At 38.7% G+C, this 107,665-nt stretch overlaps 2 protein-coding genes, 1 long non-coding RNA gene and 3 pseudogenes across 5 annotated transcripts; 3 read left to right on the plus strand and 3 right to left on the minus strand.

Annotated features, from left to right (window-relative positions):
• Positions 1-35,608: 35,608 nt before the first annotated feature.
• On the plus strand, positions 35,609-36,455 carry LOC148914946 (agamous-like MADS-box protein AGL103). The gene has a single exon (XM_089043194.1). It carries the CDS (start codon positions 35,609-35,611, stop codon positions 36,308-36,310), a length of 702 nt encoding a protein of 233 aa, XP_088899320.1. The 3' UTR covers positions 36,311-36,455.
• Positions 36,456-37,571: 1,116 nt separating this feature from the next.
• Positions 37,572-40,617, minus strand: LOC103339184 (polygalacturonase-like; annotated as a pseudogene).
• Positions 40,618-54,449: 13,832 nt separating this feature from the next.
• LOC103339175 (10 kDa chaperonin, mitochondrial pseudogene) lies at positions 54,450-56,410 on the plus strand (annotated as a pseudogene). Its single transcript, XR_016122915.1, has 3 exons — positions 54,450-54,603; positions 55,201-55,309; positions 56,343-56,410. The product of XR_016122915.1 is annotated as a 10 kDa chaperonin, mitochondrial pseudogene (transcript).
• Positions 56,411-56,842: 432 nt separating this feature from the next.
• LOC103339174 (serine carboxypeptidase-like 45) lies at positions 56,843-59,607 on the minus strand. Its single transcript, XM_008242461.2, has 10 exons — positions 59,346-59,607; positions 58,701-58,802; positions 58,510-58,605; positions 58,323-58,415; positions 58,148-58,218; positions 57,775-58,059; positions 57,575-57,699; positions 57,332-57,424; positions 57,100-57,217; positions 56,843-57,017 (listed from the first exon to the last, which is right to left on the minus strand). The coding sequence occupies exons 1-10, from the start codon at positions 59,590-59,592 to the stop codon at positions 56,862-56,864; spliced, it is 1,386 nt and encodes a 461-aa protein (XP_008240683.2). The 5' UTR covers positions 59,593-59,607; the 3' UTR covers positions 56,843-56,861.
• A 2,697-nt stretch (positions 59,608-62,304) lies between these two features.
• On the minus strand, positions 62,305-88,811 carry LOC103339181 (serine carboxypeptidase-like 45; annotated as a pseudogene).
• LOC148914947 (uncharacterized) lies at positions 72,595-76,469 on the plus strand. Of its 2 annotated transcripts, XR_016122946.1 has the most exons (5): positions 72,595-73,354; positions 73,449-73,503; positions 73,657-73,715; positions 73,819-73,891; positions 75,637-76,469. It is a non-coding gene; the product is annotated as an uncharacterized LOC148914947 (long non-coding RNA). The 2 variants fall into 2 exon arrangements; XR_016122947.1 differs by lacking the exon at positions 73,819-73,891.
• Positions 88,812-107,665: the final 18,854 nt, after the last annotated feature.

A 107,665-nucleotide genomic window follows, 5' to 3' on the forward strand; every position in this document is an offset into this window, starting at 1 on the left:
CTGAGTTCCTGAGCTGATTTGACTCCCATGTATGGCTTCCCATGCTGAGCACATGGCTCTAGGGATGTAGATGTGATGGCAGCCAATCATGACATTTTGTGACCATGGTTCAGTCTTTGACGTTCTGAGGGGTCCAGATTTATCCAATTGGGCTAAAATTTGGATATGTTATAATAGACACCCATTGGAACAACTTCTATCAAGGATGTCTCCTCATCCGACCTGTGTAAGTTGCTGAAATGGGGCGTCCAAAATGACCTACGAAACTGGACTGACAAGGAGTGTTGCCCAAATTGGGTTTGTCTTTAAGCCCATATTCCTCTTATCCCAATCAGCCCTTAACAAGCATGGATTGCATCAAATGTGATCTCTTGCTGCCTTAACCTACAAAACACACAAACATAGGTAAGAGACTCAAAATAGAGAGAAGCTAAACAAAATTACTAAGCAAAGAAGGCATGCAAATGTGTGAAATTAGAGCCCTAAATTTGCACCATTGGGGATGCCTTTTTAAAGAGAGTTTGTATATATTGGAGCCTTGTGGTGGTTGAGCCCTAAATAGAGCCCCCATTGGGGATGGCCTTAGTATTTAAGGTAGTCATAGTGGAGGTTACAATTTAAGAAAAAAAAAAAAAGAGAGAAGAAGTTGTCATCTCTAAAAGAGGAATCATATTTGCGGTTGAATGTGGATTTGGAAGTTTCCATTGACATGACCTGACTTGAATCCCCCTTGAAATCCGTGTCAAATCTTGTTTCCCTTCCGACATCCAAAGGATACCGAGCGCACTAACTAAATTAACCCTCCACTCAGCATAATTGAGAAAAAAAGGGCAAGACATCTACCAAAATTTCGGCAGAGTCTCCCCTAAAAACTGAACATTTTCTAGATTTACACCTTTATAAAAAACATATTTAATCTTCCCAAACTTCAGCATGCACAAGAAATATCACATACAACTACGACATAGACCTCCGACCTTTAAATGTCACCCTTTAATATACGTACCTACATACGTCCATAACAAATTCACCAAGTTCCTGTATGCAAGGTCTACACTCCAACCACTATCAAAAGAAATTCTAAAGTGGCTCAAACTTCGTTATACATATAATTCAAACCTCAATCGGGCTTCAGGCCCACCAAAACAAAAAGAATTCTAAACCTTATTCACAAACCACTTCGAGTTTAGGATCAACAACCATTAACAGATTCAATAATATATTTGATTCAATTCAAGCACAACTCACATAGTTTATTCCGTGGCTGCACCTAGGTTAACCTAGGTTACCTATCCTTATTGAGGGATCAAGCCACACGTAGTTCTTTCAGTAATGATATTATTCGCATACAATCCAATAAATTAGTCTAAACCAAGTTTCAAATCAAACTTTGCTTAAAGATACTAATGCCTGTGCAGAGTAGTCTCATTGCACAAACTTAAGAAAATCCCACCGTAAATAACAATATAAAACTCATACTGACTTTCTCCCACCGTTGATCCCATTATATCTTTATCTTTACATATACACATTTCCTAAACACACACGACGGAATCCTCGACACCCATGTGGTTGAAACTAAATCCCCAAACACGCATGACGAAAATTCTCAATGCCCGTGCGGCTGGAACTCAAAACCACTATCCCAAATCCCAAAACACAAGGTCATATAATTATATAATAAAAACTCAACCCACAACTAAATTTCCAATAAACCAATAAACATTATTCATTTACTTAATAAATATAATAAACCCATATGTACACGAAAGAAATTTATAATAATATCCAATATCTAAATAATCCAATACCAGTATCCAAACATCCCTTTTTCCACAACCAGAATTGAATTCCAAGCTTGCATAGACAGTAATGTCATTCAATATCAAAACAAGTATCAATTCGCACTATCCCCATAACCAAATTTATATCACATATAACACTCACCCTTTCCTTCTCCTAATCTTATACCCATTATCTATATATGTATATATCTATATTACACAACCCACACCATCATCATGTACCAAGGGAAAACAATCCAATACAGGGATTGTTTTAACTAGACCATATGGCAGAATTCTCAATACTCATGTGGCTAGGGAATGAGCAATCCAACCAGGGGACTATTGCTCCCTAGACACGCATGGTAGAATCCTCAATACACGTGTGGCTGAAACAAGTCTTACCCGTGCGGAATGCCAGTCAAGGCCTACGACACACCCCACCAAGGGTGCCTAGGTCATCAAAATCTCACACGTCAGAAAATCCCTCAACGCACGTGTGGTTATCATCCATATTGAACCAGCGAAGGTACATATGATGGTACAATTCACAAACTCATAAGCTTATCATCCATACCGATAATAATAATGACTATATATTCTCTGAAATCCTCATGTCACACTATAAAAGCCGAAACCAATCTAATAACACCTTTTCATAACCTCTTTAACCCAAAAAAATTAATTTCCAAATTCATATTCAAAATCATATGCCTTATCTTCAGCAATCAATACTAGTAAGATCATATGATACTGTCAAAACCAACATCAAATATGCATACAGTCTCACTAATCCATAATCCGATTAGACCATACTTTCCATAATCTAATAACCGTTGTTTTTTCCAAACATTGAATTGCATGCATAAATGAATTTGAAAACACAACATACTAAATGACCTCAGCCAAGCCGACATGGCCCACTATCCAAGTCAACTGGGCACGCACGATCCACGACCTCCAGTTTGCTATCCAACGATTCCTATTAGCCCTTATTAAGAAGTTAAACTCATCTCGGAGTTTCATCATGATCCGACATCAGTTTGACCTCAATCGCGGAACCTGGTTAATTAGGCCCGTGGGGCCCACGACCTCTAATTACTGATCCGTAAGTTTCTATAAGTCCCACAATATATACTTAACAAGTTCTGAGTGTTTGGTCTCGATTGAGCGGTTGGATCGCCCTCGATAGCACGATCAGAGATTAACCGTTTTACATAACCCTAAACTCATTTATTCAGAGTACCTAAGACTCCAATTCTCAATCCACAAATTCCTACACAATCCTAGAGGTATTAGGAACCGCATGTTTCAAATGGGACCGATCCGACGGTCGAATCTATTGAACCCGGATATCGCCTGATATCGTAAATCCGGTCGATAGTCAAACAGTACCCATTTTCTAATCGGAGCATACCATTGTGCTGGGACAACATGGGGAGTATTTTGGAACTCAATGAACCACCAAAAATTGGCTCACGCGCCACCAAAAAGTGGCAGTGGTGTGTGGCTTGAGTAAATTTTGGCGATAAAAAAAACTCCAAATCACTGGCCAATACCTATACCAATAGAACCACCACACCTAGGGGAACGTGTTTTGGTCTTTTCCCCTGCCAAAAAGTGGTCGGTGCTAGTTGAAAAAGCACCTCTTAGTTGGAGAAAAACCTGGGTATTAGATCGAACTCTAAACACTCCATATTGATCCTAACCAACCATACCATCACCTAGAGCATGTTGAGTAGATGAAAAATCATACATGGATCGACGGATTTGGCCACCGGAGAAGGAGGAAACGACGCCGGAAAATTCTAAAACAACCGAGCTTTGTGAGTGGTTGTCGTAGCTAAAAAGTTACCAGATGAGTTCGGCAGCCCCAGGCGTCATTTTCTAACCAATGAGTTGCCGCCGGTGGCGGACGACCGGTTCCTTGTCGGGAAGTTGAGCGATCCGTGCAAGGAGGAAGAGAGATACCGGACTCATGCGGAGAGAGAGAGAGAGAGAGAGAGAGAGAGAGAGAGAGAGAGAGAGTTTGGTATTTAAGCTTTTGGACAATTTCAGAGTTCCCTGACACGTCTTTTTCACTTTCAGACCTTTTCTCATTCGTTACAACTCGAATTGAGCGTGCCAGCCACAGCACTCGTATCGGCAAGCTCTACGTAAGGGTGCTACTCACTTTCCAAATTCCTACTTGTTCACCCGTTTTAGATTTGTTCTTGTGATGGTAGGGTAAAGTTTCCCATTGACTTGAAAACCATTTGTGGCCAACAAGTCAACTTTCTTTTGTGTATGAGCATGTCACTGCTAGTAGTAAAAACCCTAGCAGACCTCTTTAAAAATGGATAACTTGCCCCCTAAGTTACTAATTTCTAAACAAGCGATTGTAAATTTGGGTGATGAATATCTCCTATGTAAGTTTTTTTCTTGCCTCAGACTGGTGAGGACTTCAAAAATTTTCACATATAAAAATTGGTAGTTTTGGCCATAATGAATGATAAGAAAGTGAATTGTTTTCAGCAGAAGCCGTTTACAAAACTCAAAAAGGAAAGACCAACTCTAAAAAGAGAAAAAGAGCGTTGGACTTCAATTTCCACCTAGATAAATGCTTTTGATCCGGACTGGACTGGATATGTCTATGCTGTATTGGACTATCAACACCTTCAACTGTCAAGTTTCAGCTATAAATCGATACCAACGTTCAAGTGTGGCAAAGGTTTAATCTACGGGCAGAATTGGAGCCTCTTCAATTTGGAAGGGGCAGAAGTGGTTGGATTTGGTGATTCTGGAATCTGCATGTAGTACATGCTCTGCTTAATCGGGCTTTCCACAAATTTGTTGAGGTTTTCAAATTTGTAAAAACTCGGACTCTGCTTGATTTGGTTTGTGCTGAACCAAATTTGTAATGAGAGAAATCTCGCTTTGAATAACTATTTCTTTGAAACTGAACTGAAGCTAGAGATTCTGAATTATGACTGACTTTTTCTGTGGTTCAATGAACTTTTGGTTGCTTCAGTGTTTTGAAGGCTTTTGAGATCAAGTGATCATTTTGAGTTTTTATTTTTTATTGATTTTTTTCTGTTGTCCCTTTGATCTGTTCACCCTTTCTTATATTTATAGGAAATGCTAGAGTGGGATTTCTAATCTTTAAAATAATGGGCGGCAGATTTTCTAAAAATAAGATCTTTTATTTTAAATGCCAAGAAAAAGGGAGTTTATCTATTCTGGCAAAGAAGAACCTATCAACAGTCAATTCTTATGGTGGTCTTTTCCTTGCTTTTCCCAGAAAAGAAAATCAACTCCTTTTGCTCTCTGTTTTTCCTTGTGAAGAAGGAAAGGTACAATCTACCTATGATGGTCAGTTTGCTTTTCCTGTTTGAACAACTCCATTGCTCCCTAATTATCTCCTTAGAAAATGTAGCATGCTTATCCCTTGGAAATGATTCATGCAATATTTTTTTGAATATAGAAAAGGATTTTGATCTTTTTGTCTGGAAATATTCAGAGAAGTCTTCCTATTAAGACATGGTTTCATTAATTCCCTATCAATTCTCATGTGACTAGTTGAAATTGCTGACTTTTCAAAGTTAGGTAGTCATGTGGGTTTCTTTTAATTTTGGGTTGTTCTCTATTTTTCATTTGATCACGCCAAGCCCAGGTTGAGTTTTGGGACTATAGGCCGAGCAAATCACATGCACTAGGCCTTCTTCCAATCTTGGGTCTTTGTTTCCAAGGCCCAAGTTTATTCTCATAGATTGACAGATCCTGGGCTGGGCTTTCTCGATTTTGGGCTTTTGATTCCAATTAAACGGAAAAGTCCAAACTACTTGGATCCTTAGATTGCTTTGTCGTTCTGAGCCTCCAGCGCTGCGCTAAGCGTGTAGAATTTTGGCCCAAACACTACCCAAACAAAAAGGGACTAAACTACCCTTTCCCCTAAGGGCAAAAATGTAAATTTCATAATTAAATAATTAAATAAACCCTTAAATTGGGTGGGGATGTTACATCCATGCTGAGCAATACTTTGGCCTCTGGTGGTATCATGAAAGCTCGTTTAAGTAATGCCTTCTTTTCCTCCTTTTTGTTCTCTCTGACTTTGTTCAGACTACAAATACAAAAACATACCCATATGTAATAGACACATGTATGCTGGAACTTCCATTTATTCATGCCAGTGAATTATTTTGTAGATGTAGAATTTTTTGAAGTGTATTTTTGTGTCTCTATGTAACTACTAACATATTCATCTTTAACCTTTCAATAGTTCGAGGGGAATCAAACGCCTCCGACTTGCCTATTGTTCCATAGTTTAAAAGCTGTATTAATTTCTACTTTGTTCCATAACTAATGTTTTTGGCTTCATCATCAATTTTTGGTCTGTAAGGTTATTTTTTAATTAATATTTTTGGCTTACATTTTCAGGCAAATGTCTAGTTTGACAATTTTTATTAACTATGGTGGATGGTGGGCTCACTCAACGTATAAAAATTGCAAAAGTAAAGGACTACTTGTTTCAGAAAAAATTACATTTGAGGAACTCTGGAATAAAGTGTATGACATTGCCAATGTGGACCGAAATGAGTATGAGGTAACTGTGAAAGTTATATATGATGCAATGAAAAGTGCATGGCCCACAGAGATAGTCGATGATGATGATATAAAAGCTTTTATTTTTGAAAGCCTTTCAAAGTCTTACAAGATTCCATTGTGCATTATAGTGAAACGTGAAGTATTTTCTTACGGAAGTGGAAGCAATCAACAAACGCCACTGGTTGAGTTTGAACCAATGCCAATGAACCTCAACTTGGGTACTCAAGGTGATTTAGAAGATTATGAGCAAGATAAGGATTCAGAAGATGACTTGGGAATCAAAAAATTTGAGGACTCAGAATATGAAGTGGAAAATAATACAATACATGTAGATGAGTTGTGTTTTGCGAACATGCAATTTGAGGATATGCCACATGTAGAGGGTGATAATGTTTTTCAAGATAATGTTGCCTTCGATGAAAACATGAGATGTGACGAAGTGCCAACTATCAATGTGCAATGTGATGAGCCTAACTCTAACAATCCAACTGCCCCAAAAGATGATAAAAACATTCTACATGGATCAGACATGGCAGAGCTACGCAATTCAAGTGGAGATATAATTGTAGGTCAGGTGTATGAGACTAAGGAGGATTTAAAAACAGAGTTGGGTATCAATGCTATGAAGAAAAATTTTGAGTACAAAGTGAGGAGATCTAATAAAGAAAGATTTGAAGTTAGTTGTGTGGATGACGGATGCATGTGGAAACTGCTTGCATCAAAGGTATGAAAATTCTCATATTTCATGGTCAGAAAAATATGTTACTAAACACACTTGCTTATTGGATGTTATCATCGCCATCATCGATAGGCAAGTAGTTATCTTATTGGTTAGTGTATAAAGTCAAATTACAAGGGTGTATCACGAGTACATGGACCCCATGACATCATAGAGGATATGCGGAAAGACATGGGTGTCCTTATAAGTTATGTGAAGGCTTGGAGAGCTAGGGAACATGCATTGGAGTTGGTTAGGGGATCACAAAAGGAATCGTACATGAGACTCCCATCATATTGTGCTATGCTAGAAGCCAAAGATCTTGGTACAATAACACACATTGAAACTGACAGTAATAATCATTTTATGTATATTTTTTTTCTCTTGGACTTTGCATTAGAGGATTTCACATTGTTATAGGCCAGTTATTTTAGAACTGCTAAGACATATTGTGTTCCAGAATTTAATCATCATATGGTGCAAATATTTAATGTTGAACCTCACGGGGTTAATTATCTTCACCCAGCTGGATACGAAAAGTGGGCTCGTGCGTACTTTAATGGGAAGCAATACAACCTAATGACAACAAATAACCATAGTATTTAAGAATGAATATACTTCAAAATTGGGTTCATAAGCGTTGAACTGAGGCAGCCAAAATGGATTTACATTTGACGGAATGAGCTGACAAGTTGGTGCGAGAAAATAACCAAAAAGTATTATCATTGCACGTATTTTGAATTCATTACCTCTTTTTTTCATTGTTGCAAGTATTTAATTTTAAAGAAATAAAACATACTTGGAACTTGTCTTTGGGATCCTTGGCTACAAACAAGGCTACCAAATGAGAAAGAAAAGTTAGTAATATTAATGGGCATATCATTCAATTAAAAAAAAAATTTATTCAATTTCGTTTATTCTTTTGTTCAAGGAACAGATTTGTTGAAATGATTTCAATAAAATGGTTGGGGAGTATTTATAATGTATTTCATTTTTCTTGAATATGTAGGTTTCTCCTATTGAGGCATACTCATTTCATGTAGATGATGGAAGTTGTGTTGAAATTGTAAATTTAGAGGGGAAGTGTTGCACATGCCCAAAATTTGATCTTGACCAACTACCATGTGCACATGCTTGTGCTGCATGAAGGCATCGAAAATTTCATGTTACCCAAAGTGTTCAAAATATTATACTACAAACTCATTGTTAATTACGTATGCAGAACTTATATGGCCATTTGGGGATCAAACAGATTGGGTGGTGCCTAATGATGTACAAGATAGAATTGTGCTACCACCAATTACACGAAGAAGGCACGACAAGCACAAACAAAGGCGGATCCAAGGCTAGGTTGGAGTGGGCTCTAGCCTAGGGGAACATTTATGAAATATTAAACATGGTCGTATTATTATAGGTTTATTTCTACTCAAATAAATATTAGCCCATTGCACCAAATAAATATAGCCCACAGATGCATTGTTTTTCTTCTTTTTTTAAATAAATTAATAATAGCCCAATCTGAATAAAGTAAATAATAGCTCAGTCCTCTATTTAAAATAAGCCCACTCTTGAAGCATATAGGAAATAATAAACGTCAATCCAATCCAAACCTATATAAATTTGATTAGAAGCAAGACTCACGCTAAGGCTTACCAACTTGACCTATTCTAATCGTATTGATATTGGGCTACACCCACACAGAGCAAAAACAAAAAAAATTCTTCTAGCCACCCAAAATGCCATATTTGAATCTTGAGAGCCTAGAGGAAATAGCTCTCCTCCTCTAAAAAATTGTACGAACCTATCTTGAGTGGGTTCTTCAATCTTGGTAAGTTTTTCTCTTTAAAAAAATATATATATATATATATATTCAATTTCCAATTTCAATTGTTGTTGTTAAGTTTTTATGATTTAGGGGTTGATTGAAAACTTTTGGAGATTGTTGATATATGTTTTATTTTTGCAACTTGAATTATTAATTAGCATATATGATTTTTGGTGTCTAGTATTTTTAGGAAATCAACTTATTGCATTCTTGTTGATGAAGCAAAAGATGCAATCTAATAGAGAGCAAATGACCATTGTTTTAAGATTTGTTGATCAGGATGGTTTTGTACAAGAACGTTTTTTCGAGATTGTTGGTATTTATTTATATTTTGCATTTCTTTGTGTTATATTTGCTCGTATTGTGGCTTTGTTTAATTTATAAAATTTTATTTACATTTTTGTTTCAAGAGAAAAAAGGCTTATAATATATCTCCTCTCTAAAAAATACAAATAAAAATAATAGCCTACCCCTATAAAAATTCATGGATCCGCCATTCGGCATAAAGAAAAGAGAATCCCATCACAAGGGGAAGAACCATCAATTCATAGGTGTTCAAGAGGTGGTTCAACTGGCCATTATCAACAAACTTGCAAGAATTCGATTACACTTCATCTACCTCGTGGACAGAGTGGTGTAATATTTTTCTCTTTAACTTTATGAATTGTAATGAATGAATATATATATATATATATGTATTAATGTAGATCGTTTTATTGAATTTTTGTTCTATAGACTACGTCTAAATTTGTGACAATTTTTGAAGAATTAAAATTATGTGAAATAATTTTTTTTGGGTTAGAGGAGGAAATTATACTTGTGCATTGATTCAATCATTTTCTGAAGTTTTGGTTCTAAATACATTTTTTATTAGCCAAATAAATACATACATTTACTTGGAGACAAACGGAAGAGAAGAAGATGATAAGAAGAAGAAGAGAATTTTTAATTTATTTATTATGAATTTTAGAAGTTAACTCCAAGAAAAATTATAGGACAAACTACATAAAACTCCCCAACCTATAAAGTCATTTACAAGTTTATACCCGATTTTCAGTGTCACGAAAACCCTACAAATTGCCCCCTCTATTAGCCAAACCGTTAGTGAATCTGTTAAATGCTGACGTGGCAAATGTGGATTCCATTTTTAATGAGGTGGACTTACATCTGGACAAAAAAATTAATAAAAAGTTATCTACTTTTTAAAATAAGTTTTAAGATATTAAAATCACTATTTAACATTTTTTTTAAATGAAAAAAAAAAAAATCTATCAACTCTCCTCCTAGTCCCCAACCACCCAAGCTTACTCAGGCCACCCATCCCCAAATCTAGAAGCTCCACCCCATCCCAACCTCCCCCACCCCATCCTCAGCTTCAAATTTTGTATCCCCAAACCTAGAAGCTTCGGGTTTGATTTGGGACAACAAGTTTGTACAGAGGGCAGCTAAAATAAGCAAATAACTATACAGAATCATTTCAAGCAAGAGCTCTGCATCGATTCCATCTAAGTTGGCTATCAAGCTCACACCAATTCTGGAGAAATTTTGAATTGGACTATATAATTCTTTTGCGGCATATTAAATCTGATTGATCAGTTCAGTATTTGGGCTATTGACATCATATTTTTGGCATCAATTTAGCTGAAATTTTGCTCACATAAATTTATATTTTTTAATACCCTGAGAATAAATTATGAAACCCTATTCGTTTTCTTGACCATGGCCTTGTCAAGAACCAAATACCCATGAAACCCATATCCCTGAAGTGGGTTGCAGCAGTGTCTCACAACCATGGCCATGGCCTTCTCAACATCCTCTTCCCCTCAATTTTTGACAACAACTGCAACCTCCATTTTCTCCAAACTGAAAATCCAAAGAATTTGAATTAGGCCCAAACTGAAAATCACCCTCCATTTTCCCCTTCATTCCTAGAAACAAATTCACAGAAATAACTCCAACTACTCAGAAAAGAAAGAAGACAAATCAACGAAAGCGAAAAGGAGGTGGGGGATGAGGAGGTATGTTGGGGGTGGGGAGGTGCGTCGGGAAGAAAAGGTAGGGGAGATCGCGATGGGGCTCACTGGATGGATGGGTAAGGGTGATGAGATGGGGTGGGGAAAGTCGAATGGGGTTGGGGATGATGAGATTGGGGATGGTGAGTTGGGGAGATCGTATGCTTTTTCTCCAAGTTAGGGACGATGAAATATATATATATATATATAGAGGCCGGGCCAAGACTGCATCAGAGCCTAAAGTCCCTAGGGGAGTTGTTAGTTTGAAGGTTTTCTGTCAAGTTTCCTTTACTCACTAGTCATCGAGTTGTCTAGCTGTCGGATAGGCTCGTTGGCCTTTGCCAGGGAGGCGTAAGGCGTTAAAGAGACCTAGGCAAGGACTAGCAACCTTGAATTAGGAGGAGAACAGAAAGAAAGCATAAAACCCAGATTGATAAAATGGCAAGCCTTAGAAAAATCTTGTCTACCCGTTCTTTTGGATATGCAGGCGCTAGTAGCAGTTCTAGCCATAGAACCCTAAGGGTAAAAAACTCTCACGAAATAACCATGCAGGACGTAGAAAAGGAGTTGTCCAACTGTGATATACCCAGAGTACCCATTATTGATATTTACTATAAAGGATCTTTCAAATTTAGATATGATTATGCAATAAAAACTGTTGAAAAAATCATATCTGTCATTGATAATAATGACAGTTTCCAGCTATTTACTCAGCGTCAAATCGACCAGCATCTGGATAGAAAATATAACTATTTGCACATAGGCTTGGTGCAGGTAGTGGTGAAGTCACTTACCAAAACAGGATTGTCCAGTTCAATCTTGCTATGTGTAAGAGATGGAAGACATAGAAAGTTCACAAAATTCCTTGTTAGGAATAGTCAAGTCAACCTTAGGGGAAGACCCAATATATTTTAGGCTTAATTATGTACATGCCCTCTGTGCTTTCAAACTTGTCTCAGATTACCACTTGTGTTTGCAAATGGCTCAAAGTACCCCCAACCTTTTAAAAACCGTCTCACGTTACCCCTTCCGTCAGTTTTTTACGTTCCGTTCACGATATTTTGTTCATCCCCCAAAATTCGAGAAAAGCAGCCCTCCCTTGTTACTGTTCATCCGACTAGTTTTTGGGCTGCCATCTCCTCCTCCGGCCACCCCAAGTGACGACATGGGTATCAAAAGAACCAGCACGTTGTCCTCTACCAGCCTCACATCTCAGCTGTTGCCAACCGCCGTCTTGATTGCTGGAAAAAGCAAGAAATTGGCTAGTTTTAACCCAAAATCTTCATCGCTCGTTCAGGCGATTCCGAGCACCATTTGCTTCGATCCAGGTATGATTTTTCAACCTCTTGAGCTGTTCTTACTGCCAGTTGTGTTGGTGAGGAGAAATTTCTGAGTTTTGAAGGGTAAATAAGCAATGAAAAGTAACAAAGGGAGGGGCTGCTGTTCTGGAATTTTGGGGGATGAGCGATGCGTTAAAACGGAACATCAAAAAACGGAACGGGTAACGTGAGACGGTTTTTTAAACGTTGGGAGGTACTTTGAGACGTTTGCAAACACATGTGGTAATATGAGATAAGTTTGAAAGCAAAAGGGGCATGTACATAATTAAGCCTATATTTTAACTATTTTCCCAACTTTTCTGTTGCACTTTATGATATAAATGTCGTAAAAGCTTTAACGTTGAATATTCAAACTCAGGGTTATGAATCATATGGACCCAGGATCCCAAAATCTAGCAATCATTTATAGGGTTTCATATAAGGTTATGAACAATGTCTGTCCCAAAGCTAAAGAATTAGACAGTAAAAGTGAAACTACCTTGTTCCAAACCAATCTTGAAAAGTCAAACGTGGCAGTCCCAAAAATGATAAAGTGGAGTGACATAACTCTACCAGAAAAAATGGATCTTGGAATGAAGTAGCTCCAAAAAGGCCCCTTGAAAATAAGGAGCCTACACGGATCTCGCAATTTGCTGATGGAGAAGTAAAAATACAATTCTCTAGTGCTAGAAGAACTAGGATTGATTTGGTAGCCTCTAGATCTAACATAGAACCACATAGATCGAGCACCTCCTCTGATAGAGCTTATGACCTAGAACATGAAAGAATGGTTCTAGCAAGACTTATGGGAACTCAAGAACAAATATAGAGGCCAGCCTATAGGTTCGAACAAACCATTCCAAACTTAGCTTTCAGAAGAAATCCTCCTCAACCTGAACCGACATTTTCAGATGTAGAATTTGAAATAAATATGATAAAATCTTTTGAAATAGAACACAAAAAGATTAAAAGAGATTATATGAGCATTGAAAATGTTGATAAAAGAATTTGGTTTGAAACAACCTTTAGGAAGGATAGGCAAGACCATCTTTGGAAAGCCTACACCGCTTTCATAAAAGAAAAGAAATTTAACTGTTTTTTCTTTGCGTGGTTAGATTCGTGTGCTAAAAAGTATGACATCCCTGAATATAGGAATAATATAGAAATGATAGGAAGCCCTTTCTCAACTTATACTTCCAAAGATGGAAAGTCCGTCAAAGCCATACATCCACCCAAGATGGTGATCAAACAAAAGGATGTAATTGCAACTCCTTACAAAGAAACCACTTTCCTTGAAGATAGTGCCATTAATTTTCGCACAGCTAGCAAAGAAGATGTAGGTGTTGTCATACAGCAGAATAACTACACCAACCTGTTTCTGCAGTCTTTAGGAAAGCAAGTTACTAGGATTGAAAAATCTGTTTCAATGGGGGAATAGAAATCCGAACCAAGACCCTCAGAAACCAAAAGAAATAGAGAAGTGAGTCAAGCGTTCTTTAAACCACCTCCTGCCTTAGATAATAAAAAATTTAAGATGGGAAGGACCATATCTGAAGACGAAAACTTTGTTGACGTCTTGGCCAAAAAGTTATCAGGGTTAAATTTGTCAGATAAAGGAAAGGGTCCTCAAGTGTCAGTTCTCATTGAAGGAGAAATAGATCCTGGAAACAATGTTTAAAGAAGAGCAACCTGAAATTAATAGGTTAATGACTGAAAAGAGATTTACTCAAACTGCTAAGACTAAAAACTACTACCTAAACCCATACCAGTAGATTTACAGTTTGAGGAAGATGGAATGTGGAATTCTGCTCAATTTGACGGAAGTTCCATAGTTGAGTGGAATATTGATGGTCTGATAGAATACCAGATCTTTAATACAATGAAATATATGATGATGTACGCCACAACCTCTAAGATAAAAGGAAATGGAGATAGGAGGGTGGTTGAAGCCATTATCGCCGGCTTTGTCGGTCATTTGAAAGGATGGTGGGATTTTCACCTAAGCGACTCGGCTAGGACTCAGATCTTAAATGCTCAAGTGGCCATTGGCCAGCAAAGTGTACAGGATCCAGCAACTGGAGTCATTAAAAGTGAAAACGTTTACCAAGAAGATGCAGTAAATTCACTGATTTACACCATCACTCTACATTTTGTAGAAACTACAGAATTGCAGCATGATAGGTCTAGGGAACTCCTAATGAATCTTAAATGTCCGACCTTGTCCCATTTTAGATAGTATAAGGATGTATTCTACTCTAAGGTGTTTACAAGACAAGACTGTAATGTTGATTTTTGGAAAGAGAAATTTCTTTCTAGATTACCAATTCTATTCACTGAAAAGGTTAGGAATAGAATTAAAGATAAAAATGGTGGTGTCATTCCTTATGGGTCATACACCTATGGGGAATTATCCTCTGAGATCGGTGCAGAAGGATTAGCTCTTTGCATAAACATGAAATTAAAGAAACAGCTTGATAAGCAGAAAACTCTAGGAAGAAAAGAATTAGGAGACTTCTGTGAACAATTTGGTTTTGAACCAGTGAAATCTTATTCACATAAACCACATAAAAAGGGAAAGAAATTTGGGGGGCGTAGGACTAAGAAATATGAAAAATACGAGTCTAAGTCTGAGCCTAAGAAACCGTATAGAACCTTTAAGAAAAAGAAATATGCAGGGGAAACTAGTAAGAAGGCTAGTAAAGGAAAGAAAGGTGCGGTCCCAACATGCTACAAGTGTGGAAAAGTTAGACACTATAAATCCGAATGTAAAATGAAGGATAAAATTAGTAACTTAAGCATTAGCGAAGAACTTAAGCAGCAACTTTGCCAAATAATGCTTAATTCCTCTTATTCTGAGCAAGATAGTGATAACGAACTAGCCCAGCTAGAAAATGAATAATTATTTGAATCTGATACTGAAACTAGTTCAGATAGTCAAAATGAGTGCGCTTGTCAATCCAATTATCTCAAAATATGTGTTTTAACCAAAGAAGAAAGTCTAATAATAGACTTAATTGACAAAATAGAGGATCCAAATAAAAAGAAAGAAGAGCTAGAATGCTATATCTCATTAGCTAGAGCAGGACCAAGTAACCCGCAGTCAGTTGTAACTAATGTAAGACAACCAGTTGAAAACTATAGCTTTAAAACTATAGTAAACATGATGAATGACAAAATTCACAAGAAAGAACTTACTCTCAATGATCTTCAGTGCGAAGTTCGTAATGTGAAAGAAGAACTTAGAGATCTAAAAAATAGGGTTAGAGTTCTAGAACTTTATCGCCCTTTTTCGGAAAAAGATATAGAAGAAAAATCAGAGCAATTAGAATTTGAAAATCTAATGGAAGAATTTCAAGAAAAAATAGAACCTGTGAGAAAAGAATCTCTATAAGAAGAGCAGGTTAATACCATGAAATTCATTAATAGCATAGATAGAGTGATAGCTCAGAAATGGTATGCGATGATAATTGTTGTGATTGATAGAACCTTACATTTACAGTTGAATGGCTAATAGATACAGAGCCGATCTTAACTATATAAATAAGGGAGTGTTACCTACTTGGTATTTTAAGAAAACTACCCAAGTTCTACATACAGCCGTTAATAGCCAAAAAATGGGAATTCAATTTAAATTGTCTAACGTTGTTGTGCTCAATTAGGGTATTTGTTTTGAAACTCCTTTTATTCTGGTGAAAGGTTTAAACTAGTCTCTTATATTAGGAACACCATTCATTAATATGCTTTATCCTTTTTCTGTTTAGGAAGAAGGAATTAGAACTGAGATAAAAGGTCAACCTATAATCTTTAGGTTTTCTCAACCACCAGAGCACAAGTATATTAATGAAATTTAAGAAAAAATAAAAAGGAAAGAAAACTATTTGTACCATTTGAAAGAAGAACTGCAACATAAGAGAATAGAAGACCAGTTGCAAAATAGCAAGATAAAAGAAAAAATTGATGAAATCCAAAAGATGTTCGAAAGTCAAGTTTGTGTTGAAATACCCAATGCCTTTTGGAATAGAATAAGGCATTGAATTACCCTATGAGCCTCATTTTGATGAAAAGAAAATCCCAACCAAAGCCAGGCCAATTCAAATGAATGCTAGGCTGATGGAAATTTGTAAATATGAAATACGAGATTTATTAAATAAGAAGTTAATCAGGAAAAGCTCATCTCCTTGGAGCTGTTCCGCTTTTTATGTCGAAAAGCATATTGAATTAGAAAGAGGAGTACCAAGATTGGTGATAAATTACAAACCTCTAAATAAAGCCTTGAAATGGGTTAGATATCCGATACCTAATAAGAAGGATCTTTTGGATAGACTAAATAAGGCAGTCATCTTTTCAAAATTCGACATGAAATCAGGATATTGGCAAATCCAGATCACCGATAAGGACAGGTACAAAACAGTTTTTAATGTCCCCTTTGGACATTACGAATGGAACGTTCTACCTTTTGGATTGAAAAATGCTCCTTCTGAATTTCAAAATATTATGAATGATATATTTAATCCTTACACTGCTTTCACCATTGTTTATATTGATGATGTTTTAGTCTATTCTAATTCTTTGGAACAGCACTTTAAACATCTGAATATTTTCTTGAAAGTTGTGAAACATGCATGATTAGTAGTATCGGCAAAGAAAATGAAAGTATTTTCTTCAAAAGTTCACTTTTTGGGACATAATATTAATAAGGGACTAATAGTTCCGATTGATCGAGCAATATCCTTTGCTGATAAGTTCCTTGATGAAATTAGGGATAAGCAACAGTTACAAAGGTTCATAGGAAGTCTCAATTACATAAAAGATTTTTATAAAGATTTAGCTCATGACTCAAAATTATTATATCAAAGGTTGAAAAAGAACCCAGTTCCTTGGTCTGATGAACACACTAAAGTTGTTAGGAGATTGAAAGTAAAAGTCAAAGAACTTCTTTCACTACTACAAAAAGTGAAAAAGACGACCAGAAAAACACGACGGTCTAAGTGAAAACCGTCGTTGTTTTTTAAAAGACGACGGTTTTAAAAAACCGCCGTGTAATAACACCTTAGACAACTAAAAAATGGAGATTCAAATGGCTGTTCCTAAAACACGACGTACTTAATTAAAAAACCGACGTCTTATTGAAATAGGATTTTCAAGTGGTGATAGCCAACGATAACGGCAGAAGTTATGAACCGACCGACGTAGAAATTAAAGACGACGATTTCAAAAAAAGCCGCCGTTTTTACCCAGAAATTAACACGACCAAGTTTTCGTATAAGGCGCCGTATAATTACAAATAAATCGACGGCGGTAAAATACAAAATATCGCCGTATTGAATTAATGTACAACTACAGCAAAGATAAATATAACGACGTCTTTCTCGTATTTCTACGACGATATCTTTAAATCTCACCAAGTTGGGGTTTTCATTTAACGACGTATTATACAATTTAACGTCGTATTTATCCACTTTATACGTCATACATTATATTTAAACCGCCGTCTGAATAAGAATTTTTTTTAACAATTTATTTCTTGGATTTTGTTATCCTACGTCGGTAGATCTACTTAATGACAAGAATTGAAATAACCACGACGGTTTATATAGAAAACCGCCGACATAATCAGATTTTTCTGAGATCACAAGGGTTAGGAAATCTTACAAGATGGAACTCTGTTGCTCATCATAATCTTACCAGAAAGACAATACTTTAGAGGTTAATGATGTATGTGTATTTGTGTCTTTGAGATACACAAACGCACATACACATTAACATCCAAAAAATTGATTATGAAATTTGACGACGGCAGCCTCAGATTTGCAATCGAAAGACAATTTTTTGGAAGTGGATGATGTGTGTGCATTTGTGTATCTACACAAACGCACACACACATCAACATCCAAACAATTGCCTCCTAAAACTTCACGACGGCAGCCACAGATTTGCAATCAGAGAGACAATTTTTTGAAAATTGGTGATGTGTGTATGTTTGTGAATCAGATACACAAACATACACACAAACCAACATTCAAGCAATTGCCTCCCAAGAGATGAGGTGAGACAGAGAAAGGGGCAAGAAGAAGTTGAAACCCTAATCGAATACTAAAACTGAAAGCACCCGTGAAAAAAAACCCTATTTATAATTAAAAAACCAAATCCACGTCGGTTATATTACACATAACGACGTTTAACAAAAATAATCCACGTCGGTTAACAAATACATTACGTCGTTTTAGTCTTACTTAAGACGACAAGAAAAGACGACGGTATAACAAAAAACAGTCGTTGTTTTTATATTCGTATTTGATTTAAATCAGTCACCCAGAAAAGAAACTTTACAAATTCTAGAACATTAATTTTCTCGGGAAAAAAAACTCTATTTATAAGGCACTGTTTTTGAAAAATAAACTGAAAGAAAAAGGGAAAAAAAATTATATTTATAATTATAAAAATAAAATCCACGTCGGTTATATTACACATAACGACGTTTGAAAAACGAATCCACGTCGCGAAAAAAATATTGCGTCGCTTTAGTTTAAAAAGACGACGGTATAACAACAAACAGTTGTTGTTTTTATATTGGTATTTGATTTAAATCAGTCCCCCAGAAAAGAAACTTTACAAATTCTAGAACATTAATTTCCTCGGGAAAAAAACTCTATTTATAAGGCACTGTTTTTGAAAAATAAACTGAAAGAACAAGGGAAAAAAATTATATTTATTATTATAAAAATAAAATCCACGTCGGTTATATTACACATAACGACGTTTGAAAAACGAATCCACGTCGCGAAAAAAATATTGCGTTCGTTTAGTTTAAAAGACGACGGTATAACAACAAACAGTCGTTGTTTTTTATATTTGTATTTGATTTAAATCAGTCCCCCAGATAAGAAACTTTACAAATTCTAGAACTTTAATTTCCTCGGGAAAAAACTCTATTTATAAGGCACTGTTTTTGAAAAATAAACTGAAAGAACAAGGGAAAAAAATTCTATTTATAATTATAAAAATACAATCCACGTCGGTTATATTACACATAAGACGTTTTAAAAACGAATACATGTCGTGAAAAAAATTATTACGTCGTCTTAGTTTACAAAAAGACGTCGGTAGAACATAAAACCATCGTTGTTTCAATTTCTTTAACCGTTCTCTTTCTGAAGCCATTTCTATTCTTTATCGCATTCTTGAAAACCCATCTTCTTCTTCAGAAGCTCTACGGATAACCCATCTTCTTCACTAATGCCGATAACCCATCTTCTTCTATCACAAACCTGACGGATCTTCTTAGCAGAGGTGACATCGATCTTGGTTTCCTGAGAAGCGAACTTTCCTTCGACAGCGAGTGGAGGTTAGGCTTGCATCTCTTTTGATGGAAAGCAAGGAGTATTCAGAAGCACTAAGTCTCCTATCAGGATTGACAAGCTTCCTCTTGTGGACATAGATTTGTTGGAGAGTAAGCTCCATTTCTCTTTGAGAAAGACATCCAAATTATTGTCTTCGAGATGTGAGAGAGAGTGTCTTTGAGAGAGGAAGAACTTGGAAACCTAAATGAAAACTGAAACTGAAAGAAAGCGACAAATTTATACAATAAATTTTTAAAACCAACGGCGGTCCTTACAAAAACCGCCGTCTATTTACAAAATTCCACGTCGGTATATTACAACAAAAGACGTATATTATAAAAATAAACGTCGGTAAATTACAAAAAACCGTCGTGTTAAATTATTCTACCATGACGCGAGATATTGATTTATCGACTTTTATTTAGGAGTTTACTACGGCGGTACCTACAACACTACTATCGTATTTATTTACCACGTCCTAAGTTCAAATTATCGTTGTAGTTTGTCTATTAATACGTCGTCATTCTATGTAAACCGCCGTCTTATTACTATGAAACGGTTTGTATACATATACAACTTTTCGTCTACTGACTTACACATGCACTGTTTCCAAACCCGAGAAAAAATTTCAATCTCCTAGAGAAAACTTTTCGTCTTTTTTCCTTGTTAGAGCACTATCAGAGTATCTCATCGTCTTCCTCTCGTCTTTGTCGTCGTCTTTGAACTTAAACACCAAACTCCGAGAGAAAGATTGAGGTAAGCTTTCATTTCTCACTATTTTTGTTGCTATTTTGCATGCTCATACGGTTTTTGTTTTCAAAATCTTTTTACCTTTTTTCTGGCGAAAATCATTTTTATTCTTTCCAAGTTTGATAAAATACACAGACAGAGAGGGAAAGTTTCCAACTTTGAACACAACTAATTCAACTAAATAAGACGACGGTAGCTTCTTATTTACGTGGTTAAATATGTAGACCACGACGGTTCGTCAGTCGTCCTAGCGTCGTCTTAAAATTGATCTAAGTTGTTTTTAAAATGACGGTCAATTTTTTATTTGCTTGTTTAATTGCAGGTTTGATTTCTCTGAACCATGGTTTTCGTTTTCTAATTTGATAAAATACAAAGACAAAGAAAATAGGGTTTGGTATCTTATATAGACGACGGTATCTTATTATTGACGCCGTGTGAATATCCATACCACGACGTTATACTAAGATACCGTCGTCTATAAAAGATGCCAAACCTTTCTTTCTTTTTCTTTGTATTTTATCAAATTAGGAAAAACAAAAACCATGTTTCAGAGAAATTAAACCTGCAATCAAACATTCACAGAGAAAGAAAAATGTTTTTGGTTTCTTATAAATACGACGGTAGCTTATTATTTACGTCGTGTGAATATCCATAACACGACGTTATATTAATATTTACGTCGTGTGAATTTGAATATCATGACGTCGTGTAAATATCGCCGTAATAAGTTCTTATTACATCTTCTTTAATATTGTTTCGTCATTGTTTAAATACTCTCGTTTTAAACATTTATTACGTCGTGTAAAATCTTATCATACGTCGTATTTTATAAATAACCGTCGTTTGTGTTCTAATTTTTTTCCTGAAATATTTTCACTTGTAGGTTTGTTTTTTCTGTAACCATGGTTTCTCAAGACCAAAGTAAGGACTCTGGCTCCAAAAAAAATGGAGGTAAGGAGCTTGGAATGGTAACTCCTCAAGACAAGCCCTTGAAGAAGATGAAGTTTGTTTCATCTGCTGAGACAAAACCAACCAAAGCACGACAACAATTTCTGAGGATTCAAAGTCAGGTCGAGGTATGAGCACAATGCCTCGTGTTGTGAAGAGAAAATTGCAGAAAATCAAGCCAGTTGTTGAGTACAATAAAAGGGGGAAAGGATGTGGCCTGCACATACTGAGATGCAATCCTACATTGGTGTGTTGGCACGCTCCAGAGTCCCACTTGTGGACAAGAAATGGGCTGAAATCCCCATGGATATAAAGGAGCAGATTTGGGAAGCCGTTGACATGGCTTTTGTGGTAGGTCAAGGGGCAAGACCTCGGTGTTATCTTCTGCTGCCAAGAAATGGAAGGATTTCAAGTCTACACTGACGAGGCATTATATCCTTCCATAGAGAAAGGAGAGGGAGAAATTAAGCCAACCCCCTGAAGTATATAAATTCATAGAGAAAGCAGAATGGGATGCCTTTGTAGCTTCAAGGTTATCCAAAGAATTTGAGTCTGTGCATTCTCAACATTCACAAATTAGGGAGAAACTTGAGTACAATCATCGATTGTCTCAAAAGGATATGCTGGTTTGGAGGATCAATTGGAGGAAACCATGCCTAGGGTAGAAATTGATCGATCTACCTTATGGAAGAAAGCTAGACAGGACAAACATGGTAACATCCCGGATCCAAAGGTGGCAGAGAAAGCAAAATTAATTGTAAGCCTACACACTCTGTTTTAAATTTTTATTAAACTGTGTATAATTTTATTACGTCTTATGTTATATTTTTCCGTCGTGTGAATGATTTTACTACGTCGAAATGTTTTAAAAAGCGTCGTGAAAGATCTAAATCTGGAATCACAACTCTGTTTTCTGTAATTATAGCATAAGACGTCGGTGGTTAATTTTTTCGTCGTGTGAATGATATTACTACGTCGAAATGTTTTCAAAAACGTCGTGAAAGATCTAAATCTGGAATCACAACTCTGTTTTCTGTAATTATAGCATAAGACATCGGTGGTTTATTTATTTCGTCGTTTGAAACAACTAACCACGTCGTTATTTAAGTAAGGTCGTTATAAATATATTATAACGTCGATTTCTATGTTGTTGCGTCGTGTGAAATTATATAATGCATCGTTTGTTTATAAATAACCGTCGTGTGTTTTCTTGTGCTGACTTTTTTATATGTCTTTGTTTTAGGATGAATTGCAAAAACAAGTGGCTGAAGGCAGTCTTAGTGTAACTGGCAGTAATGATGTGTTGACCTTAGCTTTGGGTCCCGAGCATCCAGGGAGAGTAAGAGGGGTAGGTGCTGGGATTTCCCCTAGGCAATTCTTCAATTTACCTAGACAACAGAGGGTAAAGTTTGCCGATCAATTGAAGGAAAGTTTAAGAATTGTCCTTCAAGAAGAGACTAAGAAGATGGAAGCTAGATCAAGGGAAGAGGCTTTAAGGATGGAGGCTAGAACCAAACAATTGGTAGAGGCTGAGAGGGAACATATACTAAGTCACTTTCCCAACTCATCCCCAATTTTGGTCCAAGCATGCTTAAACCGAAAACTAGCCCCTGTCAAAACCAAGGTCTAGAGCAAAGTCCCAAAAATCCAATGTCTGATAAAGCAAGCTGTTCTGGGGCTGATGTGAGATCCCTACATTTAGAGGATGATACTGCCAAAAATGGGGAACAGCAGGAAGAAACGGTAACATATCTGAACTTTGAATTCTCTGTTTTTTTAAAACATTAGACGTCGTTATTATGAAGAAACCCGTCGTTTTAAAACCATACCACGACGATTTTATAAATAAACCGTCGTTTTTATTTAAATACCACGTCGTATTTAGTTTACTTGTTTTACACGCCATTAGACGTCGTACTTTGTGGTTTTTAGACGACGGTTTTAGTCCTTACCGACGTAATAGACAATTACCACGACGTTTATTATTTACCATCGTTTAATAATTTTAAGACGTCCATAATTCTTACATACCGTCTTATGTTATGCCTTACCACGACGTTTTGATTTAATTTTTTTACTTTCTGTAAAATCTGTCTTATATATATATATTTCTTTATTACTTAAAACAGAAATCTGGGGCTTTAGAAAATCAAGATGAAGAGAAGAAAGAAGAAAAAAAAGATGAAGAGAAGAAGGGAGAGGAAAAATATGAAGGGAAGAAGGAAGAAAAAAAAGAGAAAAAAGATGAAGGCAAAAAGGAAGACAAAAATGATGAAGAGAAGAAAGAAGAAAAACAAGATGAAGAAAAGCATGACGAAGAGGTATATTCTCATAACTTTGCCTTTTTTATTTGTTTTTCACATTTGACGTCGATATTTTTCTTTAAACCGTCGTTTGTTTTCAAATTAGACGTCGGAATTTATTTCCTATGACGTAATAAATTATTTAAAACGACGGTTTTTATTACCGTCGTTTAAATTATTATCAGACGCGTTTTTAATTTAAACCGTCGTTTTATTGAATTACCACGTCATTTTATTTTGCTTTATTTCTTTAAACAGGGTAATGAAGTAGTTGATTATTCAAACGTGGAGGTGCCATCTTCCTTACAGTCCCTTGTCGTTATGTGGAAACGACACTAAAGCCTCAGGAGAAGATCATGACCTTCACAATTGAGAAGGAGGTGTTTGGTGCAGAGCGCAGTACCTTCGTCTTGCATGAAGATATTACACAGTTTGCAGGCATGGAAGAAATTGGGGCTACTGTGGTTGCAGTATATATGAGGTTTGTCCTTATCAAATATCAAACATTATAGCATAAGACGTCGGTGGTTTAATTATTGCGTCGTTTTAAACCACTAACCACGTCGTTCTTTTTTTACCGCTTTGATAAATTTGTTATAACGTCTGCTTTTATTTCAGTTCGTCGTGTGAAATTGTATAATACGTCGTTTGTTTATAAATAACCGTCGTTTGTTTTAAATATTCAGGGCCTTATATGATCGTTTGAGAGAAGCAAATATGTGCAGCATGGTTGGCTTTATCGACCTGCTCAAGTTAGTGCCAATATTTGGGTCACTAAGCGATGATCACGAATTGTAGCCAATAGACTTAAAAGCGGATGGTGAACAGATTTTCATGATGCCTAACCACGTCGGTTATTTATTTATTGGGTCGTTTGAAACAACTAACCACGTCGGTAGTTAATTACCGTCGTGATAAATTTATAATGACGTGATGATTACGTTATTACGTCGTGTGAAACTATATAATACGTCGGTTTTTATAAATAACCGTCGTTTGTTTTCTTGTGCTGACTTTTTATATTAACCGTCGTTTTTTATTTTAATTTTGTGCAGCCGTCATTGGGTCTTGCTGATTGTGAGAGCAAAGAGGGAAACCGTCTATTTTCTGGATCCTCTGCCTGGAAATCGTGTGGTTGATGAGGAGGGCAAAAACATCGTGAACAGTGTTTTAAAAATTTATAATTCCCACATAGGCAGACCAGGCCGTAAAGCACCAATTTGGAAAACTCGCCAGGCACACCAAAGCAACCCAGCAGTGTCGAATGCGGGTATTATGTGATGCGCTTCATGAGGGACATCATCATGGATCCTTCCTTGGAGTTTGAGAAGAAGGTAAGAAGAAAAGTTTCAGAAATATTTTATGTGGTCTTTTGTATTATCAACGACGGTCCTTTAAAATTACCGTCGTTGAATCGATAGACTACGTCGGTTATGAAAAAGCGTCGTCTGTGACTGAATTTCTTTTTATTTTGTAAAGCTTAATAATCATTGTTTATGGATTGCAGTTTGCCAAGGGAAAAGATCAAGCGCCATACCCCCAAGCAGCCATTGATGAAGTCCGGAAAGAATGGGCAGAGTTTGTTTGCCTTCATATGGAATAGAGGATTTTTGGAACACATGATATTTTTATATGTACTAATTTTGTCTATAATATATAATGTACAAATTTTGTCTATAATATACATCCTTTTTTCCCTGAAAATTTGTTGAGGTTTTCATAATATAAAAGAAAAAACAACTTGCGTAACCGACGTGTAATAACTTTCCAACGACATAATTATGTAAAAAACCGACGTAAAATGATATTTAGACGTGATATACCGTTTGTACGTACATGGGACGTCGTTTTAGTGAAAATTTCGCTATGGTTTCGCTTTTAAACGACGTCCTTTGAACAAGTAAGTCGTTTATTATATAATTTAGAGTTTAGGGTTTAGGTTAATACTTTTTAACGACGGTGATTCAGTCGTGGAATATGTATTTTACGTCGGATAGTGAAACACCCGCCGTGGTTTGTTGTTGATATAAGAATATTTTATTATTTTTAATTCAAAATTTTAAAAATAAATTTAAAATAAATCCAAAAAATTCAACTTCAACTCCTATGAAGTCATTGATATATTTTCTTTCCCCTAAACCCCAAAAAAATGCAGTTTGAGTAATAAAAGTTTAAAATGACCAACCAAAATAAAATAGTTTTGATGAGTCATAACATCACTTATATAGTTTGATGGTTTAGGGTTTAGGGTTTGGGGTTTAGGGTTGTTATTTATTAGGGTTTAGGGTTAAAGTATAATTTTTGGGGTTTAGGGTTTATGTTTGTTATATATTAGGCTGTAAAACCATAAACAATTTTATAAAATTAAATTTTACAAATATATAATTTATGGTTTTAAAGTTTAGGGTATTACTTTTAATGACGGTGATTGAGTCGTGGAATATTGAGTTTACGTCGGATAGTGAAAAATCCGACATGGTTTCTCTTTTAAACGATGTTTTTTTACACGTGAGTCGTTTATTATCATTTACAACGTCGTTAGTTACTTAACCCCGCCGTGGTTTGTTGTTGATATAAGAATATTTTATTATTTTTAATTCAAAATTTTAAAAATAAATTTAAAATAAATCCAAAAAATTCAACTTCAACTCCTATGAAGTCATTGATATATTTTCTTTCCCCTAAACCCCAAAAAAATGCAGTTTGAGTAATAAAAGTTTAAAATGACCAACCAAAATAAAATAGTTTTGATGAGTCATAACATCACTTATATAGTTTGATGGTTTAGGGTTTAGGGTTTGGGGTTTAGGGTTGTTATTTATTAGGGTTTAGGGTTAAAGTATAATTTTTGGGGTTTAGGGTTTATGTTTGTTATATATTAGGCTGTAAAACCATAAACAATTTTATAAAATTAAATTTTACAAATATATAATTTATGGTTTTAAAGTTTAGGGTATTACTTTTAACGACGGTGATTGAGTCGTGGAATATTGACTTTACGTCGTATGGTGAAAAATCCTCCATGGTTTCTCTTTTAAATGACGTTTTGTTTACACGTGAGTCGTTTATTGTTATTTACGACGTCGTTAATTACTTAACCCGACGTGGTTTGCCATAGTTTTGACGACTTCATTTGATATTGCGACGTACATAGTTTTACCACGACGTCCTTAATGTAATAAGCGTCATGTTTAATGTGAAATTTTAACGACGTTTGTTTTTTCGGTCGATGTTTTAAAGAGCGCGCTTTCTTAAAATATTCGCAGGACCTAAAATTTTCAGATTTGGCTCTTAGTTTTATACTTCTAACCCTGAACCCTAAAATTTTCAGATTTCGCGCAACATAACATTTCGCTCTCTCACTTCATCTCTAATTCAAAGTTGGGCTCTCCAACCTGTAAGCTCTGCCAATTTGGTCATAATCTGTGAGCTCTGCCAACCTGTAAGTACAAACCCTCTCTTCCCCTTGTAAATTCATTGAATGATATTACGTTGTTTTGTTAAAGGGTTTTAGGTATATGTTTTGCGATCTGTTAATAATGTTGTTGGAGGTATGGGTTCATGGATTTTCTGTTTAATGTTTTCTTGATCACTCTCTGTTATGTTGAATAGGGAATGGATTTCATTTTGTCGGATCTTTTAATCACTCTCTGTTATGTTGAATTGGGAATGGATTTATTATTTTCATGCTTAGTATATGTTGGTTTCATGTATATGTTGGTTTCATGCTTGGTTTCATGTATATGTTGTGTTCTTAATAGGGTTTTGGGATCTTGAAAATAAACTGGATATCGACGCGTTTTCAGGCATACGACGACGGTTTTTACTTTAAACCGTCGTTTTTATTACTTATACACGACGGTGTTATTTAACTACCGTCGTGGTTATAATTAGACGACGTTTGTTGAAAATCCGTCGTCTATATATGTCAAATACGTCTGTTTTTGTTTAAAAACGTCGTCTCTGTTGTATATTACTTGCTATTATACTTTATATAATCTGCTATAGTGATGGTCATTGCTTGTCTTTTCACTTTATTATATATAATAGGGTATAGTGTCGGAGATGGATAAGTCATGGATGCACTCGGATAGAAGATCGAAGGCATATGAGTTAGGGATGGAAGCATTTTTGAACTTTTCTGTAGAAAATCTTCTAACTACAACACATATCCGTTGTCCATGTGTTAAATGTGTTAATTTGAAATTGTTTGGGGTTGGAATTATAAGGGATCACTTATACTTTAATGGAGTTGACCAAAGCTATAAGAATTGGACATTTCACGGAGAACCTTGGGAAGCAACTACTAATGCTAGTAGAAATGTTGAAGAAGATGATGACCATAGTAGGTACAGTTTTGTGTCTGAAGAAATAGAGATGGATGATAATGATTTTGGTGATTTTGGATTTGATCCTTATGAGTTTGCCAATGTGATTGGGGATGGAGATCAACCATTGTACCCTGGTTGTGGAAAGTACACGAAGTTATCGGCATTAGTGAAGTTGTATAATTTGAAGGCAAAACATGGGATGAGTGATGTCTGTTTTACAGAATTATTGATACTTCAAGGCGATTTGCTTCCAGAAGGAAATACAATACCGGCCTCTATGTATGAGGCAAAAAAGACTTTGTGTGCATTGGGGCTGAGTTATGAGAAAATGGACGCATGCCCCAATGATTGCATCTTGTATAGGAAGGAGTATGAGGATTTAACTCATTGTCCTACTTGTGGTATCTCAAGGTGGAAAGAAGGCAAAGATTCAATCTTGAAAGAGGGTGTGCCAGCGAAGGTGGTGTGGTATTTTCCTCCAATTCCAAGGTTTAAAAGGATGTTTCGATCACATGAGACCGCTAAGAGTTTGACTTGGCATGCTGCTAGAAAATCAATTGACGGTTATATGTCTCATCCGGCGGATTCCCCGTCTTGGAAACTTCTTGATGATAAATGGCCCGAGTTTGGTAATGAGCCGAGAAACTTGAGATTGGCTCTTTCATCTGATGGATTCAATCTCCACAGTTCTCTAAGTAGCAGATATAGTTGCTGACCAGTTATCTTAGTTACATATAATCTCCCTCCATGGCTGTGCATGAAACGAAAGTTCATGATGTTGACCTTATTGATTTCTGGTCCTAAACAGCCCGGAAATGATATAGATGTCTACTTGGAGCCTTTGATTGATGATTTAACATCTTTGTGGGATGGGATTGGAGGAGTGTATGATGCACATAATGGAGAATACTTTACACTTAGAGCTGCATTAATGTGGACAATTAATGATTTCCCCGCCTATGGAAACTTATCTGGTTGTGTTGTTAAAGGATATAAAGCTTAGTCCAATATTCGGCGATGATACACCTAGTCACAGGTTGAAAAATGGCCACAAAATTTGTTACATTGGGCATAGAAAATGGTTACCAATCAATCATCCATATAGGAGGCAACGTGCAGCTTTTAATGGGAAACCTGAATATGGCATGCCTCCTGAGCCATTAACCGGAGAAGAAGTGCTGCATATGGTTGAAGATGGTGATAGTTTGTTGGAAGAAGAAATCAATATTCTTTGATCTCGAGTATTGGAAATACCTTCCTGTGAGGCATGTCCTAGATGTTATGCACATTGAGAAGAATGTTTGCGATAGTATCATTGGTACATTGCTGGAGATCCCTGGAAAAAATAAAGATGGGATTGCTGCTCGATTAGATTTATTGAATATGGGGGTCAAAACTGATTTGCAACCCGAGTATGGAGAAAGACGTACTCGTTTGCCTCCCGGGCCTTGGAATTTGTCAAGAGCAGAGAAGAGAGAGGTTTGCAATTCTTTCTATGGTATGAAGGTCCCTGAAGGTTATTCTTCAAATATAAAAAATCTTGTATCTTTACAAGATTCAAGACTTCTTGGCCTTAAATCACATGATTGTCATACCTTAATGCAACAATTGCTCCCTGTGGCAATTCGTTCTGTTTTGGAGAAGCCTGCAAGGTATGCAATAACTCGTTTGTGCTTCTTCTTCAATGCTATATGTGCAAAGACTGTTGATGTTTCCAAGCTAGATAAGTTGGAAGAAGATGTAGTAGTTACTTTGTGTTTGCTTGAGAAGTACTTTCCCCCTTCATTCTTTGATATCATGGTTCATCTAGTAGTACATCTTATCAAAGAAGTTCGTCTATGTGGGCCAGTATATTTTAGATGGATGTATCCGTTTGAAAGATATATGAAAGTGCTAAAGGGGTATGTTCAGAATCGTACTCGTCCCGAAGGTTGCATTGCTGAGCGGTATATAGCTGAAGAAGCTGTAGAGTTTTATACCGAGCATTTATCTGATGTTAGTACAGTTGGAGTGCCTTCAAGCCAAAAGATGGGAGTTTCAAAGCCATTATCAGGTTGCACAGTGAGCGTAGTTGATCGGGACCTGTTGAACCAAGCACATCTATATGTCTTGGAGAATACGGAGGAAGTCCTACCTTATATCGAGTACGTATGAGTTATTCTTTAAGTTTCCATTTTAAATTATTTCTTATGTTTATCTTATATGTTTGGGACCGTAATACTTGAATTTTGTGTGTCATGTAGGCAACATATGATCCACATCAAGACCGCTTATCCAAAATTTAGAAAGAGAACAAAGTGGCTGCAGGATAAGCACAATAGCACTTTCATTCAATGGCTACGCTTCAAGGTATATGTTATTGAATAACATATTGGACTTTTAATTTTCTTCTTTCTATGTTAGATTGAATTAAGTTATGATTAATTTGCAGGTTCAAAGTGAACTTAATGAGGAAGACAATCATGGCGTATCAGAAAATTTAAGGTGGCTAGCAATTGGTCCAAACATGGCAGTGCCATTATATAGGAGCTATCTCATTAAAGGTATTAAATTCAACATCAAGGCACAAGATGATGTGCGGACAACTCAAAATAGTGGAGTTTATTTACTTGCACATACTATGCAAGTTGCTAGTGCCAAGGATAAAAACCCAATTCTCTCAAATATGGGTTTCTATGGTGTCATTCAAGAAATTTGGGACCTTGACTACCAAAAGTTTACAATCCCAGTCTTTAGGTGTGATTGGATTGATAATACTTCTGGTCTTGTAGTGGACGAACTTGGATTTACCCTTGTAGATTTGAGTAAAATTGGACATAGGAATGACCAATTTGTTTTGGCTTCTCAAGTCAAACAAGTATTTTTTGTTGACGACCCGATGCATCGTGGTTGGTCGGTAGTGTTATCAATGCCTAATAGAGAATATAATGATGTTATTGGTGATGATGTCTTAGGTGATGTGAGAATTGAGTGTGAGCCATTTACTAGAGGGATGCCAAATGTTGACACATTTGATGAAGTGATGGTTGAGTTAGGGAGTCAAAATATTCGAGATGGGTGTGAAGATATATGGGTTGAATGATGCTTTATGTAATTGGCAGTGTATGACATTAATTTTGTAATATATTGTAATGTGATTTCTTCACTTTCATTATACAGGTTTTGGCCACAAAACAATCAGTACAAAAATTACTGGTTACAAATTACAAACACGACGGTTTTGATAAAAATGTGAAAAACAAACGTCTGTTCTAATAAATAACGACGTTTTGGAGCATTCAACGACCGCAATATATTTACCGACGTCTTAAAGCAACGTAACAATAAAGAACCACGACGCTATTATGAAACAGTTATTCATGATAACACGTCGGACAAGCATAAAGAACCGCCATGTAATTCAACATAACACGACTCCAATCCCATAATACCGACGTCTAAAAGACGAGAATTTTAACCTGAACGTTACAAAAGACGACGTCGTCATGAATTTACCACGTCGTATGTTCTTTCATAAACGAAGTGGAAAAGGATGAATTCACGACGGTATTTGAAGTCCATTAAATTTGTCGACGTTAAGATATATGAATTAAACGACGTTAATTTTTTTAATGAAGACGTATAAATTATTAAACACGACGGTCTTTTTCATGGTAACGACGTTGTATACAGACGACAACGTCGTCCTTATAAATTACTGTGTCGTAATTAATGACCCCATCATTTTTTCCACGTCGTTTATTTTCAAAATATGACGTATAAATTCTGTAATACGGCTCTCATTTATTTGGAACCGACGTTGTTTACTCATTTCAACGTCGTCTCTGTAAATACATGCGTCGTAAGTAATGACCCTGACATCTATTTTCACGTCAGAATTCATAGAAAAATCGAAGTGGAAAATTTATTTTACGACGGTATTTGAAGTCCATTAAATTTATCGACGTTAAGATATATGAATTAGACGACGTCAATTTTATTAATGAAGACGTATAAATTATTAAAGACGACGATCTTTTTCATGGTAACGACGTTGTATATAGACGACAACGTCGTCCTTATATATTACTGTGTCGTAATTAATGACCCCATCATTTTTTCCACGTCGTTTATTTTCAAAATATGACGTATAAATTCTGTAATACGGCTCTCATTTATTTGGAACCGACGTTGTTTATTCATTTCAACGTCGTCTCTGTAAATACATGTGTCGTAAGTAATGACCCTGACATCTATTTCCACGTCATAATTCATAGAAAAATCGAAGTGGAAAATTTATTTTACGACGGTTGTTGGAAATGTTGTGACGTAGTAGGTGTCAATAACGTCGTCTATTATGATTGTAAAGACGTCATATTTATATTTGTCGTTAAATATTTATTTAATGGCTTTAAGTTTAAGTTCTCGTCGTTGTATGTTTATTTTGCGGCCATGTTCTATTAATATATGTCATATGTTTCCTTTTTAACGACGTTTTTTTGTTGGAGTTGGTCGTCTATTCTCATCATCGACTGGCTTTTTATGTCTTTTTGCAGCACAAAGACGTCGGTTTTGATTTTTTGATGACGTTTTTTGTTTTAACAACGACGGTTATTCACCGTCGTGGTTTTGTGATGGAAAAGATGTCGGTGGATTCCACGACCATTTGAAAACAGAATACACGACGGTGAATTCCCGTCGTGTTTTTCCTTTTTTGTAGTAGTGTTTGTTTAGCTTTCGCCAACCTAGAAGCCTTTAAAATCGTAGAAACCGATGCTTCAGAAGTAGGATATGGGGGAATCTTAAAACGGACACCACTGTAATCTACTTGATACAATATAATAAGTCAAATGAAGGATGTCAACAGTATATGCAATGCACAAAGAGGCATGTAGATATGAATTTGCTTTTAGATAAGTTAGAACAAGTGACCAACTTATAAAATCATACCAAACACTGATGTTGGTAGAGCGTTAAGATTACAAACAATAGCAATGTAATTCCAATCAGGAGTTGTCAATTGAGAATTAGATAGAGTATGTGTTTGGGGAAAAAAATAGAATTCCAATCATGAGTGCTCAACTGGGAAATCAAAGAGTAAGAAGATTTTGATTCAAGTCTTGACTTTGGTATGCTATGAAACGCTTTTGACAAGGTGTTTGAGTCAAGAGTATTTGAAGGTTGTTCAAATAGTTGTTTGTTATTGATAGAAATTCGTTGTCCCCTTAATCAAATCTTTTGCTACTATTTATAGTTCTTTTGGCTCCTTGGCTTTGCACGCTTGGCAAAGGAATGTTCCAACTATGTACCAGTCTCTTCTTTGCAAGTAAGATTGACTGATCTCTTGTTCTTTCTTAATACTCGCGATTTATCTCGCTCTAACAAGTTGATGAGGTTGAACCTCAAGGTTCAAATTGCATTAAATGCAGTTGTCCCCCCTCCCCCTCCCTCCTCCTTTATGATGTGTGACTACCCATCAGTTGTCGAGATCAACCTTGAGTTTAAATCTAGATGTCCGCACTTTTAACTGGGTAAAAGCAACGGCCTTTTGGGAATAACCTAGGTCTTTCAAATAAACAAGCTTTTTGGGGCTTTGTTTATTTTAATCCAGTTATCTCTTCTTTGGAACCAGCCATGAAGTACCACGTGTTGGCATGACATTTTGATTTCTGTTTCAAGAAATATATTCCCTAAATTTAACATTGGTTTTTAATTTATGAAATTGGAATAAGAATATATTGGGTACTCTAATAGATATAGTCTTTTATCTATTTTTTAATAACCTTTTTTTTAATTTACAAATTTATAAATAAACCCAATCCTAGACATATATTTATAAAAAAACCCAAACACTATTTAAACATAGAAACACACCCAAAATCAACCCCAAAAACAACAATTGTATATTTTTTGGGTGTGTTTATAAATGAGTTTTGAGTGTGTGTAATGATGGGTTTTGGGTGTGTTTATAAAATGTTTTGGGTATTTGATTTTTTTATAATTTCAGCCCCTATTTTGGGTGTTTTAGTAAAACTCGCTTTTTAATTTTGGTTTAAAAAACACATATCTTTTTAACCTTTTCAAACTGTATCAGACATATCCGATTTAGTATTTTCCCCCTCTGAGCACGCGCTGGCCCATTTTCCAATTATTTTGGGCTTTTAAATTGTTCAAATAGTTTGGTATATTGGGCCGTTTAGCCATTTAGACCATTGATTTGACCCAAATGGTTGGGGAATGGGTGCAAACAGCCTCTCTTAACTTCACAGTAGAAGGGTAAAAAACGCCAGAAACAAGAGTCGTCCCTTGGGACTGCAAACACGAAATACAAATTTCTAACACAAAGGGAAAACTGGTTAAGTGGAAACAATACAGTTAAACAAGCGGCGTTCTTGTTTCTGTTTTAATTCATCAAACTCAGTTTCTCCTTTTCAATTAAGCAAACCTCGCCAAACCAGAAAATTACTTCTTTTTTTTTGCTACAGAAACCAAACAAATATTAATGAAACCCAACCAAACCAGAAATAGATTAATCCAACCCAAGAAGAACTAGCAAACCGAGAGAGAGAGAGAGAAGTACTTTTTATTTTTCTCCGTGATATGGTTTCTTTCTTTGATTCACACTTCCAAAATTGTTTGGACCTTTTCACTCATCCATTATCCAACACTCACTGTGAAGCTTAATTTTGAAAGTGGCTTCTGTATTTGGTTCTTCTTTTATGTATTCTTTATATAAACAAAACTCTGTTTCTTATTTTGACAGAAAAAGGAGAACAAAAAAAAACACTTGGTTTCTGATTCCATTGATTTCTGCAATTATTCCACCAAGTGGGCTGTGAGTAAGCTTGTCCCACATCGATCCACTGGGCTGTGAGTAAACTCCTCAGCCTCTAACACACTAAGTTCGCCTCGTGGGGAAAAATCCCTTTGTCACATCGGAAGTGTAAATCCTGAAAAAGGAAAAGTCCCATCGGAAAGTCCCCCTCCCCGAGGAAAAAGTCTCATCGGAAAAAGTCCCTCTGTCCCGTCGGAATAAGTCCCTCCCCTTCGGAAGCAAAGAAAACAATCGGACCCGGAAGAGGAGATGGTGGAAGTCCCATCGGAAACAGAAAATAAATTGTGTTCCTTCGGAAGCCAAGAATATCGATAGTGAAATATAATGCCAAATTGAGCCTCATTGGGTCTCTCGGGTTTGTTTTGGGATGGGTCCGCAAATAAGTGTCCGCAAGAGAGAAGGGCTAAACCCTAGGAATGAAAGCCAGACGTGGTGGAATAGAAATAGGAAACTGTGGAATATAGACGACGTATTAATCAAGAATTATATTTTGGGTTTTCCTCATGAAATATGGAAACCACCTTTCTATAAATATTAAAAATTAAATAAAAAAACCAAAAAAATTCCCATTTGAATTGAGTTTCCTGAACCGCCTCGCCTCTTTCCTTCTCTATAAAACTCAATCACAACCCCGACCTTCACTCTCATATTAAGATCTCCGAAAAACCCAAGTCACAGGTACTTTCTTCAACTTGAACAATCCAAGTTATGGTTTTTTGCCCTAGTTTTCTTTTTCTTTTTTCTGTTTTTTCAAACCAAAGCTTCTAGTTGTTCTCAGTCTCTAGATCCAATTAGATCTCTGCTATATATTATTTTCCTGGGTTCTTCTAATCTAAACATCAAAATTTTTGTCTCTCTATGTTTTGTGGAATTATAGAAGATGGCCCCTCGAAGAAGAAGCTTAGAACTCATCCCTAATGAGGGCACTCGGAAGATGACCTTTCGGAAGCGAAAGAAGAGTATATATAAAAAGGCCGACGAGCTTTCGAAGCTTTGTGGTATTGATGTTTGCTTGATCGTCTACGAAGCCGATCAAAAGAAGGGGAGGGCAGTTCAACCGGAGACGTGGCCGCGGGATCCGACTCAATTCAAACGCATTCTCAACAAGTACAAGGATTCTAAGGATACGTCCACGCCCGGATTGAAGAGAAACTTTGATATGTCCGATTTTTATGAGGACAAGAAAGATCACGTGGATGAGGATGACGAAAAGTTTCAAAATTTAAGGAAGAAGATTTTTGAGGAGGAATACCCGACAAAGTTTCAAAATTTAGGGAAGAAGATTTCTGATGAGGAGTACCCGACATGGGACAATCGAATAGATGATTTTTCACAGGATGAATTGACTAAGCTCATTGCTTCACTCGAATCTAAGATACAAGTTGCAACCACGAAGATTGATTCTATGGAAAGATATATGGGGTTTAATAAGAAACAAAATCAATGTTTCGTCCGGGAAGATACTAATCATGATGAGCAGCCGACCTATCAAGTCCCTGCTTTGATGTCTCCTCCATCACTTGTGCATTATCCAATGTTGCCAAGTGCATGGGTATCAAGATCAGAATTGGAGAAGAGCTAATCAGAACTTGACAACCTCAGTGTATCTAAGCCTTTGTAATCGAATTTCTAGTAATGTTTAGTTCGATTTTGATGTAATCGAATTATATAGACCTATAATTTTTGTTCATCTTCCGTCAAGGTCTCATATTTAAGGCCAGAGCTTAGCAATTATTTCATATTTCTATTCCATCTAATTCTGAGGTCCATAAAAATATATGGTCTTTACCACGCGTCCAACATAGTTCTGTCACACATGAGCAGACAGTTCTTCTCTCTCTCTCTGAGGTTGTATGATGAAGCTAAGATTATTTTCTGAGTTGGTATGATTAAATAACGAAACACATCAGTGGACAGGCCCTCTATATGTTGATGAATTGGTGGTAATCTCAATCCAAGGTTACCAGAAACATCACTTCATGTATATTTATTTATTAACTGTATTAATGATTGTGGATATTAGAGAACTTTTTTTCAACGTTAACTTAGTTTGGTGGAGGTGAATATTATGCTGGAATGAGTTGAGGTTCATCATCTGATAATTGGGAAGATAATATACAGGTGGGGACTCAGAACCGATGCCAATCCATAAAGCTTGTTTTCCTGCTGCTGTTCATCAAGGGAAGGTTGGTTAAGGTTGTTGTGTATGGTTTTGGACAGGTTATGATTATATTCGGTTTGATGGTCATTATAATTGTTTCATATGACAGGACGTTGTTGGTGCTGTGGAAACGGGGGCTGGGAAGAAATTAGCCTTTGGTTTGCCCATTTTGCAATGCTTGTTGGAGGAAGGAGAAAACACTACGAAGATGCTTGAAGAAACGGGGAAGGAAGAAGAAAAAGTTTGCTCCAAAAGGACTTTTATAGGCACTTATTATTATTCCCACAAGAGAGCTTTCACTTCAGGTAATATAATTGTATTGCAAGTTGCTGCTGGAGGTTGTCAAGTCTGAGTTCAAGGGTTGGTAAGAAGTAAACCAAAGATAGATGGAAAACAACAGATTAATCCTTCCTTATTAAAAAGCCAGGGGAAAAAATGAAGTGATTTCCAATGTATTGAATTCATTTCAGAAAAATATAATTGAGTTATTATTAACTTGCTAATGTATAAAAAAGAATGATATTTATGTACAGACTCGCTAGCATTATGTGTGTAAGCATAAAATTACAAATATTATATTAATCAGAAAGAGGTCTTACTTAGAAACCAAATAGATATTTATGTACAGACTTATGTGTGTAGACTATGCACATGTATTTCATGCCTAATCTCATCTTCAGTATTACAAACAACTGTTTGGTTGAACAGTGCCAACAATCTTTCCATTTGCACTGGCACAATGCGACTGAACCTCTTGATTCCTGCAGGTTAAACTCACATTTTCGAGTCTTATCCCACTACATGGATTTGTTGCGCTACAATCAAATTTTATTGCGACGGCTGTAGCTAATGTTCCTTGAATGTTCCAGTACACGACATCACTGACTTTCATACCTGATACCTATAATATTGAAACAAGATGAAATGTGCATTAGACATTTAGTCAATACATAACGTTTATGAATGAGTACATGCTCAATTACTACGTACATTGTGATTATAGTTTTCATTACCTGAGCAGGGCAGTTGATGTTGTGTGGGCAGTAGTTTTGGTCTATTACGATAGGATTTTGGACATTTAACATTACGACATCAAGGAATTGAACACCTTGAATAAATCCGTTGCTGGGCCTTGCCTAAGACTTAATCCTCAAACCATTTTGACTACCCTTGAAAATTGCATTTTTAACTGTCACATTTTGTACCCCTTCCTCTTCCAAGTCTTTGGCTAAACTCCCTATGCTGCAATCACCACACCCATGTATGTATAAGCTAACTATAATATTAACTGTTACGAGGTTTTACATATGGAAGCAATGCAATATTCCAAGAGCTATAAAATCTGACCTAATGCCATGGCCAGGACCACAAGTTATTTGCTCGATCCACAAGTCCTTTGTTCCGGGGCCAATCGAGACACAATCATCTCCAGTTTTGATAGAGGTGTTGAAGATTGCAACATTTCTTGACAATTGGACATGGATGCCATCAGTGTTTGGGCTATTTCCAGCGGCATTGACTTTGACCCCTTTGATGCGAACATCTTGGCAGCCGTTTATCACAATGTGGAACATCTGGCTGTTCAATGACATTATCCATTGATGTTAATGTTTTTGGAGTTTGTAAAACTCAGACTCTGCGTATCAGTGGGAACAAAAATATCAAAATTTAGGAAACAATAGAACACGAAGAGACTGTTAGGGTAAGGTAGACAACAAATTTAAACAAGATTTCACCTGATTGACAAGAAAGCATAAATTACTAACCGTGGCTCCTCCGTTGGGGCAATCAGTGCTTCCAGCTAACTTGCATGCCCACAAGGAAGTACCTTTAGTGTCAAGGGCACCTCCGATAATGGACACACCAGTAACTCATTCGAAGCTTAGCCAATTGTTAGCTTGGCCAACGACTCGATAATCAGACGAAGCTATCAATGTTCCATCAATTCGAAAAGTAACATCTGTGCTTTTGCAGTTATCACCTTTGAAAACTACATAGCATTGCGAAGCAAATACCTCCCTTTTGGTACATGTATAGTAGTGGAATCAGAGGAGGCACATGCTGCAGTCCAAACATCCAGAAAAGCTTGTGTAGAATCTATTACACCGTTAGGCTTGGTGATGAGTCGATTTTATATTATATATTTAACCCCATTCTTAGTATATTTTGGTTAATATTTTGGAAGAATTTTGATATTTTAAATTATATTTTCAATATAGGTCTTTCGACTTTCTCTGGAGCAAAACATAATCAAATGGACCAATTTTGGAGTAATTCTAGTTGGAGGACGTTCGTGAGTCACTTGGCTTGATCGTATCTAAATTTCAGACTTTTCTACCAAGCGATTATTTTCTGGCAATGAAATAAAGGAGCAGTGCGCGGTGCTGGAACAGTAACGTTTTGGGCTTTTATTGCGTTTTTGGAGCCCAAGATGACCTCGGATGGGTTTGTGGCCTTCTGGAGAAGTGTTCAGAATATTTTTATCTTTAAAACAGGCTATCTTGGGCCAGATTTGGAGGAGATTTGAGGCCAAAACGTGGCTCATCAGATTGTGAGCAGATTCTCCTAATTCAATTTGAACTTTTCCTAGTATTATTTTATTTTAATTAGTTTCCTTGTGGGGATAGAAAAGCTGTACATTGGCAGCTAGGTTTTAAGGGGTATTTAAGTTCTTTCTCCCAGGAATTTTAAAAACTTTTCTTTTACGCAATTCTGGGGAAGACAAAGACTTTGGCTAGGGTTCTTGAACAGCTTCTACTTCAAGGTGTTTTTATTCCTCTTCATTCGAATGATATTTTCTTTGATTTTAATTATGAGTATGTGTAACTAATTCCTTTTGCTAGGGCGAGGCCATGAGCTGTAGCATGAATATGTAATTTTATTAATTTGCTTATGAATGGATGCATGTTTGCTTTGAATTATTAATCACTGTGTTTAAAACTATCGATTTATTTTAATGACGGATCACCATTAGGATATTTAGACAAGTAATTTGATGCAATTTCTGTTAGAACATCACCCTGAAATTGAGGATGGCTTCTTGTGATTAGTAATTGTAAGTTCACTTAAGGCGAATATCACGCTCTTAAGGGTTGCATGGTTTTTCAAAGGGTTTTCACAAAGCTTGATGAGTCTTGCATGTTTATATCTGATCTGAACATCACAGATGGATTGCATGTTAGATATATGTTTTCGCTTGAACATCACAAGGAAAATATGCATTAGGAAAACCTAACCTTCAAAGCATACATGTGGAAATTCATAAGTAATTGATAGAATTGCATAGGACTGCGACGATGAAGGTTAAACCTTAGTTTTCTCTAAATTTGTAGTCTTTAAAAAGAAAACGTTTTTTTTCTTTGCTGTTATTATTTCCCAACTTTCAGATTTCTTTTCATGTTAATTTAATCTTTTCAAATCCATAAACCTCAAATCTTTAATAAAATCTATTTTAGTTATTAATTAAGAATTAGTTTAATTTCAAATTAGTCAAACAATCTTTGGGGACAACGACCTTGCATGAGCACTTATACTACAATAACCTTGTATTCTTGCAAGTATTTTAAGTGATTTTTACCCTATTCGCACAGGTACTAAAAATCTTGTCACTTGGCTCCAAAGCTTAGGACATTGAAAATTAATGTACTCTTAGCAACACATGATTGGTGTAGGATATGTAGGATGAGTAGTGCTACTCTGCTAAAACAACTTGTTGTAACCTCAGCCATTTTCTCCTTTTCTATTTTTTCTTTTTGTTTGAGAGAGAGAGAGAGAGATATATATATATATATATATATATTAAATTAAACCGATGACGTCGATGGTAACGAATGAAGTTGGGAACTGAGAGGTTGATGGAGAAAACTTGAACATTGTAGGGTACTTATACTCTTGATGGTACATGCATGCAGTAAGTAATTAGGTTGATATAAGTATAAGGGATGTTTGTATATGATATTATATATACAGAGAGAGGTGGTGTAGGTTTAAAGAATAGTTATGGTATATATGGATGCATATACATATGGAAAGCATATATGTATTAAGAAAGCTGCGCCGGCACCAATTTGGTGGCTACTCTTTTGTGTTTTACTCTATATATAAGTAATATGGATGAATCGATGAATCATATAATATTATATGAATCGATAATAATTTAATTAAGTTATTAGTTCGGATATAATCACTTTCGCCGTTGACTTGTTAATGAATCAATTCATCCCAAGTGGGACAAACTTCCTGTACTTAAATCCCTTCATGGCTACTCATTCCTCGGTGGAGTAACGCGCAGGATTATTTGTAATTTCAGTATTGTATAGGTAGTAGATAGATATATGCTAACAAACATTTTGAAATCACTACTGGGGTGTCCTAATGATGGCATAGGCTTTATTGTAAAGTCCCACATTGAAAAAATACGCAACAATACGAATGCTTATAAGGATTTATATGACATCTTGTAATTGCCGAGCCTAGTAGCGTGGGTTTGTAACTAAGCAGGGCATTAAAGTGATTGGTTGTTTGAGCAAGTCTTGTTAGGTGAGGTGTGGTGGTCTTGCGCTGTTCACCTTGGTGAAGTCGCACAAAGCACGCCCCTACCCTCGGGTTAGTAGGGCCGCCCATCCTCAATGGGTGGGTAGCAAACCTCAACTTGGTATTAGATTGGGGTGTCAGGTACGAATACTAAACCTCACGGGTCAAGAGCCATCACACCCCAGCGTGCTGCCTAGCTTGGCCTCTCATCACACAATCACTTTTTTGAGAAATTGGAAGTGGTCTCTCATTTTTGTTCAATAAAAATTGAGATAATTTCTATTTCTTTTTTAATGCTGCCAAATCATCCTTCTTATTTATTGTTATTTTCCAGCAATATGTAGAATGTGTACAGTATTAATTAGGCTCCATCTGGATTGATTGATATGAAAGAAAATATACAAATTTATAAATAAACCCAATCCTAGACATGTATTTATAAAAAAACTCAAACACGATTTAAACATAGAAACACACCCAAAATCAACCCCAAAGTCAACAATTGTATATTTTTTGGGTGTGTTTATAAATGAGTTTTGAGTGCGTGTAATCCCACAAGGGGCAGTTGAAATTGAAAAAAGAACTTAATCTCTTTCCCAATTTCAACTGCCCCTTGTGGGATTTCACTCGTGATGGTTAGTTTGACTTCTTTTTGGACAGCCCCCGCTTTCCTGCTTATCCTTCTCTGAGATTGTAACTTGCTTATCTTCTTGGGAGAATTACCTTCTCTGTAAACATAGAAGAAAAAATCTCTAAATATATACATGTGAGAGGGATTTGATCTTCAGGGTTTTCAGGTTTTTCAAAACATCTTGATGTCATGAATCTTTCAATCACTTCTTCTGTGATTGCCATTCTTGACTTTTTCTTTATCCCGAGATGTCACGTGGGATTGTCCTTTGGGTTCTGTCCTCTTATCATATCGGGCTGTGAGGCCCAGATTAGCCTCGTTTGTTTGATAAGTTTTGGGTTTGGGCTCTTCTGGTTTTGGGCTTCCATTTTTCTTTGATTTTCTGCAGCCTTCTATTACAGGCCTCGTTTTACTGGGTGTGTCAATTTTTAGGCCCAAACAATGCCCCCTTAAGTCTGAATCATTTTGGAAGTTTCAGACTTAAATGACATGGCCATTAAATTGGCGCGTGGTAAATTCCTCTGTTACCTCACGTCGCCACTCTTCCCACTAAGCTAGTGCCCAGTGTGAAGCAGTTTTAGTTACTAGCTCTTTATTAGCTAGTCAATATCAGTGACGCTTTGTCTTCCACGTCGTGTCTTCTCTTTCCACGTTTTCGCTTCTTTAAAATAATTTCAAAAACCCTCTGCTTCGCTCACCAAAACCTAATTCTTTCGACTTCGTTCCTCTTGAGCTTTCTTTCTTTCGATAACTCCTTTTCGCTCGATCTGCTTTGTCCGTCTGTCGACCTCTTTTTTTTTTTTTTTTAAAAAGATACTCGAGAAATGTCTTCCCAAGTCTCGTGCTCAGTCTTCCTCTGTTCAGTCCCTCCAGTTACATTCTTTGGGCTGGGATTGATAAGCATGCGATAGAGGTTAGGAGCAAGCTCCATCCTTTGGCAGAAGAACTTAGACGAAAATGTCCTCCATTTATTTGAAAACACCTTGGTGCTGGGGCCTCACTGGTTTGGTCCCGTTCCTCCCGAGATAGCGGAGCTGATGAAGAAGGATCTTGAGGCCCTCTATGTTTCGAGAGTTCTTCTGCTCTGGCCTCTCATTCTTAGGTTAGCAAGAATTTAAGCCGTTCGTTCCCATCTAGTGAAGTGAGAAATAGTCCGATTAAATGGGCTGATTGGATTGATGAGCTTCTTCCCGATTTGGGGCTCACGGAAACGGGCTGGAATTTATGACGCCATACTTACATCGTGCAATCTATCAAGAGATGAGAACACGCTTGCTCGCCGCTTTGTGTTTCGAATTCGCAAGAATACTTTCGACTTTCTGCTTGAGTATAGGCATCCGCGAAGCTTTGCATAATCATGCGGCGTTGGGCTCGGGCCTCTGATTTTGGCTCATCTATTCAAGAACTCGCATCGCCACCCTAGAGTATCCACTAAATCTCGCCTGGTGCCTTACGGATGATTCAGATCGTTGCAGTCTATTTTCCTGAATTGAGGTTTCGACATAGTTCGCTGAGGATCGGGTTCGCTCAACCATTGTTGTCGTGAAGTCCCCAAGAGGTCAATTGATGAGTACCTAATGTTCTTGAGCCTTTGTACAAGAGGTCTGCAGCGATGGCAAATGGTGATCGGAGAACCTATCCTTGGTTTCAGTTTGGACATCATCTATTTGAGAAGGAGCCGAAGAAGAATCTGCAGGAATCGATTTGGAAGAAGTTCCTGAGTGTGACCTTACCTGCAGATCTGCCTCACGGAGGAGGAAAGCCTCCAAATTATCATTTGGGGCGAAGTCTACCATCCCAACACGTGCAAGGCAGCTTGCTGCCCACTCATACCTCTCAAATCATCTGAAAGCCGCAATCGGGTTCTTCTTGGAGGGATGCAGATGACTTGGAGGTTCACAAAGATGCCAGGTGTGCCGTGAATAAGATTAACAATAGTGTAGATGCCCTTTATCCTTCATGGGAACCAACTCCTGCAGCTGCATGGAGTTTGATGCTTGTGGAAGGCCGATTCCGTGATCTGCCTGCTTCTAGTACCGCTGTGTTCTTTTTAAGGGCTGGGACAACTGGACTGTCCATACAGATGAGGAGACCCACAAATTCATGGTACAGACCATTAAGGACATCAATATGCAAGTTATAGAAGGTAAATCCTTAATTCATGTCTGTCGTTGCCTATTCTGTTTTTAGAGATAGTGCTAATCTTTCATTCTGTCTATAATCAGATCCCTCTTTGACAAAGAATATTGGTAGCCAACCTGCTCAGAGTGGAGAGGTGTTTGGTAAGTTTTGATATTTGTTCAGCTTCTTCTATTACTCCTCTACTGGATTGACCCTTGACTTTTGTTTTCTGCATAGTTAATTCTGTTATTGCTTCTGGGATCTGGAGCTGCCCTCCGGGGATGGAGAAGAGGAAGAAGAAGAAGAACAGACTCTTGTTGAGGCCACTTCTCCTGTTAGAAGAAAAGAAAAGAAACTGCCAATCTGTGACTCCGGTATTCTTTGACAGCTTCCTTTTCTCAATTCTTCATAATCCAGTTCTGTCATAATTTTAAGGCTCATTTTCTGTTCGTTGCAGCTGGAAGCCCTTCTCCTCCTCTTACTAAGTCAAAAAGACTTAGAAAGAAGATTGTAGAATAATATGTGGCCCGGAGGGAACTAGGGCAGTTCCTACCACCACTTACTGGCACGGATGATGATCTGAGAGAGGCTTTCGAAGCTGTGGAGCAAGAAAGGGAGCTGGAAGAGCTAGAAGAGGTAGGAGAGGAGCCTCAAGAGAAGGCCAAGACAGTGAAAGAAGAGGTGAGTTTTATATACTTGGCAATATTTGTTCCTGCTGCATTCTTATTTCTCCTGTTCGACTTCTTGCATCCATAGGAGGAAATTCCTGCTGAGGTGATAGCGGAGAGCATTGCCTTGGCTTGGAAGCAGCAGGAAGATATAGGGGCAGGGCTAACTAACTCAGAGGTGGCCCTTTTGATGATCCGAGGCGAGAATAATCTCTGCCGCTCCAACACGGTGAGGACCAGTGGAGCAATTCGGATCGAGCACAGGGCAGTTAGAACAAGTGGTTCTGCTCCGAAATCGTAGTAGAAGTGGCTGCTACTGCGTTCCTAGCTTCATGGTGAGTTCTGCCCTTACTCTGTCTTTTCTGCCTTATGTGGTTCTGTCCCTGCCTCTATCTCTCTCGACCTCAAATCTTTATAGGCGAAACATCAAAACTGCTGGGACCTTGGCAAGTGAGGACCACCCTCATAGCCTCCGATTGTTGCTGTGAGTGTTTTTGTACTTTTGTCTTCTTCTTTTCATTTCTGCCTTGTTTTGACTTATGCTTCCTTCTCAGATGCCTATTCATTCTCTTGCGTGTTCATCCGCCATGGCCTCTTTTCGACTGAGTGGCAGAATTTGAAGCCATGGACCTAGATGCCCACCGATAAGTTGGAAAAGCTCAGCTCTCTGTTGGTAAGATAAAGTCCGAGGCGTGGAAGAAGCAATGGAGAGCGAAGATCCGCGCTTCATCAATCGGAGCCGATGAGGACAGAGAGGCCTTTGACCTGATGAAGGATCTGGCGCTGCAGACAGAACATGGCCCCAAAACCCATACTTGAGATGAGCCTTGGCTTGGCAGGGATGTGCTCAACCTTCACGACCACTATGAAGATCTGAGGCCCACCTTCAAAACCTCTGAGTTCGCAAGGCCACTCATGAAGCCAACTTGGCTGACTTTGCAAAGGTAGCGAAGCTGGACCCGATGGTTGCGGGGTATAAAGAAGCCAAAGCTCTGCGGATAATTTGGAGAAACAGATTGCGGAGCTTCAAAGGCACCGGCGACGGGAAGTGCAGGACTCGGGGCTGGATTGAGCTCCAAGACCAAAGCCACCTTCCTTGTGCAGAGCATGGTTGTAGCTTCTAGGCCAGCCCTGGAGATTGCAGAGGCTTCAATTCATCAGGGTGTGCTGCTCCAAAAGGAACTTTCTATCAAGAAGACTAATCTGCAAAAGACTCTCAGAAAATTAGGATTTTGATTTTGTTATCTTTTGCTTTTTTATGAACAGCTTGCCATGGGGAGGGCCCTACGGCTTATTTATTTTAAATAAAGTTTATTTTGTTGCAACTTCTAGTTTTTGATTTCTATTGATGGAATAAATAGAAGACAGAAGTAGAAGTACAACAAAGGGACAAACTCAAAATAAATCTAATACAAAGGTAATTTTAAAAGGAATCAAAAGATTTTTAGTGTAATCTTGTGTCTATCCCAGGGTTTGTTTGTACAGCCTGCGAATCCCACATGGTTGGATAAAACTTTTTTAACCATTTGCCATTGATTGGGGCAGTATGAATTTCTCCATCCCTATCCTGCAACCTGTATGCCCCCATTCCGAGGATCTGATTGATTATGAAAGGGCCTTCCCATGTAGGCGACCATTTTCCATAACCAGCCACATGGGTTCCAAGGGGCAGAACCTTTCGGACTATCTCCCTTCTTCAAAACTCTTGTTCCTGACTCTCTTGTTATAGGCCCTTGATCTGCTGTTTTCTGCTAGGAGTTTGTTGAGTGTCAGTGCTTGCATCAATCCTTCCAGTTCGGCATGGCACAGGAGTAGTTTTCTCCTACTAAGTCATGTTGGTGAGCAATTACGAGGGACTGAACAGCTATCTCTATAGGCGAGTTTCGATGACTTCTCATGCCATTGTTTGATTCTTCTCAAGCATTTTCCTGATAATGTCGATGATCACTTTGTTGCTTGATTCCGCCTGTCCATTGGCTTGGGCATAATAAGGAGTGGATGGAGCAATCGATTTTGAATGCCTCTGCCATGTCCAGCATTTCTCCGGATATGAAGGAGGATCCTCTATCAGTTGTGATTGATTCTGGGATGCCAAATCTTTGTATAATCTGTTCTTCTATGAAAATGATGATCTCTTGAGATGTAGTGGATTTAACAGCCTTGGCTTCTACCCACTTAGTGAAATAGTCTGTGGCAACAATGATAAAGCGATCTTTGGCTCTGGCTGGATAGATCTTGCCAATGAGGTCCATTGCCCATCCTCTAAAGGGCCATGGCTTTACCACTGGATTCATGGGAACTGATGGAGCCTGCTGGATTGGACCGTGTCTTTGACAAGATTCACATCCCTTGGAATAGTTAATGCAATCTTTCATCATGGTTGGCCAGAAATAGCCATATCTTCTAATTAGCCAGCACCATTTTTCTCCCACCTTGATGTGCTCCACAGATCCCTTCATGGGTTTCCCCCATGACTTTCATGTATTCTTTCTTCCCAAGGCACCTTAAAAGCACCTCATCCTTACTCTTTCGGACCAAATCTTCATTCCACATAAGGTAGTTTAAAGCCATGATTCTGATTCTCTTTTCAGAGGGCAGAGTTGGATATCGTAAATAGGTCATGATAGGATTTCTCCAATCATCTTCAGTGATTGTGGCAGAATTGACATCAATTTCCATTCCCCTGGTTAGAACAGATGACAAGCTTTTCTTTCCTATCCTGATGATTCTTTGTACACAATCTTCGGGCATTTGTATGCCTGTTGCCGCCTGAGCCAACTCATTGGCTGCAAAATTTTCTTCCCTTGGGATATGTTCCCAAGTGGCTTCTCTGAATTTTGTCAGAAGATTCCTAGCTGCCACCAAGTAGACGGCTAGTGAAGGGCTTAGGCACTTGTATTCTCCAGCAATTTGTTTTAAAACCAGCATGGAATCTCCCAGAATTTCCACAGATTGGATTCCTAGTTCTACCAGCATTTCCAAGCCAATGATTAGAGCCTCATATTCTGCCCTGTTGTTGGTGCACTGGAAATCCAATTGGAAAGAGTAGCAGTGTCTGATTCCAAGTGGTTCTTCCAAAACAATTCCTGCTCCGGAAGCTATATCAGTTTTTGATCCATCAAAGTATAATTTCCAAGGTGCAAGGTGAACTGAATAGATAGGATTGTTAAGGCAGGTGTGGGCTCTAGTTAATAGATCTGCATTTGCTATGTCTAAAGAATCCATATTTTCAATCTCCTCCCCGGGATGGTCTGCTAGGAAGTCTACCACAGCTTGTCCTTTGACGGCTTTCGAGGAACATATCGAAGGCAAATTCTGTCAAGGCCGGTCCATTTTCCAATTCTGCCTCTCAGCATTGGTCTTGTTAGCATGTATTTGATCAGATCTGTTTTGGCAATGATATAGATGGTGTATGGCAGCATGTAATGTCTGAGCTTCACAAGCAGAATGAAGTACAAGGCTAGGCAAAGTCTTTCAATTGCAGAATATTTTCTTTCCACCTCTGTTAGAGTTACCTCGCCTGTAGTAGACTGCCTGTTCCTTCCCTTCCTTATTATCCTGAACTAATAAACTTCCAATGGATATTTCTGATGCAGATATATAGAGCTTGAGTGGTCTGCCTCTCTTTGGTGGGGACAGAACTGGTGGATTCGAGAGGTAATGCTTGATTTCCTCAAAAGCTTGTTGGTGCTGTTCTTCCCATTTAAAGGTTTGTTCCTGTTTTAATCTTAACAAAGAAGAGAAAGGCTGGATCTTTCCTGCAGAATTGGATATAAATCTCCTTAAAAAATTAATTTTTCCTAAGAGACTTTGTAATTCCTTCTTGTTTCTAGGCGGCAAAGCTTCTATGATGGATTTTGCTTTGTTTTTGTCGATCTCTATGCCTCTTTGGTGGACCAAGAATCCTAGGAAATTTCCCGCTTGAACTCCAAAAACGCACTTCTTTGGGTTCATTTTCAGTTTATGTTGCCTCATTCTTAGGAATGCTCTTCTTAGATTTGTCATGTGGTTCCCCTCCTCTGGTGATTTAATCACCACATCATCAATATAAACTTCCAAGGAATGCCCTATCATATCATGGAAAACAGAATTCATTGCCCTTTGATAGGTAGCCCCTGCATTTCTCAAGCCAAAAGGCATTACAGTGTATTCAAAAGCACCTATATGCCCTGGACACATGAAGGCTGTCTTGTGGATGTCTTCTTCGCCATCATGATCTGATTGTAACCTGCGTTGCCATCCATAAAAGATAGCATCTGGTTGTGGGCAGCTCCATCTACTAGCAATGTCTGCCATTGGCATAGGGTACTCATCCTTGGGAGAAGGCTCATTCAGATTTGTAATCCACACAGATTCTGACACCCCGCTTTTTCTTTTTAGAATCGGTACAATATTAGCCAGCCAATCAAGCATAGATGGCTGGCCTAATGAATCTGCCTTGAGCAGCCTTTCTATTTCTTCCTTGACTTTCAGTTCTGTGTCCATGGACATCCTTCTTCTGGCCTGTTTGATCTGGAAGGTATCCCTCTTTGATTGGCAGCCTGTGTTCTACCAATCCCCTATCTAATCTTGGCATCTCATGATAATGCCAAGCAAAACAATCTTTGAACTCTTGTAGAAGTGCAATGAGTTCATTCTTAAGTGGTTCTTTCAATAGTGCGCTGATAAAGGTAGGCCTTGGATCCTCCCCTGTTCCTAGGTTTATTTCCTGCAAAGGGTCTTCTACCTGGCAGAGTCATCCAAAGTGCACCGGTGCAAAATCTAACACTTCCTCCTGTAGTTCCTCTTCCTCCTGGCCTTCCGTGCTTTCATGAGTGAATTCTGCCATATTGGTGGCTGGATTCTGCACAAAAAGCTTTCTTTCCTCCAAGTATATCAACAATCTTTTTGTAATGGACCGGATTGTTGCAGCTCGATCCTTTTCTTGTTGATTGGGACTAAACATCGGAGTTTTGGAAGTTTAGGACAAAAGGTCTGTTCCAATCCTCCAAAGAGTTGGTTAGACCTTCTTCAATGAGCCTCTGGGTCGTGACACCATGGGGGCGGCCGTTCTGGTTGACTCCAAAAAAGGTGAAAGGTCCAAGGTCATCATGATAGTACCTTGCCTCACAACACATGGCAGAAGGTAGAAATGGCCGTGGATCGGCCTCTATTATCTCCATGTAGCCTTCTTCATTCCATAAAGCTAACTGTTGATGAAGAGTGGAAGGAACACATAGACTCTGATGAATCCAGTCTCTGCCAAGTAGTGCATTGTAAGTGGTAGAAGTAGTATCTACCACAAAGAATGCAACCTTCAGCTTCTTGCTTCCTACTAAAACATCCACATCCAGGATCCCAAGGGTTTTGGTGATGCCCCCTGCGAAATTGGTGACGGTCAAGCGGGTTGGAATTAAATCCCTTTCTGTTTTGCCCATTTTGCTCAGCATTCTATGAGGCAGAAGGTTGATGGCTGCAGCTCCATCTACCATAACTTTGGGGATAGGAACACCCCCAAAGTTTGCTGTTATAAACAAAGGTCTGAGGTGGTTTGTCATTTCTTTGGTTGGTTTGAGAAGCAAAGTGACTGAGCTGCCTTGTTGGTGGTTCCTTCCGTCTGGGATTGCTCGCTTGCATTCGGCATCTCTTCCGCTTCTACCAACCTGCATTCAAAACTTTCTTGGGAAAATACATCTCCGTCCAAAGTGCTTTTCTGTCCCTCTATCGCCTGTAACTTTTCTCGCGAATGAACACCATATTGATGCCTAGGTCGGCACGTAACAAGTCCTCCAATTCCGCACCAAAGGCCTCGCCTGCATCCAACTCTCCGTCATAATCCATACTGTTTCTCCGCGTACTCCTCCGTCCATTCTCCTGGGTTCTTACATTTAGAGGAGCGATTCTCGTCATCTGCAGATGGTTCATAATCCAGCTTGCTCCTCTTCATATTCCTCGGCCAGCCTTCTTGTCCTCCTGGAATAGGATCAGTTTTTCCTCAGTTGGGGAGTTTTAAACACATCTTCCGAGATGGAGGCGGGATGGATATAAGATTTCTCGAGGACTCTTTACGTCAACCTCTATGGTTGAGAGATTGCTTGTTCATGTCTGGGAGTACTTGGCTCTTTCCCTTTTTGGCGAATTGGCCTCGAAGCACTGTTCGTTCTTCTTGTTATTGAGGAATGTGCGATCGTCTCTGAACCCTCCTCCTTTGAGTTCTTGTTAGCTCCATTGTTGGTCCGCCATTCTTCCCGCTGAATACCACCGCCTTCAATGATGGCTGCCAAAGGTTTCTCACTTAGGGCATTTTTATTGGTATTTCCTCCTTGGGTGTTTGGTCATTCTTACGCTTGGGCAGACTGACAGGGTAGTTTCTGTCTGGCTCTATCATGGGGTGTGATTCCAATCCGGTCAAAAACACTTGGAGTGGCGTTCTGTCTTTCCAGACTACTTCATTTCGACCTCGCACTTGCACTTGCCGCAGAGCACTACTCAACTGAAATGGTTGCTTTTGGTCTCTCCATAATCCCTTTTGGAACTATTCTGCTTCTACCGAGCCACCTCTATAAGCGGTCTGTCTTTCTTTCGTTACGCCAATTTAGGTTGACCATATTAACTTGTGGGAAAAGGGTCTATGGTGACGGATGGAGGTTTTTCTCGCACTTTAGCCTTCTGCTGTTATCCCTTCTGTATGACATCTCAAAACAACACAACTATTGGTAGAATGATTCCAAGAATTGTACCATCGCAATCTTATGCGCCTTTGAGTTCTTCTGGTTTGGGCATTCTGTGAGGTGTCTCTATTGCTTTCTGCAGCAACATTTCATCGAACAAGGCATCTACTTTGGTCAGATCAAAGGAATACACCTTGTTCTGCATTGGTTTGTTTGGAACAAACCCTCCTGTGAATGGTGGCGGCTTCTGATCCCTTGGAGGCTTTGTAAGAGTCTTACAACTGATGGGATGCTTTAATTTTGCCATTTCCGCAACTGCAACCTCTCCCTCCTCCTATCCCTCTGTATCTTCTTCTGACTCTACTTCAATCATATGCATTGAGGAAGAAGGGGATTTAAAATACGTGCCTTTGGAAGAGTTTCTCTTCTACTGTTCCTCCCTGAGCAATTCCTCGTTTGGACGCTTTATCCAGCTGCAGATCTCCAAACAAAGATCCCATCAAATCTTTTTCTCAGAGAAATCTTGAAGGCACTTGAGCCATTTGGATGAAGTGTCTTTCTTCCATGGGGATTCGGCACTTCATTTTGAGCTTCCTGAACCTGTTTATAAAGTCTTGGGCAGGTTCGTCTTCATTACTTTGAGGCGCAAGATCACGATGGTGACTTTTGGTGAATCCTGTAATAGTAGTCATGGAAGACACTCTCCATTTGTTCCCAAGTCTGAATGGAATTTGCTGGCAGATTAGTGTACTAAGTGAAAGCTTGTCCAGAAAGAGAATTCGAAAAGTCTTAGCTTTAACAGTGGGTTATTCTCTATGGCTATGCATTGGATAGCAAATCTGCCTACGTGTTCGACTAATGAAGCATGAGGATCCTCTCCGTTGAATAAAGTGAAGTTTGGCACTTTAAATCCTGGGGACAAAGGTATCTGATCAATGTAAGGTGGGTATGGCTTTCTGTAGGTGGGTCTTTCTCCCTCCTGGCCTCAGGCTCCATCATTTCCCTGATCATCCTTTGCAATGCCCCACATCATTTAAAGCATTAACAGGGAGGAGATTTTGTCCTTGTTCGGCTGGGCATAATTAATTCGGGTTCGCCCTATATGGCCTAGGCAGAACTTCTTCCCTGTGTTCCTCCGGTTCTTCCAGAGCTAGGTGGTTCCTCCATTTGCCCCCCTGCTCGTGTCATTGTTAGCATAGGGTAGTTCCCCCGCCTCTCCTTCCTCTTGCAAAGGAGGGAATGGATTAGGGTCCATCCTTACGGGCCTGTAGGGCAACATCTGGCTGTTGGGCAGAATTTCCATAGGGTGATCTTGTGGGGCCGCTTGTTGTGGAGCAGGTTGAGGCTCGCTGATTCTGGAACTTGTCTTGGCGCAGACCTTCTCGGCCGTATTGGGGCTGACGTTCTTGGATAGGAAAAGCTTCTTCCCGTGTCCTGGATTTCCCTCGCTCGTATTCCAACTACTGCAACAAGAGGATTCTCTTGATATGGCCATGCCCATCCGGTGGGGACCATAGGGAAGATCTAGTTGCCGACCACCTCATCCGATTGGGAATTCGCCATGGTAGCCTCTTGGTCTTTCCCTGAATTGCCTGCTGACCTGCCATTGCATCATAGTCATATTATTTAGAGTATCTTGGCTCCTTTGTGTTGTGACTTCTTGTCGTAATACGTATTCCTCGAGTTCATCCTTCCGAGCCGGTCCCGATCTCCCGCTCCCGTGTTGCCATGTCGAATGGCATCACTCTTCTCGATTCCACCTTCCCGAGGGCTACTTGGTTTATTTCCATATCATGGCGTGGGTTCTGGCTAGAGCTTCCAGTGTTCATGAGCTTGCGAAGAAATCAATGAGAATATGTATATCGAGAAGTCCCAGCGTGCCAAATTGTTCACCCGTTTTGGTTTACTCCTATGATGGAAGGGCAAAGTTCCCAACGCCTTGAGAACCATAGACTGGTCAACAAGTCACTTTCTTTGGTGTGCGGCGTGCCATCGCTAGTAATAAAAATTCTAGCAGACTTAGTTTGGAATGGATAACTTGCCCAAGTTACTGATTTCGCAAACAAACGATTGTGAATTTGGGTGAGGAATATCTCCCAAGTAAGTTCTTTTCTTGCCTCGGATCGTGAGGACTTTAACAATTTATCTCAAGATAAAGAGGTTGTTCTAATGGTTGATGGAATTTAAATTTTTAGGCGGAACCGCCTTTTTACAAAACTATAAAATAAATGCCAATGCTAAAAGATAAAAAGATAGCCGGATCTCCATTTCGCCTGGATGGGAGGCTCGCATTCGGCCGGATCGGAAATGTCTGGCCGGATCGACCGTTGACAACTCGACGCCCGGTTTTCAACTACAAATCGATACCAAAGGTTGATTCTCAGAGCTTTAATGTACCTTAAGCTTTTGTGAAGCTTCGAGTGGGCAAAGCTCGGCTTCTTGATCGAAGGCGAAGTGGTCGTTTGAGGACGCCGTGAGCTAGAGACTGCACTGTGAAATTAGTTGAGGTTTTCCATATTTGGAGAGAACTCAAGCTCTACCTATCTTGGTTTCTCTGAACCAAATTTGTAACGAGAAAAATCTCGCTCGAATGACTTATTTCTTAAGTCCGAGCCTTGGGAATTCGATCTGTGGTTTTACTTGAAATTCAAGTTACTTGAAATTCAAGTGGGCTTGTTGGTTGATTTTGAGTTGTCTATTTGACTGATGGTTTCCTTGTGTAGGATTTTGTTTGATTGGATGATGAATTTTTTGTTGTGTCCTCTACCCTGTTCACTCCTTCTTGTATTTATAGTAAAAATGTTTTTCTGGAGTAGGGTGATTCTGTTCAATATTTGGGCGGCAAAAGATATCTCCCCTTTTCTTTTTAATGGAAAGAAAGAAAATAGGATTTCATCGATTTTGGCAGATAGGCTCTCAAATAGGCAATCACTTCCTACACAAGCCCAGAAGCAAAGGGGTAGATTCGATTGAAGGACTTTAGCAGCTCAGGCGAAGCTTTTTCTGATGGCGAAGCGTTTGGTTCCCTTGTTGAATCGTGTTCTTGTTGAGAAAATCATCCCTCCATCCAAAACCAATGCTGGGATCTTACTCCCTGAGAAGTCCACCAAGGTATACTTGCCAATTTATCCACTCCCTACTTTCTCATTGTTGTGGTTGTTTCCTGGGAAACTTGGATAATAATATAAAATGAAAACTTGAGTGCTCTGTGGTTTTTAGGATTTGAGTTCACTTTGGAAATGAATTGGTTAATTGGCGTTTGATTGATTCAGTAGCTCTGGCTGTGCGTTTTAGGGAGATTGAGCTTTTCCTGTATGTGGGTACTATTTAACATTGCAAGCGTATTGTCATTGTCGAACCAGTACATCAGAAAACCCAAAATCAAAACCATTAAAAGATTGGTTTTTCCTTATATAAAAAATTTTCACTTTCATAGATTTGTTTGTTTTTTTGGTGAGAACTCTAAATAGGAATTTTGTTGCACAGTAACATGAACTTGTGCCTTTTTGTTGTTGTTGTTGTTGGTATAAAGCCAATCTGAATGCGGCTTTGCTGTTACTTAAATTCCAGTCGGTCTCAGTTAGAAAAGTCCAAAAGAGATTGGGGAAATATTATTTTTTCCTCGAGGAAATTAAAAACAAGCATTCTGCATAGAAATAAGGTATTGTTTCTGCAAAATGGAATGTTTTTCATTTTATTACGCTTTAGTTGAACTCTGGAAAAGTTGTTGCTGTCAGTCATGGGGTTCGTGATAAGGAGGGAAAGTTTATTAGCATTTATGCAAAACAGCTACACAGAAGCATGGATACTAATGCATGTACGTGCACCTCACATATACTTAAATATTGAAGTGTATCTTTTTTATGGTTGATTGTTCGGTTTATACGCATATGTCTTACATGCATATGCGTATCAATATGCATGCATCTATCTCTCAGTAAATAGATGCATGTTATACACACAAATAGCTATAGGTTCAAGCATGTTAGTTGAGTTGTTTAGTAGGATTACGATTCACTCAAGAAGGCATTTTTGTTATTTCATGGTGAATGCCCATTCTAGTCTTACTAAATGTTTTTAGATCTGTAAAGCAGAGAGGAGCTTTGGTAAGCTTTGTTTTGGCTTTATTATTACTATATGAGCTCAAGCTAAATTCTGTAGCTCAGAGAATGATGTGAGCATGATTTGAGTAATCTTAGGTAATTTGAGCTGAGGCTGATCTCATGGAAATCAAGCTGAACTTTCAGGCAAGGTGGAGCTTGCATTGCATTGGGTCGGGTTTGATTAATCTACATTAATCAAGCTTGATCTTGCTTTGTACTTGATTAATTAGCAATAATGTTCTAAAGGTGTTGACATTTATCCAAATGGAAGTGACATGTAGACCATGAGATCACTTTAGGTATTATAATCACTTCAATGTCTTTTATAATAGTTGTCTTTTATTTATTAGCTAATCAGAGTTATGGTAAAGCCCCATAAGTTTGTTGTTGGGTTACAGTAGCAAAGGTCAAGTCTCAAATGCAGAGTTAAATTAAGGGCCCAGTCTGTTCTGGCAGTGAATGTCTTGCCTCAAGGATTATTTGGTGTACCTCAACTCAAATGTATTGAACCATAAGCTCTGAAATTCTTTCAAAGTGCTGTCTAAACATTTTCCTGCTATGATTTCTGTTTCTGACTATGAACATCTGAGAATGTATGCTATGTTATATACGTTATAGGAACTTGTGACAGTAGCTGTCATACTGCAATAATGGATGTACTTCTGTTACCCCTTCATTATTATCTCTTTGGACTTTCATATGGTTTTTCTAATTACATGCTCATGAAGCTGATTTCTGCCATTTTAGGTACCATTTATACCGAGATGAGGATATACTGGGAACCTTGCACGACTGATGTACTATATGACCTGTGACTGTGTTAAATTTTTTCATGATTTACCGTAGTGATTTGAGGAGTTCGGTAGCATGTATTGGAGTCATCCTTGCTGCTGATGCGCTAGAGTTACATCTGTTATGTGCTTAAATTAGATGAAAGAAACGTGTAACACTTATCTTTTCTGTTATTGGACAAGTAATTTTAGTGCAACTGTGACGTTTCTGGTTTATGTTGGAATATCGCATAAGCTCTTTTAACATAAGGAAGAAATTAAAAATGTTATCCGAACTATAATTTCATTGGATATTACCACAATATTGCTAATAAAGAGAAAAAGTGCGAACTTATTATTATTTCGAATTTTGCACTTTGTAAGGTTTTATTTTCGGAATGCTGATCTGCATGTAGCTAGCAAATGAATCTGCTTCAGTTATTATGTGTAATGAATGATGTAAGACCTCTGCTCTTCCTTTTATTTATGAATTTAGTCAGTGAGTGAGTGCTTCTGGCAGTGGCTTTCCTCCCAGAAATGAACTAAATAGAAGCAGTGATCTCTCTGGCTGTGTATATGGAACTGTATGACCTGCTCCTCTTATAGTGGCGAACGACAGAACATCACCGTATACTTGTGTCCATCCAGCAACCTGAGAAGTTAAAGAAATGAACAATGGTTAAGAAGGGAAGGCAAGAAGCGGAGTCCTTTCAAATCTGGTTAGGTTCACAGACCTGTTTTTCTTCAAACCAGACTCTGTAAGGCACGGTCGTATTCAGTTCCAAGACCTCTGCCAATCCATCCACCGCTGTCCGTGTCCCAGTTAGTGGGAGAACAGAATCTTGATCTCCACTGTAGAAATTCAAGATATAATTTTAGAATTTGTAAAAGCCTTTACGACGTCTTGGATGACGAAGGGTTTTTGTACGGCAATGAGTATAATGCAGACATACAAAAAATGGTTACCTGTAAGCCAAAATCCGGATTCCAGACCGGGAAAGGTAACCCAAAACAGGAAGCATTAATATTTCCATGCTTTGCCGATTATACCTGACGACGCTGTTGTAAAGAGAATGATCGAAGTTAGAAAACAGCGGCAGGCAGTGTAATACTACAAGGTTAAAGCACAAATAAACCAACCGAAAAGACTAGTGGTGGAACATTTCTTTTTCAGGTTGTGATTATGAGTATTTTAGGTGAGATGATTACTCGCTGCAAATGGTCCAATTCGAGACTCCAATAAGCCGAGCGTGAAGTGCCTCCTGTACATCTTGCCGGTTTAAGTATTTAATTGTTTCATCTTCAAGACAGACATCTATCTTCTCTGTTTCTTGCTGTAGATGTGAGTGAGTGAGTGAGTGACTTCAACAGAGGAAATGAAAGGAGAAAAATGCCAAGTCTTCAATTACCAGTTGAGTGAGCTTCCGAGATTGAGCAGCATCGGAGGATAAACAGACGTCAAGAGTAACGTCGTGCGGATCGATAAAGTTACTGATTTCTGTTTGAACTTGGTTATATACTGCAGCACAAGCAGGGCTAAGTTTACCGATATTAATTATCTGCCTAAGCATTTGAGAATAGTTGCAGACAGAGGTGAAACTTTCAAAGGTGGCATCTGATATTAATCCATGAGACCAGTAGTACTCTGCCCCTGCGTTGAAATCAGTGTTGAAGTCCAGAAGGGGGTTGCCTATCTGCATTATATAAAAATAAAAAATAAAAAACACTTCATTACTTAAGAAACTTCAATTGGTCTCAGTTTTTCAACTTTTATTTGCTTACTGCTATGCCCTTGAGATTGAAATTCAGTTTCGATTGGACAACCAGACGTGCAAGCTGTGGAACATAGTGGCCTGGGAACAAACAGCAAACAGGGTTGTTTAGATGTTGGAACCAACGATTCATGCCTTAACAAATTTTTTATCCGGTGACCGGAGTTTATTAAGGGAATGGTTACCTCCATAGCTCTCTCCTGTGATGAAGAAATCCCTGTTCTTGAACTCTGGGAATTTGTCAAACCAGCGCTCAAGGAACACGAGATTATCATTTGCTAAACAGAAGAGAACAGACTCACAAGTCAGAAAGAATCAGTTTAATTTTGAAGTTCTTCTTAGTTTGATGAAGTAGTGATATGAAGTGAAAACCTGTTATAGCATCATTCACAAAATCATAGAATGATTGGTTTGATGAGTAGGAGAAGCCAACTCCTGCAGGTGACTCCAAGTAGAGCATATTTGCTTCTGCAAAAGATTAAAAAGGAAGAAAACCATAACGAGAATTAGTATAAGCTCATTAATTGATTGAGCATAGCATAGACTTTAATGGGATTACTTACCTTTGTTCCAACTAAAATCATTCTTGAGCAGAATGTCCCCACTTGGTTTAAAAGGTCCATGCTCAATGAAGGCTCCAGCTCCAACAGATGAGCAGCCAGGCCCTTCATTATTCATAAAGTTCAATTAACTATCTGGTTTCACTAGTTGATTACATGTATGTAAATGTAAGGATAATATAGATGTAGGAAAATTTTCAAGTGAGGATGTTCTCATTCCTCCCTATGGCAGCCCCACAATGTAGTTTAATGATCGTAATCGTCAGCATTTTAGGTCATTCTTCAAAGATGATTGTTACAAAAAAGGGGCCATCTCGGAAACCGTTTTGTACTTTAAATTTTGTAGACAATTACGGTTTCTCAGTCAAGAATGAAATACTAATGACAATAATCAAATAGTAGTTAAACAATTTTAAATTTGACTCATTTTTTGGTATGGATAATCTTCGAAAAAAAATTCTAAAACTTGAAAGCTTCTAATCATAAAATTGCAGCCCAGAAGATATATGTTCACAGTTTTCTTTAATGCTACAATTCTAACTCGAAACTTCTTGCATGTATGAAAGTACGCTCGCTTACGTGTATATACACACTCACATAATCTAGTAAGATTTCTAAATGATGCAAATAAGTGAATGGTAAGCTCACCTCCATTTAGCCAAAGAACAAGAGGCTTTGAAGCAGCATCAGTTTCTGCTTCAACAAAGTAGTAGAAGAGTGCCCTTTGTTGCTTTTCGTCCACAGTTACATATCCTGCATATTGCTGGAAACTCACTTGTGGCTGACCTGGCAAACTGGTGATTTTATCAGCTTCTGGGAGGGAGTTTGCTGTTAAAAATGCTTGGATGAGAGTGGCACATATTGTTAGGAGGATACTCCATTGTTGACGTTCCATAATGAGAGAGAGAGAGAGAGAGAGAGAGAGAGAGAGAATATATGAATGTATTTTTTCTGTGGGATGGTAACAGAGGTATTTATAAAGGGTCTGTTAACTTTATCCTAATTTTCTTTTACTTTTTACTGGCAGTGACTGTTGATAGAACTTAAGAATGAGTGTGCACCTAACCTCAAACAGAATGCAGCTGTCTATTGGTTTTCACGACCAACCAATAAGTCAAGCAGCAAAAGAAACAAATAAATGAATCAAAGTCGAAGAATGTTGTGACATTGTTGTGAGAAGTTCACTATTTTTTTATTTGAACATAACAATCTACCTACCTTGTCCCTTTTTCTATCCTGACTTTGTGACTTTGTATATTTAAAATTTGCACAGATCAGTGCCTATAGGAATCAAAATCAAAGAGGCTATAAAAAGTGCATTTGACTTGGTGTTTTCTGCATTTTTCTTGTTTCCTCTATCTGTCAATGGCCGGTTCTGTTGTCTTTGCTCACAACTCAAATTGGACTATCCGTTTTTCTTTTTCCCCATGGCCACATGCTTATGAAATATGTTTTCCCTACTCTTTGTATACAATGTTTTTCTTACATTGTAGTATACAGCGCAAATTTACTTTGGACTTTCACTGTTTTATAATGAACAAGAAAATAATTTTTAGATTTCAAAATGTTCAGCCAGATGGATTAATGGCAATATGAAATTTCTTTAACTTCATAAAACTGCATTTCTATTTACAATTTTAAGACAAAAGTCCATACTTGTGCGAAAAAGAACTTGCATGTCACGAGCTGTATATATAATTATCTCTCTATCTCTCTATCTCTCTCATGTATTATAAACCCCGATGTAAGTAAGTTTTTTTCTCCTTTGTGTGGTAGCTAATTTAGATAATCCTTGCAAACATGAAAGCTGGCTGGTGACATGAAATTCAAATTGGAAAGCTAGAGGCTGGGCTGACTTGAAGAGTCAAACTTCAGTAGCAAGATTGATATGGCTTATCAATCCTGAAACGTGCTGGGCATAAAATAAAAGAACACGCAGAGAATTATTTTACATGGTAAAACCCCACCTCTGGGGAAAATCCACGGGACTCCTCCAATACAAATTCACTATAGAACGATGATTACAAGAAGTACTCACACACTTATCCTAGACACATTCTAGATAATGTTTACTGACTTCTTCGTAACTCAACTTCTGTCATGGGATGATCTTTGACACTCCTTATGTTGAACGCAATACTGGTCACGATTGCTTCAAACTCGCCGGAGGAAAACCGCCACCATGGTCTTGGTGCCCTCAATCGTATGAGTCCCCAACATGCATATGAATGCAATATGAAACACTTGATGATTTATCTCAAATAAATGCACAACAACTTTTGCTTAAGAATTCTATATGCTCAACACAAATATCAAAAGCTGTAACTAAGAAAAGAAAGGCACCCCCCTTTTATGCAAAACCGTGTTCTCTCTAGTAAGAGAGAAGCACAAGGGTCCACCAATCCTATTCAATCATCACAATCAAATTTCGTCCAATATGGACTCTAAGCAAAAGGTGTAAAAACATGAACACATATCCTATTGAAATATGCCTATCAAAAGTAATATATGGACTCTTGGTGAAAGACGTCAAAACATGGAGACCAAATAATGTTCAATTATGGATATATGTTTTGATTCTATCACTTACGCCAGCTTTATGCATGGTGTCCCAAATACCATCCAATCTCATCTTTTTATAAAAGGAACCAATATGTAGCAAGATGAAAACAATGACACAACTAGGACGTGCTTGCCAAATTTTAGATAAAAAAGATATTTTAACTTTAAAACAAAATATAGTCCAACTAGGAAGGTAATCTCAAGAGATAAAATCTAATCCTACTAAAAATAGGGCTAACATAAAAATACTTGATTGAAAATAAATCCAACTAGGAATCCTAAAATGAATGCATGATTATGTCATGATTTACCTGAAATCAATTTCCTCATATCAGTCAAGTCATGCATCGGAAGTATAGGGTTGAACGAGTTGTGTCAAAACGTCCAATAACAATTCTTCACACACTAATTTTCAACCTATGCTAGAGTCTAGGAAATGACAACATAATTTTCATACTAACAGTCATCTAACTAATTTGGGACGACTAATGATTTTCAGGCTCATTATAATCTCATGGCTGACTGTAAAAGAAAATTTTGGACAATTGCACATGATTTTCAGGCTCATTATAATTTCATGGCTCTTGTGTGTACAAATAAAAACAAACTAAGCCAGATGGATGCGCATAATTTTATATTTGTGCCAAGTTAAAAGTTGGTGGTTTACTACTAATTGGACTGAGTACTTTTGTGATAAATCCGCACATCTGAATAGGTTCATTGGACCTAATCTCACCAAAGATAAATATTTTCCATTCTCGTCTTACCGAATTTTTTCTAAGTCTGCGAAGTTGAGCATGTGGTCAAACTCAATTGCATATAGACCCCATAACATCTCTTTCAAAATATTGACACTTCAATGCCTTTTATGATTTTTATTTTCTATCGATTATTAGCTATCCAGGTTTTATGGAAGATAGAGAAATTTTAGTTAGAAGATAAATGGAGAAAGAGAAGATAGAAGAGAAACTAGAGAATGGGAGAATGGAGTTTAGAATTGCTAAAGAAGCACAAGTAGGGTTTTATCTAACATTCTGAAGCGTGCTTAGTTTGCTTGTAATTCCTCCTTCACATGTTCCAACTGGAAAAGAGAAAAAGCTCTCATTGCGCTCATTATTCTTAATAAACTGGTTTTGTTACAACTTGTTCACTTTTATTCCATAAATACTGATCTGATGAAGCTTGTTTGACATGACAAGCTGGTGAATAAATCGATATCCAGATGATGAACGATACGAGACCTTTTTTTTACTTCTGGCAATGGCTTTCCTCCCACAAATGAACTAAACAGAAGCAGTGATCTCTCTGGCTGTGTTATTGGAGCTTCATGACCTGCGCCTCTTATGGTGGCGAACGATAAAACATCCCCATATACTTGTGTCCATCCAGCAACCTGACAAGTTAAGAAAGAAATGAACAAAAAGCATGAAAGGAAGAAAAGAAGTCTGAGTCAAATTATTTATAACTTATTTGGTTGACATACCTGTTTCTCTTCAAACTAGACTCTGTAAGGCACAGTCGTTTTCAGTCCCAAGCCCTTTGCCAATCTATGCACCAGCGTCCGTGTCCCAGTTAGAGGGTGTTAATGAAATTGTAGGACAATGTTTGTACCCAATTTTGGTAAATGGACCAAAAGTAGTCACACTATTTGAAGGATATGGCCAGGCCCATTTGCACTCATCCATCCCCCAAAAGCCGCCCCTCTCAAGTCTGGGCCTATTTGAAATAAATGAACAAATAGGCCCAAGGTCAGAAAAGTCAGGCTTTAACCTTATGCTACACGACAAAAAGTGATGAGTATGACTCCTAAACCCACATGGGAGGCCGAAGGGGATTATCACATTAAATGGTGAACTGACTTCTTGCTCACCCAGCAAGAAAGCACGATGTACTTAAGCCCCCAAAACCAGAAGATCAAAATCGCCAGCCAAGTTTTCAAGTTCGAGAAAGTCAAATCAAGAAAACCCCACAAAGAGAACTAGCGGTCCTTGCCAAGGACCCTCCGTCATTCCTTCTATAAACTGGTTAGAACAACAAACTAGCGGCTGATCCCGAGTTACAAGCCAGAGGTCTTGTCGAAGTTGCTGTCATTACAAGTTTATCCTCCCCTATAAATAATGAAGGTCTACTTCAGGAAAAGAGGACTCTCTCTCCAAAACCAGACGAAAAGTCTTCAAAAAACTCTCTCAAAATCGCAATCTGCTTACTTTGTTCTTAAGATATCCAGTCAACAAACTCTGTGATTATCTCTCGTAGCTCTCCCATCACCATGGTATGATTTTCTTTTAACATGTAAATCGTTTCAATTCATGTAATCTCAGGATCGGATTGAGAAATCTCCAGCTTCTCTTGTTTTTTTTTACTTGGTTGTTCGTATTTAAGGATAAATTAATGGATTAACCAATGAATTTTCTGTTGTTTAATTTGAGGTTGCAAAAAACTTGGTAATTAATTAATTGATAATCTGACAAAACGGGCTTCGAACCATTTTAAACGTCTAAAATTGGACTCCCGCCTCCCTGAACTTTGAAAAGCTAGAAATATTGATATTCAGGCCTGAAAAGAATAGGGGCCCGAATGATACAGAAAAGAAGGGATAGGAAGTCTAGTTGGGCCCGACATCGCTCAGAACCGAATAGCTACCAATCGAGTCCGAAACGGAGAAATATCGAACAGATTAATAAAGCCTGTAGGGTCTTTACTGATCACAAACTTGGTCTTCCTCTATTACCTGTTCAGGTGTTGCTCGCACCTACTAGGGTGATAATCACGAAGAGAAGAATATTGAAGTCCTCCTAGCTGAGGTAGAGAAAAGAGCCCATCCAGGCCAGTCCCCCCCCTGGAGCACAATGGCCTGATAAGAAGTCCAGAGAGAAGGCGCAAACTTCACAAATATCAATCACACACACCCATACCAGATCTATTAGGCTGGTTGTTTACCCAATAGTGGCATGGCTACGCTACAACAAGAATCGGTGGCCTAAGGAGCTGTTCGACAAGACCTTGGGCTCTAATAGTTTATTCAACTTTCAATTTTGTTCATAAATTGAAAAGATCACACTCGCAAGCCAAGAGACACCATCCGAACGGGGCATTGGTGTTGATCCATTAAAACTCCGCCTTCGCCTCTCGTAGAGCCGCCTTCGCGGACGGTAAAAGGACGAGGAGAGGAAAAGGACCAACATAATTTTGGCACGCCCTGGGACTTCTCTCTGTGCATGGTGAGAAAGGCTGAAAGAACGTATACATGGCTGATTCGACTCAAGCCGATTACGAAAAGAACAAAGAAATAGCAGAGTCCGAGTCAATGGAATCATCAAGGGAAGTACCTTTCGAAAGACTCGAAAAAGTCATGAGAGAGGGTTTCCAGGCAATGACCAATTCCATGGATCTCCTATCTCAAAGCGTCGTTCAGACCGTTGAGAGAGGTCATCTGAACACAACCCTACAAGGGAATGAGACAAGGGCATATCTAGGTCACCTCTTCGAACGGGCCATGCAGGCAGAACAAGACGATAAAATGGCCCAAAAGGGAGATGGGAGACTATCAAATATCCAGACACCCTTGTTAATACAAGGATACTCCTCAGGGCAAACAAGTGGACATGCCCAGACCTCGCCTTCAGAAATGGTGATCAAAGATTCTCTCAAGTCATCTTACCAGGTAGACCAACCCGCGGGGTCTAATATCACTACAATGGCACCGCATGTGCCAAAGGTGATTTCACCACCCAAAGACGTTGCTAGTCAACATTTCGCTCCGTTTGGAACACCATCCAAATACCAGGCCCCAAAAACTGGCGAACTAGCTCTACCACCAGAGCCGATCCGAAGGAATATGTGTGCTGATAGATGACGAGAACCAGCAGGGTTGAACGTACCTATCGCCAACAACAATGGTAATAATGGAGGCAACGGACGGGGAAGACAAAACAACGCAAGGATGCCCGAGCAAATTCCGGAATCCGATGACGAAGAAGATGCAGGGCAAAATCCTCCATCGGTGTCGAGCCTGCACCCAGAAATCTTCCAGACATGGACATTCGTAATGAAATGGAAGCACTAATGCAACTCGTCTATAATGGTCCGGCCGATATTCGGAGACCAGCCAGACCTACCTATCAGAAGCCTTATCCTGCTTACATTGACGATTTACCCTTCCCGAGAGGCTTCAAAGTTTCGATTTTTAGCCTGTTCAATGGGGAAGACTTATATGCATCAGCATTAGAGCATATAGGGCGGTTCTCAGCCCAGTGCATGTCCATAGAAACCCAACCGCTCTTGAAGTTGAGGTTATTTGGTAGCTCTCTATCAGGTCAGGCTTTCACTTGGTATTACAATCTCAGCTTGAATTCCATCTTTGGATGGGCATAAATGGAAGGAGCTTTCATGGAGCAATATTATAGGCCCGAACCGGAGATTACCATCAATGACCTCATTGATATGAAGCAAAGGGATCACGAAACAGTGCCAAATTTCATCGTCCGATTTAAAAAGATCAAAACGAAATGCAAAATTCCTATGGATGAAAAATATTTTATAAAAATGGCACAAAATGCACTCAGACTATCCCTTCGGAAGAAGTTTGATGACATAGAATTCATGGATTTGTAGGATGTGGCCAATGGGCAAGTACGAATTGCTACTTAGGAAGAAATCCAAAGGAAAAACAACTCCAAGCTCAGTATACTACAAGAATCCAATTCATCGGTTGGAAGTGATGAGCGCATTGGACGAAGAAATCGAAGAAGAGGCTGGTCCCGGTGGCATTGGTGAGATTGTTCAGATGAAAACTCCAATCATTTGCAAAGCAATAGTAAAACCAGGAAAGGAGCAGCGAAACATTGCTGCCCCTAACTGGAGGATTCATTCCATACAAACAGAAGCATAAATCGTACTCTTTCGATTTGTCAAAAGCTAAAAACATCTTTGATGAATTGCTACGAGGAAGGGCAATCAAACTCAACGAGAAGCACGTGTTTCCCAAGCTGGAAGAGCTGAAGAACAAAATGTTTTGTAAGTGGCATAATTCTTTTTCGCATGCTATTAACAACTGTGTTCAGTTCAGGGATGTCATCCAAGATCTCATTGTCGAGGGCAAGATCCTTATGGACAAGCAGACTACCATGAGGGTAGACGAGGAGCCTTTCCTAGCACACATGATCAGCGTCAACTGGCCCGCAGACGTAACAAAAGGAAAATCGTGGTGGATATGGGCGAAGAAGGCGATCGAAAAGTTACTATAGCCGCGCCAGAAAGGTTGAAAGCCACCATCACAGCTGGGATCATATTATGTAGCAGGTGCAAATGCAAATGTGAACTAGAGATACCAGCCACAGGATCAAAGATTAACGAACAATTAATTCGCACGAGAGGGGAAATCGACAGACATCCTAGCAGAATATCCAGTCAATCATATGGACCTTTCAGCCCAAGAAAGGGCCCAAACAATCCATACGAGACATTCAGAAGGATAGACAGGAAAGCTATGGATGAAACCTCCATACGGCAGGAATCCGAATCAACAAAATTAGAAGAAAGAGATAAATGGAGAACAAGACTGAAACAGCCCAAACCCAGGGCTTTTCCATTACGTCCACATGAAGAAACTGGTTGCAGTAGACCTTTTACTACTTCCAATTCGACTAATGTCAGGCCACCCAGCCTGGCTAAACCAGTAATGGTGCAAAATGGGAGATGGTATTTAGTAGGGAAGGGCGGCAAGCCAGGGAAAGAATTAACCAATACCGAGGCCAGACGGATCAAAAGACAATACGGCAAGGCCAGGAGGGAAATGGAATATCAATCAATGCAATCAAGCCCACCAAGGGCTCATCAAGCCACCAGGAACGAGTTTCAATGTGAAGGAAGGTCAACTGTAGGTATGCTCAGACTCAAAGGCGCACCGAATCCACCACCGAACAGAGAAAACCGAATCACGACCATACCTAGAAAATAAAAAGCAGCAGAAGGGTCGAAGCCCGACTTGTTCCTCAAGCTAGGTCATGGATCACGACCATCCTGTGCGAAAATGCCAAGACGGGAGCAAGCAAAACTATTCTAAGGCGACTAGCAATGACAAGCGGCGAGCGACTTCAGAAAAACTTAACAAAAGTGCTAACCTGAATCCGAGAAGGATCAGACATCGATTATGCAGATCACAATCCTAAAAAGGTGCAGCGAGCCAGTTCAACCATAGAAGAAGAGGAAGCGGATAACATGTCCGAAGATGATAATGACAATTGGTTGGACTATGAGCTCAATCATGAAAAATTCAAAGCAGCCTTAGGACTACGAGCCAAAGATGAAGACAACCAAGCGCTTGTGGAAAGCCAGCCTGATCACATGCCAGCCCTAATGTTGGAACAATAGAAGAAGTTGGTGAATTGACAGTTGGAAAACCAATCTTGGCAATTGAGGAATCGGCAACTCTACAGAAGCCCATGAAGACAGAGGTTGAGGCTGAACCCTCAATGAATCAGGCCATCAAGTGTAGAGAAAAGACCACAGCACAGGGTACTATGCCAGTAAATATGGTGTACATCCTCCCCGCCTTTTATAGGTCAAAAGAAGGACAACCATGCAGCATGGAAGGTGACATACTGATCGAAGAACACGTCACTGCTCTGATTGGGATACATGAAGATTATGATGACAAACCAAGCACTCCACAAACTACTGATTCGGGCCTAGAGTACAAAGGCCTAGACTCCCCAAAGAAGGAGACCCCTCGAGTGTTCTTCACTAGACCAACCAGGTCGATGACACGGCACCTGAGACCCCTATTCATTTCCGCCAGAATTAATGGTGTCCCTTTCAAAAAGTCTTGATCGACAGAGGGGCGGCCGTCAACATTCTCCCATTCAAAAGACTGGAAAAACTTGAAAAAGTAAATCTGATCTAATACCCACCGAGTTAAGCGTTTCTAATTTTGCAGGAACTATCACCGCAACATATGGGATTTTGATTGCCGAATTCGAAGTCGGCTTGAAAAATTTACTGGTGTCATAATTAGTAGTCGACAGTACATCTTCTTATCATGCATTGATGGGTAGAGATTGGATACATCAAAGCATGTCCATACCTTCCTCTCTTCAGCAAGAATTGTTAATGTGGGATGAGGAGATAAAAGATTATGAAATGGTCAAAGCAGATTCTAAGCCTTTCCTGCCTTCAGCCAACAATGTTGATGCAAGATTCTACAATGAGGATATCGCTCCTCTCACTGTAGCTGAACTCATCAAGAACGGCCACTCTCCCATAATGATGGCCTAGAAGTTCCTCCAGCAGGGCCTGACGTTTTCCTCAGAAGAATGGGAAAGGCCCTAAATCTCTTTACCCAGTGTCAAGGTTAAAGAAAGCCCACAGGAAGAGGGGGCATTTCTGCTAATCAACACCCTAGCAGAAAGAGTAAGAGGAGAAGAGAGAGAAGAACAATCTTTAGATGGAGATTCCGCCAATTACATGGCAGAGTTCGTCTCAGAGGAAGCTTGGACGAATGGAAGAAGAAATCCAACTTGCACCTACTAAGTTGAGTCAGACTCCTCCAGAAGTTCAAGACCCTCTCGAGGAAGTTAATTTAGGAACCGAAGAAGACCCCAGGCCTATATTCATCAATGGCCTCCTCAATCAGTCTGTACGAATGGAGCTGATCGCCCTTCTCAAAGAACACAAGGATTGCTTTGCATGGCACTACCACGAGATGCCAGGACTCGATAGATGTCTGGTAGAGCATAGATTGCCCATAAAAGAGGGCTACAAACCAGTAAAACAGCTGAAGCGAAGGATATCTATTGAGACAGAACTCAAAGTGAAGGAAGAAATTGAGCGATTACTGAAAGCGGGATTCATTAGGCTAGCCCGATACGTCGAATGGCTGGCTAATATAGTCCCCGTTTTGAAGAAAGTCACTAAAGCAGTAAGGGTTTGTGTAGACTACAGAAACTTCAATGAAGCTATCCCAAAAAATGAATACCCAATGCCAATGGCAGACATGCTTATTGACGGTGCAGCACATAACAGGATCTTGTCTTTTATGGATGGTAACGCGGGATACAATCGGATCATGGTTGAAGCGGATGTTTATAAAACCGCATTCAGATGCCCGGGGGCAGTAGGAGCCTACGAGTAAGTCGTCATGCCTTTTGGACTAAAGAATGCAGGAGCTACCTACCAAAGGGCAATGAACGCTATCTTTCACGACATGATCGGACACACTCTAGAGGTATATATCGACGATGTGGTCATCAAATCTCAGGAAAAAGAAGCACATATCGAAGATCTACGCAAGGCATTAGAATGCGGCAACATCAGCTGAAGATGAATCCAAAGAAATGTGCATTTGGTACATCATAGAGGCATTGAAGTCGATAAAAACAAGGCCAAGACAATTATAGACGCCCCGATACCTCGTAATAAAAAGGAGCTACATAGCCTTCTAGGGAAAATCAATTTCCTAAGAAGATTTATAGCCAATTCAGCAGGAAAAGTACAACCATTTTCTCCATTATTGAAGATAAAGGAAGGAGAGCCATTCACATGGGGTCCTGTCCAACAAGAAGGATTTGACCAGATAAAGCTTTATTTGACCAAAACTCCAGTCCTGATGCCTCCAAAAAAGGGTATACCACTAAAATTGTATATTTCTGCTTCAGAAAATTCAATCGGTAGTTTACTGGCCCAAGACAATGACGAAGGCAAGGAGCAAGCTGTATTTTATTTAAGTCGAGTTTTGCAAGATGTGGAAACCCGTTATTCAGCTATTGAAAAACTTTACCTTGCTCTTTATTTCACAGCAGTAAAACTTCGTCATTACATGCTTCCTTTTACTGTTCATATCATAGCAAAGACATATCTCATTAAATATATGCTTAACCCGTGCTGAGGGGACGATTAGGGAAATGGATCTTGGCTTTGTCCAAATTCAATTTTAGGTATGTCCCTCAAAAAGCGATGAAAGGGCAAGCCATTGTAGACTTTATGGCCGCCCACCCTTGTGTGGAAATCGAAGATTTAAGCACCTTGGAAATTGCCAATATAGGTTTTTTGCCAGAGCAAAGAGCGCCAAAGTTCAAATTCAAAAGCTTTCTCGGTAATCTACCAAACAAACAAGGCCAGGTCCAAATTTCAGTCAAAACAGTACAAATCAAACCATGGAAGTCTGTACTTTGATGGATCGAAGACAGATTTAGCCGCCGAAGTAGGCGTTGTCTTGGAAGAAGCATTCTAACGAAATACGCCTATTCTTTCCAGCTTGATTTTGATAGTACTAACAATAGGGCTGAGTACGAAGCTCTAATTATCGGCCTAGAAATGGCATTAGAACTAGGGGTAAAGCATTTAGAAGTGTTCGGAGATTCTCATTAATAATTAGGCAGCTGACCAACAAATACAAATGTAGGGACCAGAGTATGGCAACCTATTACGTGGCAACTCGTAATTTAGGGTTTGCGTTTAAAACAATATCAATCAAATACGTCCCAAGGGATAAGAATCTGGCTGCCAACAAAATGGCATAGATAACATCCGGCATTCAGATTCAAGAAAGTCAGTCCGAACGAACCATCACAGTACAAAAAAGGGCTCTTCCTTCAATCCTCAGTAGAGGAATGGATCTTGAAATAAATGCCCATGATGTACAAACTGGAGACTGGAGAAAGCCACTGCTCGATTACTTGACTAATCCAACTCCCAAAGTGAACATAAAATTTAAATATCAGGCTACAAAGTTTGTCATGATAAATAACGAACTGTTCAGACGATCCAAGGAAGGAGTTCTTTTACGGTGCTTGGGACTTCAAGAATCAATGCGCGTTATGGGCGAAATTCATGAAGGCACCTGCGGAGCGCATCAATCCGGGAAAAAGATGCGTTGGCTCATCAAAAGATATGGTTACTTCTGGCCAACGATGGAGAAAGATTGTTTTAATTATGCTAAAGGATGCGAAGATTGCCAATGGAATGGCCCGATTCAGCATGCTTTGGCAACTCTTTTGAATCCAATCATAAAGCCTCGACCTTTCAAAGGCTGGGCCATGGACTTTGTGGGAAAAATTGTGCCAAGCTCCAGCAACAAGCATACATTCATCATTGTGGCCACAGATTATTTCACGAAGTGGGTAGAAGCTAAGGCTTTGAAATCTATCACTTCAGCCGCAGTGATTACTTTTATCAAGCAGCAAATCATTCATCGATTTGGAATTCTAGAAAGTATCACTACGGATAGAGGCACTTTCTTCATCTCAAGGGAAATCCAAGCATTCGTTGAAGAATACAATATCAGATTCGTGCAACCTAGTCCTTACTTTCCACGCGCCAATGGTCAAGCATAATCTATCAACAAAGTCTTGATCAATATTATCAAGAAAATGGCAGATAACAACCCAAAGGATTGGCATGAAACGTTATCCAATGCACTCTGGGCAGATCGGACGTCTAAAAAGAATGCTATAGGCACTAACCCTTACGCTCTCACTTACGGGCATGACGCTGTCTTACCAGTAGAGATCAACATGCAATCACTACGTATCGAGAGACAGTCCGAATTAAGTGAAGAAGAATACACTAAGGCTATGATGAAGGAATTAGAGCAACTCGGTCCAATTCGGGCTAAAGCTCTGAATCATTTGATGGTCGGTAAACAAGCAGTGGCACGTGCCTATAATAGAAGAGTTCGAGGAAAAACTTTTGAAGAAGGAGAATTAGTTTGGGGAGCGGTCCTACCATTAGAGCCCACGTGCCAGAATTAGGAAAATGGAGCCCGACTTGGGAAGGTCCTTTCATAGTCAGCAAAATTCTGGGAAAATGGGCGTATTTGCTATGTGATAGAGATGGAACGGTGCATCAACATCCAATAAATGGTCAATGGCTAAAAACATTCATACCATCCTTATGGGAATTGACAGGTCTAGACCTAAGTAGCCCATAGCATGCATGTTTCGAATAAGATATACAATTCCAAACAAGTTTTATATCAAAATGCCTAATACCAGAGTTAGTAGAATAGTAGCAGTTTGATAGAACCATCATACAAGGTTCTTACATCAAAAATAAATAGTATGGGTCGAAGTATTTCGGCAACTACACAAGCAGGTCTAGCAAGGTCTTGATCTTTTCAGCAAAACGTCGCTTGTCCACACGAATCTTATCAAGACGGATCATCCTCAGCCTTTCCTGCCATATCTCCAATCCAACATCCATATCGGCCTTATCAATATCCTCTTTGGCAGTAGTCAGGGCCGTTAGCATTTGATCACCTCATCCTGGAGCTCCTCTTTCGCAACAAAGACCTGCTACAAGCGAGCTTCGAGGTCCGAGTCTCCAATCACTACAAGAAAAAACCTCTTTCGCGACGAAATCTTTTGCGACCAACCCAAATTTGGTCGCCAATCAAGGTTATGGGAGACGAAGTTTTTTATTTCGTCGCCAATAATTTCGTCAAATTTATCAACTAATTGACCAGAAAATATGTCCGAATGGCGACCAAAAGATTTGGTCGCTAGGGGAGGAATTAGCGACCAATCACAAGATTGGTCGCCTTTAAGCTTGAAAATTATTGGCGACCAAATTATGTTGTCTCTAAGGTTGCCTGTGTCGTCTCTAAATTTGAGATGCCGCGAAAATATTTTGTGAGATACCGCCCAAATATTTCTTGAAACTTGGCGACCAATTTTTTTGGTCGCTGTTCCTGTGAAAAAGAATATAAAGTATTAAAACTGTGTCGTTTTCCTTATTTGACATGTTGGCAACCAAATAGCTTGGTGGCTGATTCTGGAAGACTATAAATTAAAAAAATTTCCCTAACCCGTTACTTCCCCCAATTTACTTCTCTCGTATCCACTCTCTCCGCCGTCTTCCACCACCGATGCCTTCAATTAAGTCCTCCACGGACGCTCGCAATGAAATCTTCCAACGATGCCGGCCAATCTCTTATGTACCCACTATCTCTTCATCCCCCTTCAGATTTCTCATGGCCCTTATTTCTCACTCTCTTTCCCAAAATCATCCTTCAACAATGCCAACCACTTGCTGCTACAGCAACATATACTAGAGATTCTCTGCAATGTGCTCAGGCACATACCAACTCTGATTCAAAGGTGCTTTTATGATTTTTTTGTTTATTTAGCTATTTTTCTGTAATTATTTGATTTTGATTCTGTAAAAATAAAATTTAGTTGGTTTTTGTCTTAGTAACGAGGTGGTCGACGACTCCTCAACCACTTCTCATCTGCTGCCTCTATGTTAGGTATGAAAACTTCTCTAAATATTTTGAGTTACGAGTTTGGAATCATGGAAATGTTAAGATTTACCTTTTTTTATTATTATGAAGATTTCTTGTGCTTGCGTTGCCTGGTGGTGTCTTGTATTTGATACTTAGTTTCTTTGCTGGATCTTGCAGTGATTCAGCATTTTTCAGATTTCTTTGCTAAGCCTTCATTCAAGAACTTAATTCTTAAGGTATTTTTATATTTTATTTATGTAAACTATGAGAAGAAATAAAAGAGAAGCAACCTTGATTGAGCACTGCCATTTGAGAATTTTCCATTATGGATAATTATAGCTATTAAAGACTTGAAGGCCCCTTCAGACAACCAAGAGACCAACGCTAGGCTATGAATCTATTGTTGCAGATGGTAGGTTTGAGCATCCTTTGTTTTCCCTCTTTATTAGAAATAAAAAATTATGCCACCATTTTATTTCTTTCTTGTGCCTTTTAAAAATTCTTGTTTGGCTCATATTCTTTTGAAACTTAATTTTTAAAGACCCTGCATTATATTTTTTTTTCCTTCTCTTTTTATATATCGGAGGACTTCAATGAATTCACTTAAATTGATAAGGTCTCTAGTCTGCAAGAGATATTTTGTTATGTATTGTGAATAAGTATATGTTATTGATGTAATTTTGTATTCCCCTGTTTCCACTTTAAAATATCTTTTTGCTAGTGTTTAAATTTCAACCGAGAAGAAGCGAGTATTCTAAAGGTTGTTGTTATACATTATACGTATGTCCTTTGGGAAAGTTTTTCTAACATGACTAGGATTTTGAAGTTGGACATTTATGTTTTTTGCTTTCTTGCTTGTAGGAAAATGCCTAAGAAAAGATTGGGTCTAACATGACTAGGATTTTGAAGTTGAACTTGCGTATATGATTTTCAAACATCTGAGATGAAATTTTACTCTCATTTTTGGCTAATGGAGATTGTGAATTAGCAATCAGGTTGAGGAGCTATTTAAAAACATACATTGCCTATTTGATTTGGATTTTCTATTTTTCTATTTTTCTATTTTTCTCTGGTTTGATGTAGCAGTAGCCATTTTGATTTGGCTAGAAGATTTAGCTATAAGGAATTGCTTTCTACTTTTTGAAACTAAACCAAATTCTCATTTGAAGCAATAAGTTTCTAAGAATCTGTTATACACGTGAACTTATTTGATGACTGCAAATACCTATATTAATTTCTTGGACATTGATTTGGAAAAGGGAGTGAGGGAGAGTGATTTCTAAACTGATTTTTAAGAGTTATATTCATTAACGAAAAGAGGTGTATCTCATTTTTGCTTAAAATTTTGTTCCCATTATCCAATTGAAACTGTTAGCTAAACAGTGTGTAGTTTGAAGATAAACAAGGTTGATCTTTTTCTCTTTATTTTAGTGTAGTATGGTGCTCCTATTTATGTGTTTGTAAATGTGCAAGATGAACTATAATAAGAAGAAATATTGTTAGGCACTAAGGTCTTCCAGTTAAGGTTGTGATTGATTACAAAATGATGGCAATCTAGTAATCACAGTGATGATTATAGTGATTTAGATTGATAAGGTAGTGTTTTGTGCTTTAACTTTCAAATGATATGGCATTGGCATTGCAGGTGGGTTAGAGTTCTTTCTTTGTAGGAAATGCAATTAAGTCTTAAGGTGCTTGGGTATTGCAGCTTGTTTTCACTTTACCTTGCTGCTGCCCCTTTGGTCCACAACATAATTTTTCTGTTTGAGCAATTAGATATATCATTGTCCTTGTGTTTTTATTAATTTTTAACACTAAAAAGAATTATATTTTAAATTAAAGCTGGTCCTAAACCAAAATACCTACATAGCTCTGCCAAGGACTTCTGCACTATTGTTGTTATTGTTTTTAGTTCACTAAACAGGTTGAATAGAATATGGGATGCTTCCTTTGTGAGAAAAAGCTCTATAACCTCTATGTACTCATATAACCATACCCACTGTCTTTCCCCAAAGATTTCTGATGGCTTAGAGTTATTTTCCATTATGCCCCCTGACCATCTACCCTTCAGTTCTCTTTATCTTATAATGTGTTTAGAACAATGTCATTTAGGTGTCTTTAACTTTACTAGGGTAGTATCCTGTTTTTCCATCTCAGATTTATTTGAGGAGGTGGAAGGATTTGGTTTGGGGTTTTGGACAGAGGACCATTTGAGGTAAGAACCTCTTCTTCCTATTACACTTAGTTCCATTTAACGTGTGGATTATACTTTGGATTTTATGATTTATGTTTTCTAATGGGTTTGTGCCATGCATCATATTAGTCTTTACATTGGTTTTTCGTAACTGTTTTCCTTATTTATTTGTGGTAATTGATGATTTGATTTCTGTTATTATCACAAAGGTATGCTTAGACAGTTGATATTGAGAGGTATGAAAAATGAATTCAATTTTTTTAAGTTGGTTTATTGATGACCTGCAATCAGTTTTCTTATGTCGAACTCTTTTTGATGGCTTATTTAGTTAAGATTGTGAATTTCAGCTTTGCTCTCTCTCTCTCTCTCTCTCTCTCTCTCTTTATATATATTAATTTTAATTTTCTTGGTTTTGGCATCTTCTTGACCATTGACATTTCCTTATTTTGTTTCTTTTGTAAAGGAAAATGATGAGTTTGAGAAGATCAAGCAAACAATTGACAGTGTTTGGGAATTCCACGATATTAGATCACAATCCCTATTAAAGATCATGACTACAAAACTTGAGGATACAAAAGGCATAGTATACATGTATTTTGTTTTGTTGAAAATAGTATACAGGCTTGGTAATAGTCTTAGAGTGGAGAAATAATGATTGTAGAACTTGGGTTTACCAAGGGCAAGAATATATGGAGCTTGGCCTCCAGTCTTTCAGTGGAATTTGGATATGTTATGTGTACTTGAATCACTAGGATGCTTGTGTACTTTTGAATGAGAGAAATTTTTATTCATGTAAGTTTCTATTGATCTATTTATCTAAATGTATTGTTTTTCAAAATTACAATATGTTAATGCACAAAAGGTTAATATTATCATAAAATATAATATAAATAAAATAATTAAATATACATATTTTAGTGACCAACTAAGTAAGCCTTAGCGACCAAATCTGGTAGTCACCAAAAACTATTGGCGACGAACCAATCTATTTGGTCGTACAATCCTTTCTCACGCAAGGCAAATTTTGGTATTTTTATGGAACCTGTCTTTATAGGCGACCAACTGATCATTGTAAGGCGACGAAACCAATTGGTCGCATAAAGGTTTTGGCGACGAAATTTTTTTTTGTCGCCTTTTGTCACTTTTACTTTCAGCCACGAGCCTTAGGCGACCAAGCTTGCGACGAAATTATTTCGTCGCTAAAGGGGTTTGGCGACGAATTTACAGCTTTTAGCGACCAAAAGTGGTGGTCGCCAAAAGTGTTTTTCCTTGTAGTGAATCTGCTGTTTCCACAGCAGCTTGCATTTCTCCAATTCCTCATGTTGCGCTTTCGTTTCTTCCCTGGATCGGGCCAGTTCTACCTCCAATTGCGCTTCATCATCGGGAAATTGAGCAGCACCACTATGCTAGAATTTGTCAGCCAAAGCCAACAGGTCCAGCTTGGCAGTCTTGAAAGAGGATGCGAAATCCGTGTAGGAAGGGCTAAGAACATCTAAGGTGTCACAGACTTTACTCTTCTGTTCGTCTCCCACCCTCTCATCTGTCGAAAGAGTCACCCATTTTGCCAAGATCAATTTCGCCCTCTCCTTGGACATAGTTGGAACCTCAGACTTTTCAACACGTGAAGAACCCAAATCCTGACTAGCTTTAGTACGATCCATAGGATCCACCATCGGCTCAAAGCGCCATACTTTCGATTTGCATCTCGGTCTCCGCCACAAATACGCACAATTATTTTCTGTAATTTCTTTCCTCAAGGACAAGATAGAATTATAGGAAATTTACCTTCAGATCAGGGAATGACGATTCCCTTTCGAAATCCATTGACTCTATAGCAGGGGCCAGTACCTCGATAACCACTTCAGCAGGATCTTCGTCCATAACCTCTTTGAGAGGGCCTCCCACAGGTTGTCTCTTCGAGCCTCACCTCCCCAATAACCTGGGGCATTCATCACGGGGCAACTGTCTCGAGATAGAATTCCGACATCCGACTTATAATAACGGAAGGACATGAATTTTCTCTTGTTAAAAAAAAAAAAAAGAATTTTACCTCAAAAGGACGTTCTTCCCTTAAAGGTGAAACAGGTAGAGGATCCACCTTATCTACGTCAACAATTTCTGCATCATGGACTCCCACAACAGGAATTGGAGCAGGCTCGGACTGTGAAGGTCGAATCTGTAAAAATAACCAAACTTGAGAAAGGCAAAACTAAGAATATGCAAGAAAAAGGAAGAGCCCGATAATTACTAGGGGCAGTTGAAGCCAATTTAGGAACCTCTGTGGTGAGAATCCTGGCTCGTTTAGTTTGGGCAGCTTCAGTTGAGCCGAGTATCACTGACTTGATCAGTCTCCTCCTACAGCGACCTCTTTGTGCCTACACGAGATTGAAAGGCCGATTAGCAAGTAAACGGTGTCGGTTAACCACTTCATTCTAGCACTCTAATTACTTGAATAGGGAAGAGCGAACGGAGCGGTTCGAGACTCGTGAGTTCTGGAAAGGTTAGCAGTCTTGGGCGTAGGGCTGAGAGGAATGCTTACCCTCCCTGAGCTTCACCTCCGCTAAACTAAGATGGGAACCCCCGGAACAGATAAACCCGAGCCAGAACTAGGTCTTTCTTTAGTAAGGGTAGTCAATTGGGCAGAAGAGCAAAGTGTTTGGTAATTGGCAGAAACTGCATGAAAACTCGGATGTTTAGAGAAGGGAGAAAACACTTTAAAATTCACAAAGTTCTTTATCCTTACTGGTTAAAGGAAGTTTGTTGTCGGTTGCAATCTGTTCGAGCAAAGCATGCCTTCCGTCTTCGCTAAGATTTTGGCAAAAAGGGCAGCTTTTGAAAGCTCTCTTGTATGAGGCATCTATGGTCCCGAATCTACCAAGATAATTATTCCACCAAGCCTGGAAGGGCAGAGTACCGCAGGAAACGGGCTAGTAGGCCTTCAACTCCAACACCCTGGCAGATTCGTCATACTTGGCCAAACCCACAGAAGATCTTCTCGACTCAGTTTTGGAAAACGATAGGACGAACCCTTGTTGATCAAGAAATAGTTCAACTCAGGAATAACCTAGGGGCACCCAAGCTGTCTACTAAAAAACTGAGGGTTATAGGCCTCCACACCATATTGGTAGTTTGTGGAATCCATCATGTCGTCACAAGGCAAGTCCCGGGATTGCAAGCACGAAAAAATGTCCATATTCTCAGAAGCAAGGGGAGCATTCGCTTCAAGTTCATCATCCACTGAGTCACACTCCTGCTCTTTCGCCCATGAAGAAAGTAAAACATTCCTCACTCGCTTTACCGTAAACCGAGTTCGTAACTAAATCTCTCAAGGGGACCGAATCAGAGGTGGTATGCAGGTCTCGACCTCTTAATTCCGGGAAAGTCCACTGCAACCAAATTTGCACCATCCACAAGGGTCCCTTCACATTGAGATTGATGGGAGCAATGGTTGCTTATCTCAAAGCCCTATAAATAGAACCCAAAATCAAGGGACCAGTAGCAATATCCCGATAAGACGCGAAGCCCTCGGCCAGATGAAGCCATTCCATTGTAATGTAGTTGGACGCGCTAGGAAGATGAATCGATTCAGCCAGTACATCAGGAACATTATGTGTTCGCTATGAGGGTAATCCACCGCTCGATTCATGAATGCACCCATAAAAGCACTAAAGGCCCGGGTAGGACCAATCAGGCTCGAAAGAGTCTCGAGGTTCTTCCGCCTTTCTGGTTCCTTCAAAGGATCCTCTTGAAAATCACCCAGCCAGTCGGCACTTCGCCCATGAGGACAAAATCCGAAAATCACTGCAAGGTCAAGAATAGAAATCGACATGGGACCAACTCCGAAATCAAAAGTGTTGGAAGCAGTGTTCCAAAAAGCCAAAGAAGAGCCTATAAGAGGCGAATCGGCCTGAAGGTGAAGAGTATAGCACGTTATGGCATGATAGATGCCATTTTCGCCACCCAGTCACCCAAATAAGGTCAATACTAGACACGTCGATTTTTGGAAAGAACCGAGGAAGCATCTTGTTCCGATTCGACCAATCGATACCTTCAAAGATAGCAAACGGGAATAGGAGCCCGAATGGGATAAGTTTCATAATTCCAAAGTTGGTTGGATTTTCAGTCCACGTACCTAGGACCTAACACGTAGTAATCGTTCGCAAAGATGACAAGATCCTTGCGAAGAAGGAAGTCCATTCGGCCAGCAGCGAACCTATAGACCCAGTTGTCGAAAATGGCGGCAAAAGACATTGCGCGCACCAAAGAAAATCGGGAAGGGCAGCAGTCTCCTCGGAAGAAGAAAAGTTGGGAAGGTAGCCGAAACCTTTTTTGGCGCCATATCCAGAGAAATGGAAGAGGGTTGAGGTTTAGGGTTTGGGAAAGTTCTCCCGTTTGAAAGTATAGGGTCTGACACTATCAAGGGAAGACAAAAGTATGGATGAGAAAGGGAGACGTCAAATCACATATTTAAAGCCCCGATGTGACCCTTCACAACCCCCATCAAATGGCACACCACTTCATTCTGCCACGTGGCCAAAATTGGAAATGAGCCAGAAAGGGCACGACACCCCACGAAATTTCACTCGAGCATGTACCATACGGCATGAAAAGACCCCTGGTCAGGACTAGCCCAATTCCCAAACTTTTAGGGTATTAAGGCATTTATGCCTTTATTCCTTAAAACTAATTAATTAACGGTTACTGGCATATTTATTTCTACTCATTAGGAATAAATAGCCGTTGTTAATTAAAGCAAAAATTGAAAAAGGCTATTTAATTACAACTTGCAAGAGCACTGTTCCAGAAAAGAAGAAAGTTGGATAGTTTTTACAAAAGATAAATCCAGGCCCGAAGGAAAAAAAAAAAAATTCAACCAAGAAATTCTAAAATAGTGGCAATCAGATCGCCGCTCCTCTGTATCAATATCTAGGCACGTCGGGCGAAACCATCTTTTTCTAGCCGAGCCCGAAAGGTCAGAAGTTATCTCTTGAGCAGTAGAGCCACTAGCAGCCATCTGGGCCCGAATGTCCTTCAATTTAGCCTCTATATCTACCTTCAACCGAAGATCAGCAGAGATATCAGCCCTCAATCCTTCTTCCTCTTTCTCCAGAACATCAAGTTAATCTAAGACCTTCTCGGTAGCTGCAGCCAATCCATGAACCCTTTCTTGCGATCCCAGTGGTCCTCTAAAATCTCTTATGGGTCCCCAGCAGCAGGAAGAATGTCTCTGATAATGCAAATATGCTTCAGAGTCCTGCTCAACCACTGCTCCATATGCTTGCATGCAGGAGCAAGATGGGGCTTTACCAAAGCAATTTGATGGATCTGAGGCATCATCCCGGATAGGGTGTCAGGGTCTGTCACAAGATCAAACTCAGGAGCTCGAATTACGTTCCGGAGAGACCTAAGAGCATCCACCGCATTAGCAAGCACCACATCAGGCTGACTCAACTGCATGATAATGCATTTGCCCGCAGCGCTAGTAAGATTGGATGAACGTTTGGATCTAGACCCGTGAGACCCTGGCATCTTGAAGTCCCGAAAAAGAGGATCCAACCTCGAGAGTGCCTTCGCAGCGTGAGCGAGAATCTGGACAATCTAGTCCGAATGCGGTTCATAAGGAGGGAGGTCGACTTCGTCCTCAAGTTTGATGGTCCTCACTTTCAATACCACCATTTTGGGTGCACCGGAAACAAAAGGACCAAAGACTTTTTCCTTGCCCGGACGCTACAAAATACGAATGAAAGTTAGAAAGGACAGAAATCGTGCTTAAAAGACAAGGATTTGGAATTAGGTCAAACTTGAGGCACTTCTTCTGGGCCACCAGAAGCGCTTCATCAGTGTCAGCAGACAATTCTACCCTCGCCCTCTTACTTTCAACTTTAAAAAGATAAATGCGAATGACCTTAAAAAAGGGCAGGGGAAAATTCCACCAAAAATACTAAGGGCCAGAAAAGAAAACATACCATCTACAAGGATTGAATCACGATCCGAGGCTCTACGTTTTCTCTGAAGCGGTGTCTCCTCTTCCTCATCATCACTATCTTCATCATCTTCACTAGGACCCTCCAAGGGAGCCTTTCCTTTGTCTAGCGATCTCGAGCCAAGGACAGAAAGAGGACCGAGAGAGCTAGGAGGCAACGTTGGATTATCAGTATCATCGGGAACAACATCTCGAACTACAAAAGAGGCGTTGATACAGTTAGTTCCGCTTAGAATTTGAAAGGAAATCAAAATCAACAAGAGCTTACCATTCAAATCAGGGTCATACGGTTCGTCGTAGCGTTTCTGTCAGAATACCAAAAACAATCCAGATTGTTAGAAATGGTGTAACTGAACTAGGGTGAAAAGCAAGCATTAAAGAAAGTACATTTTTACCTATTGTGGCTTCGCCTTGGTAGCACACTAGGTTGTGCCGCATATGGTATTCCTCTTGTTCAATCATCGATCTAGCAAAAGGGCAGTCCTGGAACGTTGAGGCATAGAATAGTTTCGTAGACTCAGGTAGCCAGGAAGATAGCCTGTCATACCAGAACTCGTGGAATGCAGAGGTGCAAAGTGGGGAAAGATCGTAAGGAGGTACTCTTATTCTTTCACCTCGGCTCCGCCCCGAAGACATCGCTGACCCAATTTCTTGAGGAGTCATCGACGAGTTCCGCCATGAGCTCCCTCTATTAACTGAGCTATATAGTAATTCAGGAATGGCCTTAACAAGCCCAAACTGACGACTCACATATTGAGGGTTGTAAGCTTCCGCCCCATAGGTGCAGGTTTTATCAGAACAAGCCCCTCCAAAGAAAAGATCTATGCTGGCCAAGCAGGAAACACTCATGTCAACGTGCAGCTGAGACCGAAAATCAAGAAGATGTCTCAAATGCCGAGGAGCTTCATGGAGACCTTTCTCTGCAAACCAAAGCATGGAGCCCAACAGGGAACAAAGCCAGATTGCCTTAGGACACTGCTGCATTCTCTGAAGAAAATAAAACACTCTTCAAGATCTTGATCAACCTTCTCGGTCTAGTAGCCAGTACAATGGCAGGAGCGTCACCTTCTTGAACATCGTCTTCCAAAGATTCCGAGCCCGCACTCGGAAAGTACCACTCGACCACATCCGAAGCATCCAGATAGGGCCGCATATATACATTCAAGTTGAACAGATCAACAGTAATCCGATGAAGAAAATGGTATAGCTACGCCAACATAAAAGGCCCACTCGCCAAGTCCGATTCATTGTGAAGAGCCTCAGCCAAATGCATAAACTCAGTTCTCACGCCTTCATCAGCATGAGGAAAAACGAATTTGTTCAACCAAAAGAGCAGAAACATCATGTGCTCTTGATCTGGATAATCCATATCTTGATAGGTCATCATGAAGCCTGAATACATCTTCAGACGCATAATTTCGGACGCACTAGCCCTCATTGGTACCCTAACTTTCCGATTCTTCATTTCAAAATCAACTAAGGCATCAATACTAAGCCCGTGGGGTCTAAAGCCAAACAGGGCCTCCATGTCCAAAATAGTGGGAGTCATGGGCCAAGGCCCAAAGGTTGAGTTTGAAGTACCATCCCAAAAGCACAAAGCGGCGCTTATCAGTGAAGGGTTCAGAGTAATCTGATGTTTCGACAACATGATGGCCTGGTAAATGCCATTCAACATCCATTTATCCTTAAATAAGGGCAGCATCGTATCCACCTAATCGACCCAAGAAAGAAAATCCTCCGGAAGAGGAATGGAGGAATCTAAGCCTAGCCATTCCAAATGCGTATCCAATGACCCCCAGTTGATGTTTTCTAGACCATAAGCAAAAGGCGCTCTGACTAAGCAAGCGTCCAAAGACGAGCAACTTTTCGGGCTTGGCCTGTAATAATATGGGCCCGGAATGGATTCTTGTAGGGACCTCTCAAAGTCACCGGGAAAGGGGAATATAGCTTCTCGAACTAACTTGCACCTGCACAAGAGCAGCCTGAAAATCTCTAGCATGCTTCGTGGCTTCTACACAGACGTCCATTGAGGGTTTGCAGTGGAGACCTTGGTACCTTTCGAACGTCTTGGAGCCATGGTAGTTTTTTCAAGAAAGGAGAAGTAACGACTATGAAATAGAAAGGAGAGGAAAGAAGCAAGGGGGTATGTTCAAAGACGAAGTTCAAAGAACCAGAAATAGGGAGGTTATCTTTTCGGCAGGCCGAATTAATTGCTACACATGAGACATGGAGACAGTTGATGTATTGCCACCACTATGATGGCGCGTACTTTTCAAAAAATGTGTACCGTCATGATAAGACATAACCAAGAAGCTAAAGGGTCTAATTTTGATAGACTTGACCGAAGCCCATCAAAACTAGGGGGCAATGTTTGTACCCAATTTCGGTAAATGGACCAAAAGTAGTCACACTATTTGAAGGATACGGCCAGGCCCATTTGCACTCATCCATCCCCCAAAAGCCGCCCCTCTCAAGTCTGGGCCTATTTGAAATAAATAAATAAATAGGCCCAAGGTCAAAAAAGTCAGGCTTTAACCTTATGCTACACGACAAAAAGTGATGAGTATGACTCCTAAACCCACGTGGGAGGCCGAAAGGGATTATCACATTAAATGGCGAACTGACTTCTTGCTCACCCAGCAAGAAAGCACAATGTACTTAAGCCCCCAAAACCAGAAGATCAAAATCGTCAGCCAGGTTTTCAATTTCGAGAAAGTCAAATCAAGAAAACCCCACGAAGAGAACTAGCGGTCCTTGCCAAGGACCCTCCATCATTCCTTCTATAAACTGGTTTAGAACAACAAACTAGCGGTTGATCCCGAGTTACAAGCCAGAGGTCTTGTCGAAGTTGCTGTCATTACAAATTCATCCTCCCCTATAAATAACGAAGGTCTACTTCAAGAAAAGAGGACTCTTCTCTCCAAAACCAGACGAAAAGTCTTCAAAAAACTCTCTCAAAATCGCAATCTGCTTACTTTGTTCTTAAGATATCCAGTCAACAAACTCTGTGATTATCTCTTGTAGCTCTGCCATCACCATGGTATGATTTTCTTTTAACATGTAAATCGTTTCAATTCATGTAATCTCATGACTGGATTGAGAAATCTCCAGCTTCTCTTATTTTTTTTTTACTTGGTTCTTCGGATTTAAGGATAAATTAATGGATTAACCAATGAATTTTTTGTTGTTTAATTTGAGGTTGCAAATAACTTACAAATTGCAGAAAACTCGGTAATTAATTAACTGATAATCTGACAAAACGGGCTTCGAACCATTTTAAACGTCTAAAATTGGACTCCCGCCTCCTTGAACTTTGAAAAGCTAGAAATATTGATATTCGGGCCCGAATGATACAGTAAAAGAAGGGATAGGAAGTCTAGTTGGGCTCGATTACTGTTCGTAAGCCCGAATAGCTACCAATCGAGTTCGAAAACGGGAGAAATATTGAAACAGGTTAATAAAGCCCAGGCAAGGTCTTTACTGATCACAAACTTGGTCTTCCTCTATTACCTATTCAGGTGTTGCTCGCACCTACTAGGGTGATAATCACGAAGAGAAGAATATTGAAGTCCTCCTAGTCGAGGCAGAGAAAAGAGCCCATCCAAGCCGGTACCCCCCTTGGAGCACAATGGCCTGATAAGAAGTCCAGAGAGAAGGCGCAAACTTCACAAATATCAATCACACACACCCATACCAAATCTATTGGGCTGGTTGTTTATCCAATAGTGGCACGCCTACGCTACAACAAGAATCGGTAGCCTAAGGAGCTGTTCGACAAGACCTCAGGCTCTAATAGCTAATTCAACTTTCAATTTTGTTTGGAAATTGAAAAGATCACACTCGCAAGCCAAGAGACACCATCCGAACGGGGCACTGGTGTTGATCCATTAAAACTCTGCCTTCGTCCCTCAGAGCTGAACCGACCCCCGCGGGCGGTAAAAGGACGAGGAGAGGAAAAAAGGACCAATAGACACAAAATCGTAGCAAAATAATGTAGTGTTAAGTGAGTATTGTTCCGCAGAGATTAAGACTAATTAACTGAGTACTGATTTTGATTAATCCTAAATTTTATCTGGATGTTCGAATGGTGAGGCTTTGATTAACAAGAATGAACTAACATAAACAATAATAAAATTTGGCAAACACTGATGGTATGAGCACTAGGGTTCCGATTTCACCATAGCCAATTCTACCCTATTCCTGTAACCAGTTAATCCTAATTATTATCCATGTTAATGATAAATTTCTATTAATTATTCAATATGACATGCCTGTCTATACCAAAAGTATTCCTACAACCGTCCCATTCTATGCCTAGATGAAGAACTAAGAAGTAGAAACCCATTAAGTTCTATGGAAATTTATGGAAACCACATAAGCCTTGATTAACCTTCCAGTTCACTCAAGTAACCTGTGGTACCAATTACTAGAAGAAAAATCCTAAGTTGGATATTCTTATCGTCAACTCAAGCATCAAATCAATTAAGTGGTGATCAAGCACTCAAAGCATTAAGAACGATAAAAGATACTTAACATGGAAAATAATATCAAATTAACATAAACACAGAAATAAGGTATTCATGGCTAGGCTACATCGTAGCCCTAGCAAAAAGGAAATTAGAACATGATAAACTTATTGAGAATCACAGAGTGGTTGATGGTAGACATGAAGATGAACTCGAAAACCCCTAAAAAGCTCCAAGGTGGCCGGCGGCAGCAGGACTTCTCTTTGCAAGAATTGGGTATTTTCGGGTAGTGAAAAGTATGGATCCCCTCTACGAGGCCAGCCCTATTCTATTTATAATACACAAATCCTTAACATAGTTTCAATCAAATACTACCAAAAATAGGTTCCCCAATATCTTTCCCAATATCTCTTTGATTGCTTCTCCAAATTCCACAAGGATTTGACCAAACTTCCTCTTTTAAGCTTTGACTGGTTGATTGCCTTCTAAGAAACATCTTCTTTGTCTCCAATTAATCCTTGTCATACATCTTAATGGTTTTTGAGTCCAATTTGACAACTTTTCTTCCAATTCCTCTAATTAGGGACCAACTACACAATTCTCACAAAATACATTAAACCCAACAATTTAATCCAAGAAAATCAAGAAATAAATAAGCAAATGAGGCATAAAATATATGTACAATATGGACTTATCAGAGGGGTAACAGAGACTTGATCTCCACTGAACAAATTTAAGATATGATTTTTATAAGTTGTGAAAGACTTTATGACGTCGTTAATGACCAAGAGTTTTTGAACATCGATAAGTATGGTATAGATATACTTGTAAACCAAAATCCGGATTCTAGAGTTTACAAGTGCACCTAAAAGAGGAAGCATTGGTGTTTCCAGATTTTGCATTTCGTACTTGATGACATTTCGGCTGCGAAAGAGGATAATCAAAGTTAGAAGCCGGTATGCAGAGGCGAAAGCACAAAGAACAGAAAGGACTTGAAGTGAGATGATTACTTGCTGCACATTGTCCAGTTTTCGACTCCAATTAGCCGAGCATGAAGTGCATCCTGGATGTCTGGTCGGTTGAAGTATGTATATGTTTCATCTTCAATGCAGACATCCAGCTTCTCTGTGTTTTGCCGCGGATGTACGTGAGTTCATATTAAACACAGAATTCCAAACAAATTAAGGAGAAAAAAAAATTCTTACCAGTTGATTCAGCATCTGAGATTGAGCAACAACGGATGATAAACAGACGTCAAGAGAAACATCATAATTGTTGATAAATTTACTGACTTCTGTATGAACTTGGTTATTTACTGTACTAGAATCAGGGCTAAGCGGAGCATTTTGAATTACACTTTGTCTATAAATTTGAGAATAGTTGCAGACTGAAGTGGCAATTTCAAAGGTCGCATCGGATATTAACCCATGCGACGACAAGTACTCCGCTTTTGAGTTGAGATCAAGGTTGAAGTCCAAAAGTAGATTGACGCATGACAAATCTTAATCAAAATCATCAACACCAAAGTCACTTTAGAAACTTTCATTTCACTCTTTCAATTTTCATTTTCTTACTGCTATTGCTTTCAGATTGAACTTCAGTTTTGATTGGACAATGAGTAGTGCAAGCTGTGGAACATAGTGGCCTGGTGACATATCGAGTTGTTTAGACTGAGTGCTAGTTAGTCAGCGACAGAAAATGGTGTTTATGAGTGAATGATGTTACCTCCATAGCTCTCTCCGATGATAAAAAAATCCTTGTTTTTGTAGTCTGGGAATTTGTCGAACCAGCACTAAAGGAAATGAGATTATCTCGTGCTAAAGAGAGCAAACATAGTAAGTATTTTGCTAGATACGATCATTTATATGGCATAATTTTATCTCTATGAACTAGACCATGAGATGTTCAATGAAGTTTTAAAAATTCTTAATTTGATATGTAAAGAAAGTCTCTCTATTTGGCTTCTTCTTGGTTGGATGAGGATTGACTACAACCTGTTATTTCGTCGTTCACGAAATCATAGAATGATTTGTTAGCTGAGTAGGAGAAGCCAACTCCTGCTGGTGACTCCAAATACAGCATATTTGCTTCTGTAAAGATGACAGAGTATCAACGTGAATTCGGAGCAGAAACTAACAATGGCAGTGCCACAATTGTGATAATAGAATTAATGAGATTACTTACCTCCGTTCCAACTAAAATCATTCTTGAGCAGAATGTCTCCACTTGGCTTAAAAGGTCCATGCTCAGAAAGCTCCAATTCCAACAGATGAACAACCAGGCCCTACAAAACTCAGAAAGTTCAATTTCTGTCTTTTAGTATTGCTTAATGCACATATAAGTTCTCAAAAACAAAAAAAACAAAAAAACAAAAAAAAGCATATAAGTTGGCCAAAGACCAACAGTCTTTAAAGCATGTGGAAGAATTTAGGTAAGCTCACCTCCATTAAACCAAAGAACAAGAGGCTTTGAAGCAGGATCAGTTTCTGCGTCAACAAAGTAGTAGAAAAAGTGATCTCTGCTGCTTTTCATCCACAGTTATATATCCTGCATGTTGTTGGAAATTGGCCTGTGGTTGACGTGGCAAACTGGTATTTTTATCAGCCTCTGGGAGCGAGTTTTCTGTTAAACATGCTTGGATGAGAGCTGCACAGATCGTGGTGATGCTAATCCATTGTCGAGGTTGCATAATGAATTTGTGTGTGTGTGTGTGCGTGTGTGTGTGAGAGAGAGAGAGAGAGAGAGAGAGAGTGAAACTTTTCTTGTTTTGACTAGCAACTTGCAAGGGAAAAGAGCCAAAGAGCTCATATAGGGGTCAAAGTCATTTTCTATTTTTCCACTGAGTGTTAAGATTAACATTCCACTGTTTGTCTAGTGTAACCGGCTATGAAGGTAATTGATAGGAACCATGGGAAGAACTTGCTTGTACAAAACTGGCTTGCGAATAAAGGGTGCTCGAACACATATACTAGCCGAATATGTTCAATAGGTGCACCACTCTATCCACCCCGTTGTGAATAATTAATCCTTAGCATACACATACTATAATTGGATCATTTTTTAAAATCACCATATATTCTATGTACAAAAATAATTAAATTGGAGATCTTCTAGTAACTCATATGTTTTCAACAAATTGAATGTTTTGGTAATAATTAAGATCTTCACGATGAACCGTTCATTTAGTTGATACATTTAAATGACTAAAATATCCTAAATTTGATTGAGTTTTTCATAGAGAGAATCTTTAAATTGTGAGTTAGAAAATAAAAGTTTTCAATTTGACATGTACAAAAGGGCAATAAACCTAATATGCTAAAAAAACAAAACTAAAGTGGATAGAACCCGCACCAACAATTACAAGCCCACATTACTAGCTCTTGATCATGTAGTATTTCTCTTTTTAATATTAGTACACTACTCAATATGGTTCAATGATCTAAACTATCTAGTTTTTAGATCACCATTTAAGAAAAATCGCTTCAAAAATTCAGTATAATTTGGAATAGTTTGGACCATTTGATTATCATAATGAAATTTTCACTATTTTTGGAAGAAAAGACTAAAATGCCCTTAGAATTTTTATTAGGTCAAAGGTTGACTTTTTGACCAAGAAGGAAATTGGGGATTTCAATTATACCGTTGCGTAGAGCGCGACGAAACGAGTCCGTAGACACGTAGTGGACTCGAATCGGATTTATAACGAAGAAAATACGGTCAAAATACACTCAAGGGCAAAAAGGTAATTTTGGAAAATGAGATTTTTTTTATAAAACCCTCAGTTTCTCTCTCTCTCTCTCTCTTTCTCTCGGCGCACCCGATACTCTTCTCCGATCGTTGGCTTCTCCAAGCCACCGCCGCCACACCACCTCGGCCTTGGGACCGGATCGAAAGGAACCGAAGCTTTCCTCTTCCCTTCGGCCAAGCCCGTCGAAACCATCGGAATCCGCGGATTTTGCAGAAACCCGATCGGTTTCGGGAGAAACTTTCAGGCGCTCGTTCTCCGTCATCCGGCCACCATTTCCGATGAGTGAGGTATGGTTTCTCACCTATTTCTTGAGCTCTAGCTGCCTGTTGGATAGGAATTGGTTGATTTCACGTGTAGGAGAACGATTTCGAAACTTAGGTTTTGACAGATTTTGGGCTTCTATTTCGGCCATTTCCGGCCACTTTTTGGGGTAGGTCCAAGAACAAAAGTGGCTCCAAATGGGGTGTTATACCTAGGATAGGAGTCTTGAGCCTAGATGTTGAGCTTTTCCGGCGATGCGTTATCGCTTTAGGCACCACGCGCTGCGCGTGTGGCGGCGCGTGGGGCAGTAGGGTGGGGACCACATTCAGTCCTAGAATTATCTCCTAGTCCTCACGAGCGCGTAGGATTTCGCAGAACTTAATTCGGATATTGTTTGAACCTCGAACGGATCTCACCTATTATGCGATTTCCGGGTTCGGTAAGTTTGAACCGTTGGATCGTCATCATTTTCCAGTATGTTAATCTAGGTATTTTCAGGATCGTATAGGATTTGACGGATCGTAAAAGCGAGTCCCGGATACTCAGAAATGTCAACCCTAGAATATGTTCTACGGATAAGTAAACGATTACAATTAAACAGCGGTTACAGTCGGAGCAGAGGAAAGAACTACGTGTGGCTTGATCCTCGAAAAGGTACATAGGCAACCTACGGTTTTGGTGCAGCCACAAATCGAGTCCCTCGGTTGTATTCTTGTTTTGGGACATTTTAGTCATTTACGACCCACGTTTACAGTGTCGATTTTAAGCGAGTTTCGACCGGTTCCAAATTGGAAATTGGGTCGGTCGTTTCAATTGGTATCGAGCATTAGGTTAACTTCATGTAGACACTGCATTACATATGCATCCGTATTTTCAGAATTGCTGGACAATTATTAGGTTGTTTTATTCCAATTGTTATTTCAATTGTTATTTGATGATGTTATTTTATTTATTGCATTGGTGTGACTGAGAAAACAGATATCTAGAAGGATTTGAAAAAAAAAAATTTGTTGAGGTTTTCATTGGAAAAATATATTATACAGGCTTTTATATATATATACATATGCATATGGATATATTTTAAGTTCAGTTGAGAACCAATTTATTAAAAGTTTATGTAAATAACAGATTATGATTTTCAACCCACCACAGGGTACCCCGATCGCCCGATGTCTGATCAGTCATTTGCCCCACGAGTTCGGGGCGCTGGCCGTGTGGTGCCAAAGTTGCGGCTCGGATTGAGAGGTTGTCTCGAGACACTGCCAATTTGCGGATCAGGTGACTACGGTCCCCGAGTCACGCGATTCTGGCTCGGGTTGACTTTGTGTCACCGAGACTGCGCCAGGAATGTGGATATCGATTGCGGCTCGAGTTGATTTTGTATCACCGAGACACTGCCGAGGAATTGTGGTTATCGAGGAATTGATGGATATCGAGGTGTGACGGATCAGATATGGGGGTACGCCTAGGTGGAGAGGATTTTATACAATTATCATTATTTTCTTAAGCATTACAGCTATATATATATACATATACACACACATGATTACTTATGAATTTTAAATGAGTTCGATGCAAGGTTATTCAAAGTTTGTTTAATTTATTTTCATCCAAGTTGCTTTAATTTATCTTATTTTATGTTATTTAAATTGTTGACTGTAATTGTTATTATTGGATATGACATTAAACAGTTCCAGTATTTCTAGCATATTTTGCCCCACGAGTTTCTGATTATCCGGATTTGTAGGAGCTGTGGATTGCGGATCAGTTGACAAATGTCTCCTGAATCCAACAAGGATTACAAAGCAGGATGAATTATATATTCAATGTTTTTCAGCAAGAGTATTGCTTAGCAAGTTATGTATAAGTAGGAATGCATGAGTTCAGTACCTTATGGTATGCTTTTAAATATTTTAAGTTACAGGCTGCTAAGTGATATTACTAGAGTTTATGGTTGATCTGAAAGTTGAGTTGAATTTTATGAGCAGGTTCATTTATTTGAATTGTTGCAACCTGAAACTTGAGTGTTATGATCCTTGATTCCTTTTGGATATAATTCGATACATGCTGGCAGTTGTGATATAGATATATATTTAAACATATATGCTTGTTTTACAGGTAGAAGGTTTTTGGGAAATATTCAGATTCTGAGGAGACTCTGCGGATTTTTGGTAGAAGTCACACTAGAATTTTATTTAAATTTAGTTAAAAAGGTAAATTAGTCTTTTACACCCAGCATTAGCCAGTGTCAGACACTCGAGAGGGAAAAAGGGATTTTAGCTAAATATTAGAGTCATGGCAGCATAGTTTTAAATTTATCAGAATTCAGTTATTTATCAGATCTTTTCAGAGCTTTATATTTCCTTAAGCCACCTCAGGTATTCAGACATAAATGTGTGACCTCCAGATTTTATTGATTGCCTTATAGTTACAGTTATTGAGATGCAATTGGTGAGTACTGAGTTTCAAAAGAACAGACTTGAGAATCCGAGTAACAGATGCAGCTTAGTACCCTCACCTTTTTGAGTGATGGGTAAGTAAATTTCGAGGACGAAATTTTTATAAGGGGGGTAGATTGTAATAACCCAAACCTAAAATTAGTATTTAATTATTAATTTATTGGAAGAAAAGACTAAAATGCCCTTAGAATTTTTATTAGGTCAAAGGTTGACTTTTTGACCAAGAAGGAAATTGGGGATTTCAATTATACCGTTGCGTAGAGCGCGACGAAACGAGTCTGTAGACACGTAGTGGACTCGAATCGGATTTATAACGAAGAAAATACGGTCAAAATACACTCAAGGGCAAAAAGGTAATTTTGGAAAATGATATATTTTTTTTTAAACCCTCAATTTCTCTCTCTCTCTTTCTCTCCAGCGCACCCGATACTCTTCTCCAGCGGTGGCTTCTCCAAGCCACCGCCGCCACCCACCTCCGACCTTTGGGAGGATCGAAAGGCAGAAGCTTTCCTCTTCCCTTCCGGCCAAGCCGTCGAAACCATCGGAATCCGCTTGATTTTGCGAAACCCGATCGGTTTCGGGAGAAACTTTCAGGCGCTCGTTCTCCGTCATCCGGCCACCATTTTCGATGAGTGAGGTATGGTTTCTCACCTATTTCTTGAGCTCTAGCTGCCTGTTGGATAGGAATTGGTTGATTTCACGTGTAGGAGAACGATTTCGAAACCTAGGTTTTGACAGATTTCAGGCTTCTATTTCGGCCATTTTCGGCCACTTTTTGGGGTAGGTCCAAGAATAAAAGTGACTCCAAATGGGGTGTTATACCTAGGATAGGAGTCTTGAGCCTAGATGTTGAGCTTTTCCGGTGATGCGTTATCGCTTTAGGCACCACGCGCTTCCAGTGCGTGTGGCGTGGCGATGGCGAGGGTGGGGACCACAGTCAGTCCTAGAATTATCTCCTAGTCCTCACGAGCGCGTAGGATTTCGCAGAACTTAATTCGGATATTGTTTGAACCTCGAACGGATCTCGCCTATTATGCGATTTCCGGGTTCGGTAAGTTTGAACCGTTGGATCGTCGTCATTTTCCAGTATGTTAATCTAGGTATTTTCAGGATCGTATAGGATTTGACGGATCGTAAAACGGAGTCCCGGATACTCAGAAATGTCAACCCTAGAATATGTTCTATGGATAAGTAAACCGATTACAATTAAACAACGATTCTGTGTCAGAGCAGAGGAAAGAACTACGTGTGGCTTGATCCCTCGTAAAGTGCGTGGCGATCTGATTTTAGTCTTGCCACAAATCGAGTCCCTCGGTTGTATTCTTGTTTTGAGGACATTTTAGTCATTTACGACCCATGTTTACAGTGTCGGTTTTAAGCAGTTTGACCGGATTGAAAGTGGAAATTGGATCAGGTCGTTTCATCCAGTTTCAAGTAAAGCAGGAAAATGATGTCCTTGAGTTAAAGGTCATATGGATGGAAAAACTTTTGAACCACTGTTTAGGTCCCCAGTTTGAGCAGGAAGTAAGGAGGGACCTAGCTTTACTGAAAGAGAGGACAAATCGTTGTGTCATCTCACATCTATTTAACGGAAGGGAGGAAATGGATGACATTCGATGGGATGAAGGGCCAAGTAACAGATTTGAGGGAGAGAAAAAGGAAGAGGAGGGGATTGAAGGGGGTGAAGCGCAAAGAAAACCAAGTGAGGTAGAGGAAGCTCAAAGGAAAAGAAGTGAGGGAGAGCAAGTGAAAATAAAAAGCAGCAAGGGAGAGGAAGTGCAAAGAAAGAGCAGTGAGGGAGAGGATTCGCAAAGAAAAAGAAGGGAGGGCAAGGAAGTGAAAAGACAAAGAAGTGAGGAAAAGGAAGTGCAAAGAAACCAATGTGAGGAAGAGGATGATGAAGTTATGTTGCTTGGAGAGAGCACGAAGGGGACAAAGGTTGAGTTTACTCTTGGGGACATTGATTTGGATCAACCTACAACTGTGCTATCTCAGTTGAACGTTTGGTTGAATGATGAAGGTAAAGTTGTGGAACTGGGGGTCTAATTACGGAAGAGGAAGATGATCATTCCTATGTGGAAGATCATTGAAACTAGTGAATTGTCTCAAAAAAATCTGCCAGAGACAACCGAACTTCGGATGTTAGACCCAATGAAGGCGATTCCGCATGATGATATGGTGAAATTGCTGAAACTTTGTTGGGAATGGCGCCATAACCCAAAGTAAGTCCCTTGTTTTTTGAGATAGAAGGCATGAGTGTATATATTTTTAAATTGTTGTGTTCTAAAACTATTTTATATTCGTAGTTTGGTGATGCAATTTGGCAACGTGAAACCTGAGATTGAATTCTTCGCTTCCCTCGTCAAAGCTGACGGTTGGCTGAAAGGAGATGTAAGTTTAATTGATTATGCATTTATTTTAATGTACATAGATTATGAGATTGACCAGAAAAGCATGTGCAGCACATTGATTTGGGGTTATATCTCATCCGGAAGCGACAACAAGAGTTGGAGGAAGTAGAAATATCGGACTGGACAGCGACCAATGTATTTTTTATGGTATGTCATAGGCCTTAGCCAAGTGCAGTTAATAATTACAAATTATCCATACTTACTTTGTGGAGGTGTTTAACCATTGATTGTTTTCTATTTCACAGAATCACATCTATACTTGCTTTGCGGATAATAAAAGAAGAAAAGAGCAGGTTGGGTGAAAAATTAGAAACAATTTACTAAACGTTGTAAATGGCAAGATTCCGGCATGTGGGATGGATTGGCAGAACGCATATAAGGTGTATGCCCCTTGTATGTTGACGAAGTACAAACATTGGGTGGCTGTAATGATTGATCTGGTTAAGTGTGCGATCAAAGTGTACGATTCAATGATTTCACTTATTCCAGATGAGATCTTAACGGAAGAACTCGCCCCGCTTTCAATTATGATTCCAAATCTTCTCAACACCATCGACTTTTATGAAGAAGGTGTTTACACAAACGATTGCAGCCGAGATTGGTGATGTCCATGGCCAATAGAACGTGTGGATGTTCTACAACAGTCTAATCAGTGAGCACAACTCTTTATTTAATTTTATTACTTAAAATTGTCAATTACGTTAGAATGTCATTAGTTGAATTGATCGAGTTCTTGTTTTGCTTTAGAGGTGATTGTGGCATGTTCGTGTTGAAGTACATTGAGGTTTTGAGCGCTAAGATTCCATTAGCTACTTGCACCTGGCAGAACATGCCTTTTTTTCGGTTGAAGTTGGCTGCAGAGATATTACGGGGAGATGTTTACATGGCATGATATTGGTTGAACTTGGTTTAGGTACGTTAGCATGATATTGGAACTTGGTTTAGGTACATTGGCATGATATTGGTTGAACTTGGTTTAGGTACATGATGATTAAATAGGTTTTGGGAATGTCCAATTTCAAACTCATGTAAATACAGAATAGAGAGCCACGGGTCCTTTTCAAATTCTACCTCTGCTCCTCAATTCTTCTTCGTCTTTCTCAATCTTAGTGTATTTTTGTACATAATTTTATGTTTAAGTTATTGGACAATAACAATTAGAACCAAAATAGTGGCAACTATTATAGCGGATGCATGCTTTCATTTCGATTAGTGTGATACTATGCTACGTTTATTCTCATATTGTGCTAAATGTATATGGAGCTGGATGCAGAGCATAGACAGAAAAATGAAGAATCCGAAATGGAGATGCTGAGGCTTGGTGAGGAGAAAAGTAAATGGATATGTAAATCTATTGCACGTGGGCAATCTAAATGGATAGGCAGATGCGTTTTTGAAGTTAGACACATGCCATTCCCATTACATAGAATGTGCAACTGGAGTGTAAAGTTTTTTTGGATTTAATGAAACAAACATCTGTGTAATATTGGCCTAAATCCTTCACGACATTTACATAACCTTAACCAAACTGCATTGAATTGGGATTTGAAGACTGCATATGTGAATTGAGATTTGAAGAATGCATATGTGAATGGGGACTGATGGCTTTTTAAGTGTATTACATCATTGCAAAGTGATATGTCATCATTTATCCAAGCCATCATTCCAAATATCATATCCCAATCTTTAAGCCGTTCAACATACCTTGACTTAATCGCAATGAGTTGCATCTTAATAAGGTAATTCTGTAAGGGGAATAGGCGGCTATGGCCTCGCCTCCAATGTTTTATTCAACCATGCCCTCTTTATAGAAACATATGAAAAAATGTTCCTAGGTGCAATGCTATAAAAACTCCCTATTGGTTCTATACCACTCCTCGGGTTTGAATCCCTCTCTACTTTATAATCGGTTAATAAATTCATTGATTTTCTTTATTTTATTGGTTTTGGGCAGCTCAGTAGCATAAAAGTAATGTATATTGGTGCGTCTATATTGCATGTCTGTTGGATCTATATTGCTTGTCTATTGCATGCATATCTTACATTTATTGCGTGTGTATTAATTGTTTATTGCTTACGAAGGAAATAAACAGCAATACACAGGCAACAGACAAGCAATATGCACACAACAGAGAAGCAATACACGAAATAGACATGCAATATACACACAATGGACATGCAATATATGCACAATGGACATACAATATACATCAATCCCCAATTACACAAACCATAAGGAAGTCGTAGTGAATAAGGAAATTCTACTTAACAGTTGTTCTTCCTACTAAAAGAAAGAATAAGGATCGTTTTCCCCCTTAAATCTAACTCCTTAAATCTTACTTGAGTGGTACTTTTGCCCCCAATAAACATGCAATATTGGAGCAATAACATGCGATATACATGCAGTAAACAATCAATAACCTTTCAATAAACATTCAATATCGGTTCAATAACATGCGAAATACATGCAGTTACAATTAATAAATCTTCAATAAACATGTAAACCATCAATAAACATTCAATATCGGAGCAATAACATGCGAAATACATGCTGTAAACAATCAATAAACATTCAATATCGGAGCAATAAAATGTGAAATACATACAGTAAACAATCAATAAACCTTCAATAAACATTCAATATCATGCGACTTACATGCAGTAAACAATCAATAAACTTTAAGTATACGCAAATAAACAATCTATATACACGGAATAATTATGCAATTTTCAAAAAAAAAGTATTGTCTTATTATTGCATCACATTGGCCCTGTATTGTGATTTTATCGTCTTCGTATCACTTTATTTTTTTAAAGTAAGTCTTGGAAATTTTTTGCTGGGTTTCAGACAAATAAATGTTTTTGTTTCAAACAATAATTTAAACCCAATGCCAATCAACCTATTTCAAAAACAAAAATTACAAAATAGTTTTGAAAACTCATTGATGGTGTGTGCAACATGTCCTTTTGGGGAGAACTTTTACAATGCTTGAAACCGTGCACTTAATTGGTCATTAAAAGAACAAATAATATGACAATTGATACAACTAATAAAACTAATACCAAGTCCTTAGTGTACTTCAGCATATTCAGCACTGTAGCATCATACGTGTCATTTTGTTGTTCTGCTTCAGCGGAGGTTACATTAACCCATTCGAATCCATTGCAACTGGTGGCTCCCTAATTGCAAGCATCATATATGCAAAATAATTCTGTCAGAGTTAGACCTAGGTATTTTTCACCCACATACATATTCTGGAAATGAAAACTTACATAGGAGGTTAGACACTTCCAAAATGGCTTCCTTCGAATTTTATCTGATTTTGAAACCCGAAGCACCATTGCAGCTCCATAATACTGACACCTCTTTGTTTGAGCGGGAGATGAAGACAAATACATGTTGAATCTTCTCACTTGTACCTCTTCTCACTCAGATCTTCTCACTGAAACCTCTTCGGACTCATACCTTCTCACTCATATTTCTCAGTCATACCCCTTCACTCATATCCCTAAGCTTCTCACTCAGCTCTCTCTCATCTCTGCCCAAATTGAATTATATCCTTCTTTTCTGTGTGTGTGTGGGTTGGTCATGATCTGGACACCTGTACCGTCAGAATTGTGACACCTTTTACCCCGGAAAGCAATATAATATTTCACTACCAAATATTAATCTAAAAATTGAGGGGACACTGCTTTAAATATATTATTTTATTTATATTTCATTAAGGCAACTAGTTGGGTAAGAATCCATCATCATTGGTTTCATTTTAATAACATTACTAGGGGTAGTTTGGTGTGGGAAAATGAAAAGTATCTTATGGGACCTTCTGTGACTAGTCAGTAATCCAGCACATTTGTATCAATTAATTTGATGGTCGGAAAATCCTAAAAATGGCTATGGAAATAGGTTATTAATTGACTTTTTGACTGTCTGACTCTCTTTGCATTTCGATGATGTTTTCCTTTCTCTTGTCTTGAGTTTTAGGGTGTTGTGAAACGACCTGACCCAAATTCCACTTTGGAATCCAGGTCGAACCACATTAAAATTGACACCTGGTGGATATGGGTGACAAATGACCAAAATGCCCTGAAAAAAAATAACACAAACTCTAAGGCCCTAACTCGTGGTTGCACCTGATAACTGTATCTGCCTACGTACCCTTAATGAGGGATCAAGCCACACATAGTTCTTTCCTCTGTCCCTGATCTGCAACTGTTTTGTTTATTGTAAACCTAGCTCTAGGGCTGGCATTCCTAGAGTATCCGGGACTCTGTTTTACGATCATCAGATATTATATGATCCTGGAACTACCTGGATCAACATACTTGAACATGACTACGATCCAACGGTTCAAACCTGCTGAACCCAGAAATCACCCACTAGGCGAGATCCATTTGGGGTTCAAACTTTATCCGAATTAAGACCCGCGAAATCCTACGCGCTCGTGAGGACCAAGGGATTATTCTAGGACTAATTGTGGTTCCCGCCTTGCTGTCCACGCGCCGCCACATGCGCCGGCAACACGTGGTGCCTAAAGTGATAACGCTTCGCCAGAAAAACTCCAAATCACAGCTCAAGACTCTTACCCTAGGTGTAACACCCTATTTGGAGCCACTTTTGTTCTTGGACCTACCCCAAAAACTGGCCGGAAGTGGCTAGAATCTCAACCCGAAATCTGGCTAAACTTTGGATCCAAGATCGAGTTATCTACGCTAGAAATTTCTGAAACCAACAGCTAGGGCTCGAGAAATATATGAGTTTCCATACCTAGATCACCGAAAATGGTTCCTGAATGACGGAAAAGCAGCCGCGAGTTTACGGTCCGAACCTGCTGTTTCTTGGTTGTTTCCGCGACTCTGATGGATCGGGGCCACAAAGAGCTGGGGCTGGAAGAGGGAAGTGTGGTGGTTCCTAACGGGACTAGTCTTGCTCGGGTGGGGTTGAGTTGAGAGAAAACACCTCCTGAAGTCGGCTACCGGAGCCCCACGAAATGCAGAAAATTCTGGGTTTAAAACTAACTAAACTTCGAAATATTTATGGTTATGCCACTGAACTTCTTTTGATCGTAACTCCTTCGTTACAACTCCGATTTGAGCCCACTACGTGTCTACGGACTCATCTCACTGCTCTCTATGCAACGGTATAATTATTACATGTTGGGTTCAGTTTCTTTCAAAAGGGTCAACTTTTAAACCATTAAAATATTCTAGGGGTATAGTGGTCTTTTACTGGAATAAATTAATAATTAAATATTAATTAAGGACCGGGTTGTTACATGTTGGGTTCAGTTTCTTTCAAAAGGGTCAACTTGGAAAAATCCCAAGTGGAAACACCTTTTCAAAACACTACAAACAGAGGCTAAAACAAAACCAAAACCCCATATATTCTCATTTCTCCCCTCTTCCACTCCTCAAATCGTTCCATTCCAAAAACATTTCAATGAATTCGAAATATTTCACTACACTCGGAGGAAAGAGAAAGAAGCATTTCCATTTGGATATGCCCTAAGCCTTCATCCCGGAGTTAGCTTGGTTTAAAGTGATGTTATATGTGGCAACCCAATCATCGGAAGATCTCTTCCGTATGGCATCTGTGTGCTCATTGTTCCATATATTGGAAAACATTCCACAAGTGTGGAACACCATTTCAATGGCAAAGTACCCAGACCATCCTAGCTGGTACCATGCCAATCCTGGGGTCCAGCATTTCTTGCAACAATGCAGGGCTTGCGAGAACCCGAGTCAATATTTAGAGAAGTGTTGAAGTGTTTTCATGCAGGGTAGCGTGGAAGCGTTGTATAGGATGCGCATTGCATCCACGACAGGCCATATGGAAGCGGCATATCTAGTTGGACTACTTGGCATGTTCGGAATTAGTCAATCAAAAGAGGATGCATTAGAATTTTTGTGTGCTTTGAATCAACGTAACAACATTGATATGAAAGGAACCAGGGATGCTTTGAAACGAAGATTAAGCCAAGTTTTCTCTGTTGCAAGACACATCGTAGATATGTTTTACTATGGGAAGATTAAGTTCAATCACTGCAGCGCTTCTAACAACAACGAATGGTGTTTTGTTATTCAAGGCTGGCCTACTGAAGCAAAGATAAATCCTGCCTTCTGGACTTGTTGCAATCGATGCAAATGGCACCGTGAGAGTGTTTTTTGGTTCAAGGTGATGCGTGTGTATGTTGTGCCGGGAATCCATACCCTTATAATTAGTTGTAGTGTGTTTTTACGGTTTTTATGCATTGTAGACTTGCTTCTCTTCAGTTCTAGGTTGGCTGGCTATGTTGTACAAATGTTGTTTACATGTTGGGTATTAATCTATATTTTGTCTGGTGTTTGTGCTGTCATAAACCATTTTATATATAAATGTATAATATATATTATATAGTGGAATGATTACTGACATCATAAATGCGTACGAATGACGTTTTATTGACACTTCCATTTTGCACAACTACAATCTTAATATTTGGTAAACGAAAATGCATGCATGGAGTGAATAGGTGTCTTTTCACCGGAGCTTGGGAATGACATTTTCCCACTTATCATATCCCAAACAATTTGGTTACACGTTTTTTAAGCAAAACTTGAACAGTGAATGACTTTGAATAATTTTTTCCTGATCTTGTAGAATGGATGGCTTGTATATTTCCATTTTATTTTTCAAAACATCCCTTAACCTTAAAAAAGAAAAAAAAATTAACAAATTGAAGAAGAGAGAAACTGATTAGCACCAAAAATGGTCTATTCGCACGCAAAATAAAAATAAAAATAAAAATTTTGAGTAAATATAATTAACAAATGTACAGGCTAAAAAGTAATATAATAATTTAGGGTTAATAATAATAAAATACTAATGTAGCGTAACCATGAAACAGGGAATTCAGTAGGAAGATGAAGTCTCAATGAGTTCGTAGCAATTTTCGGAACATTATTGTGATTTTTGTGTATTTAATTATGAATTTTCTAAGAAAAAGTAATAAAATAATAATTTATGGTAAAAGGCAAGGATGTGGCCATGTTGAGTGACATACACTTGTGCAAGTGGTGAAAGGTGACAGGCTGAGATATCGCCAGGTGTCCTCTTGCAATTATTTTGGCTTTTTTAGTGCAAAAATCTTTCAAAAAGGTAATAGATAGTTGAAAAATCCTAAAAATGCCCCGAAAATTACTCCGGCCTCCTTGTGACATTATAAAACTAGGGGAACCTATAAATCATCCGTTTCGCAATGAAAAAATTGGAATTGTTTTAGATAACTCACTTTCCTCTTAACCCTAAGTATATATATTTGTTAACTTCAACTTCAATAATCTACATCAACAAGCATCTCCCGTTAATGTTCGGAATTGTTTTGTAAAATATGTAACCATGAATCGAGTTATTTAGTAAGGGAGTTGGAGTCTCAATGAGTTCATAGCAATTTTCGGAATATTTTTCTAATTTTTGTGTATTTAGTTATGAATTTTCTAAGAAAAAGTAATAAAATAATAATTTAGGGTAAAAGACAAAGATGTGGCCATGTTGCTGACGTACACTTGTGCAAGTGGTGAAAGGTGATGGGTTGAGATCGCGACAGGTGTCCTCTTGCAATTATTTTGGCTTTTTTAGTGCAAAAATCTTTCAAATAGGGTAATAAATAGTAGAAAAATCCTAAAAATGCGCCGAAAATTACTCTGACCTCCTTGTGATGTTATAAAACTAGGAGAATCTATAAATCATCTGTTTCACAATGAAAAAATCGGAATTGTTTTAGATAACTCACTTTCCGCATAACTCTAAGTATATATGTTTGTTAACTTTAACTTTAATAACCTACATCAACAAGCATCTCCCGTTAATGTTTGGAATTGTTTTGTAAAATGTGTAACCATGAATCGGGTTATTTAGTAAGGGAGCTGGAGTCTCAATTTTCGGAATATTTTTCTAATTTTTGTATATTTAGTTATAATTTTAAAGTAACAAAATAATAATTTAGAGTAAAAATCAAGGATGTGACCATGTTGAGTGACGTACACTTGTGCAAGTGGTGAAAAGTGATGGGCTGAGATCACGCCAGGTGTCCTCTTGCGATTATTTTGGCTTTTTTAGTTCAAAAATCTTTCAAAAAAGGTAATAAATAGTAGAAAAATCCTAAAAATGCCCCGAAAATTACTTCGACCTCCTTGTGATGTTATAAAACTAGAGGAACTTATAAATCATCCATTTCGCAATGGAAAAATCGGTATTATTTTAGATAACTCACTTTCCTCTTTACCCTAAGTATATATGTTTGTTCACTTTAACAAGTATATATTACTCTTTGTAAAAATACAAGAATTAGTTTCCTTTCATATATAAGGATGTAAAATTATCTGTTTTATTTTATTTTATAATAATGTACATATATAATAATTGCACACTGCTTTGAAGTCATCATTGCAACTGCACCTAGAGCTTTGAACATGTCAGAGGTATTCAATAAGTTGTCCATATGCAACTTCTCCTAGAGTTTTGAACACGTCACAGCTATTCAATAAGTTGTCCATATGATGCTGCATTGGGAATCAGTAATTTTCTATCATGTCCAATCACATAAAATAATACCATACTTTTTCTAAAAAACCTCACACCAGTCAAGCAATTTTAAAATATTAGTGAATATTTGTCCTAGTCTATATGAGTGATTATATATTCACTTTGCATTTTTTTCACAGTATATGTTAACTTTGGGGATTCCACAAACATATAATATAAAGACAGAAAGCAATAGTAGGAGATGAACTAATACAAAAAATAATGTATAACTGGTACAAAATAATGTCATAACCTTGTCACAAATGCACTCACAAATGCTTTTCCATAAACCTTACTCGAACATATAATAAATAAAGGCAACATTGCATATGATGCAACCATGTCCAAATCTGATACGTGATAAATAAAAAATGGACATGCTAGCTGTTTGTGCAAATAATCTCGCGGAAGAATATTCGCTTCTAGATCCTTCGACCTTCGATCTTCCTTCTCTCTCTTCCTCGATTCCTGTAAAAAAGACTGGAGTAAATAGACCACACCCGGGGGGTGTTGGCCAAAGGCCCTCCGATGTCTAAGTTAGTTCGGGTGTTTGTAGGAAAACAATAGCTAAGCAAAGGGTATGAAGTTGTATGTATGGTGTGAACTGCGTGGCCGGAGCCGTGTGTGGTGGCCAGAGCCGTATGGAGAAAATATGGAGAGTGGAGAGGGAGAGAGAGCTTCGGGTATCTTTCTCGGGTTTAGGAGTAGGTTTAGATGTACCTTGAATGATGAATGAAGTAGTCTATTTATGGGAGCCTCGGGGCTAGGGTTTCGTAAAGAATATGATGAGTTTATTCTCTATCCAAATTCGTAGGGATCGAGTCAGACTTGATATTATCTTCTCTTTATTGAAGATAATATCTGAATTAATGATATTATCTTCTCTTTATTAGGATAATATCTGAATTAATGATATTATCTTATTAAATAAAGACAACATCTTATTAATTAAGATATTTATCCCAATTAATTAATTGGCCAGATAAACTAGTTCAATTAATTAATTTAAGAGATAATCTTCTTTTCCACGTGGCGTGCCGTGATTGGAGATGGAAATATTTGCTCCCATAGTAGCAACATATGAGTGAAGTGGATGGGTACTTTGCATCTCGTGTTATTGTAATTAAAGGCATCAAAATATTAAGGTTGAAATCTTTCATAGTAGTAAGCATCAAAATAGGTTTGAAGCAGAGTTTAACGAAAATTCCAATTCCACTGATTTGCCTCTGCTCAAACACGAGAACCAAAATGGTTACTTCCCTTGCTGAGTATATTTGTTAACATCGGAAACGGTAATAGATGACCAATCAAACCCGGGTACGATGAGTTTTGCATAGGATCGGAAGTAGTTGAATCCAGCTTGCGTCACACACTTCTTTGACTCCAATGCATTAGATGAGTTCTTGTATTTTTGAATAGCTACACTCCGAAGTCATTTGTGTCTACGCTTCATGCGCCGCAACTTCGCCCCATCCAGATTGGCCTGCCTTTTGTCATCTTCAATTTGGCCTTCAACAAATTCCAAACGTGCCATTGCTTTTTGGATTTCATCACCAAGTTAAAGATACCTCTCCTTCCAGAAAGCAAGAACTCTTTCAGACTCAAAACTTCCAACAAAATGGTCATTCTGCCTAGGAATGTGACACTGCTTGTCTGGTGACTCACTTGCGTTTCGAAGGCGGTCTTTGTTTGGAGGGGTGTTTATTATGCTCACATCAAACTTGGTTAGTAAATCCATTCTATGGGGGAAGAGAGTTTCTGTGGAGGAGAGAGTTTCTGTAGATGGAGACAGATTCGGTGGAGGAGTGAGTTTTTTGTGGAGGGAGAGTTTCTATGAAGGGGGTGATAGTAATACCAATAAAAGGGTTCCCGCCAAAGAACATTTGGTTGACAATGTATAAATTAATTTTTGGTCTGATACAATCTAAGTTTAATCATAACTAGTTTGGTTAGTTTGGTTGGGTTCACTAACTAGATGTCACTTCCATTGAGTTTCTTTCAATCACTAACAGTGGTGCAAGGAGAGTGTGAGGTTGACATGCTTGAAAAGCAAAATCTAACACCTCTTTTTTTAAAATTGAAATATAGTACATATGTTGACTACACACTAGCTTTGGTATGTTGGTCTATAAAGCTATGTCCCTTTTCTCAAATGAAATTGCATATGCAATCCTCATCCTCTAAAACAAATAGGATTATTCAAGCATGTCAACCTCTTCAGGCACCAACAACACAGTCGAAGATGAAAAATTGGAGTCGCAGTTTCCATTTTCACGTTGTACTCGCCGACCCCTTCCATTTTCAACATCATTTGGGAGTGAGGAGGACTCCGATGATCCATTAGAGGCAATACATGCAGTCAGTAGCAAGCTAGATTATAATTCCAGGCTGATCAATTCATGGCACGAGAAATGTGTTGAAGACGAGGCCATTTTGGCTGATCTTAACATTAGAGTGAACAAAGTGTTCTCCCAAAAGAACAAGTACTTGAAGCTAAGTCATAAAAGGAAGCTGAAAGCTGAAGAGTTGGATACAGTAATGAATGATGAAATTAAAGGTTGTTTGATGAACCATATGTGATGCGAAGAGCACCACAGTGAACTGGAGTTGGCATTCAACGAAGAATTCGAAAAATTCCGAGCATTTGCGGCAACCACTCATACAAGTTATAATTGGGACTATGTGTCCCCTGATGCTGTGAGAGAGATATTAGACGATGGTGGTGACATGAGTGAGCATAAGCACGTCAAAGCTGCTCGAAAGAAGCCGACCGATACGACTAAGCGATTGCGGCTACTGCTGTTCAGTTGGGTGGGGGTGATCGTGGTATTGCACAAATTAGAAGTATATTCCCTTAATGTCATTATCTAATTTAAAATAACACAAATATCAGTTTCATTTGCTTCATATATAATTATTGGGACTATGTATTGCAAGTCATCATGTGTTCCTTCTATCTAACATTATATTTTGCAAATATCGAAATATTATTCAATAAGCCGTCAATATCACAGCACGTTGGGAATCAGTAAAGCCCTATTATCATGTCCGTTCACATTAAAGAGCTGGCGTACTTTTTCTCAAAAAACTGACACATGAGTCATAAGTAACATACCATGTGCTATACATTGTTTAGTGAATGGTTTATGGTTTATTTATATATAATAAAATTTCAAATATTGCTGAATATTTATTTCGTCTATATCACTGGGGACATGAGTGACCATAAGCACGTGAGACCTGCTAAGAAGAAGCTAACCAATACGCCTAGTGATTGTGGCTACTGTTGTTCAGTTGATTGGGGAGATCGTGGTATTGCTAAGAGGGAGCACATAAAATGCTTTGCAATCAAATTTTCTTTTGTGTGTGGAATTATGAGTAGTTCAAATGTTAGTGTACTCTTTAATATTCTCCAACCTTTTGAAATGTGATTAACTACAATGTACTTTTTTACACGCTGCTTTCTAACCATTCTATTCCAACAAAGTGCTTCAAGTATCCTTTAGTTACGAATGTTTACAAAATCGTGCACCTAATAACCAGTCGAGCTCAGATCTTAATAACCAGTAAAACACTAGAACATAACATGGTGGGTGCTGCTGGAAATGATGAGTGCTGCTGAAAATCATTACTAGTAATGGAAACAACAGCTGGCTGCTGGAAATGCTGCATTAGCCTGTGATATAATCAATGAATCTCTGTTAAAACATAATTCACCATAAACTACCCATTTTACAAGGTAAAAGTCATTGCTTCTTCACATAACTCAAAATTTGATACTTTATCTAATGTCTATGAATATTTGTAAATAGGGAGAAGACGTAAAATTAACATGTGTCCAAATTTCATGCAAGAATGAAACCAAGCAAATTTTCATTTCAATTATCAGTGGACATAGTAAGAGCTCATCGGTGGACATGAACAAAAAAATAATAATAATAAAACTGCATCTAGAAAACTTCACCTGATCATTAGTCTTTATAATAACCGGGCTTCGTATAATAGAAACATAAATCACTGAGTTGGTCCGTGCATCCTGTAAAATTCGTCGAATAATGGGTCACTAAGATCTATTGGAGTTGATTCGTCATTGTTCGACGG

This window comes from Prunus mume, linkage group LG8 (assembly GCF_029339155.1).
Source record: "Prunus mume cultivar Tortuosa linkage group LG8, ASM2933915v1, whole genome shotgun sequence".
NCBI lineage: Eukaryota > Viridiplantae > Streptophyta > Magnoliopsida > Rosales > Rosaceae > Prunus > Prunus mume.

Excerpts from the sequence above, each read along its gene's own strand:
- LOC148914946 (XM_089043194.1), top strand. The coding sequence starts at position 35,609 with ATGGCCCCTCGAAGAAGAAGCTTAGAACTCATCCCTAATGAGGGCACT.
- LOC103339174 (XM_008242461.2), bottom strand. The coding sequence starts at position 59,592 with ATGGAACGTCAACAATGGAGTATCCTCCTAACAATATGTGCCACTCTC. Across the intron at positions 58,803-59,345 it reads TGTTCTTTGGCTAAATGGAG|GGCCTGGCTGCTCATCTGTT; the intron begins GTGAGCTTACCA and ends TGAATAATGAAG. Across the intron at positions 58,219-58,322 it reads CACAGGAGAGAGCTATGGAG|GCCACTATGTTCCACAGCTT; the intron begins GTAACCATTCCC and ends GTTTGTTCCCAG.